We start from the raw sequence: 118,572 nt of genomic DNA on the forward strand, positions 1-118,572 counted from the left end.
GACACATTGAGAAAAGAAAGTCAAAAGAAGAGAGAAATGTAGAGAGTGTGTGCATCTTTTAGGTGGATTTCTCTTCAAACTGGTCACATTTTGAAATGATTGATCTGATAAGATGCTAAAAGTTTATATGTGCATCGTTAAGTATTTAGTGCATTCTAATTTAGTGACTCAAATCTACACAGTGCCACAGTCACGAGATAACTGTATGAATCCATCAAATTAAATGTGTTTCTCTCAATAAAATGGGACATTCAGTTATCTCTTTACACTATTGCCCTCATTGTGAAGTTATAAAGAGACAGTTTTTGGTCATTTGTGGGTAAAATTGGTCTCACATGACATGAATACTAATTATGTTTTAATGAGTTCACAAGGTAGTAATAACTACTGTAGATCCTCTGGATTGACACGACCACACAGACATTCAACCCTCAACTCGATCTTAAATCAAACGTAATTCCGGTTTTATTCTACTTCCATTTTTTGGGGTTTAATTTTGAACAATCAGTCGTGTTGTAAGAGTCCGTCTCAAAGTTATAATCCTAAAGATTTGAATCGAAATGAAACCCTGTTTTTGATAGTATTTATAAAATGTACTATAACACTCTAGATTGTGGTTTTCAGTGTTAGTGGGGGGGTCTGCCATACCAGGAGCAGCATTCACAGGAAGTGATGCAGCGTAAATATAAACCATATAACCGCTTTACCAGAATGCTGTTGCGTTATCTCAAAATATTTATAGAAAGTTATCGACGTTATCCCGTTTTACAAGTAACACAACCCTTACAAGTCATATCAACAAACTAACTAACACTGATGAAGCATGAGTAAAATAGGAAAATGAGACAAAAATCTTTTCTGATAAATTATCATCTAAATATTATAAATAAAACAATTAAATCCAGAGTCCTCTCAGCCACCTCCATGGCATTTTCAGTGCAAAGAGATAGGCCAAAAACAAAAAAGCCTTGAATCAAGTCATTCATTGCTGAGTCCCACCCAGGCATTTCCCATCAGAGATAGTAGACAGAAACATCCGTACAATGCAGTACATGCCGACGACTCATCCATCACTTTGGACTTAATATGTGTCAGTGAGAGATGACAGACGTTTTCATCAGAGCCCTTCCAGATGTTTTTTAGTCAGGCTTTGGCTCCACCAGGCGGCAGAAAGAAGCATCACATTTGTCTCTCTCTCTCTCTGCAGCACAATGACTTCAACTGGACAAAAAGAACCTCCTCCCTACATCATACCAGGTAAACCTGAACACACCATGCTCACACATCATCATCATAATCATCATAATCATCATCATCATCATCATCATCATCGTCGTCATCATCATCATCAGATTGGCTCTCTGACTCTTGGTTCTGTCTCTGCTCCTCTGATTTTGCCCTCTCTTTTCTTTTCATCTTGACCAGTTGGCGGTCAGGGCCAGAAGGATGTGACGGTTTACCACACCCACCACCCATTCACCACTCCCCAACACGGACAGGAGAGCGCCGCTAATGTTACGCCAGGTAGACTCACAACTTCCATTTCCTGGAAATGTGCATCAAAAACGTTACCTACAATGAACCATAATACATAGAAAAAAACCTTTCCCTTCCACCTTCTCATCCTCTGCCTCCCCTGTCTGACCATCATTGCCCTTGTCTCTACCCCCTCTCTCCCTCTGTCAGTGTTTGCCGGTTCAGGCGTCGATTCTGGAGATGGCAAAAGTAGGTTTGTGAGCTACGACGGGGCGCTGGGGCATAATGCCGGCATGACAACTTGCACCTCCTGCCAGCAGCAGGTCATGACCAACGTCACTTACAAAGCAGGGACGTACGCCTGGCTGATGTGCTTACTCTTCATCTGCTGCGGGTGAGTGTGGGCTGCAGGGTGAAAACATCTCTGTTACTTCCAAGTTACCATTAAAGTGAAATTCCGGCATAAAATCATCCCAGGGTCTTTTTCGGCAAAAACACACTTTTTTTGTGCTTTTTTTAACCACTAATTTTGCTCATGATAACACCAAATCTCTGCAGTAGCATGAGAAGAGTCCCTACACATAAAATGAAGCACCAACAACGTAGTTAGTGAACTAGTGAACTATTTATTAAAAGAGTGTTTTGAAAGACTTACCAACTGGCCCCTGTACCAGCTCCTCTCATAGTAAAGTCCATTCAAGTCGATTACCAAAGCCAATCCAAATGGAAGGAGCCCACTGGTGCTTTGTTATGTGTTGGGACTCTTATCATGCTACTGCAGAGGTTTGGTGTTTTTTTGAGCAGCATTTGTGGTCCGCACTGCCCTGAGCTAATCAGTGTTAGCCACTTTCGGCTGTTAGTGACTGTTAGAGACTCTCCCGGATTTCTGCGGTTATAGTTTTTACACAAAAAAAATAGTCTCTGTGGCTTATTTGATGAGTGTATTTGTGTAAAGACCCAGGGATGATTTTATGCCGTAATTTCTCGTAGGCAACGGTGCATCCAGCTACAATGTGATTCCTCACCTCACCAAAAGTTCTCATAGTGCAAGATGGCGTTATTACAATACGTGTACCAAGTTTAAATAAACATTGACTAGTGTGGTCAAAAAAATGTTTTAACAAATGTCTTCATCATAGACAGTTAAGATTGTACTGTTCGTTTGTGCATCATGTATCAAGTATCACTTACATACACGTCACATGTTGTATCATTGCAAAGACTCGAGACAAAGTTGTATTGGGGGCTGCACTGTATGAAAATGACGCTCAGAAATGGCGGAGGATATTTTAATTTCTCTTTTTGCTAATGAGAGGATAGTCCAACATTTGGTTGGTTCAGCAGAGCTCTCACAAAATTTCAGTATTAAATTTCATGTTAGATTTGCATTTTATTCATCCCTGAGGAGATTTATTGCAAATAAAAATGGTAATTAAGATGTGTTTTGCCTTATGCAAAAGACAACAATGCTGTCTCTGCACCAGGGCTCTATTTTCCATTTAAATTATAAGGGTATCGCTTTTTTATAAAAATGAAATATACAATTCAATTCATTTTTGCACAGTCCCTTAAAAAAGGTGAACAAACAGTATATAAGTACACTAACTGTGTGTGTGTGTGTGTGTGTGTGTGTGTGTGTGTGTGTGTGTATGTTTGTGTGTGTCTGTTGCAGGTTAATCCTCTGCTGCTGCCTGATTCCTTTCTTCATGAAAAGATTCAAGGATGCGTACCACACATGCCCCCGCTGCAACAGAGTGCTGCATGTCGAAAAGAGACAGTGCTGTAAAAAATGATGAACATGAGGGCAGAAATGGAGACATGGAAATAAGAAATAACATCAAGTAACCTTTGTCTTATCAGTTGCACCATTTTTATGAAACTGACAGAGAAAGATTGCAGTTCAAATGTAGCTTATTTCTGTGGATGAGCCATTGCATCGGCCCAAGTAAAATCAAAAATCATATTACACGCGAACAGACTGGGAGTCATTGGACCTCACGCATGAAGCAACATATGAACAAATTTCTTCTTATTCTTGTTTGTATACATGGTTTGTTCTTATTTTGGTAGCACCCATTTATTTACCAATATTAGAATAAGGAAAAACCATCTTGTTTTCACAGTTCACAAATTCATAACGCAAGGAAACATAAGTTTTACATGTGAGGAACATCAAAAAATGCAGGACTATCATATTATAAAATTAGGTTATTACATATTATATATTATTATATTTATATTAGATTATAATGCTTTAGCTGGGTTTTTGATTTTCATATAAGGCCAGTACTGACGCTCTGGAAAATAATGTTTACTTAGTTTAAGTTTATTTGACAGCACGTCAGTTTCACTACTGCCGAAGTTCTTCTCGCATAGTTTTTTTGGTGGTATGTCTTAATTCTTCTAACATTTGCACAAGGCACAATGGCTGCCCTTATATAGTGTTGAGGGGCGTTATATGCTAATAAACAATTATTATAAAGTGGGTGTCATCATTGATCGAGTTGACTTCTCTTATTTTTCACTCAAGAGAAAATACTTAAGAGAAATTGCCCATTGTGTCGTCAGAGCTCAAGCAAAGCTCTGGCAAGTTAAATCAAGCACACCCCATGCACTTTTTGGGAGCAGTTTTATTTCTGTACCATTCCAGCAGAAACAAAACTTTCTCTATTATCCTCTTCAAAAACCTCTAAATACAATATGTTGTTAAAATGAAGGTTTGTAAATAAACTTGATCAAATACATATGTTTCAAGGTATTGTTCATCTGAAGTGTAAACAAACCACAAGTCCATCTGAACGGATCATTACAGTTTACACCTACAAGCCTCACAATCCATCCTGATTGTGTTTTCTAAAAGAGAATCCTCAAATCTCGTATGCTACTGGGCCATTATGTGACGACATTTACGATTTTAAGGGTCAAATATGAGATGAACATTGGTAGAGTGGTACAGTAGTTCTCTCTGTGAAACTGATCCCCATGTCTACGGGGCTTGTATGTGCACACCGTCCATGACTCCACACAGTTTGGGGAATCAGCAGCAGGAAAATACTGTCCAGAGTGCGCATCTCACTCTACACTGGTGGTGCACTTCAAGATCCTGGTCAGAAGACGATTGAAAACATTTGGGACTCTACACATTAGCCTGTACTCCATGCTCTGCTACGTAATCCAAATACATCACCAATGTATGCCAGTGGCAAAGAATTACAATTACTACACTATAGGGTACGTATAAAAACTTTAAGGAAATCTATTGGCGGATATAAAATAAAATATTCCTTATTATATTGTCATTAGTGTTTAATCACCTGAAATTAAGAATCATTGTGTTTCTGTGCGCTCAGAATGAGCCCTTTATATCTACAGGGAGCAGATCTTCATGGATGTATTAAGAGAACTGGGTACAGCGTTAGAAGCCTTTCGTTTCTATGAAAGTTGCTTAGCGCAGATAAGCCAAAAAAGTTCAACTGCTGCGTCTTAAAATACCTGGATAATAGGCACCCGGTTTAACCCTCAGGCTGCTTGGGGCCCCAGGGCAGTAGAGGCTGACAATCTTTGAACGGTGACAAGGCGCAACATTTGCAATGACAGTAGACCTGACCTCCCTAACGGGGCCCCACCTAACTCCACCCACTCCTGTTGAAAGTTTTTGGTTTGTTTGTTTTATTTTTACTCCTGTTGCAAGTGACGTGCAAGATTTAGTTTAAACCTATACTGGTGATAAACGCTGGTTCAAGGGGCCTCCCAAATTTTTGCCTAAGACAGGAAGTCCACGTGCATTATTTTGGACAAAGACAGGAAGTCCACACAAGTAGAGAGTAACTTACAAATGAAACAGGAAAAAAATACACTACAACCGATGACCATGGCAGGTCAAACCAAACTCTTCAGAGGGCCTTTTTGTGTTTTTATGTTGCCCGAAGGCCACCGTAGATTCTCCTGCACGCTTGGAAAGAGAGGGCTGAGGGGAGGGGCATTCAGCTAGATGCAATCTGCAGTCAAACCACAAGATGCCACTAAATCCTAAACACTGCTCCATTAAGGTGAATTTATGCAGCACTTTTTTAAACGCAACCTAAAGTCCATTTTTAAGGAATATCTGAATAACGGTCTGACAGAAAATACACAGCACACAATGAATTATTATGACTTCATAATCATTGAATCACAACTTTATTCTCATAATACCAGAGAAAAAAGATACGTGGAATATGAATGTGCAGAGAGCTATAAAACATGAAAAGAAATCTTGCTGAAAGACATTTGAGCTGAGTCCAGGGGTTTATAAATGATTAAAATGAATGAATGTATTGTTACACGGAGCAGGTGCCACATGCCCATTCAAATGTGTTATGTGTCTATTTTTCCCCATATTTCAAGGCCATCTTATATCACCCCTACCATTTTGGTGTTTCACCCAGGAAACAACACGCATTTTGCATGACCCTCAAACATTATTATACATAATCGTAGGCGGATTCATAAGTTTTGCATGTTTGTCAGACATCTCCCAAGTTGCCAGATCGTCTATGAAATGCACACACTACATACAATTTACAATTTCAACCTGATTCAAGAGGCGTGTGTGCAGCTCCTCAACATGACTTTGGCCTCTGCTAACATAATGTAGCTGTAAGCTAAGATGTTGGCAAAATGGCAAAATGGCAAAATGGCGGTGTTCAGTCTAATAGCGTGTTTAAAAGTGCCACGATATAGATGGCTAGCCGCCATCTGTCTGCTTCCACCGGGAGCACATAGCGAGTACAAGCTTCAAAATTAATGTATTTCATGCCGTAGAACCCTGCGGTAAAATCTCTAAAGCCGGTGTTAACCAGATACCTTATTTCAGGCATCTAACCAAAAACCCATTAAAAATGACTAACTCATATTCAAATTTTCAGGCGTCCTGATCAGAGAAAGAAGTTGTTCCAGACAGGAGAATAACTATTTGAAGGTAAATCAGTATGCATGACAGCCTTACTGCATTATATGCCATTATATGTAAGAGACGTCATAAATTGCATAAAAATAATCCAGGATGCAGGAGAGTAAATGTTTGAGGTCCGCCCTAACTGGGCTGTGGGCGTGTCTGGGGAGAGGTGTGCAGATGCAGCCTACTGGTGGGACAGGTGTAATCTGTCTGGACTCTATCAGCAGCGTCTCACACACATCTCTGCATTCAGACTTGAACACCCAGCCAAGGTAAGACGGCCATGTGCATATGGGATGTCAGATAGATCAACATAATGTGATTGCAAAGATTCTGTTATGCATTCTTGAGTCAGTAAGGCTTTAAGGATTTAAAAGTGAAGATGTAAGAGGAGTTAATATTCATGAGGGTGAGGTCTGAAGCCATTCAACGCTGTATGAAATGCCTAGACGGGAAAGAAATGGTAGCTTTTACAAAGTTTAATTAAAAAGAAATCAAGGGCAGAATATTCATCTTCGGCTTTAAATCTTACACTGAAATCTGTTGTGACCTGAATATGTTGGAACAGGATGAGCCTGCAGCAACACTTTTGTTTTTATTTTTATTTATTCTAGCCCACATGCAGCGCTTGTTCAGTGGCTTAGCCTCCGGGATTTCTTTTAGGTACAGGTATTTTAGGTAGTTTCTTCAGGTTAAAAGTGCAACTACAATAAGAAATTGTTCTTCTGCAGACAGTAACGCTGTATTTTTGAAAGAGAGAGGGCCTGCTGTAGAATCTTTTCACCAACACTTAAAAAAAAAACGAGATTTTGGAAGTGATAGGATAGTGTGAGATGAGAGATTCGTCCGATGAGAGTTTCTTTTACAGTAGTTCAGTCAGTAGCAGCTTAAGTAGAAGTAAAACAGTAGGATAAAATATGGTTTCTAACATCATGAAGCCTAATATGCTGTTGTGATGATTAAAATAAGCTGATAAAAATGCAGTGATCGGGGTACAACAGCTCAAACTCAAGCTCATTATCATCTATCGCATGAATTATCGCACTGTTGGTAAGAAGGACTTTACTATGTTGGGATTCCAACCCTAAACCTTTGCAACACCAGAGAAGGTGACTTATTGGTTGTGCCATTGGGGAAACATTTTCCGGACACTTTCACAAAACTCAAAGAAATCAAATGTGGAAAAACTAGAGTTTGGGTGATTTTGTCACTGACTGTCACTGCGGACTCATCGTTTGACAGATCTGAGCACCATTTGGTAACATTTGAATGAAGACTTAAAGAGATATTGATACAGTGACAGACTTATGATTTTGTTTCAATTCAGTGCTCGCTTTAATCAATCATACCGAACTTTATGCATCGGCTGAGACATGACCCTGGTCTTGGGAAATTAATTTCATATGAAGTCATGCAGCCAATTACGAGACACAACCTTTCTGCGTTAGTGGCAGCTCCTAGTGGTGAAGCACAATTTGCTTTACAACATAAGCTTAGCAAAAATTACTAAACACATCACAAATTTCAAGTTATCAGAGTTATTGCTCATTTTATAAAACACAATCGTGACAACTGGCAAAATTGAGGAAATGTCACATCATTTGATATTTAGAGCAGAAGACCCGTGGAGCAGAGATGTAGATGAATTGAGAGATGAAACAATGAAAGAATATCGACTCTTAGCCGGGCTGTTTTTGAGATACTTTAGAATATGTAAGCTTGACTGTTACAGCGCCACCTTGAGGTCAATGAGTGTTATTTTTGTGCCTAAGTAGTGAGTAGAATTTGCAACCCACCTGCCAGTTTCAGTGACTTTTTACCAGTTTTTGCTGCACTAAACCTTTTAGGGTGGAAGAAGCTGATATAAGTGAGCTAGATACACTAGCCTGTATTGTGGGCTGACCCTTATGTTTTATGTATATTTATATAGTTTTATATGATGTTATGTGTGATCACGTTCTACTATTAAACATACCAAAAATAATAAGTAACCCTAGTAGTTTGCTCTAAAGTTATTGGCTCTACAACTGTTTTGTTGCCGTCTAGTCTGTAGTCAGACTTTACAGTTAGACTGTTCGGTTAGCGAAAGCTTGCTACAATATTAAGTCTGGGTAGGCTACATTAGCAACCATAAAGCAACACAACATATGCCAACAACTTAATGGACGAGAGTATTTCCTTTTTGCTAATTGGGTCTAAATTTCTTAGCGATTGATTTGTCAGACTGGCTTTGGTGCCCAGGCTAACAATAACCATGGTAGCTAAGGCTAGCTCTAATATCAACTTTGGGTACATTAAGGACTCCTGACAGTGGCCCTTTTATGTGGCACAAATGGTACGTGCTGATGGAACACAAGCAGCATACCACTCCAGGGATCGGCGTACACTGTTCTACCATAATGGCATACACCAGCATTTTTTATTTTTGTGTCACTCAGCTATCTAACCATGTGGTATTATATTTATATAAAAGAAATGTTTTTGTAGAGCAGTCAGTATAATTATCTGTGTCTTGTTTTCCAGTAGTGAGTTGGGATCATTGTGTATAGATAGTTTTTTAGAAAGTATTGTCCTTTTAACAGTGAGTAGAGGCAAGTGGTAGGTTTATCCAATGGAGGAGGTTATCATTCATTTTTAGAGTAGCGGAGTGAACTGAGTCCGAACAGCTCTGTCAGCCTGGGAGAAACAGAAATGCCTAATTAAGATGTGACCTGTGCATGAAGGGATAGGTGGTGGGAAGACTGGAAGATTTATTCCAGTTAATGGAGTGAGGTATTGGAGGAGGATTCAGTTTTCCACAAGTTTAATTGTTTCTTGTAGTGATGCGTGTTTTTTTACGAACAACAACATATCATCTGCATAAAGATTCATTTTTTGTAGATGTCCTGACAAATGGCTGCAGCTAAAGGTTCAAATGAAGTGTCAGGCCTGTATACAATACATGCCAGTGTATCTAGCATACATTATTATCTACTAATTTAACGATCAAGACAGCATATCTTAATACTACCTGTGACTCAGGAGGTAGAGTGGGTTGTCCATTGATTGCAGGGTTCCCACACACACACACACACACACACACACACACACACACACACACACACAAACACACACACACACATGCACACATGCACGCACGCACAGGGAATTCCCCATACTCTTACCATGAACCATCGTACCAAGTCCTCACATTCAAACAGGCCAGAAGGTTGGTGCAAAAAATGTGACCATGCTGCATGCTTGGTAGCTTTTTCACTTGCTGGCTGCGTTCCACTGTGCCACAAGCAGCTCGTTCAACATTATTTGGAAAGGTTGGGCCGTTTTAGATCCAGGTCTACTAGTTTACTAGTCAAGGAAACACTTATTTCCAGCAGCACCAGAATCGAGTTTTTCTATGATTGTTTGACATGTTTTGTGTCTCAATGAGTGAGAAAAAAATAACTCTTGGAGAAGCTCTCCTAAGGCACTGCAGCAGTCATCATGGTGCATTCGAGATCCAACCCAGTCAGCAGAATAAAATGTTGGTACGTTTCTACAAACCACAGATATGTTGAATATCAATTCTGCAACCCCTATAGTCGCAGGTTTTCGTTGGGTTTACGCATCAAAACTACATGTTGAGGTTTGGGAAAATGTCGTAGCCACAAACTGTAGTCTCCTAGGTGAAAGTCCGGTGTGTGTTTGACCCAACCATCCACCCCAATCTCCTCCCTTAGCAGAGTTTGAGGCTTGTTGTACTTTAAGGGGCTGTACTTGACATTCAAGCAAATAAATATTTGCCGTGTAAAGATATAGTGGAGTAATGATGTCCTGATAAGTCAATTCAAGCATCTTTGTTCTTTATTTTGGGAGATGGTCAGGCCACGTGTGAGTGCATGTTAGTATAAGTGAGAAGATGAAAAAATTCTGGAAAGGATAATTTTGTTACTTTTTCTTTCACCTGTTTTTTTTTTTTTATTAAGATAATTTGATAATTTGCTGTCTCTCTGCAGCACAATGAGTACAGATGCAGAACGAGAACCCCCTTCCTACTACTACATCGTACCAGGTACACCTTTATTCATCATGCTCACACATGATCATCAGATTAGCTCATTAACTCTTGTTTCCTCTCTACCTTTGGTTTCCCTCTTGTCCAGATGAGGGTCAAAGCGGCGGGCATATTTACCACAATACAATTCCCTCAAACTCACAGGAGAGCGCCACTAATGGTACGCCAGGTATTCCACCACCTGATATTACACTTCCTGGAAACACACATCATATACCTTACCTACTGTTAATTCTTGTACATAGTTATTAACTTTCCTATTTCTCTAGTATCTTCTGATCCTCTCTTTCTTTATCTCTCCCCTATCTGACACTCCAGGTTCAGGTCTCGAATCTGGAGATGACAAAAGTAGGTGTGAGAACTACGACATGGAGCTGGGGACTTCTCCCGGCATGACAACCTGCACCTCCTGCCAGCAGCAGGTCCTGACCAACGTCACTTATAAAGCAGGGTGGTTTGCCTGGCAGATGTTCATACTCATCTTCGTCTTCGGGTTTGTGTGTGCTTCAGGGAGCTTGTCGAATTTTTGGCAGGGCCACATAAACCTGTTTGGGAGCTGTTGAGCCCCTAAAGACCGCCTTACCTGGGGCATGGAATAACTGGCATGGCCATTTTCAAAGGGGTCGCCTGACTTCTTAGCTCTTGGTCTTTTTTGGCACTAACATACATCATGTAAGCCATCGAGACAGTTGTTTTTGTGTATAAACTATTAACGGAGAAATTCGAGAGAGCCTCTAATAGCCGGACGTGGCTAACACTGATTAGCTCAGGGCAGTACGGTGAAGGCATTAAAACCGTAGACTGTATAAAAAATGGACATAGCCTCTCAGCCGGGGCCCGTTCTCTCAACTTGATCATATTCATATTCATATTCACCTCTGGGAGCCGCCATCTTGTCAGACTTTGACTCCTAATTTCCTCTTACCAAAAAGGGCTTTGATGTGACGTTGGGAGGAGGGAGATATGTCTGTGTGGGTGATGTTTACAGAATTAGCTACATTAGCTCCACTGCCTGGGAGCTAGGCTAACAGAACACGTTACTAGATAAACTAGCTATAAACTATACACTACTCTCTAGCCCAGACTACACCGGCTATGACATGAAATAAAGTTTTGGAAAAAAAAAAAAACACCGGCTTGGTCAGCCAACTCCTCCCACTTCTCCAGATTAGCATCTAGTGTATGTGTCATAGATAGCAGGCTGTACTCCAAGTCATAGTGCAAATGCGGCTATTTAATTTGTTTACACGGTGTTCCTGAACCATCTGTACAGTCACTTATGAAAACACCACCTGAGCAGTATTAGTGGTTAAAAAAGCTGTTTTAATGCGTTCACCGTACTACCCCGAGCTAAGCATTGCTAGCCACGTACGGCTGTTGTTGACTCTCCCAGATTTCTCCGTTAATAGTTGTAACTTGAAAAAAACTGTCTTGATGGCTTATTTGATGTATTTAAGTGGCGAGAAAGACTGTGGGATGATTTAATGCCGGAATTACACTTTAAGATATCTGAATGATATCTGAGTGTACCCACAAGTACCCTTTAAATAAATGCCCACCTCATGTAACCCAATGTCGTTTGGGGCAAAATAAAACATGCAGCACCAGACCATTTTTTTTAAACTTGAGCTCACTGTACAAAATGAAACCAACTGTGTGTGTGTGTGTGTGTGTGTTCTGCAGGCTATTTACGTGTGGGGCTTCCTTTATTCTGCTACCGCTTCCTTTATGCCTGAAAAAGTGCAAGGATGTGTACCACACCTGCCCCCTCTGCAACAAAGTGCTGCACGTTGACAAAAGAAAATGCTGTGAAGGACGAACATGAGGGCAGAAATGGAGAAAATAATATCCAGTTATCTTTGTCTTATCCAAGATACATAAAATAAGATTTGCCCTTTGGTCATCTCTGTGAAGAACTAACATCTACAGTTGCTTTACTGAGAAATATATTTTTAATAAAGTATTATTTGTTCTTGCCCTTTGAAAAATATCTTTCTTTTCCATATGTGTGTCCCTGGGGTGTAACTTAATATGCTTAGACCTCTGTTAAAAATACAGAGGTCTAAAAATAAAAACAGACTTTATAGACCAGCGATTCCCACAGTGTGAGCCGCAAAGGTACTGCAGGTGAGCAGTGAGAGGTCGTTAACAAAAGATAATATAAACTTTCAATTTTGTAATTAAGTTTGAAATTACCATAAAATACGTTTTACGTTTTTAGATTTAGAAATATACTCAGAAATAATAAAACAAAGCCATTATTATTATTCTCTGGCCTATTTTTGATCCAAAGTTTTGTATCAGTGTTTCAATATCCAGTGTCTAACAGGATACAGGCAACAATTAACTATTTGACCTTTAACTACTGTACATATATATATACATATATATATATATACATATCATATATATATATATACATACATATATATACATATCATATATATATATATGTATAAATATATATATGTACATATATATACATATATATATACATACATATACATACATATATATACATATCATATATATGTATATATATACATATATATATATGTATATATATATACATATATATATACATATACATATATATATGTATATACAGTATATACATATATATATGTATATATATATATACATATGCATATATATATATATACATATATATATATATATATATATACATATATATATATACATATGCATATATATATATACATATATATATATATATATACATATATATATATATATATACATATATATATGTATATATATATACATATATATATATATATATACATATATATATACATATATATATGTACACATATATATATATACATATAGATATATACATATATATACATATATACATATGTATCAGGAAATAATTAATCTAAGTCTTGTTGTGATTAAAGGTTGGAGTTGGCCGTGGCACTCCTAAGTGTGGGTACATACAGTAAATATAGACATATAGCCGACATGATACCCCGCTGTGATTCTGTTGAGTCTTTTTTCGTGCTTTATCCTAGAGAGGTCAGAGTTTCTACAAAGCGTGTTATAACTTCACAAGTCTTAAACAGGTGTTGGATTTCGTTTGTCAAAACAATCTCGATATCCATTTAGTTACTCTGGGGCTTCCAGTCATACCCCACCATGTCCCCTGTTTTAATCTTAATTTTTAAGACAACATGGTGAAAAAGGAAAACTGGGCGATCTGCATCGGCGAGGGAATGTGATAAAGCCCCAGAGCAGCTACTGAAAGGACATTGAGTGAGATTGTGTTTTTTTTTTAACTGCTGTTCCCAAGGTCATGAACTAACATCTCAGCCATTTCTATTTGTGTATTTATTAGATAGCAAAGTAACCAGTAATGCCAATGAGGTTGGTCCTACATGAAGGGATTTTTTTAGCCTAGCTAGCAGCTCAATGGATGGTAATGTTGGTCCATTTGTTGATTGGACTACCATTTTGGTCCAGACTTTGGTGACCTCACCTATCACATCCAAGTTTGGATTTTTGGATACTTCGATTTGTGACCAAATGTCTGCGAAACTAATGACATTCCTACTGTCATGCTAATCAGCAAATGCTAGCATGCTAACACTAAGCTTAGATGGTGAACATGGTACACGTCACATGCTATCATGCTTGTGTCAGCATTTAGCTCAAGGTTTCAGGAGCTATGGAGGCTCTTGGTCATCCGAATAAGCTATAAGTTTGAGGTAGCAGCTTTAAATCCTAAAGGATTAGTTTGACATTTTGGCAAACACGTGTTATTTGCTTTCTAGCCAAGAGTTAAATGAAAAAAATTCACACCACTCAGACCAATTAAATACGCTCCATGGCCACAACCTGCAGCCAGTTAGCTTAGCTTGCGTCGCCCTACACACGGGCTACAGCTAGCCAATTTGTCGGTTCTTGGTAGTTGCCAGACAATCAGCAGAGACTTCAGGAAGAGCCCGCTCCAAGCCGAGAAATAGTGGGCTCATAACCCCCTGCATGGTGATTTGTTGTTTTAATGCTTTACTTTTGTGTGGATTAGATAAACAAGATATTGCATGTAGATTAGTGAGCTTTAGAGGTGCTTTTGGTGCATATTGTTACATTAAGACAGAGCTGGACTAGCTGTTTTCCCCTGCTAGTCTTGATGCTAAGCTGAGAGAGAGAGAGAGAGAGCGGTATCAACTCTCCACCAAAAAAGCAAACGCGTGTATTTCCCAAGATGTCTAATAATTCCTTTAACAGTGTTCCAAGTCAAACACTGGTGTGACAAGCAGCAGAGTGGTGTTTTTGTTTTTATAGAAAATTTTATTCAACATACATTTTCCAGCAAAAAGGCAATATACAGGAATAGTTGTCGTACACTGCTGCTACACTGAGGATTTTAAACTGGAAAAGATCAAATTATGGTGTGATTCTGCAAGTCATCTTTGTACTGCACGTTTTAACAAGACAAACCAAATGCAGTTAGTTTTGAAAAGAAAAAAATAAATCCAAATGTAACAGAAAAAAATCGTCAATGGTACATCAGGAACGCAAAAAAAAAAAGAAAAACCCTACACACAAGAATTATGAACACCTGGCTTCTTCTGTACCCAACAACAAAGGCGTGTTTCTCTTAAATTTTACACGTTCATATTTTTAAATATACAATTCTTAAATGTTGTCTTTACAGAGCCAGCTATGCGCTATTCAGGGGGCATTCCACGTGTGCTTTAAAAGAAACAAAGGGAAAATAAATTCATAGGGCTTAAAGTGTTTCTTACAATGCTGGTTTTGCCTCTACACAATCCTCAAACCTGTGGGCTTGAGGTGTCTGCAGCTCTCTAGCAAACACAGCGCAGTGCAGTTACCGCTCCCAACCACCCGGAGGCGACAGTTTCAATTAACAGAGAAGATGACGAAGCTTGTGTGTGTGCGTGTTTGCATTTAGAGAGGAGGAATGACTGTGAAAGACTTTAAAACCCCCTGAAAATAACAACAAAAAAGAGAAAGTCAAGGGGGTAATGTCCGTGCATGGGTTCCTTTAAAGTCACTGAGCAACTCAAAACCACAACCAAAATGTACATTTGCCAGTCCTGAGAAACCTCTGACATTAAGTGCCAACGTGCAAGATGAAATACAGACAAATTTCCTCCTTATTCTTTCCCCCATTTATTTTTAAACAGATGCTGTGGACTTTTTATTTTATTATACAAGAACTGCAGAAAGAGACAAAAAAATGAATTCATTTTTCCTCCAACCAAACTAAGTGAGAAAGAATTGCATGTAATCTTGGAAATACTTGCTTTGTTGAACTAAAGGATGGGAGCAGAAAATATAAAGAACCACATCAGGACAACTAGTGAGCGTCAGGATGGACACCAGTTCACAGCTGCAAAAATGACCATCGGGCCTTCTCCCCTCTTGTTTCTGTCAGGTAGTCCTCCCAAACATCCTTCCATCAAACTCTCCACACAGCAGCATTACACCTCTTCAAACAACTCTTCATTTAAAAACACCCCCCCCCCCCCCAAAAAAAAAAAATGAAAGGGAATAAAGCTGGTGAGGCGGGAGAGGGAAACAGAAACTAAGTCTAGAAGTTCATTTTTTGTATATGTATTCATTTGTCCCTCTTCATCTCCCCTCTCTGCTTATTTTTATATTACGGTAAAATCCAATTGCATTTCTCTCACATCCAGACAGGCAAAAAAAAAGAAACGAAAAAAAGGAAACAGGCAGTCAACAGGTAGAGAAGCCAGGAGAAAACAACCGAACAGCCTCAAACATGGAGGGAGACGATTTAAAAAAAAAATTAAATAAACAACAAAATCAACAATCAGGAGGTGGTTGGTGCAGTTTATTTTGTGGTTGAAGGATAATCCATCAGCTGCAGCAAGATCCGAATAGCTCAAGACATAGTGCCGGTGTAGAGCTGTAGGTGTCCAGGCAGGGTGTTAAAAGTGATGAACACACATACGCACGCACGCACACACAGTCTCACGCACAAACACACGCGCACGCACGCACGCACGCACGCACGCACGCACACACACACACACACACACACACACGGTTGGTTACAGTCTGTGGTTATGGTGTGTTAAAGTAGGTAGGGAGGAAGGCTGAGCAGGAGGAGCAGGATGAGGAGGAGGACAAAGAGGAAGGGCGGGCTGCTTTTAGTTGTGGATCTTGATTGCTTTCTCCAGGTAGGTGTAGCGACCTCTCTTTGGAGCTTTGTTGAAATGATCCAACCCTAGCCAGGGGCGCGGGTGGGACATGTTACCTAGAAGGAGATGCGTCAGAAACGTCATTGCATGTAACGCCTCCCATTTAAAGTAATTATCTGATACTGAGGAATATTTGAGCGTTTTTAGTGGGGATGTGTATCTTTCCCTTTGCAGACGATTCAATATGTATCTTGTACGCTGGAGATCAAAATTAGAGCGCAAAGTATTAAAACTTAAACCCCACAGAGCAGGGGTGTCAAACTGATCCAGTTAAGGGTCACTGTAGCTGCAGGTTTACTGGATCAGTTTGACACCCCTGCTATAGAGAACCTCTCAAAAATCCCTGACAACAAAGTAATGGTTCAACAAACCCCACTACAGTTACCAACAAGCAGTGTGAGAAACTAGTGATGTCCTGTGGGCGCAGATGTGCTGAAGTCATTCAAACCAAGGGCCTCTACACTTCCTGTTCATTTTTTTAATCCTATAGCCCGAAGAAAACACTGTTTAAATCTTCTCTTCTGACAAATGGTTACTGTTCTCTAATTTTGCTCACTGCTTTTTCACAAAATAAAGGTTTTTGTTGAAGCGCCTTGGTTATTTAAAAAAACATGTTAGGACAGCAGTGGTATAGCCACAGCCGATATTCTATCAAATTATGAACAAAATGTAACAATATATCAGAATAAATCAAGTATTTATAATGTGTTCTCTAATTTTGAGCTCCAGTGCACACTGTATACAAACTGTCTGCAATACAGTACAAAAGCGATATAGTTAATCATGTAACAATTCGATACAGTTCGATATAGCATTACTTTGATACGACCTGATTTAGCTCTGATCCAGTTTAACCTAATTTATAGTATTTTCATGTTACTGCTGTTGAAAGTAGCTTAGTCCCCTGCATAAAGAACGATGATACACCGCCTGATACATTCTAATCTCATTTGTTGTGAATCTTCATAACCTGTTCTGAGCTAGCTCCCCGCTAGTGACCACGTGCTGGTAGCTATGCCCTTGTGCTGGTAGCTATGCCCTCAACATTTCATGCTTAATACATTTACAACAACAGTTCTCAGAGTCTGAGGTGCACCTGAATGCATCATGAGTTTATGAGGGGCACCTGAATGCACCAATAAGTCCCACATGTTTTATCGTTCCTTGTTTTTTTAACATAACTCACAGGAAAGGCAAAATGTTGCCACACCGGTGACTTCAGGGAGGGAGGATGATTTTCCAGTGCTGGTTTTTCTCCATTGTCTCCTACTCCGGCAGTTGCCAATGCGTCTTGAAAAGTGCAGCTCCAGGCTACTGGTAAGTAACGCTACGTCTTTAGCCGCATGCTACTGTCGGAGCCATGCAAGTAGGCTGGAGTGGAGAGTCACTGTCAATCAATACTAGTATGGTCCCACAGCCAATACTATTGCCTTTATATGGAATTTGCAAGCTACTTTTAAATGTGAAACTCAATTAAATCATATGCTGACCTTAACTTTAAACAACTTAACTTTAGACATATTTTTATCATTTTGATGATACATAATGTTGCATCGTCCATGCATGAATGTCATTGGTCAATACAGTGCCACATGATGATGCACTAAATTGCAGAATAAGTGGACCAAAAGTAAATCTTTGGCCCCAGAGCCTTGTGCTGTGCCAATGCAGTGGCCACTGATAGAATCCCCAAGGCTGTCCTTGTTGTGCATTTGCATGCTTTTGTTTTTCTCATGCAGATTGTACTAAAGGTAGTAACTTTTGGACTGCAACAAGCTATAACCAGTCACAGTAACAAGAGCAGCAGTTGTGTTTGCAACAGGAGCAGTAAGTACCTGGCTGTGGTTCAAAGTCCTTCAGGTTGACCTCATACTCGTCTTCAGTGAGGTACTGATGCCGCCCCATCATCACAATCGCAAACTTGAACTGAGAACAAACACACACAAATGCATGTCATTTGACATACCTGCATAACGCTGTACAGTAAAAATGATTAGACTGACTGGTTATATGGAGTTCTGCCACCACACTTGAGTGTGTTGAATTCAAACAGTTTGTTGTATAACGTCCTATACATTCTATGAATAAAACTAGATCGGTTACGGTGACATTTAATAAAAAATGAGTATCAAGTATTCAACAGAAAACATTTAAAAAGCACTCAATACAGCAAGTTTTCTATGATTGTACAAACAGAGCGTGGTGTTGTACCTTCTCAAATTCTTTCTCCTGAATGTCCAGCATTGTCTGGATCCTCCTCATCACCTCCCGAAATGACTCGCCCTGTCGGGCCCAGACAAACAGAACATGAAGTTGAGTAACTGAGTAATACGTTATGTAATGTAGACTAGAAGTCATTGGCACATGCGTCGTTCGCACATGTGAACAAACAAACACACCTGTCTGATCTTGAGCAAGAAGGGGATCCCAAAGGTGCCAAAGACTTCCTTGTGGAAGTGAGCGACAGGGATTAGCATTTCGCTGTCTTTGTCCAGGTCCACCTGGTCCAACGGAATCTCCTGCGTGAGGGAAGAAAATCAGAAAAGATTTAGTCAAGTCAGTTTCTCACTTTAGAGCAGGCTCCTCTCACTTCTGGCTATGAAGTGTATGGTCAGCCCAAAATGACCCTACTACTTTAAAGAGCAATTTAACAAATTCTGTTATCATTGACCTCTGGTGGTTGAGGTTTTGGCCGTGCTCGGTGTAGTCAGTACACCCAGACATCACTGTTCACTCTAAGGAGTAGTTCAGGTGCATAAGACTTTCAGCTAGAACAGTTTGGCGCTTCAGAATGGTTTTAAATTCTTCTTCAAAAGCCTATTTTGAAGTAGGAAAGCTCTGCAAATGATAGCTGCTAAGCGTCTGCTTGTGAGGACAAACTTAGCTTAAAAGATAACAGCATCCCGCTGATGGCCTGTTAAGTGGAGGAGTGACTGAAGGAGGAAAAATGACTAAAAATAAACTAAAAAGAGAAGAGCCACAGACGCACAGGGAATGCCTCACATACACACACACACACACCTCTATTCTGAAGGTGCGGCTGGCAGCCGGAGATAAACATTCTAGCAGCTCGTCCTCCTGGTGAACGCCGATGATTTTATAGCTTACTATCTCTAACAGCCTGCAGGGGGAGAAAGAGAGGAGACAGGATTAATACTCTGCAGCAGGTTTTCAAGGACTTCAATGATTTCCTAATCCAATTAAATGGGATAACATAAAACAAGTTCACAAAAAATAATAATTGGCAGCAGTTAGAACAATCCCAGAGTAGTTCAAGGTGACATCTTTATAAAAATGAGAAGAATCTGCAGGCTGTGGCCGATGCCTTAGACTTGAGTACCTGGAGGCATGAGGGAGGTAAAAGGCTGGTATTGTCAGGCAATAATGTTAAGTACTCAGTTACTGTCACTCTGCCGATGAATTGTATTCTGCCCACAATAAAGGACTCCTGCAATTTCCCAGCTTGGGATAAATAAAGTATTTCTATTCTATGACAAAAACATTAAACTGTTCAACAAAATCCAAAATGACAGCCAATTATATTGGCTGTCATTGACCAGACTGCACTCTGTGAACTAGTCCTGAAGCAAGATAAAAGGAAAAGAAAACAACACAGAAAAAGGCTGATTAGTTGAAAAGTTGTAAGTGACTTCTATGTAAAGGTTTTGGCTGATGGAGTGATTTGAAAACAGCAAGCTAGCATTATTATAAATATGACTGCAGTTCATTTTACAGCATTATACCAACATGATGCTGGTCAATTATGTTCAGTCTAGCTGTTTTAACTGGTTTAATGAAAACCGCAGTTCAGAGCGGAGGAGATGAGAGAGTTAAGTTTGCCCTCTGATGGAGTTAAGCAGTCATGTTTAGAGCTCATGTTTAACCACTGTTAGACTTAAGTTTTACTGTGGTAACCTTCTGAGACATATTTCAGTCAAATACACTGAAACTCATGACAAACACTCCTGCTGGGTGGATACCTGAGCTTCTCGGATCCTTTTTCAGAGAGCTCCACTGCCTTTTTACATTCTTCCAAAAGGTCCCGCACACAGCCATGCTTGTCAGGGTAGAGGGTGATCTCCTGCAACAAACACACATGTAATGTTTATGTGTGTGCTTGAATCACACAAAGCATTTGACTCATTATGTGTAGAGACATCATCCTCAGTGTGTGCGTCATGCGTTGTGTGTACTTTAAAGTGCCTGTTGGTATGTGTGCATTACCTCCTCTCTGAACTGGCTGTTGAGCCATATGGATTTAAAACTCCTCCTGTTCTCAAAGTCTGTTATTTTCATCTTTAACTGTGGATGCAAGAAGAGAGGAGAAAAAAAACAATCAGAAAGACGTTTCGCTGCGCTGTGTGCTGCATTCAGAAAGTTGTTAGGTGTTAATGGGAGGCTGGCAACACGCTGTGGTCAAACGTGTTTCCATAATACAGATCCCACAGGTTCCAATTAGCAATTTTTCCAGTTGCATAAGGATCTTCCTTCACACTTACATGTACAGATACGAATAAGATATTTCAACTAAGAGACTGGTTGTTTTACTTAGAAAATGGAAGATGATTAACACCTCATCTTTTCTAGAGCTTTGTCTTTTTCTGACACTGGGACACCTACCTTAGCTGACAGCTAGAAGCTGGCTTTGGTAGTTTTAGCTGCGTTAGCTCATAAATCTGGTTTATCCATCTCAAGTCTCGCTAACTGTATGGACATAATGAAACTGGTTGTGCACTAAACTTTCAGGATATCAGAAAACCTCTTTGCTTAGTAAGAAAAACTATAAAGCATCAATCAGGCCTCATTCGGACAGAAGAGACAATTTTTTTTTAGGAAAAACACAGACCAGAGGAAACATTATTGAACACTGAAAGTAAGGCTATAACTAAAAAAATGGAGTTGAAGCCAATTATTTTCTTGGTTAAACAGTTAATGGTAAAACTTTAAATAGTTTTTGGGGAAACATGGATGCTTTACTCAACACCAATTGCCTTTTTAAAAATAAAATGTATTAAATACGCTCAGCTTATAAAGAAAGAAGAACATTGGCTTTCACTGTCGAAGTCATATGACCTCATTGACGTGCATATTATATAGCCATGTGTGAGTATTTGAGACCGTGGACAGAGCTGATTGGATGCATCGGGAAGCTTTAACTCAGCCCAGAGTTTTGACTTAAACTGATAAACATGATGAGCAGCATGGGAAACATTGAAAAACAAAACAAAAAAACAAACAAACAGAAAAAAAAAAAAAAAAAGATTTCAGGACTTGTTTGAAACATCAAAGCTACCTTGTCTGGCACAAAAGGAGCCTATTTGGGCCACAATAAACTTCCAAAAGCTTGCAGGAAAAAACAAATAATATATTAAAAAACACAAAAACCTATAGCCCCAGAGGTGGCAAACCTTTCCTACCTGCTGATAGTAGAGTTTCTTGGGCTGCCGAGGCTTGAAGAATTGCAGCAGGTCCCGCAGCGTTCCCTCATAGTTGTGTCTGAGAGGATTCCCTGGACCGTCCCTGTACCTGGCCACCACACCACCAGGCAGGGGGGGAGGACGACCAAGGGGAGGAAAGAAGGATGACAGGAAAAGAGAAACAGAGGGTGGTAAAAAGAAGATAAGGAGAGAAAAGAGGGAGAGGTGGGTGAACGGGGGGAAGACGAAAAATTCAGAGATGCAGAGGCAGAATAGAGAAGAAGGGGAGGGAGGCAGAGTGGGAGGAGTTAGAGGAAAACAACAAAGAAAGGTGGGGGGGGACAGGTTACGCAACATTTCTACTGACAACTGCAAGCAATCAACTCATAAGAAAACATGATAAAAGCTCAGAGAAGGAGAACAGTCAAAATTCTGGTTCATTTTTGAAAATGCAGAAAGTCTTATAGACCAGTGCTTCGTAAAAATCCAGACACTTTTAGTGACATTGGTTTTTTGCACCATCATGCAGCAATTTTAGTATTTCAGAAAAGGCTTTTTGCCATTACCAAATCTTGCTTTGTCTTTTGAAATGAATGAATAAACAGATAATGTGATCAATACTGCTTGGCTTTCTTTTTCATTAAATTAACTAAATGTTATGTTTGATGCACCAGTTTTGCATTCAAAACCTTGTTAAACACATTAAAAATAACAAATGTTGTATTTGTATATACCTCTGGCTCGACATGCAGTGAGAAAGATACATGCATACAATATGCACTTAGGTCTGTGTCAATATCACCAATCATCTGAAATATATAATTGTGTGTGTGTGTGTGTGTGTGTGTGTGTGTGTGTGTGTGCGTGCGTGCGTGCGCGTGTGTGTGTGTGTGTGTGTGTGTGGATGAGACAAGCCTCCTACCCCTGTGACTTGAAGAACTGCAGCAGCATGGGATCTGTGTTCAACCTCTGCGCTACAGTCTTGGCCACCTGACAAACAACAAACATTACAAGTGGGGATCACCGTAGGCCTGTCAGATTTCATCTGTGTCTGCTAACTGAAATGCCAACACCGAGACCACAGGGGGGAAACATTTTAACATTTATAATAAATCAAGCTCATTACTTGACTATTTCAAAGCATTAATTCTACGTGCTTGAATGGGCCATACCTGAAAATAGTTCATGCGGTTAGAGAGTGTGACGACAAAGCCGGGGTCGTTGTGGATGGTCTTGTCACAGAAAATGACGTCCACTCGGTGGTAGAGATCCCGGAAATAATCCTTGGCCGTAGGCAGCTCACTGCTGTCGTTCTCTGGGTCGTCCCTTTATGATTGGAAGAAGACAAGAAAATGGACCAATTAAGGAACAGAATGTGCAGTGTTGACAGGAGAGGGCAGAAAAGACAACGGGAGGGAAAAGTCAGTAGACAGATGTGACAGGTTGGGAGAAAGAATTTAATAAGAGGGTATGAAACAATAGAGAGATTGAGACTAACAGGTCCTTTTCCTAACTGAAGACATTTCTAACCAAGAACTTCCTCCAAAAGCAAACACTCTCTCATAACTCTCCCTCCTCTTCCGCCTCTGTTGTTTCTCTGTATTTCATCAGGAATACCAAAGAGACAAACAGATCCAAGTCCTCTGCCTGTCTCTCTGCTGTTTTATAAGGACAAAATATAACATGGAGTACAGTGCAAAATCAAATCACATCATTTCAGGCCAAAGTGATATGTGGAATTTTCTTGCTTTCTTGCTAACATTCACTGTTACTCACTAAAATGCATTGTATGTATCTTGAATGCCTCATTCCCTCGGCATGGTTCTACTCAACTCACTGTTGGTAACAAGTACTTTTCTGTTTCGTTTTCCACTGCCCTTTAGTAACCCCTCAGAGTAGGTGGGAATCGTAGCTGAACGTCATGGTAACGTTGCATGTAGGGTTGGGTAATGAACTTGATATATTTAAGGGCATTGACCAAGTACCAACTCATGTTAAATCAATCAATGTCATACTGCATATAGACACAAAGTTGTCCTCAAGCAGGGTGGGCAGCAGAACTGCAGTTGAGGCGGAGCGTGACTACGTTACCCCTGTAGCTTGTTCAAGTCCAAGTGAGTCAGGGTGAATGCGAGCCGAAAGTGGTCACATGTGAGGTTAAACTTTGCAAAACTTTATAAAGGCAATGCTCGCTGCAATTTAATATAATGGCGATCTGAAAGTAGCCGCAGTGGGGCTACACTTTCTGTGAGGCACACACACCCAACAGCATTGTCTTTGCCCTGGTGACAGACTCACAGGCTGGAGTAGGGATGGACGATATGGCCATAATCTTCTATCTTGATATAGATTATTTAATATCTCCATAACACTATTTAGCACAGTATCGCGTGTTCACTGGTATTTCAGTTAATAAATCGTCACTGCCAATTAGCACAACTAGTGATGCAAAACCTTTGTACCTTAGAATCTACATGTTTGCCCTGATATAATGTTCAAGGCTAGCATGAAAACAACTCAGCCATGAAGTTGTAAAAATTCAACATATATTTTGCCATTAATTAGCTAAAAACAAATGTAATACACACAAAAATTGGTCTTACTTCTGGAAGACAATGATGTCCCCGTCCATGAGCTCATCCAGGGCCTTGTCCAGAGAGACGTCATAGTCCTGTATCCGCTCTGTTAGATTGGGCTTTACTTCCTGCAACATACAAGGAATCATGGGAGATGTAGTCAAAATGAAACTGTCTGATAAGTGCGCAGCGGTATTTAGTTAAGGATGTGTGAACATGCAACAACAGAAGGTGTGAGAAAAAGAGAGATGCTGCATACGACAGTGTGAAAGTGTGCACAGGAGGATCTGTGTGCCAGATAGAAGAGCAAGAGTGTGAAGGAGCGAGTGAGGAGTGAGAACAAGTGAGAAAAAGACAGAGGAATGTGCCAGCAAGTGTGCGCTACATAAATAGATCACCTCATAGAGGATAAGGCTAGTTTCCTGCTGAAACCCTGCTCTCTCACACATGACTGGTAGAAGGTCTCCTGGTTACGGGGAGAAAAAAGAAACAGAATTTAATCTTTAAGTTCAAGGCATTTTAATGCAAAATATGACTGTGTGTTACTCAAAATAGACATGGATGTTGTCACCACTTACTTATTTTGCAGGATATAGGTGTGTAGATATGTCCACAATAATTTAAGCTTCTGGTTTTGGGGTCATACATCTTCAAGAACAACATGACATCATCTAAAGAAAGAAAGAGAGAGACACAGACGGATAGACAGACAGACCACAACCAGTATTAATGTTAAAATTGAAATACTAACCATACAAAAAGGAGTTCTTAACTTTGTAGGGCTACTCAAGTTACACAAAACTACCTGAAACTACTCATATTATATTACATCAGTGTTTCCCATAAAGTTAACAGTAACAACCCACGAAACATAACCTGTGAAACAGCATTTCTAGAATTTCAAGTTCCAGTTTGCCTGTGCCAACACAAACTGAATGCAAAGTCAGTGGTGTAGGGGTGAATCTGTGCTGTGCTTTTTTTTTTTTGGTGCAAACGTTTCTCTCTAAAACACCATTAACAAAATAAAGTGGCACAATGTGTGAAACCAATTGATGAGGATAGACGTGTGGACTTACGGTCTTTGTCGAACTTGGGTAATGTGGCCCCACTAGCCGCCATCTCTGGATCCACTGTCTCCAGAAATATTGTCCAGGGGTTCTCATTGTCGCTCAAGTCGATCATCTGAAGAACAAAACATGCACCAGAGTCCATATTATAGTCCAGATTGGAACACACTCATGCACAGTGAGGGATGGACACGTCCCAAAACATATACGCATGAATACACATACGCACTAAGGGCTGTCTCCAAGACAGTGATTCCGTGCATTGATGGATCATCAGGTTACTTTCAAAACCCAGATTCTCCGAGTAGTATGATTGAGATTTCTCACTATGGGATACGCCCACACTGTGTAATCACAGATCCTGCTCCCACTGTGTGAAGTAAGCTAAATTATACATGTCTTGTAAGTATATCTGTATTGGATGCAAAGTTATGAAATGGTTGTAGTTTCTCACCTGACTACAGGGAAAAAAGCAGACAAAAAGGTTTCCAAAAATGTCCAATGAGTACCAAAAATACATGCAAAGATTTCACCCACTAACAGGTCATCCAGACACACAAACACTTACCGACTTGTTACAGTCGGCCTCATAGTCAAGCATGGCTGGTCGCTTGGTTCCATTGCTCCGGGCCTGCATGGGCCACAGCCTCATCTGGTCCTGTGGGAAACCCTGCAGAAAATATATAGGTGAGTTTGATTTAATTTGCACTCATTAAAAGCTGAACAAAAAAAGAAAGAAAACTGTGGATAGTAGCAAAAGGATGAGAGAAAAAGGAATCAAGCCGATAATGAGACGGGTGTGAAAGAAGTTTTATATAGCCAAGCTGCTGTCAGTAGTAGCATTTTTTTCTCTCACTTGACTGACTTTTTAAAAATGGCAGCTCGCAGAACTATTCCTTACACTACACTGTTGAATAAATTACATTACGTTTAATTTAGCTGACGCTTTTGTACAAAGCAACTTCCAATAAGTGCATTCAACAATAAGGGTAAAAACTAGAAGTGTGGTCGCTTCAAATAAGCCGATCTATGTAGTGATACATAAGAGCTTTTTTATTTTTTTAAATGTATTTATTCATTTCTAAATAAATCCTGAAGTACAGCCGTTCCTGCTTGGTTGCGTTTAATATGACCGTCGCTATAGCGATCAGCTGACAATCCCGCCAACACTGACGGTATACCATACATATGCAGTTTTAAACAAATAGAGTGCAGGTACCAAGCGAGCCGATCCATATAGTCGAAACACTATGCAATAGACAACGGCATGGCTTTAGATTCTAACCATTTAGCTGCATTCTCTGAGACTAAACAAATGTATTTTCCCCAAGTCACCATGGTATACTTATCATCATTGGGAAGAATTAGTGTGAGTGTGTATATACAGTATGTGTTTTGCTCTACACTGGTGACTGGCTGTCTAGCCTACACATATAGGCAAACAGGAAAATCAACAAGTTTCCTCTCTCAGATAAAGGCTCACATGTTGAGGGCAGTGACTCAATATACAGTGCATATGGGATGAACAGTCTCTTACCATGGTCTGGGAAAGGGTCTGGACAAACTCTTGCAGTGTAGAGCTCTTCAGGACTTTGAAGACTGTGTACTTCACCTTCTCCTCATCATACATGTCATTGCCCTGATGACCACAGAACTGGTCCTCTGTTACTATCTGTCCAGAGAAGGAAGACAACAAGAAGAAAACCACCTTAGTAGCTGACAGTTAGGGATGGGCACTGGTAGTTAATTCCAAGATCGGGGGGTCGCATCAGTTCCTCGAGGGCCATTTGAATACTCGTTTTTCTAAATCTAATTTTATAATGCATCTTCCTGCAGGAATAATGATGCACAGCAATACAGCCTACCGAACACCGAATGCTTAATCTCAACCAAAAGTCACAGTTCCCCATTAAGGATTTTCCCCCCCTACAACTTCAAAACATTGTTTCCTTATTAAAAAGTAATTCAATTTGTTAATGATCAGTCCCACTGTGGAGAACATGCACTCTGCTGGCATAGAGGTGGCAGGTATCAGCAGGTGTTGCTTTGCCAGAACGCTCAGTGTCTCCCAAGAGAGTGTCCAGTGTCTCGACATTGCAGCCCCAAACGTCACTGCTTTCCCCCTCCATATTGTCTGGGCCTTGTACAGTAACCCCGTCATGTAATTCAGACAACTTCTCTCGGATGGTGAGGTGAAGAGCCAAATACAAAAATTGAAGGTGTTTGTGTCTCAGGTCAAGTGCAGAAACAAGCGGTGCTGCACGCGCACAAAAAAAACAACTTTAGTGCCTTTGTTTACCGATTAAGTTAATTTGAAACGAGGACTACTCGAGGAATCGATCACTGACACCCATCCCCATTGACAGTAAATCGGTACAAAGACCAAAGACATGAAAAGAGACAACCAAAACCCCGGAAAAAAGGCAACACAATAGGCAGACACTTGTCCAAACTGCTAGAGTGCATTTAGTCAATAACTGAGATCCACTGCTGGTTAAAGCAAAGGTTTCGACAAATGAGAAAAGGAATCTCTTTCTAAAGCCTTCAGAGAATTCAATAAAAAGAAAGACTTTTTTTTCCTGACATACTACTTGGCCAAATAATATAAGGCAGCTGACATCTTTGAACAGGATTAACCTCTTATCTTTTAACAAGCTGTTTCCTTATTATCACTTGCTGCTTTTCTCACCATCTCAACCACACTGTGACTGCTACAGCTCAGCTCACATGTGTACTGCTGATAGTTACTGATCTCAGTCAGAGCAAGCAACTTTCAACTCTGCTTTATAGAAATATGTAGTTGGCCATTTTGTTGTTCACTTTGAGAGCTAGGTATGTGCCAGCTAGACTTGCAGTGGTTTAAACTCTATTGTTATAAATACTAAGTCAGACAACAGAAAGCTACACTTATACATTTAAATTGTCTGCTCCGTAGAGCAGCAGCATAGTTACAAGAGTCAGACTTCACTCATCACATGACAAGTGCAAAGAAAATTGACAGAAAAGTTGATGGTGGAGGATTTGGTGTCAAAGCTAACAGCAAAAGTGCCTATTTGGCGATATTTTGATTTAAACTCAACGCTGATAGGGAACCTGATAATGTTGGTTAGGCAATCTGTAAACTTAAAGTTAACTAAAAGTTGGGAGCATCTGGAGGCAACATTTATCACATCTGAACATTTATGGTGCAACTGCACCCGGCCAGATATCAAAGTAAGCACTCCACAGATATTGAGCATCAAGATTTGTATGTTATTCTCTGCTGATCAGATAAATAGTAGCTTCCAACCAACTATAAAGCATATTGAACCACTTTTGCAAGATGAAAATCGCGGAAAAAGAGATGTGTACAATGTATGGAATTGAGTATTATATGAATTTAAAACTGCTCTATGTCTGAAATCAGGCATTGTGCCTGAGAAGCCCTGTATGTAAGACTGAAACCAGGAGGTATCAAAGGTACCAATCTGCTGGTTTGACACCACTAGTGCTACACTGCTTTACATACTTGGACAGCACAGCAACAACAATTTCAGGAATGCTTCCAGGTTCCTGCTGTACCTTCCAGTCTGTGAAACTTCAATTAAGCCAACATGACAGATGAATACTCTTAACACTTACAGCTTAGACCAGCAAAGTCTGCAAGGTATCACAGCACCTAAGAACACAAACAGCAGTTCTGGTTTCCTACCTGGACCTGCATGTAGAGGTGAGCCTCTTGGCGCTCCTTCCTCTTTTGTGCCTCCACCCTTTTCTCCTCCTGCAGACGCTCCACCAGCTGCTGGGGGATGTCCACGTCAGTCATTGGCTGTAGCACCTCACCTTGGATACAAGGACAGATGCGAGTCAGAAGCTGACATAGTGCAGTAAAGTAACACTTTTGTTTACTAGTCATTAAGGCAGTGCACTAAGGCCAAATGCCAAAGTGGAAACAGCAACTAAATATTTATGTAGTGTTGTATTAAAGTGCAGATTAGCTGGAGCAGCTGAGGAGAATCTTTCATGTGTTTATGGGGCAGTCTCTCAAGCAGTTGTTTAATATAAACTAGAAAGACACAAGTAAAGCATGTTACTTACTGAGCTTGGATTCACGGATGTAGACCAACATGTATGCGTTGGTGCAGTGCCGCACTGAGAGGTCATCATCATGTCCACCATAGTTGTGCTCTATGGCCTCCTCTTTGGTGCACCGTGACACCACGTCATCATCAAACTTACACCACTGGAGTAAGAGAAGAGAAGCCAAGGAAGGAGATGGGAGAAAAAAAGAAAAGAAAACCAAAGAGCACTTAAGACAACCATTTATGTCAGGCTTTCAATCAACCCCAAAACTAAGATGCAAATTTATAATGCTAAAAACACTTAACACTCATCTCCCTGACCATCTTACATTATACTATCCATAAACTTCCCATTGTCCTCCTTTTAAAAGGATAACTACTACAGGGGCGCTCAACCAGATGACCTTGCCTGTCAATCACAAAATACACAAATATACACTGCACTAACGTGTGCATGTGAGGTCAGGGGTCAGGAGTAACACTGCGTGTGAAAAAAACAGACAGTACAAGGACTGAGTTTAAATGCTTAAACTTAAATGATGTCACATGGATTGTAAACGACAAAAGCTGGACTCTTGTCGGTTATACTCCTGAAAATAGGCTTGCTGCAGTAGTCGGTGTTACCAGTGTCTAAAAAGACTGAAATAAAATTCCTATGATACCATAATGAAGTGGTCTGTACACTTTGAAGAAGGCAATATCTGTCTGGAGTGGCTGCGATTCGCTTGACTGGAGAGTTGGGATCAAAGTAAGCACTCAAAAGATGCTGAGGAGCATTGAGGAATATTGTCTCACCCTGGCATCCCTACCTAACCAGCAAGGTTTATCCTATGTAGCCATTTCAACAATGGTGTCAACATCACGTGTTGTTGCCCCTCTGTCATGTGGCTTATATGACCATTAATTGACTCTGAATCTGAGAGGGTAGCTCAGTAAAGGCTTCACCTATTTTTTAACATCTTAGGGCTTAACGGGCGTTGAAATGACAGTGTTCTATTTCATGTAAATAAGTGGAATATAATGTACATAGCTGTAGTTTGACAGTTTCTGCGTACCCATAATTTTAGCCGTTTCCTCTAAGGTCTACATAATAATTCTCAAAGTTTTATGCATATTTGTATATTTTGAATGTGGTAAAATATCCTGATACTATAAACACAACTACTTTTCCGTGGCTTTTGTGTTTAATGTAAACGGTATAGTAAACCAATGCAGTCCGCCATATCAGATTAAGTGTACTCGTGATGACAAAGAAGATCTCATATCTAAAGCAGTTGAGCACCCGTGGGTTAGTTTATCCCAAGTTATGAAAACAACTGGTCGTATTATTAGTGCACAAACCCCAACCCTGCCCACAGAATTTTTGGTGTAAGGTGTATAAAAAAATGTACTCACTATTGGTTCCTTGACACTCACTTTGCCGTCTCCTTTTGGGTTAAGATAGACGACGTAGTGACCGCCATGGTTGTCCCCGCTGTGCACAAGCACAGCATGCAGGATGTAATTGGCCGGGTCCTTGGAGTCTGGCTTCTGAAGGAACTCATCCAAGGGTAACTGATCCGGAAACTCAAACCTATAGAGGTAATGGAAGGAAGAAGAAGCAGAGAGGAGTGATGGAGGGAAAGTGAGAGAAGAGGGAGAAGGCAATGGAGACAAGGATGATAGGCAGGGAGGGAGGGAGGGATTGGAGAAGTAAGGAAATTGCATGCAGGAGAATGGAAAGACAACAAGAAAGAGAAAAGTGAGGCGTAAATAAAGATACGAAGAATGGATAGTCAAAAAAAAGAAAAGATTGAAAAGTGTTAAATATCAAGAAGAGGAACAACATATTCATGCGACAAAGAAAGCAGGCCATTATGATTCAAGTTCAACTGCTACTGCACATCCACACGATATGAGTGTGTGTGCATATACTAAGCCCTTAGGGAGCCAGGTGCCGGTGGCAGTGTCACAAGGAGGACTCAGAGCTTGTCGAGACGCTTCAGAGGAAAATTAGCCATTCTGGATGTCTCTGTATGTTTTGAAAGTGCCACATTATCCTGGTGGATTATCAAAACACCATTAACTCCCACAAAGCTTCACACACCATGATGCAGCCTACAGGAAACACTCAATGACTCACTTTCTCACTGTCTTATTGCAGGAGGCCAGGGCTTGCTGTTAAGAGAGCGCTGGCTAAAGTGCTGTTTCTACAAATAGATTGATCCTTTAACCTATGTTAATATGGAACAGACCATCTCTAAAATCATGTCTAACCAGCCACTGGCGCATTTTGCAACAGAGAGAGATCTGATTAAAGCAGGTTAGTGTACAAATTTGTAAATTAATATACAAGTAAGCGCAGAAAAATAATAATAAAATAATAATGTGTATGAGAGTGAAGTCTGGTGTTTTTCTTCTACCTGTCATTAATCTTGATGTTTTGGTCGGTCTGTGGGTCATACATGAACCTCATCAGCTGCAGATGGAGGATTGGAGGGAAGGTAAGGAACTTCACCCCCTTCTCTGCTTCCTGTAGTGCAAACAAAAACATGGTGAGGACATCCAACTGGCATTCATTCTCCAACTCTTGACGTTTGCAGCATTTAGTAACTTCTTTTAGCCAGAAATTCACATTGGTTTTTAAATTATCTTAAATAGCTATTGAGATACAGCTAAATAAATAAATTAAACTTAAAGCTAAATGTAAGTGAACTAAAATGAAGTAGAACAAAACAACACATACATAATTTAAATTCAGTCCATGCGAAGCCTCACCTGCAGGCCATGCTCTCCTGCGTCGTATTTGTTGTCTCCATCTAACTGTTCGGTTGCAACATAATCTTTGAATGACTCAAAGACTGGAAATAAGCAGAAAGCATAGATGAGATCAAGATAATATTATGGTATATTATAATATTATAAAAATATTGGTTAAGTCAAAAACAACTACAAACGGGCAAAAATATTCCTATGTATACAGAGGAATCGTGTCTTTTCATAAGAGGGTCTTGTATACAATCAATAACAGTAAAAATACAACATCTTTTCAATGAGTGAGGAAAAATCAAGGTGAAAAGTCCTTTTTAAACAAATGTAAATTATTTCAGTGAAAAAGTTAAGACGTTGTGTTGATGTTGCTACTCACTGTTCTTCTTTCCTTTTATGCTAAGCTGGATGTCATAGTAGTCCTCTATCCGCTCTGACCGGTAGTCCACATGCTTGCACTGGATGTATGACTAGAGAGTAAAACAGACACACACAGATTGTCAGATTGTATGATACAACTGGCAAGTCAGAAATATTATTTCTAAAAACATCACCTCTTAATTTACTCTTCTATTCTTAAACTGACCTCGTTCCAGGCTACATCCTGTGCTAAGTTAGACTACTTCACATCCACACTGTGTTAACAAAATCTACAGGGGTGTCAAAATAATGCATACTGTGCATGCATTACTGTGTACTCAACAATTCTCACCAAAATGTGTCTTTTTGAAATGTTTCTAATAGTAGACTGATGAATTTTAAAAACAACTTCACAAATGTGACGATAACCATGAGGACAAGTCAGACAGGAAGAGGTAACGAGAGAAAACATACCACCATCTTTCCTCTGAAGAGCTTAGGGATGGTTCCTTCAACACAAGTGCCTTTCATTTTGTTTTCCACATTGTCCAGGAGCTGGAACACACACACACACACAGTCAGTAATTATCCAGCATTCATGCATACACACCCACATTCTTTAAGAGAGTATGAAATAACTCACCACTCTGCATAGCTCCTGTACGTCGTGTTGCATGAAACTATCTAGTGTTTCCCATCTTCACAGACGAAAAAAGCAAACACAGCAGTTAGAGACAGTACTCACATTTGTGTCTGGTGAAAATTTAAAACTCTACTAAAAATAATGTTTAACACAGTCTTAAAGTGTCAAAAAGCATCTAGACCCATCAATGGCAGCTGACATCAAAGCAGCAAATCCGCACCAAGAAAATACAGAGATAATGTTGCTAATAAATCACTGAGCCAAAAACTCTACATACTGGTTTTATTTCACTCTTATTTCTTACTCCGTCTGGCTCACCTTAATACAAGGACAGGTGAAGTGTCTATAAAGAAAGTCTACACTACCCGAAGGATTTGGTGAGTTTCTTGGTTCCAACGGGTTTATCGCTGTGTTGCAGCTCGTAGAAAACCCTCTGCAGTGCCAGGGGAACGCTCTTGGACGAGTCATCTCCCTCTGTGGGCATCATGTACACCGCCTGGGAAGAGAGTAAGGAGGATTCACACCAGCATTGGTTTTAATAATACTTTTAGACAGATTACGGAAATATACTACACTTGAACATCTTGTAAAAATACAAGTGAAACGCACATTTTTAAAGCGCCTGCTTCAAAAAGCTATGAAACAGTATTAAGACTACAGTGAATTAAAAGGGCACCAGTGAAACCATGTGATACAGTAGTGGTAACAATCAGTGCTACAAGAAGAATCAGCAGCAGTTTTAGAGGAACATTAACACCAAAAACAGATATCCACACTAATAGGAAAACCAGTTGCACACCACACATGCAAGTTGTGAATTCCAGACATTTCAATATTTAGATTGTATTTGAGGTTGGCTTTCAGCATTTGTGAAACGTCAACATTGAAGTGAAGCTCTACAGCACATATTTACGCAAGAAATACAGCTTTCTTCCCCCACATTTTTATCTGCTCAGTTTAAGCCAATGCACTAAATTAACATGTAAAACAAACTCTGCACGTCATACAAAGAAAAACTCAGACAAACATGCAAAGACAAAACCATACCCGTCGTAGCTGGTTGGTGAAGAAGAGTGTCTGTAGCAAGCTATTCATGTAGCAGGTAGCTCCCTGGTTCTTTAGTCCAACATAGCCGGTATGTTTCTTAGAGTCCCATCTGGTAACAGAGAGAAAGTTGATGTTATTGATATAACTTAAAAAGACCCAAAACAGAGAAAATTAAACCTGGGACTATTTAAAAAAAACTCAACCCAGAGAGAAAAGAGCGCAAAGAAAATCAAGAGCTACGTACGCCACTCCATGTGGGGCATCTGCCTGGACATAGACTTCAAATGTGACTTTGTCATCATCAACGAAGCCCCGCTCTGGATCAGTCACATCCTGAAACAACAGCAACAAAATGCTCAATATCAACTGGAATGGGTAAAAGCATTTTACTTTTAATTATAAATGAAGATAAAAATATGATACACAATAAGCAAAACCATTAAGCTGCACAAACATTAAACAGCGCTGCCAGAGTCTACTATCAACTTAGTCAATAAATTAATGTTATGTTTTTGCCAGTGTCTACCAGCTCCTTTATATAGTTGGTTATTTGGTGGTTCTTGTCCCAAACCATATCTGCCAATTGATTGTTAATTATATATATATTAAGTATGGGCACAAGCAGTTAATTCCAAGATCGAGGGATCACATCATTTCCTCGAGGGCCAATAGAGTACTCGTTTTTATAAATCTACTTTTAGAACGCAACACATCTTCCTGCAGGAATAATGATGCACAGCAATACAGCCTACCCAACATCTAATGATGATTCTCAATCAAAACAGTCACAGTTAGCCTCAAAGAACTTATTTTTTCACAAGCACAACTTCAAAACATTATTTTCTTTCAAAAACGTCATTAATCTCGCATTCACATTCTGTTAATGATCAGTCCCACTGTGGAGCTCCGCTGGCACAGAGGTGGCAGGTATCAGCAGGTGTGGCTTGGCCAAAATGCTCAGTTTATTTGTACCAGTGCTTTTTGGACTTCCACCACTCCAGTAGGTTTTTCTGAGGACGAATGCATGGCTCACTGTAATAAGCTTCTAGCTCATTGACACCCATATTGTCGAAGTAGTCCTCCCCGAAGAAGGTTTCCAGTGCCTCTGTGCTTGTGACTTTGCGGCCCCAAACGTCACTGCTTTCACCCTCCATATCGTCCTGGTCTTGCTCAGTAATCCCATTATGTAAGTCACACAACTTCTCTTGGATGGTGAGGCGAAGTTGTGCTTGTGAAAACCTAAGGTGTTTGTGCCTCTGGTCAAGCGCAGAAGCAAGAGGTGCTACAAAAAAACTTGTGTGCCGTTGTTTACCAATCAAGTTTATTTGAAACGAGGACTACTTGTGGAATCAATCATGCTTGCCCGTCACTATTATGTATCATTATTAATTACATTTTAATATAGCAGTTTATCAGTTGTCAGTTTCTGTACTTACACTCCAGGACATGAAGTTGGAGAAGCCCCAATCATTCTCTTTGTGGAAGAACAGGTGACTGATCCTGCGGCTGAAAGACTTCTCGTCGTCTTTGTAGTTGATGATCTTCAGCATGGCCTGTGCATGGCACGACCATGACCTGAAATAACAGAAGCCAGAAATCATTTTAGGATTTCTAAACATTGTGAAACAGGAGATTTTTTTAAATCATTAAACCATTTTCTCATGAACAGGCATACTTGCCTAAATAAACTAATTCTGACATACTGGTATGTGTCCAATGATGTGTATTTTTGATACAGATCTGGATCTAGATGCAGATTTAACACATTTTGTTATTGTGGAATTCTGCCTGCATGGTGGAGGAACGAGAGGTCTGAGTGATCGTGATCAGTTTAAATTTACCTGAGATCCCTGTAAAATTATAAACTTGATACTGTGTTTCACACACAATGCAATTATGTGTGGCCAGCTCAAAAAAAAAAGAAGCATGCTGCCAGAAGGTTTTGGACAATTCCGAAATGCATAAAGCAGGCGATACATATTAAACAATTACAATTTAACATTAAAACAAAAGACCATGATAGTGAACTGTGACCGTGATTCATTGCTTCTATATAATAACACAGTAAGCTATTCCATGATCAGAAAACATTTAAATATATGGGAGGAATGACCGGGTGGTACAGCTTTGAAAGAACACCTTTTGACTTAAAATCCACTGAAATATACAAAGTACTTTTACTTTACTAGAAGATCAGGTAATCAGGATTGCTGTCAACAATGAAACCGATGAGGTTTTGCAAAAAAATAATCCCTCCAGAAACCAATGTCTCTACAAATTGGATTCAAAATAAGTTCAAAGTACAAATTTTGGAAGCCCGTACTAATCTGGAAGGGGTCATGTTCTGATGAGACCAAATTGGAGCTTGTGGACATGTAGATTAATTAACAGTATAGTATACTAGAGTGCCCAGACTGTATACACAGTGTCTTTCAAAGCAGCAAAAGTGATATGCCGAAAACACTCCAAGCAGCGGTGAAGTGCAGTGAGCTGCCATGTAAAGTCTATGAAAAGCTGTGCCCGTTTTATTCTGTGGCGAAGTGTGGCCAAATTAAAAGATGGGGATGCTTTCAATTTTAGTGGTAAAGTGCAGTCGGAGAATATCCACAGTCAATCAGTAGATAGAGTGCTGTGACTCCTTTGACATGTTGCACAGTATTTCTTTCCGCTTGAAACGCATGAATTTGCCTCCCGGGCACAGAATGTAACCATCCCAGTGAACTGCTCTTTGCCACTGCTGTGTTTTGATCAGAAATGACGGATATATATTCATTTTTTTTATTTTCATAAATGAGCACAAATTAGATGTGTCATGGTTCATTTAATGTTATTTGGAAAACACAATTCATGACTGTATACCAGAACAATCAAAGAGTTTAGGTGTGTGCCTGTGGGTCTCTACAATGTCCCCCCCAATCCCTTGTCCCACCAAGACACCTACGTTGAGTCTGATTCTGCGTTACACTGCAAGAAGAAGCCCACGCTCTTCTGGTGTGGCCGGTCCGGATAGAAGCGCGGCATCACCATTATCTTCCATGGAAGATTCCGCACAAAGCAGGACGGGCTGAGCACAGACTCACTCAGGCGGCTGAAGCGTTCTACCACAAAGCGGAAAGTCGCCTCTGACCGCCAACTGGTGTCTGTGAAAAGATGGAGGGAGGCGGGAAAAAGGGTAGGTTAAATGGTGAACAGAGTGAACAGGTTGCCTCCAGCTTTCACTTTCAAAAGCAGGTACACCTGGTCATTGGATACAATCTAATGTGAGACTAACAACTCTAACAACTCCACAGCCAATAAAATTGAGTATTCAGAGGACGATGGTGATCCTGGATCATTACTTATGACAATTACTTTCCCAGCTCAAGCTTCCAAACAAGAAAACGTGTTTGCAATCGTGTTTGTTAGTCTAAGTGCACATCATCCTCACCATCCTCCATGTCCTCTTCTGTGTTGTTGTGTCCATCTGCCATGGCCACGTTACCATTTATCACTGGGTTTGCTGGGATTCTTGGAGGGTCGTCTGTGTCCCCGGCTGTCAAAAGAGAGAAACAATATCAAAGTGTGTAAGGGTCTAGTATGGATGGCAGAGACCTTTCTTAAATTGAAGGAAAGCAGACTGAAGTCTCTGCTTCGCCAACTGTGTGACTTCAGCAGGTCGAGAAGTGGTCAAAAAGGTCTTATTATCCTTCCAAGATCAATACAATATTGCAACAAGACTTAAAAAACAAAGCCACACACAAGGCTTCCTCTCACATTTGTATACACTTTCATCCTTTTATCATAATTGGGCAACAGAAATAACCATGTCAAATTAAGAGTTGTGCCTACAACAGATAATCTGCTAGAACACTTTCTTATAACCTTTGGTCAGTTTCATCATTTGGTTATGGAAATGATTCAGAAAGGATTGTACCTTTTAAAAGAGCAGAACAGTTTTATAATCTGCTAATTATCATAACTTAAGGTACAAAAACGGTATCAACCAAGACTGGAGATTTTTTGTATTAAAAGAGCAAAAAGGTAATCTTGCATTAACTTTCTCCGTCTTTATCTCCACACATACTGTGGTCCTTCTCTCTCCTCCCTTTCATACATTGCACTGGGAAAACCCTGCTGAGACAGCATGACAAGTCTTCTTTCCCAGTCTGTGTCAGAGTGAGGACGACAGAGAGAATATGTGGGTGGTTGTGTATGTGTGTGTGTGTGTGTGTGTGTGTGTGTGTGTGTGTGTGTGTGTGTGTGTGTGTGTGTGACAAAGACCATGCGACATTACAGTAGGCTGGGTAATTATGGACACAATACAGGATTAGGCTGCAAGTCATCCCTCAAACAAAAACATGCGCGCACAGAGGACAGCAGTTATCCCAGCCGAATAATGAGATGGCTTTATGCACAGTCTCGTCTATCAAAACATTGATGATAGAAACAGGAGCTTTAGTAGGCTTCAAGGAGTGAGTGAAATCTGCCTGGGTCCTGTGATGGTGATAATGATGCAACAATAGTCTTGAGAGTAACCACAGCTTGATATGAGCATTCAGACATCTGTTTCCAGACGTGTTGATGTCTCAGTCTGTCTCTTACTATGTATTTCATGTGTATCTGTGGTCCTTGTCCTCCTCCAGAGTTAACAGACACAATGGTGTCTGTTGTTTGTGTCTCCTCCAGGTCACGTTACTGACCGAGTCCTCCGGGAGACTGACCTCGTTTCCTCAAGTGGATTACACCCTGGTAATGGGGTCTGTCAGTCAACTCCATGACAACTTCTTGTCCCGCCCTCTGTATCAGTCTATCCTGAATCCTCTGAGAGGTACTTCCTGATGGACCTGTCACTGAAATTTGCACAAACTGGAGCTGGGCTTAGTTCCAATAATTTCAAAAATGACACAAAGGCTAAATGTAGAATCTACTGTCACTCAAACTATGCAGGTGACTGGAAGGGGTCAAACATCTCAAGACACCGATTTATTTATTTTTTTATAAATATATACATTTCCAAGAAGCATAGCAATAATTGATCTGAACACTTGCTATGGCTGCACTACACAGTAACAGTAAAGTTTTCGAAGTCCACACCTACTGGACTGAAACAGCAAATAAAAGTCATCATCAAGTCAAATTTTCTCCTGAGCAAAAAGTAAAACAACTCCAAATGTGTGTTTAACTTACAGCAACAAGGTTATAACAGCACAGCTGATCCTGTACTTACTTGGCACTACGAGGCTGAAATACTGTTTAATGCATCAGACCGCACTAAGTTGTGTTTCTTTACTGACGGAATGTGGGTGGATGCAGTAAAGGTATGAATCAACTCTAATATAAAAATCATCAAGTACAAATAATGACAATGAATGAACTTCAAAACAGTTACTTACTAGCATCTTAGTCCTTAATCTTGTCCATTAGACAATTTGGGGCTTTGGTATCTTTTGAGAAACAGCATACTATTTATTATCTATTAATTAAATACGTGTTTGGAGAGCTGTTACAGACATAAATACTAGATAGATTGTGTGGCATGGACAACCTGACACCCTAGTAAGAGATATGCAGAGAAGATGATGGATTAACCACACTGCAACTGTATGGAGCATCACACCATAAAGGAAATGTGGTAGGTGTTGCTATATGCAGAGTGAAAAAGGTGAGGATTTGTATTGTGTCAACTTGTTTTCACTGTCCTTGTAAGGCTGCAGTGCAAAGGGAGAGAAACTCAGAAACTCAGGGGGTGAGGATGTCTATTGAGTGCACCTGCTACTATACAAAATGATCAAAATGAACAATCAAAAATGCAAATGACACCTGGACTCTAACTAATTAAATACGTAATAAAATAAGATAAGCTATATGTTATGTGCAGGCGAATAACAGACAGCAATGTGTGTGCAAACGGATAACACAATAGTTAAATGACGCAGTGATGCTGAAGGATCCGAGCATCTACTCTGTCCAAAGTTGACGTTAATATGAACTTTATAAAACGATGGTGGGATGGGTGTTCCGAGTATATAATGCTTATTGAACGGTAATATGGGTGGCCCTGACTAACAAAAACATAGATCATTAAAAATGGCGAGCTCCATGCCGTTTTGGTCGTCCATACAATGAAGCAGCAAATCCCCGCGCTGCTTCTGCACGGGCCTGGCTTACCGCAGCGGCGACTACCGTCACTTGCCAGCACTGCCACACGTTTCACATAACACACTGCCAAACGTCAACGAATTTATCAAACAACTAAACTACAGCATAGTTTACATTCGGTCTCCCAGATTGTCATCGACTCTACTGGCAGGGCTCAACTCGATACACCAGCCAATTTAGCAAATCACGATTGACGCATCTGCGTTAGCGTTAGCCACCTAGCTCTCTAGCAAACACTAGCCACATATTCATCCGCGGGCCGTTATTAGCCAACATTAGCTGGAATTACAAGTATCGGCTAACAAGCTAGAATGATTGCTCAAGATATAATACCCCCAGAATATGTGCATTATATCGCTAGACAAGATGAATAATATAGATTACGTGAGGCACAGATTCAAGGCCTAACGTCCGAGCAACGGCAGATTCGAACGTTGCAAAATACAAGGCTCCATTTTGGAACGCCACACACCCCCTCCGTGAGTGTTAGCTGAGCGGCTAACTAGCATGCTAGCCAGCGAATGAACATGAACAAGTGGGCCTCGGAGCTAATTGACTAGCTTAAAATTAGCTGTCTCTCTAGCAATCCACATAGCGTTGTTTTACCATCTTAAAAAACACAGCGCATAAAAAAACAAGATACCCGGCGCTATCCGCATTAACGTATTTACAACAACATATCCACTATGAAAATGTACTAGATTTGCATTTTAGGAATCAAAGTGATAGAATTTACCGTGTAGTTTACCGATATCGTTACTTTGTAGGCCCGTAATTAAGGCACGAGCCATCAGACGCGACGCTAACACTCTTTCAGAAAGGCTGGCGTACAGTTACATGTCGAACGGTTATTAACGGTGGATGTTTTCACGTTATCCGTCAGAAAAACAAAGCTGCGGTTACTTTTGTTCCAAAGCTAACTCTGATGGGGACGCAGGTGCCGATAACTGTCAAATTTACCCATCAAAAAAGCCTCCTGTGAAGTAAAAGTAGCATGATTAATTTACCTAGAGATGGTTCCCCGATAATTGCAGACCAAAAAGCCACACTGTTGACAAACACGTAACGTTAGGTTATCAACAAACAGCGGGACTGTCGGACTGATTCTAACCTGCGATGATTTGTCCAACTGCACATGAAAACTTGTTACAGCAAAAAACGGCAGTTTGCTTAGAAATATATAGTGACCGATGCGAATGAATGACTTGTGTGGTTAATATCTAACAGTGTGGATGAACAGTTCCGTTTGGGTTTACCACAAGCAAATGTAATATTGCAAGCATACGGAGAGAAATCCAACGCAAAATGAGGTCAGCTTCACACAAGTATGCTGCAACGGACGCACAATCAGCAAAAATGCAGCCGGCTATCCGAGCTAGCTTCGTGTGGCCTTCGTGTTTACTGTAAAGTTGAGCTTCGCTTGCACAAATACAACTGCATGCATCTCTTGCGCCGCTGTTAAGTTGTAGAAAAATATGTTTAACATTGTCCGTTCAATCTTCTTTGGGGCCATTACATACCTTCCATCTCCATGTCCTCTGGCTCACTGAGCTGCTGCTCGCCGGCTTTCTGTTGCTGCTGTTGCTGCGTGTGGTGATGGTGGTGGTTCATGTTGGCAGCTGCTGTTGTTGTTGTTGTGGTGGTGGTTGTGCTGCGGTGCTCCCGGCTATCTCTGTTACTCTCGACCTTGTCCAGGGTCGGCTCGGCGAGGAACCGGGTTCTGGACTGCTGCTGGTGAGGTGTGGTAGGATGCGGAGGTGGGGTGGACAGGTCGAGCCTCGGCGGCCGGGCCTGCTCTGTCGCGACCTCGGCCTTGTCTGCTGTCAGCGCCGGGGACTGAGGAGGGGAGGTCGGCGGGGGAGCGGGTAGAGAAACGCGGACGTATTTACTCGCTATTCGCCCAATCTCGGCGCCTTTGGTGGGTGCGAGTCGCTGGGTTTACGGCGGGGGGTGAGATGGATGGACCAGGGGCTCCGAGGGGGAGGCCCGCTGAAATAAGCTAAATCAATCCGGCTTTAACCCCGGTAAATGTGGGGCAATAAAGACAACGCGCAGCACGACCTGCACCGTGAGGAACAAATACTCTATGTATAGCTAGCGTTAAGCTACCTGACACTGGGCAGCCAACTGGTGATATAGGTACAACAAAAATGAAAACAAATGTTCATTTGCTATAGACACACATTAACAACTTTGTCTGCAATACCCCCAGTCCGTGTGCTCCTCCGATTGTCCCTCGTCTGGGGAAGAGCGGAGGAAAAGGCTATCCATTCAAACCAGTTAATACGGGAATAGCACTAATGTTGATTTGGAAGTTCGCGGAGACGAGAGTTGCCACGGCCCGACATAAACCAATTCCCCCCGAACCTCCCCTAAAACAATACACGACAAAACGCGGCACTTCGCTGCATTTCTCGCTAACCTCTTGCCTCTTGTGAGGAATGTGCCCGGTCATACAACGTTAGCCTGAGCTGTGTGTGTGGCTCTCAACCCGCTCCTCCCGTGGTTTGTGATGTGTTGAGTCTGGGGTAAATCTCAAAATGGCGGTCGCGCTCTTCTCTGAAATGTCACATCCGCATGGAGATCCAAACACTGGCCCATCCCCGGCTCCATTCTCATCCATGTTGAATTATAGGGACCAGGCGTGTGCATCAGATAGGATACGGGGGACATGAAATATAAGTACAAACAGCAAGTATTAGATCAATGGAAATGATAGGAATAACAATACAGGGCTTCTGGTGACTGCGTGATGCATCGGGGCCCAAATCACTAATTTACAATAACTTGAACGGGGAAAATCATTGGCTTCATGTGGAAACAAACTAAAGTATTAAAAAAGTAAATTTACTCAATGAATTTAATTTGTAAGACCTTTTACTCCAGTAAACATCAAGGGAAAAAAGAAGAAACGAATAACTTTAGCCTACCTAGCTGTGTGCCTATATATTAAAAAATTGTATGCAAAACAGCAATTAAACGTTGTGTTAGTAAAATTAATACTACCTGGAGGCTATGTATAGCCTATCACACATTAAACTAAGTCATAAAAACATAATATCCATCAACATGAGGCAGGGGTGACTTGGGCTGAATTTTATAGGTTATGCTTCAGTAAAACACTAATGCAGGTTTTTAACACCAATGCAGTATTTTTTAAATTGTGCTACAGAATTTCTTTTCTACTAAAAAGGGGACATGCACTCTTTTTATGGTAGCCGATTGCTGCTTTGTAGGATCTATTCAGTTTTTGTTTATATACAACTTATCAAAAAAACTGTACCACTTGGTAAAGAAAAAAACATTTTAAAACACTTTTAAAGCATCTTTGTACATTCAAACTATTTGCCAACTGCTGCCTGCTGACTTTGTATTTGTGTTTCCGTTTCTACTTTAATTGTATTTGTTGTTTTGATATGTGTAAGGGAGGAAGCCATACGAAATTTCATTGTACTAATGCTAATAAAGATATTTCTGATTTTGATACAGCCTGAGTCCGTGATGATCTTCAAGTTCCCATGCCCATAATGAACTTACAATAAACTCACTGGAGAAACGTATAGCTTATATCATTACCATATTGGATAACCTACGTCCAATCATTGTCCATTTACCAAGACACTTAGCTGGTCCATATGTGCAGTGCTGAACCAGACTGTGTGGCTATATTAGACTAAGATCAGTCTTTAGTTTTTGAGTAAATGGCACCACTCAGTGGATAAAAACAGTACTAAATCTGGACTCGGTATTAGATAGAGTTTTTTAAATAATAATAACAACTGACTCACTCCTGTTTATCTCATCTCATTTTGTTTGGGTTAGTTCATTATTAAAACTTATATTTTTATTTTTGAATTTAGCATATAAAAAGCCTTGATGTCATAGTTGAATCCTCACAAGAGAGGCATATGTAGGCCTACTTGTAGAGTGACCATTGGTCTCTCTCTTTTTATAGTCTATGGTCTCTCTCCTAATATTTAATCTGGTTTTGCTGTTGTCGAAAGATATACGTTTATATGATTGCCATAGTACAGTCATTTCTAGCTTGTAGGTTGTGAATAAGTTTTGTTATATTATTTTACATTATACTTTACTCAATTCCTTTTTATTCTATTATGACTGCCCGAGTTTTCACGACAAAACTTGCACTCTCTCGCAAGCTTTAATAATGGAGAATTTTCACTGGGTGTTTTTCACTGTGTTCTTTTGTGTCACTGCTGTGACGGACGTGTCCTAGAGCCAATGAAATTCCGAGCAAAGCCCTCGAGGCCTTCCTGCATCGCTCACGCCACCAATCATAGTTGACATCTGGTTTAATGGGCGGGACGAAGCGCACAACAGGATAGTCTGCGTTGTATATAGCTCGACGTCGGCGACTGGAAGGAAAAATAGTTAGCTAAGCTTATCTCCACAGATGGTAGTAGGGTTAGGAAGCACAGCGATATCTTAGTGCGAAATATTAAAAAGCTAACAATATTCATGGCTTTACTCACATAATTCTTTATACACGGTTCAGATATTCATCTTTTAACACATTAAAAGGTGTATTTTACGCGAGTTTCGGGTGCATTAAATGGAGGAGAAGAAGGAAGACGGGGACTCGGAGATACAGGAACACGGACCCGAGCACTGGTTCTCAAAATGGGAGCGGCAGTGTTTGGCCGAAGCGGAGCAGAGGGAGCCGAGCGAGGAGGAGGCCGACAACGACCAGGATAAACTGTGGCATCTGTTCCAGAACTCTGCCACCGCTGTGGCACAGTTATACAAAGGTTCGCCCTTTTCGCTTGTTTGCCCTCAGTATAACGCTACTTACATTTCCAGTATGCACTCTGCTCGTTGGTTACTAACCTGGGTACATACGCGAACGTTACTGTGAACGAACGTTAGCGTCACTATCGGTAAAATGCTAACTAATTAGCTCGTAAGCACTCTCGCTGGCCATTACTTGGTAACGTTTACAGCTGATTTTGCAATGCTAAATTTAGCTAGCTGTGTTATCCAGTGACAAAAAAATAGTTAGGAACTCGAATTTAGTTGTTATACACATAGTTCAACATTTGAAAAACCATATATTATCTGACCTGGCGTGATTAAAGTAGCTTAAATTAACATTAATACCTTTTGTTAATAGGCTGGCTTGTTGACACCAAGTTAGAAAGCTAGCGGGGAGCTAACGTAACGTTAGCCAAGGCTAGTTACAAAATGGCGATGGTAACAACAATCGTAGCTACGCGACATTCCCAGATGACAGTCTCTTGTTTTCTGTCAGTGGTACCATCTGCTAAACTGTTTTGAATGTGTTATAAAGAGAAGCGCACATACATGTAAACTTGTTTTTAAGGCAAGGTTTGATGCTGAGTGAGCAGTTTGTTTAGCAACGCGCAGCTACCGTTATAATCACAAAATGGCGAGGATAGTATTGGTTCGCTGTGGAAATATTGGTTTGTCTACAATATGCTACTGATGTGGCAGTCTCAGACATAGCTGCTGTACATATTGACAAAGCTCGACTTGTTAACTTTATCCGTGTTTGACATGTATGTTTGACATGGCTTTGCAACTTTAATGCTGAGAGGGCAGTTAAGTTGTTTTGTCGGTGCTTTTCCGCTTAAACAAGCTGCTGCCAAGCTGGCCATCTAGCGCTGGCTGACAGTTATTTTTATGCCAAACCCTGTCCCTGCAATTGTAGATGCAAGACAAAATGGCGAATGAAAATGATCTTCACCTCAACCCTATAATCACCAAGCTTTTGTGCCTCTCCGATGTTTTGTTGACTTTTGGGTGACATTAATCAAGGGTGCTCCCTTTTTAAATTACGGCCACAGGTTATGTGCAGAAATCAGATCTAATTCCTTTTCCTCCCACAGACAGAGTATGCCATCAACAGGGCCTGTCATTGTGGGTGCCATTTCAGAACTCTGCAACAGCAGTTACCAACCTCTACAAAGGTATCTAACCACAACTCTCTTCTCTCTATCCTTGATTTGTTGATCTGCCAAATACTACACCTGCCGTTTGTATGCTAAGAATGTTTCTGTTTTTTTACTTATTCTTCAATGCATATGTTTTTATTGATCAGCTCATCCAAGTGGTAATCAGATTTTTTTATGTCAGTTAAAGACATGTTCATTGTAGGATTAAAAAGAAAACAGACTGCAAATTTAAATATGGTCTATAACAATATCAGTAATTTACCTGTAAACAAGGGTTGTTTGTTGCAGTGCGAATGAGATTGTACAGGACTAATTTGGCAGTCTGCCTAACAAAAACTGGGCAGGGGATTCCTAATTCCTAATCTCTATCAACATATTCTGCGTAGGAATGTAGAGTCTGTAGGTAACAGGACAACATGTTGCTGGTGCAGGGGATAGGCAATTCCGGTCCTGGAGAGCGACTGTCCTGCATGTTTTAGGTTTCGCTCTGCTCTAACACACCTGATCCTAATAATTTGCTTGCTATCAAGCAGCTGATGCTTGTTACGGTTTGATTATTGTTAGACTCCGGTGTTTTAGGGTAGGGAGAAACCTAAAACATGCAAGACAGTGGCCTTCCAGGACCGGAATTGCCCACCCCTGGGCTAGTGGAAGTTGTCTGGTTTCTGTTTGAAGTCCAGGTAGTATTGACCACGCACACTTGAGCATGCTTTGGTTGCATACAGGTACACAGTCCGTGTGGAGAACAAAAGAGGCGAAATGCACTGGCCATCATGCATCATCCTGCATATTTCCTTGGCTTTGAAATAGATAATAACAAACAATGATTGTCTTTCACCATCGCAGAGAGTGTGGATGCCCACCAGAGAAGCTTTGATCGGGGGATCCAGATAGGCCACCAACGCCGCAATAAGGTGGGTCAAGTTCCTGGTACCTTTAGCTACCTCCATTCTCTTATATTTACAGTGGAAATCATGATTAATTTGAAATAATGTTGTTTTTTATTGTTCAGAATTTGATAAATATCAGCTTCAGCTATACCATTACTGTACTAGCATGTTTTTTTTTTTAAATAACCAAGGCGTTTCAACAAAAACTTTTATTCTGTGGGGGGAAAAAAGTGAGCAAAATTAGAGAACAGTAACCATTGTAGACGAGATTTAAACAATGTTTTCTTAGCCTTTTTATCCTTTCTACTGATGAGAGGTTTGGTCACTGTTGAGTGGGCTTTAGTCCAAAATTCGTTGCTCTGATCATCACTGAACTGGCGAGCAACTCCAGATGTATTGTTGAACTGTTTCCCCATTGAGTGTCACCTTAGAGCAGAATGCCATCTTGCAAAGTAACCAGGAGAACTGCCAGATAAACAGGGTGTGTCCAACAATTATGTAAATTGTCACCAGGTGTCAGATTAACACCAATAACTGGGAGGTATATGAATATATTTTCCCCCCACAAAATACATTTTTTTTGTTGAAGTGCCATCGTTATTTAAAAAAAACATGCTAGTACAGTAGTGGTATAACCACAGCGGCACAGTGGTATTCTATCAAATTCTGAACAATAAAATGTTTTATTTCAGAATAAATCACTTGTTCTCTTCAGTGTATATATCTGGACACATTGTCATATTACATCTTATTGTCATATTTGTTTGATATTTAGGAACCAGGTGCTTTCAGGCTAAATTGGGTTTACCCAACAGGGATGTTGAAGGGGGGGAGAAGCATCAGAAACTCAACCTGGCTTAATTTATGGATGGATCACCTTTTTGTATTGGATTGCAGGACATGTTGGCATGGGTGAAAAAGCGCCGGAGAACCATCCGCAGGGAGGATCTTATCAGTTTTCTGTGCGGCAAAGCACCACCACACAGGAGTAGCAGGGCCAACCCCCGACTGGCCATGTTGGCCCCCAGCCGGGCTAATTCGCCATCTGAGACTGGCTCATCTGTGGAAGCAGACCTCCAGCCCTTCAGGGAGGCCATAGCACTGCATGGTGAGTAAGGTGAAAGTTGGCTCGTCATGAGTAGGGGTTTGGAAAAATTGTACATAGACATTTTGAGCCCTGTAAGCTAGTTTAGAAGGTTAGAGGCTTGCTACCGACACGCTGGCATATACCCATAGAACGATGAAAGTAACTTTACATGAGTCATGCTGATAAGGCTGCTTGTAGATGCCTACAGTCTGAAGAAACTTTTTGTTAATGGGCCTCACAAGCACATGTATAGGCGGGTGATCTCCAAGTTACATTGCGCCCAATTATCGGTCGACCAATGAATTGGTCTATAACTACATTCTAGCAACTTAATCAGATACGTGATTTACAATCCAGAAGGCAGCTACATTGTTGGGTAAAAATCAGTGGTATCATTAAATGTTTTTGTGTGGTCGTGTTCACATTGTAGATTATTCAAATTGATGGAGAAAAATATACTGATTCCATAAATGTAATAGTTGGAGCTTTGGCATGGCTATGTACTGTAGAGTGGTTGTAAGATAAGGTATGCCATAGGAATTATATATATATTTTTAATTAAAACTAGCAGAAAGTTAGTTTGTGTGAGAGAGCACCCCTGTTCTTCAGTCATAGTACTCTGCCACATGTGGCTTAGAGTTACGGGTATGTAGTGCACGGTGCGTAAGTATTAGCCCCTGGTGGAAGAGGATCTCACCTTTTTGGCGCCTTGTGTGTGCGCATATGTGTCTGGGTGTGAGAGGGGGAACATCTCACTAAATCTAAAGCCAAGTAGTTTCTTAATGACTCTGGTTTTGCAGATGCAACTGCTACTGTCTGTTATTAAGTTACATTGCAGTATGTTGTACTTCAGATGTGCTGTCAGTGCAAATTAGTTTTCAGAACTTTATCTGAAGGTGCCCGCATTTTAAAGGGCAGCTGAGGTTAGGGTGGAGGATGTTAGGCATTTGGTGGTTTAGGTTACAGAAACACAAGTTCGGTCCGTGTCAGGGGATTTCAGTTCGTCTCCTTTCTCAGTTATCAGATACTTTTTCATTTTACTGTCATGTTTGTGCGTTGGGACGGACAAATCATTTATTGATTTAAGTTGACAAAACCCATTTCACATTTCTGTCAACTCCACCCTTGACTCTTTTAGTCAATCAGATTTACTGATTTTGGTTCCTTGTGGCAACACACACATACTTTGGCTTTGTCACAGACAAAGTCTGTAGGCAGCTGTTTTTAATTAGGCATCTCAAGTTTCTTTAATAATATATGATTCAAGTGAATAACTGCTGAAATAAAACACTGTATTTTTGGATATGGAAACAATGTATGTGTATATTTGCATCCAGAGATATGAGGTGGGTTCACAAGTGGTCACACAAGTCGCACGTGGAGATGCGCTATAATACCAGGTGTGAACACACGTACTTTGAGCTGTCCACTTAGGATCGGATCACCAAAGATATGTTAATGTCCGGTCTGAACAGCGTCTAAGTTTTGTTGGTGACGTGTGTTTATAAGCATTGCTTCTAATTCTGTTTTGTTGCAAACATCCTAACAATGTCATTCTGAAGAAGCCTGAACCCGGCTCCTGTTCTCTTCTGAAATCCAAAATGGAGAAAGCAACGGCACTGAAATAAGAGCCTGGGCGAGTGACTTTGACAAGTCAAGTTCTGTCAAAGAGCTGTTTACTTGCTGTGTACTTCCCTATCACAAGGCAACTTGTTTTACCTAGTGGCACATTTCAATAGCCCCTAACTGCTTATATAGAAAAAAATGACATGCCCTTTTGCATCTTTAAATCAGGTCTGACATAAATACTTACAAACTTAGATCACCCACTTGATATATCATTGCCACTATGACTATCCTCTCAAAGATCAAAGATTTAGATCTTTCTGACATTTAGATCGGGCAGTTGTCATTTGGGGTCATACAAATATGTTGACTATTGGATTAATGGACCAATGACCTGCTTGCTTGGTTGTCACTGTTGGGCCACTCAAGTCCCCATGTACGTGTGGCATTCCACACGTACATCAATGACATGATGGATGGATGATGGTAGCTTGCCTCATAGCGAAGTCAGTACTAAATGGAGACAGATGGTTGCAGCTCCTACTTATACTTCAGTTGTTTATTTTATTTTTTTGAATGTCTTATTTCACCAACTGATGTCTGTTGCTGCTCTCTCCTCTCTCTCCTCTTTACACAGGTTTGAGTGGAGCCATGGCAAGCATCAGTGTGCGCTCTGGTGCTCCAGGGTCTCCCACACATGTGAGTGGGAGCAGCAGTAACGGAGGAGGTGCTGGTGTAGGTGGTTCTTCTGGCTCGGGGCCAGTGTGCCGCAGCAGGCGAAATGGGCTCCAAGACGTCGACCTGAACACTTTCATCTCGGAAGAGATGGCATTGCATCTGGACTCTACAGGCTCCGCCTCAGCTGGAGGGGGAGGGACCCGGAAACGAAACTCCACCCAGTGTAGTGATGTCATCACAGACTCCCCTACACACAAACGCAACAGGATGATCTGATCTGCTGCCTGCCTGTGTGTGTGTGTGTTTGTGTGTGCGTGCGTGTGTGTGTGTGAGGGGGTGTGGTGGAGGAAAAGCCTTTAAAGCCAAGGCAAAGACAGGTTGGGATAGATGCACAGATGGACAGAGAGACATCCAGATGCCTGGCTGTGCAAAAGAAACCCAGGCTGAAAAGGAAAACAAGGACTGAATGTCTCGGTTCTTTTCAGATGTTGAATGAATTCTATTCCTTGTCTCCTACCCCGCACTATAACTACAAATCACTGATCTTCAATCGGAACACTTAATAAGTGTGTGGGTGACTGGAAGGTCTGGACGACATCAAGCACTTCTCAGACATCGCCGCCATGAAAAGGAGACAAACGAAGGAAGTCGCCAACTCATTTTGGGATGCAGACAGTTCTCGGAGGGGTGAAAATGCACTGTGCTACTTGACAAGTTAAAGCCACTTGATCCTTGACACATTTGTGCCCTTCCTCCCTTAACCTCACTCATCCTCACCCACCACCTTAAAAAGGAAGTGAGGGCCATGATCAAATCGTCTCACTCAGTGAAGAGTTGCTCGCCAAATGTCAGACCCAACTCTGTCAGAGACTCACCTCTGCATCAAACAACCCGTCTGTTCTTTCTGTTACGGCATCATTGCAGCACTCAGTTGAAGTTGCCGGTCAGTGGTGGAGCTAATTCTCACAGTAGGAGTACATCTGTGGCATCAATCTGCTTCCTCTGCCGCTTGTAACCAGTTACATTTCTCTGGCTACCAGGTTGATGGCATGTAACCTTATTCTCTAACTACTCTGCTTCAACAGTGGCTTGATTTAGTTCAGCCACACGCCCTTTTCTGTTTTTTAGTTCTTCAACCACCAGTGTTAAAATTCTAGGTTTGTTGCCACCTTTTGCAGCAGTGATAGCCAAGTTAATTTTGCGTTCTTTCTCCACCTTGTTTTTTTGTTGTTGAGGATAATGGAAAGGAATCTTTTTGTGTATACAGCTTGTCAGACAACCCGTTAGCTGACTGCCACGTCCTCTCCCCTTTTACCCTAGTCTTATTACGAAAGCAGCTGCTGTTTTATGTGATCGTGTGAATATTCTGATGAGTTGCAATAAGGATTTTTGCACTTAGCTTTCACCTCTAACTCATGCAAACAAATCGGCTCTTCCATTGTATCCCAGTTGTAGCCTCGTCCAGCTCTTAACAGGTCCACACATTACTTAGCGGTTGCTGCTTAGAAAAATTAACAACAAACCAACAACTCTCAAAGTATTCGATCAAGTTGTGGAGCTTTCTGCATATGGGCCCTACTTGTATTCAAAGACTCAGAGTCCTTCCCTGTCTGAAAATTGATTTAATCGGTGCTGTAGAGAAAGCACAAACCACAGAAATGTTTACGAAGGTAGCGTCTCTCAACAGACTCACCAATCATGCCGGTCAGTACACTCAAGTCACTAAATTATTTGGCTAGAGTGTCAGATTGGGTGTTGTGAAAATGTCTGCTCTTTGTATATGGGGTGTGTGCATTAATAAGTCGTGGATGGGTTAGATTTTACTCGGTACAGGATGATGCAACTCTGGATTGTTTCATTCTTGAAATGGTTGTTGCCTTCCATCCATTTGTAACAGAGAGGAGTAGGAGACACTGATATCACATGAGGCAGAAACTATTTAGCGGTTTGAAAATAAATATAAACCGGTACGGATTTTTAGAATCTTAAAGAACATCTAGGCTTGTCTGTGGGCGTAATGATTGTTGGAATATGCTTTCATTTAGCATAGGGAGCTAACCATTTGTAAAATATTCAACAACAAATTTGAGTTGTCTAGTTGTCAAACCAAGTCTAAACTTCTCCGGTGATGCCCGGCCATAGTAGTGATACAGTAAGTTGTCGGCAAGTTGTAATACTCGCAGTAGCTGACTTGTGAGATGTCAATGTTTCCTTCTCTTTTTCCTCCTTTTTGTTGACTTATTCACTCCCCTTCACCTTTTCTGACCTGGAAAGTGGGTTTTCTTTAGTTGTAAAAAAAAGCATGCCAGTTTTTAACTTCTGTTACATTTTGGTCACAGATTTCATTTTTGCGTTATAGGTTGGCTTTTATATATTCATACGTGATCCTTAGATTGTCAGTGAAAGAAAACAAGGCCGCGATGTGTCACCTCTGTTCAGCGTTAAGGAGTTTGTTCTTGCACACAAGTGAAACCACTGAATTAGACTGATGAAATTGTTAACCTCGTATTGGAAAAGTGAGGTTTGATTTGCTAACAGAGAGCCTTTGATTACTGTGAAGGAGGGTTTAACAAGTAATTCATGGTGAGGCTTCATGTTTTGGTTTAAAACTGTAAGGCAATAATGTCTTGGAAGTTCTGGGTAGCCTAGGCTAGGCTAGCAAGTCTAGTGAATAATGTGACATAGGAAGGATCTGTGTTTCCTTAATAGGAACTGAACCCTCAGCAAGCCATCAGACAGTTTAAACTCTGGGACCCCGCACTGCTCATGGCAGAACATGGTGATTGAGATGGAGTGAATCTTAAGGACTGACGTGACGGCCTATCCACACGCTCGTCATTAAATCGGAGGAATGCATTTCAAATATTCTAGCCGTTTTTCTTTTTCCAGACACTTTACTCACTGTGCGGCCAACACTCCACATCTGCATTGGTAGCATTCTCGACTGAAACCAAATGGTGCGTGTTGTTACAGATCAGTTATATCCTCCTATGTGAAGTGTCTGCTGACAGGAAAAATAAACTAAAAATCAGATTTATCAAAGGATAGTTGTTTTTTTTTCTTTTTTTCTCCAAAGGCCCGACTAAAGAGTTGGCTACGAGTGGGATTGTACCGTCTTTCTACTCCCACTGTTCACCCTGCAGTGTTGACCCCCATTGATTAGCCTGGTTAAAATAGAGGGGGCACTTTGTGTTTTTCTTTTCTTCCCCTGAGCCAGTCGCCGGCCTTCATCCACATTGTTTCAAAAAGGCTGACTCATGCCACGTGTCTCTGGAGCCAACACTATTATCAGCTGTTTCTTGATACTTATTTGTTTAAAAAGTAATAAATGGCTAATCTATATACTTAACATTTAATTGTTGGTATGATATATGTGGTTCACATTGTAAAATAAATAAAACCATTGAGTTGCAATCGGATGGACTGTTTAATTAAAAAAATGAAAATGGAAGGTTTTGTTTTTATTTTTTTTTGCTTAATATTCAATAAGGGATCTCTAAACATGTCATACACAGGCATTTCATCTGTTAGGTTTCTGCTCTAGAACATTTGAAAAAAAGATCATGTAACATTTCCTCAAAGGAATAAATGCAGCATTTGTTGGCTGCTATATTTATGTTCCAAATATAGACAAGTCTCTTTAAAATACCACTTTGACAAATAAACAAAGGAAATATTTGCTATAAGCAGGTAACGAATAATTTTCCTTTTCAGTGTATTTGATTCTATTGTTTTGTTAAAGGGCGTCAAGACTGAAGCTAAACATGTACATATTTCTAAAGAGACCAAAAACAAACGTATTTGTTTGGCAGTTAAGGGGGCTTTTAATGTTTGTTTGTTTTTTAAAAGATAAATATATGCCGGTCATCCCATTGGCTTTCACTGCAAAAATCCTTCACTTACAGGTGTGTGAAAGAAAATATGCGAGTCATGCATTCGATTGTGGGACTTACTGAAGCAGGTCTGCAATATTTTTTTCAGAGCAGTCATTTTTGAGTTTGTGGTGACTTAAATTCTAGACTGAGCTTTTCAAGGCTCTCAGAAATGACATTTGTCTCTGCCCTTCTTTAAGCCTCTAGGTGGTGCCATAGGACAGCGTTAGGAAAACTCACTTTTCCCACATCATGAGTCTGTTTGTGATGAGGAAATATAGAAAGACGAGCCTGATTTTGTTGTTATCCTGTTCTGATTCTCTAGTGAAGCATTTCCAACGTCCATCTCTATGACAAACCTATGGTAACTCACATTCTGATGGAAACTGTTGAGTTTGGACTGCTAGTAAGTAAACATGGCTTACTATGCAGGATTCAGACTTTGCAAAGAAATGCAGTCAACACATTTATTAGACTTAAAGGATGCACACACTATGTTTAAGTGAGAAAAGTACTGTGAACATTTTTTTTTCAATATAACTTAACAGGGCACCTGAATTTGATTGTAAAACATGTTACTACCACTTGAAGTCTAACAAACAAGCATTTATTTCCTCATGAAACATCTGTAAAGCTGATTCTTGGAATATTGTTAATACTGTACTGCATCATTGCAGCCACATGTACTTGCTCAGTCTCCTGCCCCCCAGCCTTTATTAGCATGTCGTTGGGTGCCGCTGCATATTACCACCACCAATTGACGGTCAGCAGAATAGCATGAAAGAGAACTGTGTACTAAGCACCTGTGTGCTCAAGCGTGTGCACATAACAAACATTGGTCCTTGAGGTACCTTGCATAAATTCCATGAGAAATGGACATCTGTCCTCAGATCCAATATCATACCTTGATCGTCCACGATGCCAAATGCTCTGGTGCTAATCTTATGGATTCGGAGACAAAAAATTCTGTGCAATTGCTGGAGGAAAAAGTATAATTTCAAGTATTTTCATTTATTTCATTGCTGCACTATTTCAAATGTTGGTTCTGGCTATTGTACGCTCACAGAAAATGACCACGGTAAAGGATAGGGGGCTGTCCTGCACACATCAACATCACTATATGCAAATTAACATTGCAGTTGATAATTTGAAACATAATTGAAAGAAAAAATCCACATTAAATACATTTCATGACAAATAACATAGGCAATTGAAGAATAAAACAAACATTCTTCAACATTAGAAATAAAAAATGACAGAGGCTAAAACAACCTTTTCAAATCTGATGACATGAGTACGGCTCCGTTTTCATGGACATGAATAATGCACATGTACAGCCAACGTCCGATATCCAAACTGCTTGCTATTGTTTTGGTCCATAGGTGTCATACAGTATATTACAAGCTGTATTCACACATTTCCATCCTTTGCCTCCTTACGTAGCTCCTCCATTTCCTAATTTCACCGACAGCTGCTGTCAGAGGGCGGAGATTGGGATTATCAGCAGCCACGTGGGGGCCTTGAGTTTCTCCACATCACATGACATGAGAAGGAAAAAGTATCAGACTACTGTACATCAGCGCACTTCTTAAGAAAGTTAGAGCATTCTTCAGGAAAAATAATATCTAAACCTGTGCACCTGTAGAGTGACAGTTTTTATCTGTCCATGTTGAAGGAATCTTGGCTGGGATGGTAAACATGAGCGTGCTCTGTGCAGTTTAGTAAAGAATCTTTCTAGACTCGCTGCAATTTGGAGCTGCCTGCAAACATACAAAATCGCCTTCAGCAGCTTTATTAGATTTTATTCCTCATGTGCTTTTTGTCAAACTCAAAAACTAGAATCATATTAGGGTTCTTAATAGGACCAAATGTTTGTCCTTGGGCGGAGAAACTCAGGGCCTCAGAGGTGAAGGATAGAACCTGACCTCTCAAAGTCCATTTCTGATGAAAGTCCCTGACCCTGACATGGAACTGGCCGGGGAAGGGTGTGGATCCTGCTGGCAGGTTTTGGGGCAGGACTCAGATCTGGCTGAGAGGCAGGAACTTCTGGTAATAACTCTTGGTAACATCAATCATCAGGTCCTGCGTGCACTCTGGGAGCTCTCCTGAAAATAGACCTAGAGATACAGACAAAAACAGGTAAAGACATGATAAACAAAACAAAGAGGAGGGGTCAGCTTTGTGTTTGTGTGGTGTGGCTGACCGGGGCATCCAGAGAAGACGGTAAAAGGTGGCACCACGGTCTCAGGTGGGAGCACGGTGTTGTCTAAGATCTTGCAGCAGTCCTTCAGCACACAGCGACGACCCTGCACACACAATACACAACAAACAAATGAACAAACAACTGCTACAGAGTCAAATGCTTTAACAGACTGGAAGTCTTTTCTTCACTCTGCTTATTAGACCATGGTAAACAATGGATGGTGGATGTTCAGAACAATATTTGATTTATTTATTTTGTATTAATGCCATTTCATCTGCTCCTTTACCACTCACCCTCACACATGCTTTGGGTTGGACATACAAAACTGAAATAGGAACCTTCATGCACTGCATTTGGGAATGTAGTTGGGTCACAACATTGGATCCACGTATAAGAAATCTTGAGTAGTTGGTTTGGTTCAGAAATACCGTTAAGTCCAAAGCTATGTTTGTTGGCGGACAGGTCCTAAAAACCAAACATGCCCAAGTTTATATGTTCTGTTATTATCATGGGTATGGTGAACAGTCTGCCGAGTAATTTTAAGATACTTGAAGGAAACAAAGGCCCCAGAACTGAAGGAATGGGTCAGTGCACTGGTGGAAACAGCATCTTACAAATGTATGTCTAGTCGAGTAAGTGGGGATCAGAATGGAAAATAGGTCTAAATGAATATCATTCTTCTCTGTGAATGTGTGATCCTGTAGTGGGAATATAAGATATGTGTGACATGTTTTCTATCCGTTGTTTCTCTCTGGGTTTATGAACTGGAGTCTGACTTGATGATATCAAGAAATGTTCCATGTGAGCCCAAACTCTGAAAACTATCATGTGTATGCGACTTACCAGGCCTTTCTAAAACTAATAGAAAAGAGTTTTTTAATGTAGGAAAACTGTTAAACAACATATTAACATTTAAAGATTATTTTAACTTTAAACCGTGTCTCCAGAGGGACTTTAATTATGTCCCTTTCATATTACACCCCAGCTCCCAGCTCAGATCATCTGAACATGACTATCATGTGACTGTTTCCCCACAGGCAAGAGGAGACACTGCTTCTGTTCATGTCCCCTCTTAGTGGAGCAGCACTATCATGTTTCCTTGTTCTGCTTTGTGTGTGTGTGTGTGTGCGTGTGGGTGCACGTATTTTCATTCGACTCACTATGACGCAGTTTTTGCCAATGTGGACGTAGGAACCAATCTGTGCTGCATTGACCACGCAGTCCTCCTCGATGAAGACGTGGTCTCCGATGTGCAGTGGAAAGAACGCCACTCTGGAGGGAGGATGCGTAAAGTCATGGAATTCAGGTGTTTGTTTATTGGACATTAAGCAACAAGAAATAACAAAATAAATCTGCAATTCTGGACGTTATTTCCTGACGCAAAGACACTACTCTTTTGTATGTTAATATTGTTTATACGTTTCCTATTATTCTTGTTTCTATATTTTCCTGTGTTTATATTTTTCTGTATTTCCTTGTTTATATTGCTTGTTATAATTTATTGTTTCTTATTTGATGCTTCTTCTAAGTTTGCTATCCAATTTGCTGCTTAAAAGGAAATGTCCCCTATGTGGGACTAATAAAGGAATATCTATCTATCTATACCAGATGGACAATTTGATTTCAATTAATAGATAAACTGACCGACAGAAAATCAATCTGCTACAATTTGCCAATACAGAAGGATGTTTTACCCTTTGCTGAACTTTTTGAAAGGTGGTCGAATGACGCTCCGGCTCTTAACCACACAGTGTCTGCCCACCCTGACATTAGCCAGGTCTCCTCTGATGATGCAGTCATTCATGACAATAGTCTGAAGGAGGGAGGGAACACACACACACACACACACAAAATTAGCACTGCTTAACAGAGTAGAGAACAGATAGCAACATGACTACCCTGACAGAAAGTTGTACGACACTGACAGCCAGATGTGTCTTTCCTTACTTTTCCATTGAGTACGATGTTTTGACTCCCACACAGAACAGACTGTCTGCTTACTTTGTTGCCAGAAGCCTGAAATGCAACGACACAAATGATTCATTAACATACATAAACACTTAATTGATATTAAAGTATTTTTTGTCTTTCTTTACTGTCTAAACTGAGCACAAACAATGACTTCAGTCATCAAACGCCCAACGCCCCGTGCAGCTCCGGTTAGCCAAATAGCAACCGACTAGCAAGCGAACAGCGGCTTAAAATCAAACACATTACCGTCTCAATGTACTCTGCTTTATTGTACAGTATTTCAGACAACTCCATGGCTGGGAATAAATACAATATAATATATATAATACAATATTTAAGACAGTTAGGCTAACTCTGTGATAGCTATTTTCTATCTGTTTTGCTCTCTGCTCGCTTCTTCTGCTGACTACCCTCTGAATGGTTTCAGACATTATGAGTCGAGTGCCGAATCGATGAATCTCGTAAACCCAAACAAATGAAACTGTCGACAAGTATTTCTCATATTTGAGTTGTATAGCATACGAGTTATACGCGTATATGACATGCTGAATCATTTTGTTCCCTCGAATCATTTGGTAAGGTAGTTATTTAACAACAAATCCGTAATCTGATTCTGTTATTGATTGGTCTTCCCTGAGCTGAATCCGTGTATTTATTTATTAATTCCGAACCCGAAGTCAGTGTTTATTGTTGTTTATTTTTGACTGTCTGTTTAGTAAAAAAACACTGTAGACGGCACACATAAAATAATAATAAAATATGCAAACAAGAAAACAATGCAAAAAAAGGTTTTGTCGTGCGCATGCGTACGACGGAGCCCTTGACCCCGTTTCTTCTTCGCGTTGCACGCCGGGAAACCAGTCACTTTTCTCCGTCATGGCGGCCCGTGTCCTGCAGCAGTGTGTCCGCACGCTCGCCCGGCCCTCGCTGAGGCTTTCCTCCGGTAACCTGGCAGTGAGAGCCGCTGTCGCCCCGGCAACAGCCATTCACCGACCTCTGTCCTTCGCCTCAGACAGCCGGAGGACGCGGTGGCTCGAGCAGAGCAGAGTGAGTCTCCGGTAACATTGAACAGTCGTGGCCTAGCGTACCGCTGCTGTGACCTACCGACGTCTTTCAAACCTGTCAGGCTAACCTAAGCCCGCTGAAAGTTCATGATGGCGTGCTATCAGTTTATTTGACCATGAGTAGAAATCTGTTGCAGTGCTATCCAGCCCGAAACACACCAAACCTAGAAACGTTACCGTATATTTTACAGTCATGTTTTGCTCGTAGGCTAGCTAGCTAGCAAAGTCGGTGACACACTTGTGTTGTTGCCCCTGGCTCACCTACAATCTGTTACAACCATGTGGATGCTTCAACACTTAAACCTAATCGACTTCTAGCACTGTTCATCTCATTCTAGCTGAGCAATAGTTAATGAAGCTCTCCCACATTAACATGGCGCTCTGAATTGTATGTTGTTGCTTAGGCTCCCTGCTACTATTACTGTTATTATTCATATGTTTTATCATTACTTTTATTAGCTCTAATATTCACTGCCATGTTAACGCTGTTAGTCGTTTTTCTTCCAGCATTACAGCTATTATAACCACTACTCAACATTCACCACCATAATTATTTTTTATTATTTTATAATATTTCTATCACCTTAACAGGCATTATTACTGACTTTTCAGTCATTCACATTACTATAGATATTATAACTGTTAATGTTAATTCTGTGGTTAATTGCATCCCTGTGTCTGTCGTTGTGTCTGTCTGTCTCCCCGAAACGGTCTTGACAGATCGCCGCCTGACATTGAGCTGTTTTTGAGTGTAGTGTGTTTGAGGCATGGTAACTTCAACAATAAAACGTTAATGATCTGTTGACACAATAAGAATGATGTCAAGTTACAAGTGATTCTGCATTCTCACGTGTATCACCCAAAGTCAGTTAAGAAGGAAGATGACTCTGGTTTATTGTATAAATTCTGCTGACCACTTGTCTGCAGGGCAACATCATAAAGAGAGAGATTTGCTCTTAATTGGCGTTCTCTTGCTAAATAAAAGGTATGAATGAATGGAAATAATATAGCTAACGTCATTGGATGGAGCCACAGCAAGAATAAAAATAAAAGAATACCCCCTCACTTTAGAGAGTTATAAACTCTACATCCACCCCAAAGACACACACACACACACACACACACACACACACACACACACACACACACACACACACACACACACACACACACACACACACACACACACACACACACACACACACACACAGTAATTTAACATAAGCTTTAGAAAATATTCTTATTGGCTCTGTTGTTTCAGGTCACCTGATCATTTGAGAGACTTAGACTGTAGGTCAGAAATGTATTGGGATGCAAAGATTATAATAAGAAATTTGAAGTTAGGTTTTAAAGTGATGTAAGTGGAGTAATTTGCTCCGCTTTTTACTGTATGCGTACTTCCTGTTTGTCTGCGTAAGGAAAGAGAGTGTTACTGTAGTGTAACCCTGTTGAGATTAATGCATGAGTAGTAGAGTGGTACTGTTCTCGACATGCACGGTTAAGCTGCAGCCCGCTAATGTTTTGGGCTCATAACTTTTTGACCCGCGGATTGGATGTGAGCATAAATGGCTTTGAAGCTAATTCGGGAGTTGGTGTCTTAACGTGATCACCGCCTCTTCGCCCTCTTTCTATCACCTTCGCCCACCTCGTCACACCTGCTCCTGACCCCTCTCCTCTTCCTCTTTAGGTCCCCTCGGTGAGCGTGTTGTGCCGACAGTATGGGGACCTGCCCCCCCTCACCCTAGAAACCATCAAAGACCGCGTCATGTATGTCCTCAAGCTCTACGACAAGATCAGCCCTGAGAAGGTGAGCGAGAGCAAAGACATCCTGAGGCCTGCACTCTGTTCACCGACAGCTAACACAACAAACACATTGGGAAAGTTGGATGCGTTGGATGTGTTATTTAACAAACTATTTTTGTTTTTTATCATGAGCTGATGACGGCTCCATTTGCACCATCTTCTTGTTCGAATCAAACCAGAATGTCGGTGATTATAAGAAAGAAAAAAAGTTTCTAAGGCTTGTGTTACTTTCTGCCTCACAGCTGCAGACATCCTCCCACTTTATGAAAGACCTGGGTCTGGACAGTTTGGACCAGGTGGAGATCATCATGGCCATGGAGGATGAGTTTGGTGAGTCGGCACGCCACGTAGCTGCCTGACGGTCAGGTGCACAGTTCACTGAAGTGAAACTGTCTGACTGACTGAATTATATTTACCGTTTGTCGAGCGTTTTCTACTTTGAATCTAGCATGACGTTATACACTTGCCAACTGTAATGTTTGGGATGATTTTTTTACGTAACTTATGCACAGTCAACGTTCACGCCCTCTCCATGACTTCATCCAAGTTTTATCTTTTTCTTTGTCAATTTTGTGTACAAGTAGTACAAAAACTTTGTCTGATATAAGACTGATTAGCAACTAGTTCAAACTCAGTTTACATCTTCAGTCAACTCTGTGTGAAGTACAACTTTTAACAGAAAACGCGAGCACCTGTATTTATGCGACCTTGTGTACTGTGTGTTTCTTCTGTAGGCTTTGAGATCCCCGACGCAGAAGCAGAGAAGTTGATGAGTCCTGAGGATATTGTACAGTACATCGCAGACAAGAAGGACGTCTACGAATAATCTGTTCTATTGTTCACTGTAGAGGCAAGTCTCTCTGTCGGCCATGTTTTCTGTCCCTACTCATCCTCTCAATTACACATGTGCAATCTCTCCGCTCATTTGTCCGTGTAGTCACTCATCCGTATTGTTTGTTTCTTCCAGAGAGGTTGACCCAAGCGTGACCCCACAGGAGGTACATCTCCCACTTCCTCCCCGTCGGCTCCTCTGTCCACGTCGGCACCGTCAACGTCGGCTGCTGTGTCTCATGTTTGACTGTATTTAACTGAACATGTTCTTTCGGAGCGTGGAGATAAACAAAATATTGAAAAAGGTTATATCACAGTTTTGTTTTTTTCTCTGTTCAGCTCCACAGTGTGGTTCCAATGTATAATTTGTCATGAATAGATCAATAAATACACAGCTGTATAGTTCTGTGTCTCTGCTGTGATGTTGTGAGGAGGAGCACTAACGTGTCAAGTTGAAATGAAGAGGTGGTTTTGACAGGAGCGCAAGACTTGGTCTGAAGGTCACAATGTTTTCTGGACCCCCAACAGTATTTGGTCATTTTACAGCTTTTTACTGACGCTTGTATGCGTTAGCGAGACATCAGGCCGCTGTGAAGTAAAACTGAGCCCCAACACTACAACAGGATCCACTGTGGTTTCATAATATATTCAATTGACTGCCAATTCAGCAAGATAAAAAGGGATTTCTTCTTTTACTGATTTGTGTCTAAAAATTTGGCTTTTGTGGCTTCTTAGGTCAAAAACTTCAAAATTGTATCAGTCACAGGGCAGGACCAGTGCTGCGACGCCTTCTCTACTTTTACTTACTTGTATGAATGAATACTTATTTCACCTGAGAACAAAAACTACCGTAGTTGGAATTTTATTTCAATTAAAAAGTGCTCTTCAAGTATCTCAAGTTAAGATCTCAGTGAATTCTTGGTCTTATATACTTTTTCATAAAATGTCCATTTTTAGTTACAGGAATACTTCACCCTCAAAAGGATTATTTGTATATGATTAGTCCTCCCGGATGACCTTGTATTTTCGAAGAACACATTTGTTTTTCTCATGCCTCCGAGGTGAATAAATGAGGAACAGGGGCCAAATCACACACGAGTTCTCTCCTTTTTTGGATTTTTTGTTCACTACCGACACATTTCTCTTCAAGAATTCAAGGTAACACAAGGTGGTAAATGCTTAGATATTACACATAACTATAGTTTTACCAAGAAGCAGAGGAGGAGAAATGAATCCAGGAGGAAACGGAGTCGTTGTTAGTCTTTTATTGAGGGTTGTACCCAAGTTTTACAGCTTTGTATGACGGCTGCAGGAGCCAGAGGGTTACAAACAGTAATCAGTATACGAGTACAGCCAACAGAAGACCTACTACTTACTACTCTACACCTTAGCACAGATTCTCTTAAGAGCACTGAAATTCAGGAAAAAGGAGGAGAAAAAAAAAAAATACAGAACAAACCAAGCAACAAAGGAAGGAGAATAAAAAGATTAAATGAAACCAAACAGACAGCATCAGAGGAGACATTCATTATTAGAGCACACTGGAGTCGGTTTTCTATACCTTGTAATATCAGGCGACTTCGTTTTTGTCAATTTTTATACCCATACAAATAAAGATTGTCCTTCAAAAAGTGCAGTTTCCCCCGAAGTTTAAGATAAAATCCTTTGATGACCCGAGGAAGACATTTGAAAATAAAAAGGTACTTCCTGTTTTGTTTGTAAGAGAAGACTTCCTCTCATTGATTATAGACACTGTACGTTTATATTCTCATATATATATATATTATATATAGTTTCAACAGTCTCCCAAAGCAATGTGCATAATAGGTTTACAGGTGATCCAACTACACACTGTGGATTGATAGAATCTCTATAAAAAACATTGTAGTTGTGTAAAATTTGCAGTTTCACCGGCCTCACTCCCCTCGGCGTATCGAGGAGACAAGCTGTGAAAATAAAGAAATGGACTTTGCAAATCTTAACCTGTCCTCCTCTCCTGCTACAACTGGCCCGACGGTTGCTAGGTAATAAAGGTTTTTTTTTCAGTTATTAGTAGTACTAGTAGTACGATTCAACGATGGCACAACATGTTTGAGGAATATTATTGGGAATCCCATCTCAACTGTTTTTTAAAAAATTTGGGATTTTTTTTTATTATTAAAGAAAGCAAAAACCCAAGGTGGACATGGAAGCCTGGGTTCAACACTCCACTGCATAGTCTCTCTGAACGACACCCATCCCATCCCTCCCCTCTGTACTGTACCAACCCCGCCACCCCACCACCCCGATAACACACCCGCCCCGCCCACCCACCCACCCACATCTTTGTGCTGGTTAGACTAAAGCTTTTCAGGGTTTTGTTTGTGTGTATTCATACTAAATGTAAAATGACAAAAAAGACAGCAGATTCTCACAGTTTGTGTTTTTTTCTTTTGTGTTTTTTTTTCAGGTTTTTTTTTTTCTTTTTCTGTTTTTGTCAAAAAAAAATAGCTTTAGCGCTTTTGATCGACAGTAGGAGCCGTTGGGTGTGTGTTGTGATATAATATAGCATTTGCTCACAGGATAGTTAAGTCAAGAGAAAAAAAAAAAACAGTCACATTATTTTTCTTAAACATTAAAAAGTAGTAGAGTATCACCAGCCAGCTTCCCTCCTCTCCTACCCTTCTTTCTTTCTTTGCTCCCCTCGTCTGGCCCTGTGGGGAAGCTGCTTGGCAGCCCTGGGGATTGTACATTGCTCATGGTGGTTTTCACTTACTAAAAAGGGTTTCCTCACATCATCCTTTTGCAAATGACATTTTTTTCTCTTCTTCAAGCATTTAACATTTGTCCAGCTTTTTAAATACACGTACACACACATCAACCCCCCCCCCAAAAAAAAAAAATCAGTCCCTTTCCTCCCTCTCACCCTCCCTCCTTGATTTGGCATGATAATGTGTTCGAACATACACACACTGTTTCTATACAAGACTGGGTTTTTGCATCTTCGCACTCACACACACTCTCTTTCACTCACACACACACACAGTAGATTGAACGAGACAGACTCGGAGCGAAATAAAGTTGGGTAACTAAACAGTAACATCAACATCAATGAGAGGCGTTTTACAGACGTTGCTTGTCCCTTCAACAGCAGCAGAGCATTGCTGCTTCCTGCTTCCGGGTTCAGTTTTTGTCCCACTAAAAGGTTCAGGTAAGGATGCGGCCAAAGCTGCTCCCAGATCTACGCTAAGAGAGAAGCACTGCCAAAATCAGAATGAATGAAGTGTAAAATAATCTTTATCGAGCGCAGAAAGGGAATACAAGCTGTTTAGAGTTCACTTGCCAAAGGAACCCCGTCAGTTTTACATTTCCTCTCCTCTAGTTAAGCTTAGGAGTCGAAGAGGGAGAGCTGGTCCTGGATAAGCCAGCAAAGAGGCAAGTGTAACCCTGTGTCCCTGAAAAGCCAGGAAGAAACCAGCCGATCACAGGTCATATCCCCTTGCCTGAGTCACTACGGGCCCAACAGGAAGCCTCGCCTTGTTTCAGTCAAACTCAAAACACAAGCATCTCCACGGCAACAGCCGCCAACGATCAACATGACAACCGGGCGTGGTCAGAACAGTAGTCCAATACTGATTCAAATACATAAACAATGAGCAGTGGTTGCTTTTCTTATTATTTCGTGCGGTGGTTTGATGCTGATCAGGCGTCAGAAGGCAGATCGAGCCTCCGGCTGTCATTTATACTTTTAAAAACCGTTTTCAGCTACATTCTGGTTCGGTTCAGGCGGCGTGGCGAGATCGCCGCTCTGACCAGTCGGCCCAGTGAACAGGGAGAGGTAAACCTGGAGGAGGACGCGTTAACCTCCCTCCCTCTTCTCTCGTTCCCTCACAGGGGCCAACAAAGCACCGTCTTCTCCAGTCATAGCGCGCACACAAACACAGTACTCTCAGACACACCTTCTCCCTCAAGACAGACCTGAAAATCCAAACCACCCCTCCGAGCCGTCTGTCTGTCTGACCACCCCTCCATCACGGCTTTGCCCCCCCCCTTACTCTGCCTGTCCTCTAATCCACTCAAGTGCAAAATCCAAGGCTCCTCAGTTCAATTTGTCAAATTAAGTTAACTCAAAAATAAATGACAAACACGGTTTAGATGTTCCACTTGATAACATTAAGTTCAACAAGACAAAAACAAAACACAAATAAGAGATATATAGTTTAAGTAAAGAGATCTGGAATTAAGTAAACTAATCTTTTGTATGATTGAATTATTTGGTAGAGAGCAGTTCAATACTGGCACACACCACTGTCAAGTCTGGCTAATACTCAAGGTTCTGTCTCACTACGCATGCTTGAAGTTGTTAAAAATTCACGACTAACTTTAAAAAAACACAACTTAAGCCAACGTTTCTAGTACTTCTGAAATAAAAACCTATATCGGAGGTGGAAAACACACACGCTTAACACAGAATAATTACACAATGAAGAAATTAAGGTCCATGGCTTCGCTAATGCTGACTTCTTATTCACACACTCTATGAAGCTTTAGTTTCCCCCCGATAATTGTGCATCATAGTAACTAAACAATCACTGGTAGATAAGTAAATCTATTTTTCACACGTGTATTTTGTGGACAAACACCACTGGTGGATTTACATTCGCGCTGTTCTCTCACAACCAGGACACCCTCCCTCAGCACAACACCGTCCCCTCCAGCGGTAGAACTCACACCAGCTGGTGCAGAGCCTCCACACACCCACACACACACACACACGCACGCACGCACACACGATCCATCAGGTCTTGAACTTCAGATGCGTACCCCTCCCTCCCCCACCCAAAGGAAGAAAAAAAAAAAAACAGTACAACAATACAATCATATTCTATTTGTAAACAGGTAGAAGCCACTTGACTTGTTGCATCTTCGGACACAATTAGGATCAAGGCAATGAAATGTGGACGACTTTTGCACTGTTAATATATCTTCAACCAAAACGAAAAGAATTTAAGTTTTTCTTCTTTCCTTTTTTTTCAAAAACACCATTTGTGGCAATGAGAGCAATTAACAAATAAAAAGCAAAAAAGTAATATATCGCAATGTTGTTGTACTTATAAATGAAACACTTAAAACATTTTGAGAGACATGGGAAAAAAGAAAAAAAAACGCCTCTCAGTAGGCCATGTGAGAGGCTACAGTATGCATAGATACAGATTCGCCTTTCTCTTGGTTTATAAGTCTGACGAGACAGAACATCTTCCACTGACAGTCACACACACACACACACACACACACACACACACACACACACACTAAACACTCCCCACTTTTGATTTTTACATCAGTGGAGTGGAGGCGTGGAGGAAGAGGAGAAAGGGAGAGGTCGGATTTCAACAGCCCGTCCTCCACCCCCCCACATTAGGACCCCTCGTCCCTCAAAAAGACAGCATATTGAAAGCAGTGTGTTGAGCTTCTCCAGCTTAAAGCAGTTATTTGGCAGAGAAAATAAAACTTACAGACCTATACATGGTTTTCAGTGCTAGAAGTTGGATTTTCCTTTCCTACAAGGAGTAGTAGTTTTTTTTTTTTAATTCACCTACAAGGGGGGGGAAAACTGGCTTGATTTCCTGAGAACCATTGCTGGTTATTTAGCAGACAAAGAGGAATAGTTCAAATAACCAATGCCATGGCCAAAAACACTGATCCGAATTCCCAGAGTTACAAAGCATCATCTTCATCCTCAATAAGAATTTTATTTATTTTTTTGTACGTTTTTCTATTTGTTTTATATATTTTTTCAAGTTTTTTTTTTATATTATTTTTTTTGTATTTTCTATTTTATTCCATCTCCTCTTTAAAATGAAGAATGAACACACGTTCCGCCTCCTAAGTCTTGTAAACAAGAGGTTGCAGTGTGGCACCTCCAAAACATTGAAAGCCTATTCTGAAAGTGCTGTTTCCCCCCTGCCCACTAGGGGGCTAGTGGGAGGGCTTGCTAGATAGGCCCCGCTGCCTACATTAGGGTGGGCGGGGCTTGCTAGTCCCAGCTGCGGCTACAGTCCTTTGCACTGCAGAGCTCAACGTTCTTTAGTTTTAAAACAAAATTGGTGCAATACTTTTTAATGTCACTTTAACTATCACCAGATAATCCTCCTAAGTCAGCTTTTATTCTTCTTTAACTATCTGTTGATCTTGAACTCCACGACAACGCGGTAAGGTAGGCGTGCCAAGGCAGAGAGGAGCACACACACTCATTCACACACGCAGTCTCACACACACACAAAGTACTTCCACACACATACGTGCGCGTGCACACGCATACACACATACGGTAAGGACCTCAATGAGTAAACAGCTACACTGGAAAAACTGGCTGCTCCCTCTATATTGCAGATTATATATACTGAGAAAAAACCACATTCAGTGCAAAGTTAAAAAAGCTCATACTCCAACATTGTCAGCAAACAAATGCAAAAAAAAAACAAACCAAAAAGAAAACGTTAAAAATGAAAAGAATTGGAATTCAAATAAACATGACGAATGAAACAAAAAATATATATATAATAATAATAATGAGCTTGATTGAAGCTTTTTTCCGTCTGAAAGAGCACTACCTGGAAGCAAATATCCATCCGTTCACATTATAGAATTGGCCTGCATGATTCAAGTATTCCGACTGATATGTTTTTGGGCTAAAACAAAGTGGACATATGTGCAGAGAGAGAAACGTAACTTATTTTCCACAGGGGAGACCCCGTTTTGTTGTATATTTTGTAAGTGAGAAAGAGTCCAACTAGTGCCATTGCGTTTATAACTACTTTTTTTTTCTTTTTCTCATTTTCTTCTGCTGATTATTGATAATTCTCTACTAACCCTTCCCCCAGCCTGTCTGATTGGCAGGCGGTTCACATGGAGTCCCCGCCCCCTGTCAGGTGATCCACCGGGAGGAAGGAGCTGATTGGAGAAGGGCTGCTGATCCTCCCCGCCTCTGTGCCACTGGGGCTCCCCCACAGGCTACTGGAATAGTTGGGCCCGCCCCAGAGGGAGGAGCTGTGGAGCTCGCTGCTATTCCACTGGTTGGGTTCAGGAGCGCGGCTGGGAAATGGGTGAGACTGATCCATTCTGCTCTGAGAGGAGCCAATGGTCTGCCAGCCAGAGGAGGGAGTGGCCAATGACTGCCCTTGTGCAAAGAAACGGTTGATTTCCTCCTCGCTGGCAAACTCGGCCAGAATGGTAGTGTTCCCCAAAACACACCTGCAGAGACAACAAGTGAGACATGGAGTGTGAGTGAGTCTGTGGCTCAAAAACATCCTGTGGCTGTGGTAATCGAAGAGTGTACTGACATGCACTGAAGCAACTTTGTTAGTGTAAATCTGTGTCAATATCTCCTCCCCTTACCCTGACATTATTCTGGGAGCGTGACTTATCTGCGTAAACTGCTGGAGTGGTGCAACACACTGCATCCTGATAATAGTTTTTAGGTGGACCATGGAAAAGTGGGGGCAGGCCCTATAAACTTTAAAGTCTGAGTGAGTGATGAAGTCACACCATTGGTCGGTCAAGTTGGAGTTAGCTCATAGGCTGCTGCTCAAAGTATAACGGTGTTTCATCTGGCAACGATACATAGTACACAGTCCACACACAGTTCAGCTATATTCTAGGTTTCCACCTAGTCTTGCCTGTTTGTGTGTGTCCAAGTGTGTCAGAGGAGTAGTGAGAGATTTTATTAACTTTCAAAAATGATTAATGTTCAGCGGACAGATAGAATAGGCACAGGGCTTGTTTGTAAAAACTGAACTTCGATTCATCTCTCCAGCCACTCACTGATTCATTTCATTTTGTAAAGTGACAGAGAAAAGTATTTAACAGGCAATGTGCAATTATGATCCTGGGTCAAATACAGGAAGACTGCTTTAACACAGAAATGGAAAAGTCGAGTGTGTACGTGTGTGTGCCCGATGTCCTTACATGTGCAGGCTCTTCTGGGCTTTTGCGGCCTCATCCTTGGAGCTGTAGCATACTACAGCGTTGCCGTGCGGCAGGTTGAGGTGGAATGTGATCAGAGGGCCATGCTGCATGCACAAGGTCCTCAGGGTAGAGCCGTCAATCTGTGAGACAAATAGACCAAAAACACACACAATCAGGGAATAAATAGTGGAGAGTTAAGAAACTGCAGTCAAATATGCAGAAATGAGTTCAGTTCCTTAAATATGAACTGTGGGAAAAGCTATTTTTACATATATGCGAGTACCTGAGGTGTGAGATTTTTCAGAACAAGCCATTGGCTTCTCCCTGAGCTGCTGCTGTCACCCCAACTGGAACCTGCAAGACAAGTGGAAGGGTACAGGTTAGAGGAGTCTACTAGCCATACAACATGAAGGAAATAACGGTCCCATACCTAAAAGAGTAGTGCACCCTGCATTTCTACATCACCCACTAAATGTAAGGTTTTCCAGGGTGGATGTCAACATTGTAGAGCTATTGACCAAAATGAGTTTGCCTTCACTGTTGTTCCCCTTATATGGAATAGTTCAAAATGTTTGTGACATAAATGTTCATGCAAATTTCCCTTTTCTTTCTCCACACATTCAACATAAATAAATCCCACTTATTTTAACATTATTACAGATAGTATATAACTTGTGTCTCCCTCTGCTCTCACCAGGTGTATATCTGGACTCAGTGGAGCCCCACCCCCCCAGCCTCAGGGCCGGGCCGTCCCAACCGGAGGAGGCAGAGCTGGGCTTCTGGCTAGTGAGGCCGGGTGGTGGTCTGGAGGGGGCTGCCACAGGCATCGCCTTGGGAGGCAGGGGGACTTTCCACAGCTCGTGGGCCAGGGAGGAGTTGGACACAGAACTGCCACCGGGAGACCACTTTGACTCACTGGGTCTGGCTGCAAGTATAGAGAAGAACAAAGTGAAAGTTTTTTACACTTGCCTCTCCATTTTCACAGGTGTGCTTTTAGGTCACACATTTCCAACAGCAAAAGCAAGAGTCTCAAAACAATGAACGCAGAACCAATAGGAGAGTGTACAGGTGAATGAACACTATAAAGTCAGCTAGACAGACTTCTCTCTGCTGTAAGAAAGCTGCATTTAGTGGAAAATGTCTCCAACCTCCCAAATAAACCCTCACCTTTTATATTCTACCTACAGATTTAGTTTTTTTTCTCCTTCATGGGTGAAGTTCTTAAAGATTGTTTGGCTCAAGAGGTGGAGCAAAGAGGACAAGATGGCAAAGGTTGAATTACAAACAGGAACGCATACCTGAAGTGCTTTGTGCTGTACTGGTGAGGGAACCGCTGTGGCTGGAGGCACGAATGGATGACCAGGCACTGTTAGAAGGCATCGTGGTGTTCAGTGATGAGGATGGCCCTTGGAAACAGAGAGGGAAGGGTTAGATGACCAAATATTGTTGACCACCTGAAGCTACAAGCTGATGAGATCTGAGCAGCAGAACAGATGAAATGTTAGTTCATAGCTTAAAAAAAAAAAAAAAAAGGGGGGGGGGGGGGTAAAAGATGGAAAATATAACTATCAAAACGCAACCCTAATTTATTTTTATGTTGATGTGTGTGACCTACCGTTCCTGTCCCTGAGGTGGTCTGTGTCACGGACGGTGTTGATGGAGAGGTTGTTGATGACACTGCCGGGGGTCACATAGGGGTCAGTCTCAGGGTCAATGTTGGGGTAACCTTTCCAAGGCTCCCCGGGCCGGAACTCTGCAGACACACAGGCAGTGATTAGCAGTTTTCATTGCAAACGTTTTGTGCTTGTTTTGTTTGTGCATGTGAAAGCTTGTGTACCTGGGGGCCAGGTGACAGTGTTTCCATGGGGTGGGGGAGAGTTGGCACGGGGTGGCCAGCCATCGCCCACCGAGCCCATTGATTGGCCGGGAGGACTCAGGGGAGATGGGCCAGGAGACAGGAAGTCATAGAAGGGAGAGTCCTCCAGACGCAGCCCAGACGACATAGCACCTGTAGGATGAACACACACAAACATTAGGATACAATCGCACAGACTTAACCTCATGGGTTTGGTTGTCCACCATGGTGCCATCAGATCATTATACAATTTCTTTTTTTTTAATAACTTTTAGAATGAAAAGATTGAAATCAGCAAATACTTTTATACATTTTACATTTATAAAAAAGCAACTCCATGGGAAAAAACATAAATTCAACAGCAGCTGTTTTGTCCAACATCTAGTGCATGGCTTTTAAAGCCATCTTCTTCGTCTACAGGAGGGTCAGATTTTATTTTTCCCCCCACCGCTTCAGTATTTGCTCAACTGCACATCCTAGTACATGATCACCTCTCCTACAATCACTGCATAAAAAAACTGATGGCATTTTAATAAACAGGCCAGTCTGGTGCTACAGTATGTACTGTCACAAAACAAAGAGGTTCTTCTGTACCAGGTTTGCTGTTCTGCTCCAGAGGGTCAGTAGCCCAAAGTTTCTTCAGTCTGGACTGGGACGGCTCTTTGTAGCTCACAGCTCCGCCACCACTACCACCACCACCAACAACAACACCCATGTCCAGGGGTACATTCAGGTTAGAGTTCAAGCCTGATGGGAGGGATGGAGGAAGAGAAGAAATTTAGTCATCCTGAATTTAAATATATGAAGAAACTGGTAATTTAATATATATATAAATTTTACAGGCAAATATCTAAACCTAAATGTATAGTTTTTAAATTTGGGGGGATGTACCGATTTTTGAGAAATTACTCCTATAGTCGTTTACATACTTAAAGGGAAGTTGCTGAAGGATCCGAGAGCAGCAGCATCCTTTTGCATCTCAGGGGTATTGTGGGACAAGTAGTTATCTAGGTAGGGTTTGTGTGGTGGAGCCTGTTTCATCAGAGAGGGGTCCAGGTGTCGAGGCGGCTGCATCATTGATGGAGAAGAACCAATAGGACGAGTCTAAGAAAAGGAGGTAGGAGGTTAGACAAACCAATCAATGAGGCAACATCATGGAGACACTACCGTACTATGAAATACTTTTTGGCTGAAATAAAGCAGGATTCAGGAAGATGTTTAGACACACACAAACCTGTTCAGTCGGTCGTCCCACAGGCATGGCTCTCTGGCTCTGAGCTTTCTGCTGCTGTTGCTGCTGCTGCTGCTGCTGGAGGAGAAGACGCTACAGACAGACAAGACGAAAAAGGTCAATGAAAGCAGTACTACTGAGATTTAGTTCTGTAACAAATGTATGGTCTAGTGCTGTATGCTTCAAATACATACATTAAACAAAGCTCCCTATTATGTGTTTGAGTGCAGATAAAATGTGTGTGAGTCTTTAATTGAATGTTTCATCACTCTACCTGTAACTGATTGATCTGGTTGAGTTGTGACAGCTGATTGAGCTGTGACAGCTGGTTGAGCACAGCCACCTGCTGAGGGCCAAACAGAGGGTTCAGACCTCCGTTACCTCCTGGGTACTTCAACAGGGATGGAGGCACCTGAACACAAACAAGATTTGATTTTAGGTTATATTACATCATTAACCACAATTCCAACCATGGGAGAAAAAGGGCTCGAAAAATCATTGATAATATTTAGTGAAATTGGTGGAAAATGTAGCTGCTCGACTTTTAGACCCCAAACAACAATACAACATAATTAGCAGTAGACGCTAAAGCATCTAAATGAAATGGGGGGGGGGAAAGTTTAAGGTGCGTGTACTACCTGAGAGGGCAGGATGGGTGGAGGCACTTGGTTACGGAGGTTGGGTTGAGGGGGGACCTGGGACTGAGGGCCGCCTCGGCCCTGTGCTACGCTGCTGCCACCCATCATAGGGTTTACATTCTGAGCACAGAAGACACAAACACACATGGTCTAACAACAACAACAACAAATGTCAAATGTCATGGGAATCGGTCATATACCCTTTCTAGTGTCTTTGTGATTACAAAAACGGAACCAAACTCACTGGCAAGGAAAATCACAAATTAGATGTGGAATAAATGTGGGGAATACATTTCCTGACAACATTTTGGTGGGCACCCTGTTAGAATGGCATTGTGGTTTATCTCTAGAACATGATTTTCTTATTCTTAGTATGTTCGGGTCTGGGGCTCAAGACCAAAAGACAACATCCTCTTCATTATTCCACACTCACCTGCCGAGCGCCCCCAGGAGACGACCCAGAGTCGAGACAGGGAATAGGCTGAGCAGAATTGGAAGGGGAAAAGCTCATGCTTTGATTGGAGGAGAGCTCAGCAGAAGCTGGGTTATTGTAAGCAGAGGGACAAACGGACAGCTGCAGAAGCAAGGCCAGGTGCACAGCAGGTGGACGGCAAGCACAGAGGGACAGGAAGCACATCAGCAGCCAGAGAAATGCAAAGAGGGAAGGAGAAAAGAAGGAAAAAGTTAATTTTGTAGAATAAGAGAGAGAGGGGAAAGGGAGGAGCAAGTGATACAAGGATAGAGGGAACAACAGGCAGAAGGAACAAGTGAAAGAGCAAAAAGGAGTAAAATGGGATGAGTAGAGGGGAAGTAAGCAGTGAGGAGGAAGGGAGTGGAGATGAAAAAAAGAAGGGTGGAACCAGAGGATGAGTCAGAAAGACAGAAACAAAGATAAGAGACAAGCAGTGTTAAGTGAAGAAGGAAAAGCAGCAAAGCCAAATAAACCCATGGCAGCTTTGTACAGAACTACGTAAGGGAATGGATCATTATTGCGTAGTTACAAATCACTTACAAAACTTTTGATTATTATTACATCGAGCATGTGTGCATATTTCATTTGTTTTTGTTACTCGTAAGTGACCCATTCAAAGTTATAATTTTAAATGTTGAGATACAACATCCCTTTCAATAGTCCACATGTCAAATGTAGTGCGTTGGAACAACCACTGTGGGGCACAACAGGGCTGAGAGAGCCCTACCCAGCCAGACGTTTGAGGCAGATGACACACATGGGACTCTTTTCCACTCCACACACAAGATCCACACAATGGCAGAGAGCTTGACCAACCCATCTAGTAATGTAATTTCTACACGGTAAATGTATATATTACAAATCCCTTAAACGTACAATATTTAGTTTTCTGACGCTAGGGTCTCATTATCAGAACAAGAATAAGAAAAATACTTTTTGATGACGTATTGTAGCATGGGATCATGGGAGTTGTTGTCTTTATTGACAACCACCATTTTGGTGAAAATCGATGATGTATTAAAGTTGTACTCACTTGTTAGTACGATATGTACGATATGTCTATACATGCCATTCTAATGAAAGCCAGCTAATGTTAGCCAGTATCCAGCTAGCTGCAGCTGTATGGATCTGTTGTTAGTTGCTTCCTAACATTATATCTTAAAGTGCTGGGGCAGCATTCCTGTTGTATTTTTGATGTATTCTCAACATGTGTGCCTGTGATATTTCCTTTCACCCCACCCATAGCATACCAGGGACATTTTTATGTTTCTGTATACCTTGTCATAGTAAGGGTTGCGATCCATGGCAGACTCCTTCTGGAGCTGGTGTCGAGGCCCTGGGTTCTTCCCCATTACTCCATTGAAGTCTCCCATACTGCCCCCTGGTCCTGTCTTCATGGAGTCGTCAGGAGAGTCTCTCTGCAAGGAAAAAAAACAAGATTAGAAACAGAAAATGCTTAAATATTGCATAATTGGTCAAAGAGTATTAATATATTTGATAAAAATAAAAAGTAAAGGCGATGCAGATGAATCACATTGAAAAAAGTTGGATGCAACTACAAAATTACAATAAACACGTTTCCTGGTACAAATTATATATATAGATATATTATATATCTATATATATAAAGTTAAAGAGAGCAACAGTAAAACAATGAGAAACAGGACTTACAGAGAAGTTCATGCTGTTGAACTGGTTGATGAAGGGTTTCATCCAAGGTTCATCCTGTTTGTTGACTGGTTTGTTCATCTGAAATATAGCAGACAAAACAATTATTAAATGAAGACACATGAAACATTTGCAGGGTTGTTTTCTGCCTTTTAAGTGTTTTTGCAGGGATGAATGAATTTCAGAAAAAGGTTTCTGTTCTGTTGAAAATACAGGGGGCTAAAGCAACTTCCCTCCATGATGTGCTTTACATAAATGTCAAGTGTTTGGTGAGAGTGTGGGATCATTGTTCTCATGTTTAGGATGAACAAATGTTCAAAGCCATGGTAAACAAACCTTGTTGTTGCCTTTATGCTTGTAGTTCCAGGTGTTTTGGTCATGAGACCTGTTGTCCTGTTGGCTGTTACTCCACATGCCAATCTCCACCTCCTCTTCCTGGTTCCAGCTATTGCCCATGGATGCCTCCTCACCACCCCATGTCTCCATGGGCTTGGGACCTGGAGCTACGTTAAGGACAGAGGAAAAAACTGAATAACAAGTGATTTTATATGGTTATATTGCTTATTTCATGTACTCCATAAAGAGTCTCTTCAGACAGTTTTTTGCTGAATATTCATGTTCATGTGTGCACCTACCAGACTTATGCTGGCCGCCCCATCCAGGCCCAGACTCTCTGGTGTCCCTGCTGGGATCTTCCCAGGTGGAGCTGGTGTCCATGGGCTTCCCCCACGCAGAGGTCCCGTTGTCCACTTTCACAGGAGGAGCAGGGGCAGGTTCCCACGTTGAGGACTCCTTCTTCTGGGAGTAATGCTCACCCCAACCTGGAGGAAAAAATGTAGGTACCCATTAGAATGAGGATGAGGATGCACTTTCTGTGGTGTTGTCTTCAATAGCCTTTTGTATTAAAAACAAAATCGGAAGCCCCAAACTAAAATATGGAAAGGAGAGCAATCAATACTCTTGACATTTGCTCAGTCTGGAATATCTAATTTTTTCTCTTTGACCATAAAGAGGCATTTTACAGAGGTGCATAAGTCACTAGTCACTTTCCCTTAAGTTGTAAACACATCATTCAGCCTGCAGAAACAACAACAATATGACAACATTTCCGTTGACCTGTACCACCGCATGTGATCTGTGTGATAAATGTGTCTGCTTTTATTTCTTAGTCTAACAGTTGCTTGCAGGATCTATACTATCTATACTGTGTTTAATGTGGCAATTAAAAACCCTATGTCCAAATAAATAATTGTACTACTACTAACTACTATAGGTGTCATGACGTGACATTTATCAGGAGATTTGTTTTTGTTCCAGCACCATAGCCCTCCCCATTCAGATTAGCCATATCACATTTGATGGATGCTTGCGGTTGGATGGTTGGTGGCATCATAAGAAAAAACTGACATTAATTTACTTATTATAAATGCACACAATCTTTCTAGGGGAACCTACTGTCATTTTCACATTTATAATGATGCTGCATGTTCCCACAAGAGAGCCTTGCTAATGTCCCTGGGGAACCCTGTGTCAACTTGATTATGTAAGTGTTGTTTACTGTGACTCTTGTTGGTGAGTAGATGTGTGCACGGGCCCCTGTGTACTTTCAAATGTGAGAACAAGTGCGTGTGCAAGTATGAGTTCAAAAGACTCCGGTTACAGCTGACCATCCAGACATGCTACTTTCTCCCTCCAGAGGAGGCATTTGGGGAGATGCCAGGGATACCTCCCCATAAAAATAGGACAGATCATAGGGTGGCCTCAGGCTTCAGTGTCCCTCATGTGACTGGACATGCTCGCACACAGATTCTTGCACATAAAGAAACGTGCATACACCGCTAAGCAGACATGCAGAGGTAGATGCATAAACTCAAACCGGCACTATGCAATATGCATTTTAGAAGGCAGATGTAAACATCTAGAGATCAACTAAAATAAATAAGTTCTACAACCTGATTATCTTTGTTTTCTTTTCTATTACAGTAGCTGGCTGGTCTGCCCTACCCTTCCCAGGCATCCACTTTGCTGCTCCAGTTAGTTCACTTGACAGCAACCCTGAATAACCCCAACCACCACTACCTCTCTTCCTCTTCTCACTCACCCACTTCTACAGAATAGCTGCCTTAATTGTTTTAGTTTTCCCATCTTAGATTGGAACCATTCCTATTACTAAGTCACCAGACCTCCTCCGTTACCACTCATGGTCTCTCTTGCACTCTTTTTCTCAAACCCAACAAAAGTCATTGTTTCTACAGCAAGCAGGATTGGCCGTGAGAGGGAAAGGGAGGAGGAAAAAAGGCAAATGAGAGAAGAGAAAAATTGATGCTCTTAGCATTCCAAAGGGATGACTCAACTGGCTTTACAAAAAGCCCTCAACATAGAAAACTCTGTGGGGAGGATAGGGGAGAATGGCTATGTGTGTGTTTTTTCTTCATGGTTCTGTGCAAATTGTGTATGCTTTTGAATACACTTGTGAATGCGTGTGAATCCAGACGTTGTGTTTGTACAGTCTAAATCATTTTAAAACATTATTTCAGCTATCTCAAAAGGCTGTGGGCGGGACTTGCACCTTTTTGTCCATTCAAGGCTTTAAGACTGCACCAGAAGGCTTGCACTCACACGCTTGTACCATTTTAGAAACTGTAATACATGTCCTATCAATTTTATATGAACCTCAATATCAAACTAAAACTAATAAAAAATAATATAAATAGAATAACCTGCATGTTAACAAACCCTGAGTCGGTACATGCTACATGCAACGGTGCATTTGAGAATAGGTCATTTCAGATCTCGATAACGATATACTTCACAATATAGCAGTTTTTGGTTAATAAATAGTAGTTAAAATTATTTTTTGACAGTTTATTGTAAGAAAGACTGTAACAACTGTAAGTCATTATCCCTTCATTATACTATCTTTGGATGAGCATAAATTCAAATCATACAAATGTATTTAATGACCTTTAATATATCTTTCTTGAAGAGGAAAAAAATGCCTAGCCGATAAACAACCAATATTACCTACTCAAGGACAATCATTGTTCAGTGCTTATATAGCCCAACAAAAACATTTTGTGAAACAGAAATTCAATGGAAATGTGAAAGCCATTACTCCTGATTGTGTTCTCATAGTCAAAGCTGCGGAAACATTGGATGTTTAAGTTTAGTTTTCATTACTTATTTTAGTATATATGCTACACACAAACATAACAAACTAAAATAAATAGTGTAGTATAGTTTAGTTGTTTTTGTTTTTTTAATTTGGCTTCATCTGGTTTCTGTCTACCTGAACTGCAGGTTTTGTCCTGGGCAATAGGCTGCATGGGTTGAGGAGGATGCATGGAGCTGCGTGCTGGGTGGGACTGGTGCTGAGTGGATGGGCCCATGGCATCCTGGTCAGATTTGTCAGTCTTGTTCCACTTGTTGACAGATCCACCACTGTATTTACCTAGGAAGGAAGTTAAATTATGTGTCGAGTCATCAAACGAAAATTATTATTCATAATTTCTTCAGATTTCGCACAGCATTTCTTGAATAAATTATAACAGAATGAGAGTTTACCAGGGTCTCCCCAAGCCGCTGTCCCATCATCGATCTCCATCCTTCGCCGCACAGACTCTGGAGAAGGCTCTTCCCACCCAGTTGCCACTTCCTCCTTCTGACCTACTGTGGGTATGGGTCCTCCGAGCCAGCCTGATAGAAGAAATAAGGATTAAAGTGAGTCATCAATTGTATGGCCTCTGTGTCTACTCACAATTACCATTTGTACAGTGCCCAAGCACGAATCACAGTTCAAGTCTAATTCGTTTGACCAGTGTGAGTACAAGTGTGCCCTGCCTAGGGCGCAGCCTGTTTGAGAAAGGTGGGCTTCAGTAAAACATGGATGCACACGTATGAGCATGAGCATGCGCAGGTGTACGAGCAGAAGCATTGACTGCGTTCCTGAGGCTATTTATATACGACTATTTATATAGGGATATTTAAAAAGATGCTACCGAAGGGTTCGCAGTGGTCTGATGGTGGAGTGTTCACTACAGATTTGGTCAGATGAAAATATTCAAAAGCAGTTGGACAACAAAAAAACTCAGAGGGGTGATGAGGTCTATAAGCAGGAAGCATCTGAGTCGAGGCTCTGATCATTTCAAGTAATGTGAGTGCAAGTGGGCCTGGGCCGGGGGGATGAGGGAGGGGGACAATCCCACTAAAGCAGTGCCCTCACTTAACTTTCTTTGTCAAAACTCTTGTCAATAGCTATAATTCAGTTCTGGTGCCCTATAGCCCTCCTTCCTTTAAACTTGTTTAGTCCTTGTGTCTTGTGTTTAAACCTAAACACAAGACACAAGGACTAAACAAGGACTTGTTCATAAGCAAAAGGAAAAAGTCCTTCTTCTAGACCGAGATTCCAATGGGATGAATTATCCTAATAAGTACCTGTGGGCTTATTAGGAGCTTGATTCCCTCTGGACATGTTGGATTCAGGACCTTTTCCCCACTCGTTGGAGGGCTTGGGATTTGGCTCACTCCAGTTCTGGGCTCCATGGTTGTTCTTCATTGGCTCACCCCAGCCCTGGCTGTTACTCTGAGGATTAGGTTTGTGGACTGAGTCGCCCCAGTTGGAGGCTGGGTTTGGAGTGCTCTGGTCTGGAGTATTTGAACCTCCACTCCCTACCCAGGTGTTGCTGCTACTGGTGTTGGTTCTGTTTGGATCACTCCAACATCCAGAGCCTGACCGGTCGCTGTCGCTGTCCCAGCCCATTGAATTGCCACCTTTTTGGGATTCCCCCCAGTGGTTGTTGCCCCCTGCTCTGGCACCATCTCCACCATTACCCCAGCCTTCATTTACATTTCCAGTATTGGAACCCCAGCCCTGTTGCGGTTTTGGCGCATTAGTCCATGTGTTGGACCTAAACAAAAACAATGAAGGTGATCAGTTAGGCATAACAGAACAAAAAAACTTACATTTACTGAAAACAATATTTTTGTATTGGTATAATAAGTGCTTCCATAATGTCCAGACATATATTACCTGTCATCTTTGTGAACGTTATTGCTCCAGGTGTTACTGTTGTTGTTGCTCCCCTTGTAGCTGGATCCATCATTCCAGCCACTATGCCCACTTCCTCCACTCGCTTGGACTTTGCTGTCCCATCCAGAGGCTGGCCGCTCTCCCCAGCCAGAACCTCCTGTACCTGGGCCTGAGCCGCCCTGCCCACCACCCCAACCTGCAAGGACATGAAAGAGAGATCAATCTCTACATTTGTGTTCAGCTATAGAAGTTTGTGTTATAGATTTTAATATGTTTTGTTCCTATTGCTAAAGTACATTCACACAGAAGTTTGATACACATTAGAGCCTTACCTCCGGGTGTCTGGGCGGGAGCTGCGGGTGTAGCTGTGCCCCATCCTGAGCCTCCGCCACCATGCTTTCTTTCATCTCCTCTGGGACCTTGAAGTCGATTGTGAGGAGAATTAACATCCCATGAGGTGTTCTGCCGTATGGGCGTCTGTCCCCATCCAGTGTTGGACAGAACCCTAGGGTCCACATCAGCTTGTAACACAGCTGGTGCTGTTGAAGGAGGGACAACTTTTCTGCGATTTCCCCCTTTTAGCTGGCTGCCATCTCTGTCTGAGCTGGATTGGCCTCCAGAGCTCTCTCCGCTTCCCTCACTTCCTCCAGAGCGACCCCAGCCTCCAGGGACAGTCCCCAAGCCTTGGCTGCCGCCACCTCCTCCCCCTCCCATGCCCATGGCGTCATCCTCCAGGCTCTTCCAGCCATTGTTGGCAGAGCTTCCTTTATGACTTCCAGCATCTGAATGGTTGTTAGCAGGAGTTGTTGATCCCCATTCTCCATTTGACATTTTGTTGTTAGATGTGGAAGAGGACGATGAGGACGAGGAAGAAGAAGACGCGCTGCTCCCCCAGGGGCGAGGAACCCCTGCTGGGGGGCCCATCGTAGTTTGGTTCCCATTTACTGGTGTTTGGCCTACAGAGCCTGGGATCTGATTTGAGCCGATACCCCAGGACAGGTTGCTCTGAGGCTGGTTTGGGTTATTGGCAGGCCCCTGGTCCCAGCGTGGAGCCCCAGTGTTATTGTGATTATTATTACTCTTGTAAGCAGCAGCAGAGGACATTTGGGGGTTCCCAGCCTGCATTAAGGCAGGGTTTGGGGGGTTCACAGTGTCTACATTTTGGGTGCCCTTGTCTCCAGGGTAGGTAGTTGCACCCCAAGGCGTACCAAAGGGCCCAGGACCCCCCTGCTCTCCTTGGGGGTGCTGGGGGACTGATGAGGGGTTTCCATTGGCCAGGGGACCCCCATTCCCTCCTCCAATAGAGCCCCAGGAACAATCCCCACTTAGTTGGGGTGAAGCGGTAGAGTTTGGTAGACTAGAGGTCATTGTGGCGTTAGTAGTAGTAGTAGTATTCATCATAATAGTGTTATTTGGTCCATTGGATTCAGTGTTAAGGTTGGTAGGCTGTAGGCCACCATTTCCACTGTTGCTGCTTCCTAACACTTTGCTGCTTGCTGTACCATTAGTCACCTCAGTGTCTTCCATCATACTGCTGTTTGGAGCTGCCATGCCACCCCAACCCAGCGTTGGGCCCTGTTGGGGAGCTATACCCAGTTTGGAACTCATCCCCTGACCCTGTAGAGGCCGTTGGCCCTGGGACACTGGGCTTGGATTCTGCAGCCAGGCACCGTGGTTGGCATTTGGGTTTAAAGTGTTTGGGTTTAACCCTCCATTGATGCAGGGGGTGCTGCCGCCGGTGGTGATCATGTTGCTGCCCCATACACCACTATTACTGACGGGCTTGTTGTTGTGGTTACCCATGTTATTGCTGCCAATACTGCTGGACCCAGCCACAGAGTAGTGGGAGGACCCGGTGATGCTATTTCCATTATTTGCACCGCTGATGGTTCCCATCCCTCCACCAATTACCTGACGACTGTTGCCGTTGCTGTCTCCATTCACTGAAACGCCGACCATCATGGCAGAATTCACCATAGAGGAGGAGGGAGAAGAAACCGTCGAAGACACAGAGGGGGAAGCATTTGCTGACATCATCATCACTGTTGTCACAGCGGCAAGGTTTTTCTCTGAGCCGATCGAGGAGCTAGAGTCTGCATCCATGCATTCTGATGCCAACTCAGGGTCTGATCCTGACCCGCAGCCAGAAGAGGAAGAAGACGAGGAGCAAGAGAATGAAGAAGAAGAGGGAGGCCAGACAGAAGAGTTAGTTGAAGAAGGGGTGTTGGGTTTGTTGGTGCTTCCGTCAACTAGGACTTTGCCCCAGTTGCTGTTGCCGTCACTGCTGCAGGGAGAGCCAGAGGACCAGGGGGAAGGCTCATACTGCGAGTCCAAGCCAGGATGCTCCAGACCTGGAGAGAGAAAGAGTGGACACAGCAGAGGATACTGTTAGAGTGCAGATTTTAAATATATATACAGTCTCAAATTTTAGAGAAACTGCATCAATTTACCCAAGCATTTATCAAAGGTGTTTCATCATTGTCAACACATATGACAGTAAAATGTAATGTATTAAATATAACAACAGATGTGGCTTGAATTCCCCTCATTCAGTCACTTTGAGATTTTTCTATTTCCTCCAACAGTAAGCTGCCCAACTGTTCTGGATGTGATCAGTGCCAGGCCTGAGCCTAGACACAGGCCTGGCACATAGCTGCCACCATTTTGTCACCACAGCAGGACCCAAAAGCATGCCAGAGCTATAAACTAGGATTCAGGGAGGTAGAGGACAACCATCAGCAGGGGGAGGAGAGATTGAGAGCATAGGGGAGATGGCAATTGTGTGTGAAGAGGGAGGGAGGTGATGGTGGCAGCTGAAAAGATTCAGACTTAAACCTTAAACTCAAGTCATGTGCATTCAGACCTGGCATGTCTCTAAAATTAGACTCCACAGACTGCTTGTGATTTTGCTTTTGTGGCCAATATGTACACACTCATTCGGTTGTTGAATTTGAAGTGCTACAGCAACCATCCCCTTATTTATCAGCATTTGCCAGTAATATTTGTCACTCAACAGCATTCTTGCAGCCTCCATTTATTTGCTGTGGTAATTAAATAAGGTGCTGTTGATACTAACTCTCAATGAAAGCATTTTAATGTGAAGGCAGAGAGTACTGAAGTAGGACTTCATTTCTAAATGAGGTGACAACAACGTAGCTCACGTTACCAAAAGGCTGAGTTTATCCAAATAGATACTTTTTGTTGTCAGGCAACATATGAAAGGAGAGTGTGTAGTGAGGACTGACTTTCAGTCTTGTCTTTTTTCTGGTTAACAGAGAAACACACTTTTAGCAACAGAAGGGGAAAAACCTTACACAGGAGCTTTGTAATTGGCTTTTGGTTTATGACCAAACCATACCTATCCAACGGCCATACAAATGGCAGCGTGCTCACAGTGTTGGTTTTAAAGCAGCATTTTATTATTTAAATACCAGCTTTTGACAATGCACACATAGTCGTCATATTCTTCAATCAAAACATCTACTGCTTATTTCTTTTCCTTTTCCTGTTTCAATTGGCTGCCTATCTATGGGTACTTCTCTGACTTTCAAAGACTTTCTTTCACACAAATACGTTGCCAGATCTCTTTGGCACTTGCATGCCAAGTCTCCTCTTGCCCCCTTTCGACACCCACTTTCTCACTCTTTCTCACACATCTCTCTAACATGGCATGAATAAAATGCATCATCTGTCAAAGTCAGATCAGACTGGGTGTACCTAGTCTGTCAATCACAAAGCAGAGAGCCAAAGTAAGACATTGGTAGGAAGAATGAAACGCAAGAAGAACAGGGAAGGAAGAAAGGAATGTGTAATCACCTGTTTGATTAGGGGAGTGGCTGACGGAATCCCGAATGGGAGCCATGCCTGGAAACAGAGAGAGGAAAGACTGTCAAACAGACTTGAGGAGTCAGAGGTAGAGCCAGAAAACAAACAGTGGGGAAATGTTAGAAATAGTTAGGACAGATAGGGCATTCAATTAGAATCAAGCAAACAGATAGAAAACAAGAGTTTCACAGTCAGAAGGGTTCAAAGTAAGAAGGGCTTGCAGGTAGATGAGTATTAGTGGGAAGGCCCTGCTAGTTGCTGAACCTAAGTTAGTGGTTAAAATATTTGATTAATTCCTTTTATATTATAATATGGATAACCTATTGTAAGTAAAGTAACTCAGTAATAATTAATAGGTTGTTACACGTTTACGTTCAAGTTTATATAATGTATATATTTTTTTAAATTTAGAGACATATACACACATATATATATACACACACCTAAAATATATATTAGAGGATATTGTCTCCAATATTGACTAATTAGCTAGATCGGATATCGGATGATTTGCGCTTTCTTTGCGTACTTTACCTGTGAGTGCGGCTCGTGGCTGTGGCTCGTGGCTGGGCAGGAGGGTGTCCCCGGGTTGAGTGGAGAACAAGTGACCTCTGGTTCCCAGGTTGACAAAGGGGAGGTCAAAAGGTCTAAACTCAGAGGGCACAGCCTCAAGGGTCTGAGGTGAAGAGACAGGGCTTGTCAGAGCGGGCAGCAGGCTGATCAGGCCCCCTTGGCATTGCTGAGGACTGTATGTGTGCGTTTGTGTGTGTATATGTGGGGAGGGGGAAGGGGAGGCTGTGGTTTCGATTTAGGACTCTGCCTTGACTTGGTATAATCTGGCACTGTAGAGAGACAGAAAAGAGACAAAGGGGAGAGAAAGATGGTTAGGACATGGCGTACGTATGCATTATCAATAACGTACAAACAACTCAATCACAACATCCATCACCAATTCCCACCAACGGCAATATTTAGAGACGCAATGTGTAGTTTCTGGCAACAGATTCAGGTCCAAATCTTGAAATTGAGTGCAAAGTATTTGACTTCTACCGCCTCTTGAGGCATATCTTACACAATGCATCTGTTCCCAGAGCATTTCAGATAGTCTGGACTGGGATGTCTCATGGATCATACTTTTCTGTCAATCCACATCGACTGCGTCATGCATGATAAAACCCATCATTCCAAGGTTACATTTTTACATCCCTCCTTTAAAGTGACGATCACCACACCTGCCAGAGGCTGGAACTTCCACTGTGCCATACTATACTGTTTTGGAAATATATTGTGAGCATTTTTGACAAAGGAAATGTGGCCTTATCCTTTCCTTCTGTTGTCCTGTTGAAGGAGACTAATTATTCCCATCTCTCTGGTACACAAGTATGCGAGTCAGCTGGGTTAGTCAGTAAAGTTGCATGGAGGAGGAGGGAGAGTGACCACCTTGCACACCTTCTCGAGTTGAAGGGGATGATTGTGTATGGGTTAGACTAGATTAGGGTTATACAACAGGCTTAAAGCTGGCAACACTGCCCTGGGACACCATGGCAAGCAAAACCTCTTATCTTAAAGCAGAGAAAGAAAAGTAGTAAGGGGACAAACACAGCAGAAGACAGTGAGTTAGGGAGGTAAAAACAAGAAGACAGCAAAAGTAAGAGGAGGAAGAGGACAAAGGCACAAATCAACAGAGAGGAGACATGTACCTCAGTGAAAGTGGACCAGTGTATTTGACAGCAAGAAGAAAAGTGTGCGCGTGTGCCTGACCTTTTACTAGTGCAGGTTAGAAAGGGTTAGCTCTCTCTGCCTGCTGCAGAAGCACACAGGTCTATTTATAAACCTGCAGTTCAAACAGCAAACACACTTCTCACCAGCCAACATGCTAACAGAACAAACAAACAAACCCATGTTGTACAATGAGCAAGTTTGCAGATGTGTTACACATCTGGAGTATTTGTTTCAGACTATTGATTCCAATATTGTGGATGTGGAGTGGCGTGTATAACTTGGTAAGAATAACCTTATTACAAGAAAAAAATAATCCAACTACTGCAATTCATACAAGGAAGTGTTTCTCTAAGACACACAAACCAGCAACCAGTGCTACAAAACCCTACAAAGTGGCCAAACTCCACCTTTGTTAATGTACAGTTCACTAGCTAAACCTGGGCATACTGCCAGCATCTAAACATAAAGCCTGCCAGAAGCTGCTTAGCCGCCCTCTGGAAACAATCAAAAAAACATACGGGTAATACAATATCATTACAAAATACTCTCCAACTAAAGTGGCCCAACAGTATTTTTATAGAAGAAGCTGTAACCAAAAGAAACAAAAAAACAGAGCAGGGAGGTACAGTAGTGACATGTTCCCTCCGGCAAAACTAAATAGGGCAAGCCCATTCCAGCAAACTGAGTTGTTTACTTACTTGGATCTTGAGTCAACCTTCCTACTTGGAAAGAGCTCAGTCAAGCCCAAAGCATCTGATTCAAAGTACTTCATGGGGGCAAAACACCTATCCTTATAAGGCAGTGTAAATCAAAATAATAAAGATGTTTAATACTTCACTTGAGGCACTGCTCATCATTCATTTATGCATTATAAGTTAGTTAACAATTTGGGGAAAGTAATCATAATTCAGATGAGTATTGCAATCCAACATGAAATAATTTTCCATAAATTGATAAGCGGTTGTAGATGAAGATGAAGAGAAGAAGATAAACTCGAGGCCTGTACTGGTTGTCTATCTATTATGTGCATGATGAGGAGAGTAGTCTATTTCAAAGTGAATTTTTCAGACATTTTAAAAGGCCAAATGATTAAAAGATGTCTATATACAATTGGAAATTTTAAAGTAATTGGAATCTGGGTTTTTTTATTAGCCTAATTATTTGTTTAGCAAGTTAGCTCACATTTGGTTGTAGAATGAAAATAAATTAACCGTGAACCTCAATTAATACACATACAATTTTTAATGAATGTGAAAAAAACACAGCTCAACCCTAGTGGGTATAAGCATGTTCTTTGCTGCTGCTCTGTACATAGAGTACAGTTTGTTCCTCTTTCCCCGTGCTCCCATCTGAGAACAGCTTTCATGAGGGCCTCTGGAGTTGGCAGCAGTTCAACTGCTGCTATCATCTTACGGACAGAGAGGACGGGGGTGGGGGGGAAATAGGGACAAGACACAAACACAGAGAGTGCGACTGAGGGGGAGAGAGAAAGAGAAATGTGAACAGAATAGGGAAAAAAGATGTCAAGGTAAAGAGGAGGGAAGAGGGAAGAAAGAGAGAGAAGTGGAATGTTAGAAAAGGAGGGACAAAGAGCCAAAAGAGCAACAGAGCCTGTCACTGAGGTTGATGTGAGAGGAATGCAGCTGCAGCTTCTAACATGTATAAAAAGAAAAGGGGTCAACTTCCTGAAGTCAGCGCTACATGAACCTAGTACAATGTGTATTTCGAACAGACAGCGAAAGAAGCAAAAGAAACTACAGGGGCAAAGTGGCCAACATGCTGAAAACTAGAATAGTGGAAAAGGATCAATAGAATTAACAAAGAAAGTGCTTTGGCCCCATTTTCTACCTCATCTGTTACATAAACTAACCTGGAGAGTAGGAGTAGAACAGAGGTGGATCTAAACCAAGGTACATCTGAATATACATGAAAGGCTGATGACCAAAAACAAACATACAAAAACAGAGACAGAACCTCTAAAAATACAGGTATATTTGAAGAAGACAAAGATCCAGTTTGGGTTCAGAGGTAGCTTGATTTGCCTGATATCTGTATTGTTTTAGGTTATTTGTTCTATCTTATTTTGTTAGTATGTTCTATACCAAACAATCACTAGGGGCACCATACATTTACACAACAAATGTAAGCAAATGGACAAACTGTCAACAATGGTCAACTGTTGACTTGACCATGTAAAAACCCTAAATGCAGTGACTGTCAACTGAACATTGTTTTTAGCTGAAGGCACTTTTACGTGTCCTGCTGTTGCTATGCAACTACAAAATCTATTTGAAGCATGGTGCTTTGTTGCCAAAAGCTGACATATTCTTTAACAACATTTGCATGCCAATAAAACACATCAAGCCCGTAGCAACTAAATCAAAGAAATGGTTGCACTGAGAGTGGAGGGTATAAAAGGCACAGAGGTCATGATATGGACTGACTATACAGTTAGAACTGGTATAGAATCAATGTCCCCTGTCACATCCTTTTTAGTGCAGCACAGCCATTTGTGCATTTTATGTTAAACACATGCACACTAAAAAAGTTTTGTTGGAATCCTCCAATCCTACCTCTGCAGCACCGTGTTTAAATCTGCCCCAGCTCTGACACAAGCACGTTGTCACACATTCCTTATAGTCACAGACATGATTCATTTTGAGGGCTTTCATTGCTGCCTCTTGGTGTATACATAATAGAGATATAGAAATATACAGTGCATTATTAGAGATTATGTTTGAAGAGTTGAAATGAATCCTTGTTGAGTCAGTCCATCCTGAATCTATTCTCTGGTTAGCTCTTGGTAGGGAAGACCCTGTTGTTATGGCAACATTCCTAAACACTCCCAATTCCTCTGGGCTTGTCCTAGCAAGATGACATCAGCGCAAGAAGCACATGCCAGAGTCTTTCTCTGGAATATGCAAACTCCCTTTATAAATCAATAGCTAAAAAAACATGGGTGTGAAAGTCAACAGTCTGCATCTTTCCTGCCTCAACTGCAAATAACTATTTAAATACACTGAAGAACATGAGATAGGCATAGGTTCCTGGATTGCAGATGTTCCTGTGCTGTACATGACAGAATCCCTTTCAAAACCGTATGCAGTACATGAGATTGCATGTACAGTGCGAGTGTGTCAGGAGCAGATAAGCACATTTGTCTGGTCCACTGCCGTCTTGTCAACATTGGGAGGGGTGTGGAGAGGCGCGCTCAAACCAATGGCAACATACGCAAAAGCACAAGCTTTGGGTGTTTCGTATGATAGATTAGCTGGTATGTCCATTATTCAGTCATCCATTTGACTATACAAACCCACACCCAGGCTGGTAGTGTTCACTACTAGGCTTGCTGCAGTAGTCGGTGTCACCACTATCACTATCGTAATGTCAGATAAACAGTTCAAAATCCAATGATATTCAGTTTACTATCATATAGGATAAAGACATGCTGGAATAATGATTCGATATCAATTATTATGCTACTATAATTATGCAGAATTTTCTGTCAATACAATAGACCACCAATGAAAAACAGAAGTGGGAGATATTATATTCTTACTGGACTCAAGACCAAAGAATAATCCAACTGGTGCATGCTAAAGAGCTGCTGACAACTGGGGACAAATCAGCCTATAGACTTCAGCTGTAAGACACTGAAGAAAAGACACAGTCTTTCAGATATACAATGATTACACTCTTGTTATTCTATAACTATTATCTGGGGGGAGGAGCTTCTATGACGATAAATGTCTGTGCCAGTTCACTGCTGGTACTACAGACACTTCAACTCTGACTACTTCTCTGTTTGTACTGGGACAGACAAATCTAACAATACAGTAAGAGGGTGAGACTATAGACATAGCAGGATGGTGGTGGAAAGGAATGAAAAAAAAAACAAGAGACAGAGCAATTGAAGTATATAGAAACACTCAAGGTCAGAGACGAACGCTATCAGACTTCCTGCCTACACTAGCCATGACAGTACTTTCAGGTGTAACAGTAGTAGGCTAGTACAAACAGGACTCAATGGAAACCACAACAGAAATTCAAATGGAAAACACTACTACGTCACATGGCAAAGTACACCAGCGCTGCTATAAGAGCAAAGCACACTGCACTGCAGGGACAGACAGAGAATCCAGACCACGCAAGAAAGAAAAAAAGCTTCAGAGCTGAAATGGAGTTTAAAAAATTAAATATGAATTGATGTTTTGAGCCAAGCAGTTATTGGATCTTCTTAAATCTTCTGAGAGTTGAGAATGCTTTGCTATTTTATTCTGAGCCGGTTTCTATTGTGCATTACCAGAATCATGTCTCTACACCAAACTGCAGCTTGTGGTTGTGGAACTATTTTTACTACCTAGAGTTAAATTCTGTAGATCCGCAATATTAATCTCATCCCTGCTTACTGTGTGGAACTGCACTAAGTGTTTGGAAAAATTAGCCCAGTAAAGACGATGAAAACTGGACCTTACAGTTTCAGTGGCATAAAAAGTTATTTGTTGGGTTAACGCAAGTCCTGGAGGCAGCAGATGTTGATAAATCACTAACACTCTGAATCCCCACAGAGAACAACTACATTTCCAATGGCAAATCGATACAAAGAGCTTGACCTAGAGCTGAGCAATGGCATGTTTTATCAACTTTCACACAACTATCCCAGAGCTCCTGACAAGACAGAAGCCATGACCTCTTCTCCCACCTTTTGACCAGTGCTGTATCTTCTTATCCTCCGTCCTCGTCACACACTCCGTCTCTCTCTCTCTTCCATCCACTGTTCTTCCCTCTATGGGTATGTTCCCTGTGAACAACAGAAAAGATAAATACTGTCATTTTGATTTCTATTGCATTAACAGTAATGTGCTTCAATAACTTGAGTTTCTTGTGTTTCTAAACTAATCTATTATCATTGGTTGAAGCCCTTATACAGTCTATTTTTTACTATGGTGCGCTGGTCATGTTGGTCATGGTCATTAGTATACATTTTAATGAAACTGATACTGTGCTAGTATTACAATGAAAAAGCCTCAAAATATGAAAACTGGTGTACTTTATCCTTTGATATTTTACATATTCATCACTACTTTTGACTATTTATAAGATTAATCTTTTTGGCAACATTTTTTTTTTATATTATTAGTGCCCTATCAGTTTGTAATCAAACTGGGGCTTCTGTTTAGCCACACTGGCCGCAGTGGGTGTGCCATTTATCCTGCAGGAGAAAGCTGCTCTAATCCGATAATGGGATTACAGCACAGCACTTACCTTAGCTATAAACAGACAGACGTACAGAGATGCTGAAACAACTCAGGCACCATGGCTGTGCCATTAAATGCTTAATCATTTAGTTAAGTTTGATAACTGCACAGTGGCTCACAGAAATAGTGAAATGCTACTATAACTGTCAAAGACAATATGCTGTTATAGGATTCTGTATTCAAAAATAAAATGTTTTATATGTTGGAGACATTTAATGTATTCAAATATCCCAACTTCCCAAATTACTTTTTTTTAAATTTAATGTGACAAAAATTGTGAAAACATGTTTAATTATTGTAAAAAAAGACAGCCACTTTAGAACAAATCAACTCATTACCATCAGTTAAATCGGATGTATCATAAAGCCAGGAGAAATGCACTTAACAGTGATACATTAGGGCATTGTCCCAGTAAAAAAAGACATCTTTATAAGAGAAAGGGGCATTAAACATCTTTTTTTTACATGATAGAAGTAGAAGGGTTTTGGTAGCAGTATGTGTGGAACGACAGTTCCAGTCTCTGATGAGCTGAATTCTTGTGAGAGCAGTCTGACAGTTAATTGGTGTGCATTGCCAAGTCAGACATTTTTGGTTCCCACACAGTCTTAAATGTCCTGTTCTGATCGTGTTGAATGACAGCGGCTTGCCTAATCTGTTAGAATTGAACTGCAGATGCACACCCAGTTGCATCCTTTTTTGCTGCCACCTTCAGTCACCCCTTCCCCCCTCTGTTCCCACACTTCCCTCCTCTCTCCTTCCTCCAACCATCAAGTGCTTAAGCAGATGGTTCTGGGTTGGTTCAACAACAACAACAGCAGAGCATGGTGGGGGCCCTCCTAGAGTGCACATGCACACACCATGGACAGCATCTGTTTATGAATGGACCAACAATTGCCCATCCCCCGACAGCCACAGCTGACATAGGGAGGGGGGCACCACTAGCAACCGAAAGCAAAAGAAAAGATAAAGAAGAACAAGACGGTCAGGAAAGGGGAAGGGAAAGAAAGACAGAGGACAACAAAGTTGCAATTGCATGTTTTATAGTTTGTTTTTTCCTTTTCTAGTGACAGGTGGCACTAAACAAAGAAATTCAGTCCAGAAACGTTATGAGAAGCCCGAATATGCTACCAGGAGTACTACAAAAGAAAACATGATATTGCTCTATGTATATCTAATCCCGGTTATTGTGCGCTGCCGACTGTGTTCATACATGTGGCTTCAGACAAGGGATGTAACATAACAGAAATACAAACAATGGCTTTCTCCAAATCTGTGAATCTACATCCACTGATCTCCTGTCAGTGAAAATGACAGGCTGGCACCAGTGTGGAGGACGTGATAAGACACGCGTACATTGTGATTGTGTGTGCGCGTGCGTGCATGTCTTCAGAATTGTGAAGTAGTAATAAATGCATCACATTTCCTGTCGCTGATTCGTTTTTGGAAAAACAGCACATGTGCAAGATTTCTCCCTGCTCATGTAAATTGAACTTTAAAGCCAAGCCAAATTACTTGGCTTTGAAGTTCAATTCTCTTTCAGGCAAAAATACCAAACAATTGCTGGTATCAGCCTAAATGAACAACAATATACAATAACAACCAGCACATGTTAGGGATGCTAGTGAGAAAATTTAACAAACTTGTTACAACCCCGATGTTAAGACTACATTGCAAATGCACGGGGGAGTGACTCACCAGCTCTCTTTATTTTAGCAGCCGCCAGGTTAATTCATACATCTATTACTATAGACTGTATATAGATATGATCGACCAATTGGGCTGTTCAGACCATATCGGTGTGGAGATCCACTTCCGTCCAATAATCTATAATCCTGTCTATTTTCTCTGCAAACTGCACGTGAATCATGAATCTACAAGAGACACAATGATAATATAAAGTGTAAAGTATGTGATTATACCCTTTTGCTTTGTTTTTATTAATTCTGGACACCAATGCTCCTTCTGTCGGGCCGCTCTCTCATGTGAAGTGAAATCTAACTCCTGCTACTCCTTGCTATTAGTAGCAAAATGACGGCAGGTGCGGTGGGCGAGATGTAATCGGTGTATGCCAAAACACAGGTAACGACTTCCACAGCAAGTCTAGCATATATTACTCAATAATACAAATAACTCCGTAGTGCCCGACCTGAACTGCAGTATGCTGTAAAATATTTTATATGATCCACAACACACACTTTAAAACTACTTTTATTGCGGTGCCTTATTTTACAACATATTTCAGATGTGATGGATTTTACTGTTGCATACAAATCACCAGACTGATGAAAAGGGATTGCTTTCCAAAAATATCTCATCTCTAGATAAAGTCTTTGCTGTGTCTGGGCAGCTGATTCCACTATTAAGCGCAGACTTTTTGGTTTCTCCGTCTTGAGACAGAGGGGGAGCTGAGAGGGATAAAGAGCAGCTGATTGATGAAAAATTTGGAAAAATGTTGTAAAAGGCCATTAGGGATGTTATGTACAACTCTGTAGCACAACAGATTTAAGTCCAGTTAGTACAGTAGATACACATTTCATTTGGCTACAAAGAGTTGTGCAAGATACTCGTATCAAACACTCTGGGTCGCCTGCATGTCCTGGTAAACAAGGTGAATTTCTCTGAACCTGTCTTCATTAACTTTAGGAGGTCTGCTAGTCATTCAGTTAAGTTTAAGGCTTCATCTAGTGTATGCTTCTGAGATTCACAGTGAGGCACAGATTTTGCTGCGACCCACTAGCCTTTCCTGCTTCCTGTTAAATAAAGCTGAAAGACTTTTAAAAAATATATATATTTGGGTTTCTGAGGAGGTAGAGATTAGAAAACGGAGGCTTTAGACTACTGCCTGCTAAGACCCTGTGGGAGTGTGTTTTTCACTCCCAGATGTGAGTCATACAGTGAAGCCAGCAAGAACTTTCATATTTATAGGAGTATTGACTGAACTTCTAGCATTGTGGAAGTAGGCCCAGACATACACCCAACCATAACTAATAGACAAGGGCATCTACAAAAGCATTCACAAGAGTTTGTCTGTCCTTGAAGAACAAAAGCCAGGGGGGGTTGTCGCGTGGCTAATTTGCATCTATGAGACCACATCATTTGCATCAAATGTTCTCACAGAGGCTGAACACTGGAGGCTCGGTTCAGGAAAGCCATCACTCAAGTGAATGACAAAGAGTGTCTCCCCGTCACAAATGGCACAACTGCGAAGGCTTTGTAAGGCTGACATTGTGAGATGTGACTTTTCCAGCCTGGCTACGTTAAACCATTTCAACACTGCAGTCAAAATCAGGTCAGTTTACAAAGGCATATGATATGATATGATATTTCTGGCTAAAAACGCAGTTAAATCTGCTGCTAGCAGAAGAGGGTGAGGCAAGTTGTGTATGAATGGATTTCCTACAGTGAGGGTTGTGAAGTAATATAACATAATGTCTTCATTGGTGAGTTTACGTAATTGTAAATTGCTGTATACGGTTAACAAAAGATATCCAACTAGAAATGAGAAGTTTACAATGAAGGAATTAACTGTGATGCCAAACTATGTTCAACAGGTGCAAAAATTGCTAGTCGATACATTACATTTCTTACATGCTCAACAAACACTGTGTGAACTGTACCCTGTCTGAGCCTGCATGGGTCAACAGCATCAAATGCTGCGTTTCAGCACCTTTCTTGTTCCAGTCTCATGACCATCTGCAGGTGTGGCTTTACTGCTTGGAGGGGCAATGGTCAACTACCTGATCCCCAACCAATGTAGCAATGTTGCAACACCCTAGGAATTTATAGCACTGCCGTATTAAATTCCAAACACGACAATCTCTAGTTGGCCATTTCAGCATGGAGTCATTTTCTGCAAGTGCACATTGCTATGGCGTCAACATTAGGGGTGGGACAAAATATAGAAACAGCAATATTTAATATTTTTATTAAAGAGAGAAATGTGTATGTTTTGCATTTTTTTAAAGTTTCCTGTAAATTATATATTACAAGAAATTTAACATTGGAATGATGGCACACGTGACATTGACAAGTTGCGGTCAATGTGTGTGTATATTAAAGAGTCACAACGCTTAGACTAAAGAATTTGTTGCACATGGCTTCATCTCAGTTGTCAAATTCTATGAAACGGACACCACGATGCAGCAAATGACATAATTCTAACATTTCAAACCGCATGCTTCATTCTTTTGTATCATGATACCATCAGTATCATTGGCAACATATTGTGATAGTATACAGTGTTTCCCCTAGGATGGAGGGAAGCGCAGTACTTCTTTTACTCATCTGGAAATTAAAACGTGATCTGACAAACAAGCAGTTTTTCAGTAATTTTTTTCTCGATGCAAGTTCAAAATATTTTAAATGCAGTGAATGTCTGGTTATCCTTTTAAGACGCAATATAGGCCAAAATGCCCGTGTTTAAATGCATCATTTGTTAAACTAATGAAAAACAGGATGGGTGCATGTAGGGAAAACACTAGTATATCATGAGTTACTTTGATTAAGCAGGCGCTTACATAATCTAAAAGTAGTAACACTGGTCACAGCTAATTACACATAATGTTTTCATTGTGTTATGATTATGAATGCAACAGGCACACAAGCAATACACTGGATCTGTGAGCAAGCTGGATGGTGAGTCTGTGTCTAAAAACAGACTTACGCTTGGGTTTTGCGTATGCATAACTGAAAGGCTTCAGAGTAGGAACACTGAACACGTATTCAGTTTTTGCTCCAAAAGATGTAATCTCCACTAGGGCCACAGATGCTATAAATGTGTAAGCTTTTATGATACTGTGGTTTGCCATTTATAAAAATATCTACCAAATGCCATTTGTAAACTTTAGGAAAACTTCTTTAAAAATGAAAGGAAAACCACTTTCCGAAGCTATGAATTGAAACAGAGCAACCTTGTATTGCCGTATTTAATCTGTATCAAATTCACATATTAAAGAGTGTTAAATTGAGAGATGTTAATTCAAACATAAAAATAAATACCATGTTTTTGTAATGAAATGAATTAGATTCCCATGAGACAAATCATAGTGTTGTAAAGCAACAAATCTGCAAATGAAACATGTAATGTGTGGGGAAAAAATGCTACTAAGGATATAAGGTTATGAAAATAGTTTCCACTTAGATTGCTTCAGCAGCTGTAAAAGAAAAGCAAATATGTCCAAATTAGGGCTGCAATAATTAGTCAATTGTCAACTATATAATCATTTTCCAGATATTTTGATAGTCCGTTAATCATTTATAATTATTTTAAGAATAAAAAGTAAAAACTGTCTGATTCCAGGTACTTAAATGAAAATATTAATTGGTCCCTTTACTTCTGAAAGTCAACTCAACATCTTTGAGTAGTGAACCAAAAGATACAGTTGGGGATGTCAACTTGGGCTTTGTGAAACCCTGATCTATATTTTCCACGAGGTGCTGACATTTTATAAACAAAGCAACAAATCGAGGAGATAACTGGCAGATTTATCAACATGACAATAATCTGTAGTTGCAGCGTTACTCCTAATGCTGTGATTATGTGAAATAGCAACTGGTTATAGTAACCAACTCCAAACAAACCAGCATAATAAAACACCCAACAAAGCCATTCGCTAAATACCCTTTTAAAATCATGAAGCGCATCACATACATTACTGGAAACAAACAGCATTAAAAACAAAGAAGTTGGTATGTTTTACGTTACATCTAAACAACATCTACAAAATCTGACAACAACCCATTTTGAGATAAAGTGAGGTGAGTTGATGAAAGACAACCAAAAAAAAAAAAACAATTCAGGAGATTGAGCATGATAACAAGATTAGCAAACATATTTGGGATCTAAAAACCATGAACAGTTTAAACACAGCTCTTGGAGCGATTTGATGGACTAGTTGTGGTCCACAGATCTATTGTGAGCCTGCAACTGTATGGACACAATGAGCTGCACAAACACCTCTCCACACACAAAACATCAGGACCCTGGCTTCTCATTTAGCAATTTTAAAACAGCAAAGCTTACTCAGCACAATGCAGCCTAGACCAACCCAGACCCTCCAATTCAATTCAAACGGAACTACATGTGCTTGCATAAGCAGCAGCTACCCAGCCCCTGCCCCCCGTCTCTCTCTCACACACACACATTTAGTAGCCCACCACAGACACACAGGTCATGCCATAATCTGAAGAGAAGTGGCTAGAAAGATGATGTAACTCAGTACACCTGCTCTTAAAATTAGCTCACATGTATATGAATATTTACTGTGACACACTCACCTGTAACGATGCTTCAGCTTCTTTGGTGGCAACAGCTTTCAATTCCGAATCTCTAAAAGACAAAGAAGAGATACGGTTAAACTCTCAGATATAAAAGGCAAGATTTTCCTAAACAAACATCTATCAACATATAAAGGATAACCTGTGTGTGAGTGTAATATAGTATTATTGGTTTACTGTGATTACACAACATGTGAGAGGGTTATGCAGACAGATGCATAACCTGAAATGGTTAACAGGACTCCATTAAAATGTCTCAGATTAATTATTGATGGTGCACAGGTCAAAATACATGCACCTCGCCCACACAAGATATGCAAGCATAAGCATACACAAACAAACAAGTGAGACTCATCAGTAATTGCCCTAATGACAAGCATTTAAACTAGTCGATGTGGAAATGCAGGTTGAACTGCATAACCGGGCAATGCACGATCATGCACGGAGTCCCCTTAAGCTCAGGCTCCACTAGGTGAATGTAAGATTGCATGTGTGTGTTTGTGTGTGTCTGAGAATGACGGATAAAGACACAGAGTGAGTGAGCGAGTGTTAGTGTAGGTCAGAGTTACAGCTCGGGTCTCGATCGGCCATTATCTCAGCTGTTGCCTGACTTACAGCTTAACCAACATGGCTTCTCTCGAGCCTGGTGTTTTTTTTTCCCAGCGCAACCTAGGCTAACAATGACCCCAACACGGCATCTAATTACAGCCGATGCAATTACATTATGATGGTGTCCTGATGCCGTGTCTGCAGGGGTCTTCAGGCCGGTGTAAAAAAAAGTTGAATACGACCGCAGAACCGACAGAGCGGGGTCTAGTGTTAAAGTAGCCAGCTGCTCCTTTCTATTCTTCTCTCTGCCGATAGAGGGCGTAAAACACTCTGACCCAATTACAACTCTGCACGTTCACAATTTATACAACAAATGTATAACGTTATTAATACGGCACCTCGCCGCCAATTGTTTTATGTGTAAGTGCATTTGACTAAATGCACGCCCCTCTGCACAAATCACCAAAACAGCCGTGGAATCAGTCGCCGGGGCAACCTGCGTCGTCAAATTAGCATCGCTGCTAATGCTAACTAACATTACGAAGCGGCCAGTTAACTTACCCGGTCTTATTTCATAACGAAGCGATAATTATAGTGTTTTAATTAAACAACAAAAAAATAGCTATACAAGAATCACATAAACAATGTCACACAATAATATCGGCCAAATAGTCTCCCTTTTCTGACATATATGTGCGCATAGCCGGTCGAGCTAAGGTTAACGCGTTAGCTGGTACTAGTTAGCATCAGAAGGTTAACCTGGCAACAAACAACGGTGTGGCAGTCACAGACGATTTGTAATGGCCAGACACCTGCAGGAAAAAAAACACCATCACGGTTTATCACGTCGATGCATTTACCATATATGTGTGCAAACTGCAATGCACTAAAAGACAAACAGGGTGATAGCTACCTTAGCTTAGCTCAGTCACGGCTAACTAAACAACAGCGGCAGCTCAACTCGTCTACACCAGTCTCTCTTCTCTCCTCCCCCCCTGCTCTCTCTGCGCACATTAGCTCGCCACAAACAAACGGTCGTCTGGTCAAGAAAACATGGTTAAAACAAGCTCACCTCATTGAAGTATAAAGTGCAACAGAGTGGAAAGGAAAGCCGGCTGTAAGGCTAAAAGAATCTCAACGCGTTTGCAGCATCTACGAGGGGAGACATTCGTCCTGCATGATCGCCATTTTCTTAACTCGCTGCTTCTTTCGCTTGAGCTCTGCTTTCGCCTCCTCTCTCTCTCTCTCTCTTTCTCTCTCTCTCTCTCTGAGTGTGTCTATCTGGAGGGGGAGAGACAGAACAGGAAACACATTCACCACTTCCTCTGATCGAGAACACCGAGCACAGTCAAAGGTAGCTCAAATGGTGTCGTGATAAAAAAGCACAACACAAACAACAACAAGAATTCCAGACATGTCATTCATGTTCAAGGTAAACGAGCTCCGTCCGGCTCAGTCACTTCATATTAGAAAAACCCCATGAGAAAATGTCGCCTTATGCGTCACACCCTAACCTAAACCTATAAACATTAAGACTTATTTTATGTATTCATTTAAAAATGCCATAGATTTGTTTTAAATGTCACCACCACAAACTATGAAAGAACAATGTGTGCAATAACCCCCTCACCCTTCACTTACTTTTGCACCTTTCGTATAAAGAAACAACTCCTTTTGGATACATATATAACATATATATATATACCAAATATCTTTTATGTTTTTATTTTATTTTACTGTTTTATATTTTTGCTATTTCTATTGCCACCAACACTTGGAAGTTGCTTTCGTCGTCCTAAAAAAACAATGACTTTAAAGATTTCTGATTTCAATGTGAATAAAAATAAAGATCATATTATTAATATCTTTATTTGACGTAGCCTACCCCTCACCACCCCCATAATATTGCGTTTGTATGACCACAAACAAAAAATATTAAAATAGATATGTTCAGTAAGACTGAAAGTGAAGTGTCTAAAACGCGGTATAAAGCTCTCTCCACGGGAGACTAAAATTGGAGACTATTAAACTTTTTTTTGTGAAGAAGTCAAATTGAAACTTGAGTACTGGAATAACAACCATTGAGTGTTTTAATTGTGAAGCTACTTATCTATAGTCGATACTTAACATATTACTCTGAGGAAAGTCAAATTAAACTGTCATTTTTCATTTGGCACTCCTATGCGCCATTGTTTGCGACATTGTTTGAGATTAAATCTCACTCAAGAATTTCCTTGTAATATTATTCATGTCATACAATATCAAAAAAAACTACACAACAACATTAAATACATTATATAATGGACATATCCGATTAAAAGGTTAAAAGGATATTGACAGCTCCTGTTAAACACATACGAATTAAAAGTTTCAAATTCTCAAATGTCAGAATATTGATGTTTGTAACACTGCAATAAGCCGTTTAAGTTAGGCTTTATTGTTTACCTTCAGGTTGGGAAATGCCTTGTACAAAAAGACAGCTGGGATTTGTCCCATGCACCAGAAACCTCTACTAATTGTACCGGGAAAAAAATAAAATCCCACAAGTGCTTGTAGAAACATTTAGCTGATAACATAGTCTATGGGCTACAGTATTATGGTGTGTTATATTTGGATATTAAATCAAATTCATATTAAATTAATATTTCAAGGTTTTTACAGAGTTTGACCGTTATGTCAGAATATCAATATTGCTGAGCAGAATATCCTGCATGTCATGTAATAATTTTTTCCTTTTGTTTTTTCATGGCCAGTGTCTTCTCCTCTTCACGTACATGATTAGCTAAACGTCCAAGCATTCCTTTAGAAGTGTAATAAAAAGAGGCTGCTAGATATACAACACATACAAACTGCAGTTTAAGCAGATTCCAGACAATAGCATTAATAATGTATTCACTGGGAGAAGAGACAAACAGGCTTTCTGTCGGAGGATCCAGAATCAGACTCCCACGTCAACGTGCACTACATCCACCCTGCTGAAGTGTCCTTGAGCACAACAATTGTTCGTCTGTAAGTGTTTCTGACATCTGATCTCCCTGTGGAGGAGGAATCAAGTGAAATGAGAACACCCATGCCAGTTATATTATGAATCTCAATATGTAGTGCAAAGTAAAAAAATATGAAATCCTAATTTACATTTTATGCTTTTTTTTAAAGATTGTTTAAAATGTTGTAATGACAATATAATGAATGTAACAATATCTACTACTACTACTACTAATTCTGATACTGTTGATATTAGCACTCATACCGCTGTCTGGAGTAAGTACTGTCGCTGCCGCAAATACTATGATGCACAATGCTTCAGGTACCGGATGAGTGAACACGCAGACTTACAAACACAAGGAGAATTCAAGCATCTCTCTGCTGTTTTCACACGCTTTTCTAAGCCATCCATGCATGGTTTTGGTTATGTAAGAAACAACCCTAAGAAGAGTTTTTAAAAAAAGAGACAGACAGAGAGAGAGATGCCTAAACAACAGGGAAACAAATACAGCGTGGAATCTGCCAACTGCAACATTTCACCAACGAGACAAAGGCTGTTGCTGCTTACAGAAGAGACCGGCAATACGTGTGTGCTAAGCAGTGACCATTGACCCACCAATGACAAAAACAACCCCCATCCTGGTGCACAAATCGCCTCTCTTATCTGTGTGTATTTGGCTGTATGTGTGTGTGAGAGAGAGAGGTAGAGTTAATCCATGATTTTATTTGCCCAGGTATCAAAGACAGGGAGATTAGATTTTACAGCGTATAAACAAGAGGGTAACCCCTCAGTACTGAGAGGCTGTTGCCAAATACTACCCAAATCTGTGTTTCCCAATAGATTCCCTATCCTGATGAGTTGTTTGTGACAACTGGGAATTTAGATATATTTGTCCTCCAATTGGATAAATGTTGGCTTATCCCATTTGTATGTCTCATTTTTTTGAATTATCCATGCCTCCATACATTTGTTTAAAGTTCATATTTCCCAGCTGTCGAGTCATAATGAGAAGGTTCTTATCGGTGCTGGAAATCCTTGAAAACACTTTTAATGTTGTGTTTTTAAGGTTAGCATGTGTTTGGATTATGAATAGCGAAACTGTTTGAAAGTTAAGTTGTAGGCTATATAATGCCAATTCTACTTACAATCAGGATTCACATTTTGAAACATCTAACTTGTTTTCCTTTATTTTGTCACCCTTCTGCAGAATGCTGTTATGTGACATAATTGTGTTTCTTTATAGCACAGTGACATCGAATTGAATGTGATGAAGAAGTGTAATAATCCGCATACTGTATTTACAGCATATATATATATATATAATATATCACAGCTCTAAGGTCCTAGAAAAGATTAAAAATGTTTGAAGTGTTTGAATTTGACTTTGGAAAAGGTGTAGGAACCTTGTAAATACAAAGTCAGAGACATTAAGGACACACCCCTGTATAAAAGAGTCAAGAGAACGTCTCATCTGTGAAACATCACAATTGCTTTCAAAGCTCCCACTTGTAATCACTGTACACCATAGAGTCTGTTGAAGTGTAAATCCTCAGTTGAATATTAATGTCCAGTTCCATTTGAATTAGCAGGGTCTGAGCCCACTGACATGTACAGTAGTTATTTGATGTAATTCACAATTTATGTAAATTATCATGGCAGTGTTGACGGTGAATTGTGAGTCTGGTAACAGTTGAATGCATTCCCTGTGTAGGATATTTGCTGATCTACAGGCCAAAAACTAAGATTAGACATGCTGGGGAGTATTGAACAAAACTTACAGCACAGTGGTGCTCTGAGAAAGATGCTAATGTGAGCACGCCAACATGCTAAAAATGACACACTGAAGTCAAGCTAGTATAATGTTGACCATCTTCGCCTTTATCAGCATAAAATATAACGTGTCTCTCACTGCAAATCCCACAATTCAACTGCATAGGTAAATTGCAAGGAAAGCACGGGGCACTACGGGACGCGCTGACATGAAAGCAGAATGTTAGGGGCACTCTGACACATGCAAACAAACGAACCCCAGAGCTCATGTGCCTGTCACTTAGTAACCATGTTCTGATGGAAGATACTGAGTTCTAACAGTCACAGCAATGGTGTTGTTTGGTGCAGAGGGAAACTACATTGAAACAGAATGTCTAAACTCAGAATCGAACAAGTTTGGTAAGGGTGAAAACTTTGACAGCTTCTGTAGTATTGAGGGCAAATGTATTTTTGCTTATAATAAAGTTGTCGCTGCAGTTTGTGTGTGTGTGTGTGTCTGTCTGTCTGTCTGTCTGTCCGCAAGTGTTGGCTGCTTGTCACAATGAAGGATGAATCTAGAATTGTAGAAAAGTGTACGCATGAGTACGTTTACTGAGAGAAGAGCAGGGCAGTGAAGTCAAAGAGTTGGGTAATAGTCTGCGACAAGGCAGTCACCTTGACAGGCAGAGCAGTGTATAAGAACAGGCCAAGGTTAAATCATTCACACACACACACACGCACACACGCACACGCACACAGAGTTCAAATGCAGGAAATAGATGCCGGTAACTCGGGCAAACAAATGCGTACAGGTACACATACTCAATCCACTGACTCAGCACTGGCTTGTAAGTTATGCAATTGCATACATGTGTGCCCACAACCTACTCAAAAGCTAACATGTGTATTCATGAACACACACACACACACACACACACACACACACACACACACACACACACACAACTTTTTCTTTTAATGTAATGTTTCATATGTCCTCCGTGTTGCTTGTTTTGTGGGTTTGGCGCAACCGCAGTCACACACAAACTTGCAGGAACAAACATCCAGGTCACAATGATCAGTTGCAGCTGCAAGAGTTGGGAGCGTGTAAAAATGGGAAGATCATTGTGCTGGAGAGAGAGAAAGGGGCATAAAAAATTGGACTGAAATGTGAATGGTGGAAATTGGTGGGGAGAGCGAAAGGGAAAGCGAGCAGGCAGGAGAAGGGAACGTTAGTTGAGGAGAGCGAGACAGGATTATGTGGAGGGGTTGAGAATGCAAGAGAGAGACAGACAGACAGACAGACTCACAGACAGACAGAAGGTCAGAAAAGAGATTTGCATGTCAAGTAGTAATAGGCTTGCCCTGAGAACAGACACGCACACGACTAAGCTGCAGTGTTCATGTTGCTGCAGCGTGTGTTTGTGTGCTCGTGCATTCAGTGCATTATTTCTCCTGTTGGGCCTAGTTTAGGCTGGTAACCTACATGAGAATGAATGCACTGCATGCACATATAGTATACGCAATATTGTGTTTGTGTGCCAGTGACTTTAATGCCGGCCAGCTTCTTCACTGTTCCCTTGAGTCTCCTTCAAATCATTCATCACTCTTTCAAACTACAGTACCTCCCCCACCCAGTCCACACGTATCATCACTACCCCTTCATTTTTCATGTTCTCCCTCTCCAACCTCATTATCTTCTCTCTGCCTCCACCCACCTCCCTCACTTTCTATCATCACAAACACACAGACACACAATAGCAGCCAGCGGGCACACACACACACACACACACACACACACACACACACACACACACACACACACACACACACACACACACACACACACACACACACACACACACACACACACACACACACACACACACACACACACACACACAGACTCATGAGCTGTCCGCCTCTTATTCTTCTGTATTTCAGTTCTTCTTCATCGGTGTTTCCTTTGAGCTTGTCAAGTAAAATATATGCAGTTAATTTGAATCTTGAAAATGATGCGAAACTAAAATAGGATTTCAAGTCCATTTGCTTTAAGTAATGAATTGTCTGAATTCATTAAAAAGCTAATCCACCGGTTAGGGGGGGGTCACGATTTGATTTGACTTTCGGATTTAAGGTCACGATCTGATTCAATATTTGGTTTGCACATTTTTCCCCCCAGCACGGACAGCTATGTCGTTGTTAGACTATTGGTTCTTCATTCATAAAGATCAACAGCTCATTGGTTTTAGGCCCCGATAATTGTCATACTCAGTTCTTCTTAGGCTAGATCAGGAGTGGCCAACCCTGCTCCTGGAGAGCTACTGCCCTGCATGGTTTAGGTTTCTCCCAACTCCAACACACCTGGTTCTAATAATCTGCTCGTTATCAAACCATTGAAGCTTGTCAGGGGTTTGATAATCATTAGAATCAGGTGTGAAACCTAAACCATGCAGGGCAGTAGCTCTCCAGGAGCAGGGTTGACTACCCTGTGGGCTAGGGCAGGGGTGTCAAAGTGATCCAGTAAAGGGCCGTGTGGCTGCAGGTTTTCATTCCAACCAAGCAAGAACACACCTGACTCGACTCACTCAACCACCTGAACTGTCTTCACACAGTTGATTTGTTGGACCAGGTATGTTTTTTATTGGTTGGAATGAAAACCTGCAGCCACACAGCCCTTTAGTGGATCACTTTGACACCCATGGGCTATGGTATCAAGTGTGATATAACTGCAATATTTTTTGTAACGAATGAACCACACTAAGGTCATAGAGTCAAATGTAAATACATTATTTAAAATTGGGTATGGCCAATCCTTTTTTTATTTCGATAATTGAAATTGTAAGCTCATTTTGAATACAATCCACATTTTCAAGTTTAGACAAGCCAGTGAGTGCTTGTTGACTGAAATTAGCACCAATGCTCACATTTCAGATGGGCCCAGATATTTCTTTGTGCTCTGAATGGACCATGTATCCACACAGTATCTCATAACTTGAAAGCCTCTTTATTCAGTATGGAGCTCTCTGTCGTCTCTTTTTCTTTTCCTCTCTACATCTCTCTGACAGGGTAACACCTTTGAAAGGGATTTGTTGTGTCTAAAATTGAAGCTCTTTAACCAGTTACCTGAACATTCATCCTCTCTTCAGTCTTCAGTGCATTCACACTCAACAGACCTGATGTCAAACTAATCCATCAACAGTTTTGCTTGTGATTTCCTTTCTTTTTTACACACACAGATGACTTTCATTCCCCCTTGTAGACTTTTGTTTCCATGCAAACAACACACAAATACAGGTTATTCTGCCATATAGACCGGTATTATTGTGTTAGTTCCAAACAAACTTCCCATTTCTCTCCTTGTAATCCATCACAAGGCCTTGAATATGCAGATAGTCTTGATAAGTGTGCCGGGCGACACTATAACATATTCAAATATACCCCTTTATTTAAATTCACCCTCATTTATATTCATATCGCTGATCCGATGCTGGCCACGCTTCTCCATTATCACGTGAACTCATGCAGATCGGTGGTCACAGGGTGCAGTGATTGGCTGGTCTTAATGTCATTCAACTCTGGTGGACATATTTTACTGTGCAGAGGAAGGTGACACTGGCCTTAGACACAATCACACTAAAGCGTACGTTAAGTCACATGCTAAAACTCTGCACCCCACAACATGCTAACGTCAGTCCACAAAAGTGTCAAAGACAGGCCTGGCACTCTTGTATTGTTAATTCAGTGAAGTGCATGTATCTGTAGGAGCATAGGGGGCAGTGAAGGAAAGCTGAGATAAAACCAACCATATGTTGGAAGAAAAATCAGGAAAATGACTTACTCAGACAATACAAATAATATTATTGTAGTCCACTTATACCAGTTCTTTGCTTTTTGAGTTTCATATTCTCTTTTCCGATTAAAAGGACACTCCATTTGCTATTTGTCGCTGTCTGTAGATGGGGGGGATCGGTAAGTCCATCCGGAAGTCCTCCACACACAGAACAGGTGTCTCGCTTTTACATGCACGAGTGGAATCACCTGACCCGAAAAATAATCCAGCCAAATTGTTGAGAGGACATGTTCACAGGTTTTAATGAAATCGTAAAAAGCAGCTGGGGCTCTAACCACAGGCATTCGTTAATTCATTTTCTTTAGCAAGCTTTTATTTATCTGGTTCTACAGTTAAAAAGGTTGTATCACAGAAATCAGAGGAAACACACACACACCACCACACTGAGTTTGTTGTTCGACACTACAGGCACAGACCTCTAAGACAGACTAAATCTCTTTGTAAGTGTAAGTCTGTTTGAGAACTGAGAATCTGTTTGTGTCCAGGTAGAAGCTGGATCTTAACCCTCACAGCTGGCTGTAAAACGTGACTTGATTTCACACAAAATGCAATGCACTCTTCTTTATCGGAAGACATAAAGGTGTGTCTTCAATCTGCAAAGTTTATCTTTGAACATTTTGAGCAGGCAAAAATCACTAGCAATATGTACAGAGGAAGTACAGAGGAAATGAGTGCAGATTAAACCTTGAATGTGAAGCTTCATTTGAAGTCAAACCACAGAGGAGCTGCAGAAGCTGAAGGAGCTAAGTAATAATCTTACATCTGATATATATTCAACATAGGAAATCCATATTAAACAGTAGAATGGATGGTATGTATGTTACTGCAGAATTAGTATAGTGATTATAGGCATTTTATTAAAAAAAATGGGCTAACCTATTTGTAACGAAAACAAAGTCAATGGATTTTGTGTCCTTAATATGTTCTGAATGACTGAAAAAAAAGTTTAAGTAATAGTATGAGGGGACAAGATCCTACCAAAAATGTGTTTTTAGACATACGCTATTTCAGTGGTTGTACAGCCTACATTCTTGTGCATACTATACTACTACTACTTATACAGTATATACGTAAATAATGAATATATCAATAATATTCTTTTATATTATGTTGCATACGATATTAAAAAATACTTTTATTATTATTATTATTATTTTTACTAGGACTCTGTTCACATTCCTGACAATCAAAGAAGAGACTGTACCTGTAACCGAGGCTATCTGTAGCACAGTGGCAGACCGGCCGCAGGGTGCCATCCTGAGTTTCTTTGCTCTTAGTACATTTATGTTCAAAGTACTCTGACGTTTGAGTTATTTTGGTTAAAAAGATACTTTGCTGATTTCAGTCCAGCTGCCATGACGGCAGTTTGCGGCTTTCAGCCATCCGGCTGTTAAGTCGTGACGTAACGCCCTTTCAAAATATGATTCCCGGGTCCAAGCCTTTTATTTCTACAACGCCGCAGTGCCATGTTCCCCGTTGTTTGAACAGATCTGAGTTTTTAAAAAACAACATAATTGTCATTTTACCTCTTTCTCATCATTTAAAAAGGTGTTTAACAGACGAAAGAGGTGATGTAATGGTTCACATGTTTGACCTTTGTGTCTGTTTTGTTTCAACGGAGCATTTGGACCCAGAAATCTTATTTTGAAAGGGTGTTACGTCAGACTGAACAGCCGGATAGCGGCGCATCAGAGTTCTGCCGCGAAGCCATTAGTCTAGTATTTGTTGGTACCGAACCTATAGAACAGCTCCTGGAATATGCATTTGTATTTTGTGTCATTGCAGAGTTTGCATATTAACTAATAGTTTGAACTGCTAAGATACTCCAAACTAAACAGTGTTTGCAGCGTTAGAATGGTGAAATACATGTGTTGAGTTCTTATTTTGAAATGTGCTCGTTTTCCATTCTAATTGTTCTAAGTCTGAATTGCTGTAGGCAGTGGCGGATTAAGGTGGTCAGGGGCCCGAGGCTACTGTTTGTTTGGGCCCCCCACATTATTAATCAGCTTTATCAGAAAACCCCCCGCTAGAACAGAAGAAGAGTCCATAACCTAAAACATCCTGTAATTTTATGAATTTTCTTTAGTAAATCTTGGTCCTGTTTTTCTTTCACTCGTGCCTTCCTTTTTCATGCTCTGCTATCACATTTCATTTCTGTCATTTTGCTGCTGTACTGTCCAGTAACAGTGAGTGACGTATCATTTGACAACAAAACTGACCTTATGAACCCGGCCACATGATGGCAGCTGATTGGGTAAATGTGTTTCACATCTATCCATTCAGTGACATAATTGTTTTAATGTTTCTAAGGGCCCCAATAGGAGGCAAGTTTTTTCTTTCCAGTGTCGTAGTTCAAAGTCAAAGTCAAAGTCAGCTTTATTGTCAATTCTGCAATATGTGGCAGACATACAAAGGAATCTAAAATACGTTTCCCTCCGACCCACGGTGCAATGGTACAAAATATATATACAACAAATAAATTACATCTAAATTCTAAATAGTGCAAGATAAATAGAAAAACACAGCCGGTGGCTAAGTGGTTAGAGCAGTCGCCCCATGTAAAGAGGCTGAAGGTCCTCGAGGCAGTGTCCGCGGGTTTCGACTCTGACCTGGGGGCCTTTGCTGCATGTCTCCCCCTCTCTCTCACCCCATTTCCTATCTTTCCTACCTAATAAAGGCTTGAAAAACTGCCAAAAAATCTAAAAAAATAAATAATAATCTGGCCGATCCGGGGCCCCTGCACACCTTGGGCCCCTAGGCTGCAGCCTAGGCCAACCTGTGCATTAATCCGCCTCTGGCTGTAGGTGATCTGTTCAACCTCTAGTTTATCATTAAAGAAAAGGTTAAAATTATACAGATGGTGAGATAAAAAAGTTCTTGATTCACACTTTCAAACGTTAGGAGTAGGCAAAAAATACCTTGTTCTCTAATTTTGATCTCCACTATATATATACTGTTTATGTATTTATATTTATATTTATATATATCGCCTTTTGGGTAGAATTTGTAATGTAAAGCACAGTTTTGTGTCTCTGCTGGGCCATGATGCTATGTGTGGCATGCAGGCTGACCTGAGGGCCATTGTCATGGACAGAGACACTGTTGGTCTTTTGTTAATGCCGGACAGGCCAGCATCTCTTGTGGAGAAAGAGTGTGTGTGTAACTGCAGTTCAAAGTGTGAATGACAAAGAGGAGAATGATGTGATGGGAGGGGAAACGAGCGGACACAGGAGATGAAGGGGGAAACACGGAGAGAAGCTGACAAAAATGACTGAGAGCACGACTCGACAGTAAAGGATTTCATCACATTAATCGCTCCACACACTCACTTAAATCTGACATGTAGCCATTATAGAGGACTAATCAACCCCTGACAATCCTTTATTTTAACTCCACTGTCCTGCTGTCTATTTCTGTTGCAAAAAGGGGCACTTAAATGTAATGACATTAAAGGCAACTCTTAATCTAGTTAAGAGATGATGGATTTTTTTTTGTATTCAAGGGAATTTAACTTATTTCCTTTTGTCACTTCCTCTCAACACACATGCAAACTGCCCCAACCCCCATGCCAGTCTGAGCAGCCCAAAACGAAGTGTGTGTGTGTGTGTGTGTGTGTGTGTGTGTGTGTGTGTGTGTGTGTGTGTATGCTCAGAATGTTCTAGTGCACGGGGGAAGGGGTGTGTGTGTGTGTGTGTAGATTGTCCTGGCATGCCGCCAGTCTCTCCGTCTCTCATTACCACTGTGTGTGTATAAGTGTGTGTGTGTGTGTGTGTGAGTGTGCAACTGGGGCCTGCCAGCGTGACGGGCGTTACCACGGCAACGCCAGAGCAGGTTCCGAATGCAATGCATCATATTTCTACAGGAAGGTGCATACACATTCATGCACGCACACACACACACACACACACACACACACACACACACACACACACACACACACACACACACACACACACACACACACACACACACACACACACACACACACACACACACACACACACACACACACACACACACACACACACACACACACACACACACACACACACACACACACACAGAGTCACATTAAATGGGCAGTAGACCTTTGGTAAGCTGCGCAGATTAGTTTCATCGTGACGGACCAACTCTCATTTAAATATTCATTCTTCCTTTTATTCTCTTCCGTTCTGAGATGGATGATTGGTTTCCTCGATTCAGCAATTATTCTGGACACACACACACAAACACACACACACACACACACACAGACACACACACACACACACACACACACACACACATGGCCACACACCTACAGTTAAGCATCCACTTGCAAAAGCTTTTCAGAAGGAAGAGATGAGAAGATTAATCCGACTCTCATATCTGTCTGTAAAATATGAAGCTGGAGCCAGCAGCTGGTTATCTTAGTCTGCGTAGAGGGCGAAACTCTGGAGCTCTTCAGACTAAACAAACAACGTGTTAGTAAAGTGAGCTTTAGAGGTGCTTGTTTGGTGGGTTTTGTTACCCTTGGACAGAGCCAGGCTAGCTGTTTCCTTGTTTCCAATCTTTATGCTAATCTAACCGGCTACTGGCTTCAGATTAAGATTCATATTGAATGGACAGACCGACCAGTGTATGTTGAAAAATGGAGCCGAGCAAAATGCTACTAGTTACAATTTGATAAACCTACAACCAATCATAACAACGAACTGCGGTGCTTGTTCAGTGGACAGCGGCAGGGTTACAATATTTTATGATATGACAGATAAATGGTTTATGTTTCTGAATTTTTTACGGAAGAAATGAGCAATGAAGTAACAGAATATCGGTCATATTTGATCAGTACTGTTTGACAATTTGATGTGAGTTTTGTGAGCTTGAAAAATTGCGCCGAACAGACCTGCAGACTGGACGGTGACGCTCTTAGTCATCGTCCTAAAACCGGCCAACATAAAATAAATGATTGTGATTGGTCCACAAAGGGCCAGGTTGGCTGGAAATCTATCCGTATGGGAGAGGGGCCAGACCTATCTACACGAAGAAAAAAAAAAAAAACACGAGTTTGGCAGATAAGTCTTGTTTCCAGGCTTTTAAATGCATGTCCCTACTTAATAGAACAGAGCGTTGTGCTGGCTTATTGGGCTTTCAGGTTGTTTTGTTTTTTTCCATTGTTGTGTAACTGACCATTCCAACATTACTAACACATCCATAATGATATATCATTAAAACAAACCATTATCGTGATAGAAAGATGATATTAAAAACATCTAAATTTGACCTCCGACATTCCTAGTGGTGGTCAAATGTGGATTTTGGCTTTGAAATCATAACAATTTTGGATCACAATTTGGACATCCTGCAGATAGTGTTCTGTGTTCTTCCTGGGTAATTTCACACTTCCGGTCCCACTTTTCCAGAGTTTCACCTCAATAAAAAATTTGAAACCAGTGTATATTTTCATTTCTATTGATGCTGTACCCTAAAATGTTCTTCCCCTTCTCCATCTCCCATCTTCTTCTCCACAGTGACTCGCAGCCGCTTAAATAAAATCTGGATGTTAAGCCTGAACAGTGCAGAGGACCCTATGTGTGTGACAAAAGTATAAAAAGGAGGTTGAAGCTGTAGTATTATTTTGTGCATCCACAGGGAATTTACGTGTGTGTGTGTGTGTGTGTGTGTGTGTGTGTGTGTGTGTGTGTGTGTAGAGTTTCTGTCTGCGTGACTTATTCATGACATTATAGAGTTACAGTCGGCCCAAACACAAATCTTTCCACAGCAGGTTCGCTCAGACTTGAACCAATTTCAACCAACGGCACACGAAGACACCCAAGGAGAACATGGTCAGTGCACTACTGCACTCCAAACCTATGTATTTGAAAGCAAAATAAGAAGGTTGAGAAAGTACTTGCAACCCAATTGGAGTAAAACTATTTTTCCATGATCAGTTTCTGGGAACCTACACAACCTTACAAGGAAATCTTACTTTGGTCCTGAAAACAAAAGTTAGAAAAGGTTCATATTCATCAATACAAATCCACACAAATCATATATGCTTAGTTTTAATGTAAGGTGTAACTAAATCTGGTTATACTGTTGCCTGGAGAATAACAAACACATTTTCTGTCCCCAGTTGCTTAGAAACAATAGAAGCCACAACTGGTAAATTCAACTTAAGAGTGCGTCATCTTACGTGTGTCGAACAATAAAGGGGCCTCTAAAATGTATGGGCTTGTGATGGTTGATGTATGGGTTTCTCAGAGCAACAGAAGAAGCCACGGTTTTATATCGTGCAAATAACTGAGACGCAGATAAGGAACAGATGCGAGATATCATGGACAGGAGTCACTCCTACACTTGTTTCATTTAATTTCACTTTCATTTCTGCACATATACCTCACAATGATCTGACTTATTATCTGTGTGATTATATTTTAAATATATTTTTCCATGGAGATGAGAAGCTCCTCAGAAAGCTCTGAGTGACCTTGTTAGCCAGCAGGCTGGTGACTGGGAGTTGTTACACAGACTCAGGTCTGTAAAACATATGCATGGGAGGTGTTGTCACATAGGTTCATCAGAGAGACCTGTGTTTATTTATAATGCTTGCTCTCATTATTGTCACAGTAAATACCTCCCTGAGTTGGGCTGAGAGCTATGAGAATCAGAATATACCATAAGTATGCCATTTCTATTGAGATATATAGATAGATGGATGGATAGACTCTGTTTTGACTTCCCTGGATCATTAATGGTGTACTTTGAAAATGAATGAGAATGTTCGGGTGTGTGTGTGTTTGTGTGTGTGTGTGTGTGTGCCTGCTCTCGTCCCCATCCCTTTGGATTCTGGCCAAATGGCAATTGGTTCTCATTCTACCAGAAACAAAAGGCCAGCAGTGACAGCCGGAGCGAGAGAGTGTGTGAGCCAGGGAGAAAGAGAAGGAGGGAATAATAGGGGGGAGAGACTCTACAGATTTCACATCTCAGTGAGCACGGAGGACGGAGAGGGAAATTACTGGGGATTAGAATGGGAGAGTGTAAGAGAGAGCAATCAAGACACAGGGGAGGGAGTGTGAGATGAAGGTGAGAGTTACATTTTTTTTTTATTTTAAGTTTGTTAAAGTTGTACGTTGTTTCTAGCGGCCTCTGTGGTGGTAAGATGTAATTGCATAGAGCCTGTTCTTTCAGACCTGTGATAGACTGGCGTCCTGTCCAGGGTGGACCCCGCCTCACGCCCGATGTCAGCTGGGATCGGCTCCAGCACCCCCGCGACCCCGACCCCGGGATAAGCGGTTGAAGATGAATGAATGAATGTTCTTTCAGAGCCTCCATCTTGTCACGTTCATGGTTACTATGTGTGTTAACGATTGTATTTTTTTTGCTCTTTTGTAAACTTCATTGAAACACATTCACCTCTCTACTTCCAGTTCGTCCCCTATATGTTACCCTCTTCAATCCATCCACACACACACACGCACGCACGCACACACACACACACACGCACGCACGCACACACACACACACACACAAACACACACACACACACACACACACACACACACACACACACACACACACACACACACACACACACACACACGCGCGTTCCTATTACACTTCTGCCCTTACTACAAGTCTGACTCAGAAGTTGGAATATCCGATATCCGATTACAAATGAACGCAACATAACTGTAGGTGACGATCTGCACCAGCAGACCAACCGTCACTAACATGGCGACTTAATTACATGTCACCACAGAGAGGAATACTGGAATACTCAGCAAAAAAGGCAAGTGGTAGTGCTTTCATTAGTGGGCCATATGATCAATCACTTCAATCATCTCAAAATAGAAGGAAATCTTGCGGAGTACAACTTTTAGTTTTCAATTGAGCTACTAAATGACAGTCAAAGTGACATTCAGAAATGCTGGAGAGCGAATAATCTGTTCAAGACAGTATTTAAGATGAAACTGTTTAATAATAAATGCCACCTGACGTACCAACCATCATTCCTGTGTATTTAGACCCATTAGTGCAGTGCCCGTTCAGATCAGGGTAATTGATTGGCTCCTAGTATCACAACTTGCAGTGTTGTTGGGGGGGGCGGGTCGGTTTTGAGCATGTGACTGTTCAGAACGGGCTGATTGCTTGGCCCACGAAAGTGCTGCTTGCACTCCCTTGGGTTCTCAGTAATACACCTGCTAAGTATGAAGTCAATTGGATGAACAATTCTTAAGATATGTGAAGGACAGTCATACATACTGTATACACATTGATTTATAGTTAAATGATGTTGTTAGAGTCACCTATTGGCCATATGGCAACACATTTTTCATGTGCACTCAGACATCATATCTACACATGTTCATCGAATGTGGTTGCATTAGTGCAAAGCATTTTGTATTATAAGCCCTGCCCAAAGCATTTGGGCAAACTTTAAGGGGCAGCCATAGCAGAACTGTATGGAACTTCAAAAATCTGAAAATGTCACCTTTTCCGGCTTGATCCGGAGATGTTCTGCACCAAATCTGCTAACGACTGCTCAAAAGTTTTAGGAGTTGTAGCAAAAAACCCTGATTTGGACACAATTTAAAATGGCGGGATGTGGCTTGGATAGATTTGTCTACACGCGCAGAATCCAGGAAAAAGATAACTTGTTGTTGGTGGGAATTACGGTTTAAAGGTTACTAAATGTTAAGTTCATTGTTACAGTGCCGCCATCTGGCTGAATTGTGATCGTATGAATGGTTCTCGAGATCTGAAACTTTCACTCACATGTACAGACATTTTTCTCCTTATATTTAGATTCATACATGTGCTATAGACCATGAATGTTCGGCCAATTTTACAGTTTGGTGTCACGTGTGGAAAGTCATTACTACAACAGATAGGTGTTGCAGGTTCCATGTTCTACCTCGTCTTGGTGCTGTAATCTGAACATTTGTGTCGACCTGCATATGCTGCTGCATATGTCGTATGTTATGTGGTTAAAAATAAGACCATCCAGTCGGTTTTTCCGATGTCATGATCTGATCGTAATGAGATATTAGCTTCAGTACAACGCCTCACCATGCTTTTAAGAGACACAGGGGGTTTGAATGGGGCGTTTTAGTGTTTCATTAACGCCTTTTCACCTCAATGGAGAATTTTACAGCCATTTTATCATCACACCATATCAGCTACAGTCTTGTCCTGGTTTCTGCACACTGATCTTTAAATTCATCATGTGTTTTACTCTGCTAAATGTTGGACTGCGCAGGATTTAAGGATTTATTTTTCATGTGCACAACATGTACAGGGAGGCAATTGTCAGCAAGTCCCTCCAACAATGCAAATAAAATATTTACAAGAAGAAAAGGGAAGAAAACAAGTAACAACACAAGTTAGGATTAGGAATTAAAAAATAACATAATAAAATATTAATTCAGTAACTTCGATGAATAAACTGAGTATAATGTAAATGCATTATGATGGTATTCAATATATATATCTACATATTCAGAGATGTAAATATCAATGTAGTAAATATGACTATTATGTTAATTCTTTTCATTTATGCGCTTTTATTGCTTTCTCTATTGCATCCCAAATTTGTTGTTGCTGTGATTACTGAATTCTGGATATAATTAACTAATGTCTTTGATTTTTTATTTTTTTATTTACAACACCCTAAATGTTTATGATTCGCTTTTACTACAGCAGGACACACACACACACGCACACACACGCACACACACACACACACACACACACACACACACACGCACGCACGCACGCACGCACGCACGCACGCACGCACACACGCACACACGCACACACGCACACACACACACACACACACACACACACACACACACACACACACACACAGAGTTCCTTTCTTCCCTCTCCATCTCCATATCAATGGTTGTAGGACAATCAGCTCAACTGGTTCACACCAGACACACACACACACCGGGGTGTGCACACAAAAACACTCCCCCACACACACACACACACACACTTTCTCCTTCCTCAGCCGACTTTCTTTTGTCTCACTCACATGGTGGTAGAAAATGAAAAAAAAACATCACCTTTTTCATATTTAAGCCATTAGACACTTTCTTCCACAGCAGTTTACCACCACACAGTGAACAACACGACGACCTTCAGTAAGGCAACAAGTGGTGGTTATTACTGCATCATTATCATGTTAAAAAAGGTCTGCTGAAGCGTTTTGCTCGACTGGTTCTACATTAGGTAACAAGGTAACAGAGACAAGTTCGTTAAGAAATTGTGCTTCATTATGGAATCACTACCCTTTAGAAAAACTGTTGTTTTCCGTAGATAGGGAATTTCAAAACACTGCCAGTTAACACACATTTGAGAATGAAAACAAATAAACAGCTTGGTTACTACTCATACTGACTGTATGTCATCTGAAACATTCAAACATATGGGAAAAGACTGTTAGATTTTCAATAATTAAGAAACAGAGAAGGAGGAGATAAGACGTGATATGAAACTGAGTGTATTTTGTTTCCATAGTCTTAAGAGTTAAGACTGTTGTACTTCTGTATTTTAATTCGATGAAATGACAAAGAGGGCTTCAAGTGTCAGAGAGATGTGTCATCCTGCAGAGAGATTTTTTAGCTGACAGTCAAACATGCAAACAAGAACAATGGAAAAAATATATATAAGCTAAAACACACACATAAAAATATGTTAAAAAGGGGGAAATGGTTAGTAGAACATATAAATGATTTACAGCAGGATCATTGTGTGCAAAACAACAGCAAAAAAAAAAGAAATGGATAGCTCAGTACACTACAAATGTGTGTATAGAAATGTGTGTGTCAGAATGTCCATCCTGCTTTATTTTGATGACAAGACAGCACGTCAATTTGCATAATTCCC

General features: G+C 41.1%; 6 protein-coding genes and 1 long non-coding RNA gene across 8 annotated transcripts in view; 3 read left to right on the forward strand and 4 right to left on the reverse strand.

Moving 5' to 3' along the window:
- The window catches only part of litafd (LITAF domain containing), a 7,228-nt gene extending 2,993 nt beyond the window's left edge, over positions 1-4,235 (forward strand). Inside the window, exons 2-5 of the mRNA XM_083931839.1 lie at positions 1,208-1,257; positions 1,426-1,524; positions 1,687-1,870; positions 3,149-4,235. Coding sequence (XP_083787965.1) covers positions 1,212-1,257; positions 1,426-1,524; positions 1,687-1,870; positions 3,149-3,269 — 450 coding nt within the window. The 5' untranslated portion in view covers positions 1,208-1,211 and the 3' untranslated portion in view covers positions 3,270-4,235. The remainder of the gene's footprint in view (positions 1-1,207; positions 1,258-1,425; positions 1,525-1,686; positions 1,871-3,148) is intronic.
- Positions 4,236-14,816: 10,581 nt separating this feature from the next.
- usp7 (ubiquitin specific peptidase 7 (herpes virus-associated)) lies at positions 14,817-42,676 on the reverse strand. 2 transcript variants are annotated; one of them, XM_083931078.1, is made up of 31 exons: positions 42,259-42,676; positions 38,028-38,132; positions 37,542-37,740; positions 36,037-36,175; positions 34,845-34,933; positions 34,601-34,709; positions 33,919-34,049; positions 33,554-33,608; positions 33,385-33,465; positions 32,930-33,020; positions 32,560-32,642; positions 32,205-32,314; positions 31,198-31,375; positions 29,819-29,963; positions 29,433-29,563; positions 27,279-27,413; positions 26,310-26,411; positions 25,751-25,856; positions 25,253-25,345; positions 25,073-25,140; positions 24,702-24,802; positions 23,271-23,424; positions 23,021-23,088; positions 22,099-22,207; positions 20,906-20,983; positions 20,662-20,762; positions 19,703-19,802; positions 19,081-19,200; positions 18,893-18,964; positions 18,517-18,607; positions 14,817-16,737 (listed from the first exon to the last, which is right to left on the reverse strand). In XM_083931078.1, the coding sequence occupies exons 1-31, from the start codon at positions 42,347-42,349 to the stop codon at positions 16,631-16,633; spliced, it is 3,342 nt and encodes a 1,113-aa protein (XP_083787204.1). In that variant the 5' UTR covers positions 42,350-42,676; the 3' UTR covers positions 14,817-16,630. The 2 variants fall into 2 exon arrangements, with proteins under 2 accessions (XP_083787204.1, XP_083787203.1); XM_083931077.1 differs by having other exon boundaries at positions 22,099-22,201; positions 42,259-42,498.
- Positions 42,677-45,126: 2,450 nt separating this feature from the next.
- On the forward strand, positions 45,127-54,298 carry hapstr1a (HUWE1 associated protein modifying stress responses a). The gene is made up of 5 exons (XM_083931482.1): positions 45,127-45,507; positions 46,606-46,686; positions 47,518-47,585; positions 48,459-48,669; positions 50,852-54,298. The coding sequence occupies exons 1-5, from the start codon at positions 45,312-45,314 to the stop codon at positions 51,166-51,168; spliced, it is 873 nt and encodes a 290-aa protein (XP_083787608.1). The 5' UTR covers positions 45,127-45,311; the 3' UTR covers positions 51,169-54,298.
- Positions 54,299-55,459: 1,161 nt separating this feature from the next.
- Positions 55,460-59,332, reverse strand: dctn5 (dynactin 5). The gene is made up of 6 exons (XM_083931681.1): positions 59,185-59,332; positions 58,915-58,983; positions 58,662-58,780; positions 58,128-58,239; positions 56,968-57,070; positions 55,460-56,881 (listed from the first exon to the last, which is right to left on the reverse strand). Exons 1-6 carry the CDS (start codon positions 59,230-59,232, stop codon positions 56,784-56,786), a joined length of 549 nt encoding a protein of 182 aa, XP_083787807.1. The 5' UTR covers positions 59,233-59,332; the 3' UTR covers positions 55,460-56,783.
- A 459-nt stretch (positions 59,333-59,791) lies between these two features.
- Positions 59,792-63,038, forward strand: ndufab1b (NADH:ubiquinone oxidoreductase subunit AB1b). The gene is made up of 5 exons (XM_083930546.1): positions 59,792-59,985; positions 61,690-61,809; positions 62,048-62,135; positions 62,540-62,659; positions 62,777-63,038. Exons 1-4 carry the CDS (start codon positions 59,815-59,817, stop codon positions 62,629-62,631), a joined length of 471 nt encoding a protein of 156 aa, XP_083786672.1. The 5' UTR covers positions 59,792-59,814; the 3' UTR covers positions 62,632-62,659; positions 62,777-63,038.
- A 4,478-nt stretch (positions 63,039-67,516) lies between these two features.
- Positions 67,517-85,954, reverse strand: LOC310960424 (trinucleotide repeat-containing gene 6A protein-like). Its single transcript, XM_083932129.1, has 23 exons — positions 85,836-85,954; positions 85,293-85,340; positions 81,809-83,827; positions 81,477-81,672; positions 80,882-81,354; positions 80,012-80,143; positions 79,737-79,898; positions 77,083-77,268; positions 76,784-76,950; positions 76,451-76,528; positions 76,057-76,197; positions 74,308-74,427; positions 73,944-74,081; positions 73,673-73,762; positions 73,368-73,542; positions 73,033-73,185; positions 72,421-72,591; positions 72,199-72,336; positions 71,882-71,989; positions 71,278-71,508; positions 70,867-70,937; positions 70,584-70,723; positions 67,517-69,869 (listed from the first exon to the last, which is right to left on the reverse strand). The coding sequence occupies exons 2-23, from the start codon at positions 85,336-85,338 to the stop codon at positions 69,521-69,523; spliced, it is 5,484 nt and encodes a 1,827-aa protein (XP_083788255.1). The 5' UTR covers positions 85,339-85,340; positions 85,836-85,954; the 3' UTR covers positions 67,517-69,520.
- Positions 85,955-100,342, reverse strand: LOC310960425. The gene is made up of 4 exons (XR_014593600.1): positions 100,179-100,342; positions 98,558-98,609; positions 91,726-91,824; positions 85,955-86,143 (listed from the first exon to the last, which is right to left on the reverse strand). It is a non-coding gene; the product is annotated as an uncharacterized lncRNA (long non-coding RNA).
- Positions 100,343-118,572: the final 18,230 nt, after the last annotated feature.

The sequence above is a fragment of the Echiichthys vipera genome, assembly GCF_963691815.1.
Source record: "Echiichthys vipera genome assembly, chromosome: 17".
In the NCBI taxonomy this organism is placed as follows: domain Eukaryota; kingdom Metazoa; phylum Chordata; class Actinopteri; order Perciformes; family Trachinidae; genus Echiichthys; species Echiichthys vipera.

Bases quoted from the DNA above. Each gene is read 5' to 3' on its own strand.
- usp7 (XM_083931078.1), bottom strand. From the start codon at position 42,349: ATGAACCACCACCATCACCACACGCAGCAACAGCAGCAACAGAAAGCC. The intron at 31,376-32,204 runs GTAGAAGAAAAA...TTACCTCTATAG, and splicing joins AACATCAAGATTAATGACAG to GTTTGAGTTTCCGGATCAGT. The intron at 19,803-20,661 runs GTATCCACCCAG...CTCCCCCTGCAG, and splicing joins AAAGGATCCGAGAAGCTCAG to GCTGTTAGAGATAGTAAGCT.
- hapstr1a (XM_083931482.1), top strand. From the start codon at position 45,312: ATGGAGGAGAAGAAGGAAGACGGGGACTCGGAGATACAGGAACACGGA. The intron at 45,508-46,605 runs GTTCGCCCTTTT...TTCCTCCCACAG, and splicing joins TGTGGCACAGTTATACAAAG to ACAGAGTATGCCATCAACAG. The intron at 47,586-48,458 runs GTGGGTCAAGTT...ATTGGATTGCAG, and splicing joins GCCACCAACGCCGCAATAAG to GACATGTTGGCATGGGTGAA.
- dctn5 (XM_083931681.1), bottom strand. From the start codon at position 59,232: ATGGAGTTGTCTGAAATACTGTACAATAAAGCAGAGTACATTGAGACG. The intron at 58,781-58,914 runs GTAAGGAAAGAC...TCCCTCCTTCAG, and splicing joins ACATCGTACTCAATGGAAAA to ACTATTGTCATGAATGACTG. The intron at 56,882-56,967 runs GTCAGCCACACC...CTGTATCTCTAG, and splicing joins CGTCTTCTCTGGATGCCCCG to GTCTATTTTCAGGAGAGCTC.
- ndufab1b (XM_083930546.1), top strand. From the start codon at position 59,815: ATGGCGGCCCGTGTCCTGCAGCAGTGTGTCCGCACGCTCGCCCGGCCC. The intron at 59,986-61,689 runs GTGAGTCTCCGG...CTTCCTCTTTAG, and splicing joins GGTGGCTCGAGCAGAGCAGA to GTCCCCTCGGTGAGCGTGTT. The intron at 62,136-62,539 runs GTGAGTCGGCAC...TTTCTTCTGTAG, and splicing joins GGCCATGGAGGATGAGTTTG to GCTTTGAGATCCCCGACGCA.
- LOC310960424 (XM_083932129.1), bottom strand. From the start codon at position 85,338: ATGGCTCCCATTCGGGATTCCGTCAGCCACTCCCCTAATCAAACAG. The intron at 73,186-73,367 runs GTATGTAAACGA...CCCTCCCATCAG, and splicing joins CTTCAGCAACTTCCCTTTAA to GCTTGAACTCTAACCTGAAT. The intron at 70,938-71,277 runs GTGAGAGCAGAG...CTTGTCTTGCAG, and splicing joins TGAGTCCAGATATACACCTG to GTTCCAGTTGGGGTGACAGC.